This window comes from Sprattus sprattus (genome assembly GCF_963457725.1).
Source record: "Sprattus sprattus genome assembly, chromosome: 5".
Classification (NCBI taxonomy): Eukaryota; Metazoa; Chordata; class Actinopteri; order Clupeiformes; family Clupeidae; genus Sprattus; species Sprattus sprattus.
The window spans coordinates 23,717,750-23,861,928 of NC_137924.1; the positions used below are offsets into that span (position 1 = coordinate 23,717,750).

The 144,179-nt window shown below is 42.7% G+C and overlaps 3 protein-coding genes across 3 annotated transcripts; 1 reads left to right on the forward strand and 2 right to left on the reverse strand.

Annotated features, from left to right (window-relative positions):
• Positions 1–9,905: 9,905 nt before the first annotated feature.
• On the reverse strand, positions 9,906–22,860 carry esyt3 (extended synaptotagmin-like protein 3; the record flags this gene model as incomplete). Its single annotated transcript, XM_080838497.1, has 23 exons — positions 9,906–9,962; positions 10,086–10,135; positions 10,252–10,357; positions 10,693–10,824; positions 11,013–11,111; positions 11,581–11,906; positions 12,462–12,611; positions 13,364–13,450; positions 13,628–13,699; positions 14,829–14,888; positions 15,061–15,123; positions 15,265–15,354; positions 15,539–15,587; positions 18,553–18,635; positions 18,892–19,068; positions 19,185–19,305; positions 19,437–19,492; positions 19,592–19,681; positions 19,951–20,020; positions 20,170–20,246; positions 20,392–20,526; positions 20,627–20,668; positions 22,414–22,860. 23 exons carry the CDS (start codon positions 22,858–22,860, stop codon positions 9,923–9,925), a joined length of 2,622 nt encoding a protein of 873 aa, XP_080694623.1. The 3' UTR covers positions 9,906–9,922.
• A 1,582-nt stretch (positions 22,861–24,442) lies between these two features.
• dnah7 (dynein, axonemal, heavy chain 7) lies at positions 24,443–89,711 on the forward strand (the record flags this gene model as incomplete). Its single annotated transcript, XM_080839720.1, has 63 exons — positions 24,443–24,494; positions 24,668–24,821; positions 24,966–25,056; positions 25,211–25,391; positions 25,636–25,708; positions 25,870–25,995; positions 26,183–26,317; positions 26,454–26,637; positions 27,007–27,186; positions 27,584–27,856; positions 28,125–28,252; positions 28,824–28,902; positions 29,173–29,397; positions 29,562–29,708; positions 30,221–30,912; positions 31,198–31,384; positions 35,308–35,501; positions 36,900–37,098; positions 37,513–37,653; positions 38,230–38,442; positions 38,624–38,748; positions 38,939–39,107; positions 40,266–40,368; positions 40,955–41,082; positions 41,413–41,625; positions 42,466–42,564; positions 43,139–43,387; positions 44,843–44,992; positions 46,271–46,453; positions 48,296–48,472; positions 48,996–49,127; positions 50,493–50,714; positions 51,466–51,663; positions 53,061–53,216; positions 53,452–53,620; positions 54,208–54,334; positions 54,514–54,733; positions 55,013–55,885; positions 56,748–56,977; positions 57,306–57,636; positions 57,897–58,243; positions 58,783–58,963; positions 65,612–65,797; positions 66,733–66,896; positions 67,413–67,567; positions 68,432–68,622; positions 71,014–71,147; positions 71,732–72,067; positions 73,379–73,505; positions 74,206–74,400; positions 74,711–74,803; positions 75,046–75,222; positions 75,448–75,609; positions 76,008–76,208; positions 76,661–76,822; positions 78,237–78,422; positions 79,881–80,018; positions 82,323–82,334; positions 82,768–82,998; positions 84,105–84,257; positions 86,153–86,330; positions 87,202–87,305; positions 89,505–89,711. 63 exons carry the CDS (start codon positions 24,443–24,445, stop codon positions 89,709–89,711), a joined length of 11,928 nt encoding a protein of 3,975 aa, XP_080695846.1.
• Positions 89,712–93,389: 3,678 nt separating this feature from the next.
• On the reverse strand, positions 93,390–118,802 carry slc39a10 (solute carrier family 39 member 10; the record flags this gene model as incomplete). Its single annotated transcript, XM_080838715.1, has 12 exons — positions 118,783–118,802; positions 111,531–111,620; positions 111,144–111,172; positions 103,876–105,351; positions 103,448–103,613; positions 96,882–97,057; positions 96,383–96,550; positions 95,993–96,113; positions 95,346–95,669; positions 95,139–95,219; positions 93,885–94,075; positions 93,390–93,542 (listed from the first exon to the last, which is right to left on the reverse strand). The coding sequence occupies exons 3-12, from the start codon at positions 111,144–111,146 to the stop codon at positions 93,390–93,392; spliced, it is 2,859 nt and encodes a 952-aa protein (XP_080694841.1). The 5' UTR covers positions 111,147–111,172; positions 111,531–111,620; positions 118,783–118,802.
• Positions 118,803–144,179: the final 25,377 nt, after the last annotated feature.

Here is a 144,179-nt window from a genome sequence, read left to right on the forward strand (position 1 = left end):
TACCAACAAGAATGGAGAAAAACATCGCAGAACAATGTGCCAAGCTGGTGTTGTCGCACTTCTGAAGACTTAAGGCTGTTATTGTAAATACTTAGGCAAGTAGAATATTTGTATTTAATTCACTTTTTTAAAAAATGTCTTTTTACTTTTAGTAGGCAAATATTTTATTTATCCTTTAGAAATATACAGTGCCCTCCACAATTATTGGCACCCTTAGTGAATGTGACAAAAACGGGCTGTGAAAAAATATATCTTTGCTGTTTATCCTCTTAGTCTTTCCCTCAAAATATTCACAAAAATCTTACCTTTTCATTGAAGTAAAATCCTTAAAAGAATATATTTTTTTGACATTACATGAAATATTTTTCTCCAAAACATTGGGGCCACAATAATTGGCACCCCTAATGTAAAGTATTGAGGATTGGCTGGTTAGGAATAGTGCTGCCAGAATGATTGTGTCTATTAAAACACGGTAATCCAGTTTCCAGTTCACTTCGAATCTTTATTTTCTCAAGAGTGATATTGCTGGTGTAATGTCTCAAACGCAACAATCCACTCTGCTGGGTGAGGAGCAGCCACTGCAAACAGAGAGCCATCTACAACCATACTGAGGACACTGGTAGAAGACTCAGGTTGATTGCTTAATTAGGTGCAGGTGGAGTGTAAGAGGGCGTGTCTCAATGTGGCAGGGGGAAAAGTACTGGGATTTCGAACACCTAAAAAATCCTATAATTAAAATCTAACTGAAGTTTATTACCAGTCATGTTTTACATTTTTGAGTTCACCTGTTGATTAGGAACTCTTAAGTGGTCAACCATGGCTTCCTGCTTCACAGAGGTATAAATATGAGGTGACACAGGCCAAATCATAGATATCTATAATAAAGGCTAGATAAGTTGCCCGCGTTGCTGGCCGACGGAGTCAAATGTCCGCACAATTCGGCCATTTTGAGACGGAATAGCTCGCTCAGATAGGTGCCATAAATACACATGCACAAGCTATTTATGTAAAATCAATAGGCTACTAAAACTCAGCATACAGAATGTCAACAGGAGATAAATGTATAATTTTATTATCAACTTTTTAAAAGCAATATTACTGATATAATAAAATACAGGTGATCCCACGGGATCTCGTTTCAAGGGAACGTTCAATAGAACAGGTCCTCGTTTCCCGATAACGACGTATCTTAACGGCCTACGTGGATTTTGGCGACATCATAGACTCATCATTGCCGTAAGTGCGGCGTCGGGAAACCGCTCTGCAATATCCCTCTTACGACCGATTTCAAGTCCTTTTTAGCGTTCGGGAAACTGGGCCCAGACTGCACAAAATTCTGGCATCTTCATTGGCAATAAAGTCAGCAATTTCCTGTGGAAATCATAATGTAGATGTTTAACAAACCAACCCGATTGGAAATCATGTGCAACTTCAGTTTTATTATGTGCAACTTAAGTTGTATTGAAAAGAAAGAACAATTATGCCTCGCCATTGCCAATAATGTAAAATGATTGAAACACAATAGCCGTGATACACACTAAAGCTGCACATTTCAACATGTTCAAGCATCGACAATTATTACCAAGGTAATGACGTTTGTAAATCAAGTAATTTGTAAATCCGTCAAGATTTCCGCAAGATATGAGTGTAAACGATTGTGAAGATCACTGACGTTACCTAACGTACCACTGATCCCTCCCGGAACTAATTCCGTCCTTAAAATGGCCTCCTGTGCGGACCATAGACATGTATAGACATGTATAGATGTATATACATGTCTATGGTTGCACCCCCTTGGGCCAAATACCCTTAGTCATTCATCAAGATGGGAAAGGAGCTAAGGTCTTGTCTGCGAACGGGTACAATTCGCATGTGCGAGAGTCGCCATTCGCTTGGCACAATTCGCTTCACGCGAATCAGGCACAATTCGAGTGGGCGAGAGTCGCCACTTTGTGAATGAAGCGCGCTTCACTTAGGACGCGAACTATAAAGACGACAACTCATTCAAAGACAAAACAAATAGCTACACGTAACCTATAAACGTTGTTGAGACTTTTATTAAAGATCTTACTCATTGTCGTGGTCGGTAACAACAACAATAACAAAACAGAGACAAATAGCCACACGGTCAAGCAATGTAATTACAGTGCATGAAATGCCCTGTATTGTTATTCCTAGGCTTCTTCTTCTTCTTATTCTTGTTACCTTTTTCTGCGATTAATTCAGCCCGAACCACTTAACGTAGAAACTTCATTCAAACTATGTCGCGTAGGTCTTGTAAACGACACTTATGCTATGTATTTTTCACTTTTCTAAACTTTATACTTTTTAAGATATTAAAGAAAAACGAATCTAAATTTCTCCCATTGACTTACATTGGGCCATTATGACATCATAATAGGGTCTTTAAACTGGCTTGCACCTGTGCTTTACTCTGCCGTGCTAAGGCAAAAGACCGTAACTTCAAGTTTGGTCAAAAATGAGTTTTTGACGTATTTGTAAAATATCAGCAGTAATTAAACAAATGTACTGATATTAAATGTACTACTAACATGCCATTATCAAATTAAAGCCAGTGACATCAGTATTTTGGTTGATTTCACGATGTATAGGCTACCGACAGTTAGCATACCAAGCTAGGTAGCATTACCATTAGAATTGCATGGCAGATATGCTAAGCTATCGGGCTATTCCCCCACCCAGTGCCTGTGGCTAGTCCGAAAAAGGTGCATCTAAATCGGGTAACTTCGCTTGGCGAGCGGGGGCATGTGGAGGGGGAAAATTGGCCTCATTCTCTATCGTTCTCTCTCTCTCTCTCTCTCTCTCTCTCACACACACACACACACACACACACACACCCCAATGGACTGACATAGATGTTTTATGTGTTTCATGTGACAATTCAAGTTCATTGTTTTATGTGCTTAATGTGATAATTCAATGGTGTGTGTGTGTGTGTGTGTGTGTGTGTGTGTGTGTGATAATCATTGTATTGGTAATTGTGATAAATGAAATAGTATTACTACTGATTAATTAATAGGGTCATTATTCCATTGTTATCATACCACTGAGCTTTAACATAGAAGTTACTGCCTTCTGCCTTAGTATGCTTCACTGACACCTGTGCCAAATCCAAAGAACCTCTTCTCTCTCTGTCCCTCTCAATTTAACTGTAACTAGGAACATTAAGACACCATCCATTCTCTATTTTTTTTCTCTCCATCTCTCCATCTTTCTCTCTGTCAACTTTCTCTCACACTCAATCTCTCTTCTTCACTCCATTTTTATCTCCTTTTTTCAATATTTTCACTCTCTCTTTATCTCTTCATCCAGAGCCACTCTTGTTCACTCTTCTTTCCTTCTTCCACTCTTCTTTCCTTTCTTATTTTCTTCTTCCATTTTTCTTTCCTTCTTCCACTCTTCTTGCCTTTCTTTTTTCCTTCATCCACTCTTCTTTCCTTCTTCCACTTTTCTTTCCTTTCTTCACTCTTCTTTCCTTCTTACACTCTTCTTTCCTTTCTTCTTTCCTTCTTACACTCTTCTTTCCTTCCTTCACTCTTCTTTCCTTTCTTCTTTCATTATTTCACTCTTCTTTCTTTTCTTCTTTCCTTCTTCCACTCTTCTTTCCTTTCTTCACTCTTCTTTCTTTTCTTCTTTCCTTCTTTCACTCTTCTTTCCTTTCTTCTTTCCCTCTTCCACTCTTCTCTCCTTTCTTCACTCTTCTTTCCTTTTGTCTTTCCTTCTTCCACTCTTCTTGCCTTTCTTTTTTCCTTCATCCACTCTTCTTTCCTTCTTCCACTTTTCTTTCCTTTCTTCACTCTTCTTTCCTTCTTACACTCTTCTTACACTCTTCTTTCCTTTCTTCTTTCCTTCTTTCACTCTTCTTTCTTTTCTTCTTCCTTTCTTAACCTTTGCATTTCATGCACTGGTATTTCCTTCAGGAAATGCATTTTCTAGTTTATTACGTTCTACGAATCCAACTGATACAAACATGTAGCCTACTGTTCGGGTAATAATCTACAGCAACTCTTGACTTCTATTGAAAGAGATTTAGAAATCATCAAAACCTGGTTTGATGTTAATAGATTGTCACTCAATAGAAAAATAAAAAACTAATTCATGGTCTTTGGAAATCGAAAAGGAAATAGTGTGGAATAGGAAATTGTGTGGAAGTCTGGGGATTGACATATAAAAAAACTGTCAATGAAATCATTATTTTACAAAAACGAGCCATAAGGATAATAAATAAGGTTGATTATTATGCACCCACTAACCCATTGTTTATGAAATCATTTGTTATGAAATGTAATGATCTGGTATATTATAAAATAATGCAAATAATGTATCGAGCTAAATCAAACCAACTCCCTGTCAGCATACAAAGGTTTTTCTCATTTCAAGAGACAAAATATAATCTCAGAGATGTCTGTAAATTTAGTGTACCAAATGATTAATTAATTAATTAATTAATTAAAATGAGATGTATATCTGTTGTTGGAATTTCATTATGGAATGATGCTAACATAATCTTAAGAAAGTGTAAGACATTTTTTGTTTTCAAAGGGATGGTAGCTAAAGCAATTTTTGAGGGCTACAAGTGTCCATAATGTATGCAGGATTTTGTGCTGTTTATTTGGGATCTTGCTTCATTGCTCTTCTTGTGACTAACTTTTTGGAGGCAATTCTTTTTTTTATTTTTTTTATTTCCATTACATGTATTACTTGTAAAAAAAAAAAAAAAAAAAAAAAAAAAAATGCATATGTTGATGGGTAGCTTAAATTGGTCAAACAGGACAGGCTTAAATACAAGCATTATGCTTCAGCTTGTGCCTTTTCAGTCACTTTGAATGTATTATTATTTGTGTTGAACTTGTTTGTTGTTACTGTGTGTGACTGAATAAAAACATAATCAATATCAACTTACATTACCACTGCACACTCACAACCTTACAGATAATGTATTGTATAGCATTTGTATTCAGTATGATATGACAGCGCAAGATATATGGGGTATGAGTAGTTGTAACATTGGCAGCAATAGTTGGTCATTAGCGCAGATATGATACAGGGTCAAGTCAAGTCAACTCTTTTATTGTCAGATACACAGAACAACAGAGTTGGACTGGGCACTGAAATGCTTAAGACAGGACACCATACCACACTACCATAGATACTAAACATAAATACACATATTAAACAGATACTAAACAGATAAACAACCTACATGAGCTAAACTGAACATGAGCTGGACTGAGAAAGTAGTGCAAACAGCAGTAAAAGTGAGCCAGTGAAGAGTAAAGTGGCAAGTGTAAAGTGAGGAGTGCATTATAGTTCATTTAGGAGTCTGATGGCCTTAGGGTAGAAACTGTTCTCCAGTCTGCGGGTGCGAGACCGGACACTTTGGAACCGCCTACCAGAAGGCAGCAGGGTGAACAGTCTGAAGGATGGGTGATGACAGTCTTTTAGGATCCTGCCAGCTCTTCGGAGGCATCTTTTAAGGTAGATGTCCTGAAGGGATGGGAGTTTCCTGTCGATGATGAACTCAACGGATCTGACCACACTGCGTAGGGCCTTACGGTCCATGGCTGTGCAGCTTCCAAACCACACTGAGATGCTAACAGTCAAGATGCTTTCTATAGTGCATCTATAGAAGTTGGTGAGGATGTCTGGATTCATGCCAAACTTCCTGAGTCTCCTCAGGAAGAAGAGGCGTTTTCGGGCAGCTTTGACCACCTTGTCAGTGTGGGCAGACCAGGTGAGATCATTGCTGATGTTGATATGATATAAGTACAATGCAACGGAATCTAACCAAAGGAACCATAGCAGAAGAGTGCAGAGTTTTCTGCATAGTGGTAATATAAAAATAAATAGATGGGATGTATACAGTATGATATGACAGTACAAGATATATGGGGTATGAGCAGTAGTAACATTGGCAGCAATAGTTGGTCATTAGTGCAGATATGATACAGGTACAGGTGAAGGTAGCAATATAGGTTATGAATGAGGTAAGACAAGGTAGTTTACACAGCACCAGGTTACAACCATCAAGGCGGCTCCTGGCCTATCGTTTAGGTTGATGGGCCATCAGACCTGGTTCCTGGCTTTTTTGTGTCTTGGAACCAGAGCTCTTATAGCCTGACGATGTCATACTCATAATTCTAGTCAGAATATGAGTCTGAGACCGGACTATTGGGCTGTGATTATGGGGCGTGTTTCAACGAACCAGGAAAGAAAATATCTCTTCGCTGAATTGGATACCTAGAACCAATCAGAGCAACGTAGTATTTCCATCTGATAGATTAAACTTTTACCTGATCCCGTAGGAAGGACGGCAAAAACATCTTTTCAATCGACAAATGCCTTGATCGCGTTTCTCTGTTCCTCTTTCAAAATGAATGCGCTGTCATATCTGTTGAGACGTTACTTAATTAGCACTCAAGGCTAGAAGCTACCATTCGTTTGAATGTTTTTTTTTTCTACGCGTTAGCATAACCTATCAATAATGCTCTAGAGTGCTTCAGTTAAGACCCATAATCCTGGGCAACACTCGTTTTGCGTATACACAACTAACCGAGTCAATGTAGACATATAAAAGTCGTGTAGATAGCTTAAATCATATAAAATATGTCCCACTAAGCTTCCGAGACGGCGCCATCTTTGTTCGATGTATACCGGTATTCTATATCTGTCCATCAACGTATAAAGCCCGCTCTTACAATTTGAATGGTCAGATCACTTTTCGGGGCCGTTTAAACCCTCCCAACTAACTCGACTCCAGACTGAATCTCCAGACCAAAAATTTTGTGGGCGGAGTTCAGGCTGGTATCCAGGCTAGAGCTCTTACACTCTGATTGTTTGTTTTTGAAATTAATGACATGAAATGACATTGCTTGAACGTGTAGCTATTTGTCTCTGTTTTGTTACCGACTTTCAACCACGAGAATGGGAAAAATCTTTAATAAGAGTCTCAACAACGTTTATAGTCTACGTGTAGCTATTTGTTTTGTCTTTGTGAGTCAACAATGTATATGTCTCATATGCGCCCGTCTCTGTGCAATTCTGTACCGACTTTCAACCACGAGAATGAGTAAAATCTTTAATAAGAGTCTCAACAACGTTTATAGGCTACGTGTAGCTATTTGTTTTGTCTTTGTGAGTCAACAACGTATCTGTCTCATATGCGCCCGTCTCTGTGCAATTCAGATCGCGTGTCTTTGTGAGAATTGTCAACAACGTAGCCTATACTGTATGTCTCATATGCGCCATACTGTATGTCTCATATGCGCCCAAAGTCTCGACTCTCGCCCACTCGAATTGTGCCTGATTCGCGTGAAGCGGATTGTGCCTGATTCGCGTGAAGCGAATGGCGACTCTCGCACATGCGACTTGTACCAATTCTGAAGCGAATGGCGACTCTCGCACATGCGAATTGTACCAATTCCCAGCTTTGGCCTTACCTGGGGAAAGACAAAAGAACTCAGTGTCAAAGTGCGACAAAAAGTTGTTGAGCTGCTGAAACCCTGATTTAGAGATATAAGAAAATATCTAAACAGTTGGAAATACCCACTTCCACAATCAGGGCAATAGTTAAGAAGTTAAAAGCGACAGGAGATGTAAGGAATCAGCCTGGAAGAGGACCTATCTGTAAACTGACCCCATGCACAGTTAGGAGGATGGTTCGACTGGCAAAAGAATCTCCAAGGATCACAGCTGGATAATTGCAGAGGTTAGTTAAGTCCTGGGGTCAGAAATCCTCCAGAACTACCATCAGACTGCACCTACATCACCACAAGTTGTTTTTGAGGGTTGTCAGAAAAAAGCCTCTGCTGTCAATCAACAACAAACTAAAGTGCCTACAGTTTGCCAAATGTAAGTCAGACTTTAATATTACAGTTATATGGTCAGATGAGCCCAAAATAAGGCTTCTTGGCAACAAACATCAAAGATGGGTTTTGCATAGACAGAAAGATAGCCATACAGAAGAGCACCCCATACCCACTTTGAAGTATGGTGGCGGATCTTTGATGTTGGCGGGCTGTTTGTCTTTCAAAGGCCCTCAACATCTTGTTAGGATACCTGGTATCATGGACTCCATCACATACCAGAAGATTTTAAATGAAAACCTTACAGCCCCCTCTAGGAAGCTTAAAATGGGCCGTGGTTGGACCTTCCAGCAGGACAATGATCCGAAGCACACCTCAAAATCAACACAAAAATGGTTCACCGACAGCAGAATAAAGGTTATACCATGGCCATCACAGTCCCCCGACCTAAACCCCATAGAAAGTCTGTGGGAAGAGCTGAAGCCGAATCTGCAAGTGTTGACCTCAGAAACTGAAGGATCTGGAGAGATACTGTATGTAGGAATGGTCATAGAGCCGTGCCATGTGTTCACCAACCTCATCACGCATTATAGGAGAAGACTCGGAGCTGTTATCTTGGCAAAGGGAGGCTGCTCAAAACATTACATTAAGGGGTGCCAATAGTTGTGGCACACCTGTTTAGGAGAATGATATTTATTTAATGTAAAAAAAATGTTATCTTTCAATAATTTTATTTCAATGAAAAGGTAAGATTTTTGTGAATATTTTGAGGATAAACAACAAACAAATATTTTTTCATAGCCTGTTTTGGTCACATTCACTAAGGGTGCCAATAATTGCGGAGGGCACTGTACATCAGCACAAGTGTTCACAATGACAATACTGATTGGAAAAATATCTTCATATATATAAAATATATATATGAAAAACATAAATAATATAGTACACTTAAAATGAAATAAAAAAAAAGTGAATTAAATAAAAATATTCTGCTTGCATAAGTATATCTCTTTTGTAAAACAGAAAATGGTGATTCGGGGGGGAATACTTTTCACCCGATACTGAAAAGAAAAAAAGAACAGAGTACACTTCAGAGCAATCGACTGTATGACTGAAAAACGTGCAGTGCTAAGATCACACTGTACATGTACATGGCAGGATGTATTGAGGAATAGATAGATAGGTAGATATATTTTTGAAGATATATTTTTGAAGATATTTTTCCAATCAGTATTGTCATTGTGAACACTTATGCTGGCATATATTTCTAAAGGCTAAATAAGATATTTGTTTACTAAAAGTAAAACTATTCTGCTTGCATAAGTATATGTCTTTTGTAAAACAGAAAATGGTGATTCGGGGGGAGGGGAGGGAATACTTTTTCAAGCCACTGTATCAGAAATAAGTATAATCAACAATATAAATGTTTTTATTTAAAGATGTTTGACCTGATAAAGGAGATATTTTTACTGTTATACACAGAATGTGGTGCCAAACCTACATAACAAAATAGTTTGGAAACTTCTCAACCACCTCCATAAATACCATACGCCTATAGCTTTTGAAATTACAGTCTCTTAGGTGTCAGACAAATAGTAAAATAAGTTTAGTGCAATGATCTTTAGCATAAGATCGAAGCTTTCTCACTGAGCAGTGGACCTACGGTATGTGTCCCTTGGATGGACCAGATTTTATTATTTTTTGTTATAAAACAAATTGACCTTTGCATTTACTGTGGCTTAGTGTCCAGTGGACTCTCTATATATACTGTACAGGTCATGTAAGCCAGCGATGACCACTAATATACATAAGAACCACAATTTGACCTTTACAGAGTGCAACTCTTGCACAATCAATCCAAAAAGAGTGCTTATAAACACTTCACCTCTCTTTAGAAAATGGTAACACATTAAATACAAACACAAGCGTCATCATGTACGTAAAACGAGAAGTCTTGTGAATACATCTCTATAACATTTCTCTGTTCTTATCCTCTATTTGACCTCAAAACAACTTAAGAAACTATAGCTGCTCCGTTTTGAGCTTGTGAAGTCTTCACCCTGAGGGGCCCAAATGGGGATAAATTGTTCCTTCCACTAATTGGTAGTCTTCAGCCCAGGCAGGGTAAGCTCATACCTAATTGATGCAAAGATTCAATTAATGTATTTTCAGCAGTCCACAATATATATGCTGATATAAATGAAAACATTTAAAAAATCCTTTTTGTGTAGGGGGAGAGAATGAGATCAGTTCACTTACCACTCTGTGGAGCCCTTGGTCAGGTCGAGCCCAGATAAATCAATGAGCACCTGTAACCATTAAACAGGTCATGAGATTTAAGTCACTGGAATTTAACATCATAGATTAACATCATCTCACTCCATTCCTTCATTCGACGAAATAGCATCTTTCCATCTCAGCTTACCATTCCAATTTCTTTACGTTCTCGGACATAGAACATTCTGTTGTTCTTCACAGCCACATCCAGCTTCCTGGACTTAGCCTCCTCCAATGACACAGAGAATTCAAACCTGTTGAGAACAGGACCATTTGTTTGTTGTGCTTCATTACATGTAAAAAATGAAGTGTGTTGTTTAGTTGAGTCAATGATACTGTGATTTTGATTTAAGCTCAAAGCCGAAGCCAGAATATGATGACCACAAATGAAAGCCTTTACTTTTACAGTCACTCAGTATTAATAATAACAGAGGGTTTGCTTAAGACTGAGCTTGGTGTAGTTGATCACAGAGAACATGTGGTCAGAGACTCAAGGGGTGCAGATGCTGCAGCCAGAACAGATCTCCCCCTTCTTGAGCCCTGAAGTATCCCCCTGCTGGACAAAAAAAAGAATCAAACAGGCTTTTACTTCTCATTGAAGACTGGGTTCACAGTCCTCTTCTTGACCGGAGTTCTCATGCGGTGTGTCCAACTCTGGTCGGGCAGCAGATAGATGCGAACGTACGAGTCTGAGCCATTCTCAGAGCAGGGGAACAAGTTCCTAAAGGGAACAGATGTCATTAGAGGGCCACCATCACAGACAGCAGAGGTGTCAAACGTTTCAGATGAACTTACATATTTCACATCACCACCAGTCTCCAAATAGTAATTTGTCATGGCAAGAAAAGATACTTCTTTGAGTGACAGGGTTTTATGGGTATTTAAATGTGCAGTTATGTCATCAACTACCTGCAGGAGTTTACCAGGACCATGAGTTTGTTCCTCAGTGTGGCATATCTTACAGTCAGTTGAATCTCCCCAAAACTTCCGGTGTGATTCAATATGGCCCTGAAAACAGTCCACAGTAAGAGGAGTGAATCAGATCATTGCCTAGTGACACGCAGATGGAATTCAGGACCTTTTTAAACTCACAATTATAAGGAGTACCAGGTATACCTTTGGTAATAATACTAATAATAACAAATAATACCAGTGCCATATTTTCTTTTTAGATTTTACTATTTTCTACAGACAAATTATGCTTCATGTTTGCAATTAATGATTACAGAGTCTCCTGAATGTGAACTGGTGAACACCAACTAAAAGTACTCAATCTGATGGCAAAATTCTGTAAGACCAAAAGAGTTGGTGTTAAGAAACCAAAATTGCCAGAAGTATCTCAACAAGTATATTGTATTTATTGTTACACTAGGTCTCTGATGATCGGAGCTTGATTGTTCTCTCCCTTGTACGTCGCTTTGGATAAAATCATCAATTTGACTAAATGTAAATGAAACAGAAAAATAAAGTCACTTACTCTGGGTAGGGGAGCCTGTCCGAAAGATCCATGCGTGAGGAGGCGATGGAGTTTTCTGACAGCATACTGTGCGAGTCAAAGCGCCTCATGTTGGATGGGGTGGACGGGGCCGTCTGAGGCCCATCGTACTGCCGCTGGCGGGGGTACTCAGCGTAGAGGCCGTTGGAAGGGCCGCTCTCCGGGGCCGCGGGGCCTGACTGGGAAGCCTGTGGCTGGGCGTGTGCAGGGGGGCTGCGCTGCTGATTCTGAGCTGCCGGTGGCTGGGGTTGTGTCTCAGGCTGCGGGTTAGCCACAGGCTTCGGTTCGGCTTTCTCTAACTTCAGGATCTTTAAATGGGAGACACAGATTGGTGTGGTGTGTGGTGATATTTCAGATTATCCATACCACAAAAGTCATGTGACACTTGATGATGCATCATTGTTGTAGTGAAGCTATTACTAGTTCATCCAGGATTGATTGGGTCCCAATCTGTACCAGCACTGATTTAGTCTACCCAAAATGGAATATTATTTTTGTGTGTAAAATATGCATAACATTAATTACCAGTATGGCTCTCACTATTTAAGTACTCACACACCTGTATCATTTAAATATTTAGTATCAATGTGAAATGTTGCAGCTGAAACACACTACTCTAGGGCTTAAAAATAATCCTAACTTTGGTAAATCTGTCGAGATTTCAACTTTGGTCAAAACTAACCAAATTCATACCAGTTTTAGTCTTGCTTGAAGGTGGAATAGCAATACAAAATCCAAATGTGAGTCTTAACAATTAAACAGAAAACCCATCTAATCTCTTGAAAAACTCTAGATTCAATCTTATCTTTACATCCCTTCTATGTGAGTTTTGATCCATCCCCACCATGTCCTGCTGCTCTCACCCTGAGTGTGGCCTTCATCTTGATGATGCTGTTGGCTCCGGAGCGCTCCAGCTGGAAGCGATGGTCCAGAGTCAGGTCAGACGTGTTCAGAAGACGGGCCAGGGGCAGCGTGAGCACGCCCAGTGGGCACTTATTCTCAGGCTCCTTCACCTGGTGGCACAACACCAAAGGACATAACTGCAACACTACTGATGTTTAGGTCACAGAACAGCAAAAGAGGGCTTAAAGGAAAACTCTGGGATTTTTTTTACCCTGGGCCCTATTTTTAGATATTTTAAGTCCAAAATTTGACTAGGGACACCGAACGGTCCGTTGAGTGTAAACTTAAAACGCTAAAGCTTTTCAGTGTTTAATCTGTCTTTTCTTCCTGGCCTCTGGCATAAAAAAACATTCAGTGCCTGTGGTCGATTATTTCTCCTTTTGTAAATGTTAAAAGAACAGCCCCCCACCAAGATAATCAACTACAGGCACTGAATGGGATGCTGCGTCAGAGACCGGAAACTAGAGAAAGGTTAACCACTGACTGTAGAAACAGTTTATTTTACAGTTACTATGGTAAACAGATACAGGTGTGTCTCTGTAGGGATAATTTCCATGTTGTCAGACAATTATAATGACATTTATGAGCCTGTCAGTGGCAAAGTCAAGCGAAGACAAGACTGACACAGATGCTTGCTTCATAAGATTCCATTGTATAGTCATTTTGCAGTTGTTGGTTTTTGCGTTAGAGTTAGAGACCAATTTTTATCGTAAAGTGTTATTATGGACCCAAAAAATATCTAAAAATGGGTCCCAGGTTCAAATATCCTCAATTTTTCTTTAAAAGTCTTAGTGAGAGATCAGAATACTATTGTTTTCTGGCAATGTAGCCCGTATCAAGCATATCTTATCTGATGGTTTACCTGAACGTTCAGCACTTGGTTGGACACACTGTGCACAAAGAATGTGAAGCCCTCCTCCCACACTGGATCTTTGGAGGCATATGCAACCTAACATTGAAGACATGCAGCGGTGTTCAGGCAGCGGTGTTTATAATGTATTTATTATACAAGTATATACATCTATACACACACACACACACACACACACACACACACACACACAATATATAGTATATCAACTATTAAAGTTACACCAGGCAATACAAGATTGTGTTTTTAACAAACCTTGCTTTTCTGGGTCTGTTCATCCATAGAGAATTCCACATAGGAGTTTGGATTGTTCCTTCTTCTTGTTAGCTATTGGGGGAGAAATGTGGTATCAACCCTTTTTACTATGCTGAAGCCTAGCAAGTCACTTACAACATTCCCTTTGACCCAATCTTGACAACATGTGTGCAGGTATTTAAAATGTATGCCGTTTTTAAAACTGGTATGACATTTTGACCTTTTGAGAATGTCATAGTCAATTAGTTGACTTCTGATGTGACTGTGGAGTGAGAGATGAATAAGAGGGGTGTTAAGAAGATGATGGTGTCTTTAACAGTGGAATGTTCTGGTTTGCCTGCAGGCATTCCCTTCGCCAGCTGCTCTAAGTTTGCATTCCAGTGCTGTAAAAAATGAGGGATATTACGTCCTATTCAGGTAAGGGAGGAGGGGCCTACATATATACTCAGGTGAGGAGCAGACTTTGAACTGCTGGAAAATGTACTGAGGACTATTGAGTGATGAAAAATGCCATTTTACAGTTCTGTCTATGCAAAAGGGATGTTTAATAATAAACTGTCCTTGAATAGGAGCTTTTCAAACCAAGAGTGTTCAAAAAGCATTGGGACAATAAAAGTAATCCCTTCAAAAACAAAAAAAGTCCAAAAGGTAGTTTACCACTACAACAAAATCACATCATCAAGAGGCACAGTGCTTCGACACCTTAACCTACACTTCAAACAGATGGCCCAGGTGTGTCACATAGGGTGGCATTGAAGTGGATTCAAAAGGCCACAAGACAGATATTATATGCAAAGAGATCAAGGACTAGCTATAACTGGAACGTGGCATGAACATGAAATGACAAATACAAAAGCCTGGCCTTCACTGGCCAAACAGGAAATACCAGCTGTGCCACAGTGTTGAAAGAAGCCTACAGTTAGATAGCCCATTAATGATACCACAAGCACTGCGTGTCGTCACAACAACAGCATACGTACAAGATTAGTGTGGCTGTAGCTAAATATCTGATAGCATCAGATCCATTTGACTTTATAATACATTTGATGTCATATGATTGAGAACTGTTGAATGTTCTTACTTGACTTTGGCTGTACTGTAAGAGTAAGGTAAAGCCACTACTACTTTCATATGCTTCCTTGTTCTTATCTGAATCTAAAATGAATAATATTCTGGTGATCGCATAGTTCCAGTGTCTTACCTTGGCCTCTTTCGAGTGTTTGCCATGTTTTTCATGGTGGCTGAATTCGCTGTGGTCTCTCTGTCTCACAAAAAAAGAGAGTGGTAAGGATACATGTAGCAAAGAAACAAGCAAAATGAAAGCTTGAAATACCCATGCCAGAGCGGATAGCTACACTGATAACATTTCCCACATATACCCAAGAAATTCCCAGGTTCATAACAAAGAGAGGAGACTCATTTGAGACGCTCACAGGCAGATTGGAGGCGTTGTCCAGGTAAACTGCCAGCATTGCACAAGCACTCCCTTGAGGTGTCTGAGAAGGAAAGGCAGCATTGGACGGTGTCGAAATGTCACACAAGCATGATGAAATACGTCTAGAATGTAATGGATTATTATTATTTATTTATTTTCAGTTATGTTTTGTTGTGAGAGCAATTTCACAGTGCTTGATCACCTCCACTAGAAGGCCTGGGTCTGTCTGCAGAGACAGCCACTGAAGCTGCAGATGCACCATACCAGTCTTCGCTTTCTTTAGTTCAAACCACTGTAAAAGACATCAAATCATCATAATTATCAGTTTGGGAATCAGCAACACCAGTTCATTTTCAAACATAATGCTTTGAAATGTATTATTAGTGTATATTGTCTTCACAAAAGAGAAGCCAAGCCGGGTAGAATGAAGGCATTCCAGCTGCAAAAATGAGTGAGATTATAGGTTTTCTTCTCACCTCATCCATTTGTTTCTCTCTCTTCACTTCGCCCAAATCCAATTGAAAACTGTCAGTGTATGAATAACAAATATATGTGAAAAAAACATATGATAAAGGCTTCAATGTCTTTGAAGGTAAAAAACACACATACACAAGAAGAAATGATTTAGACTAAGGGCCCTATTTTAACGATCAGAAACGCAAGTAGGACAGCGGCAAACGCAAGTAGCTGTGTGGGCGGCTCTATGGCGCATTTGCTATTATAACGGCGGAAAAAACACACTTGCGTTTGGCGCAAATGTCAAATGGGTTGGTCCCAAGGAGGTTACTCAGCCATAGGTGTGGTTTGGGCGTAATATGCAATAAACCAATCAGAGCGTCATCTCACATTCCCTTTAAGAGCGAGGAGCGCATATTCCATAGCGGCTTGTTATTATAATGGCGGAATTACCTGGAGGAAGACCACGGAGTTGTTTGGAGAAATGTTTCTACTTTTCATTTCTCGTTTGTATTTTTTCAGTTACTAGCATTCGTTTTTTGGTGGCAACATATTTTAAATAAAAGTCACAAAAACATACTTTCCGATGTTTTGGGTTCACCCTCACTGAATCACTAGGTTATGTATGCATGGTAATAATATTGCAATTTGCGAATGAGTCGTGGCTTGAGCCAGGATAGTTGGCAAAAACGTGACAGACACGTGAAGTGGCATCGCAAATGGCTTGGATGTTTATAGAATGTGTTCCCTTGCGGTTAACATAAATCAGTGCATTTACTGGGGGGGCACGTATGTGAATATGGGTGCAGTCAGAGATGGGCAAAAATACATCAAAATGTATTTTGATACAAAATACAAAATACCCCTCAAATAAATGTATCAAAATAAAATACAAAATACTGTTGCCAGAAAATGTAACAAAATACAATACATGTATTTTGTATTTTTAAAATACAGGAAATACTTTTTCTGAATTTTCAGTTTTCTCACAATTTGGTATAGCAGAACATTCAGGTTTGGGCAATTCAGTGGCGTAACGAAGTAACCACGGGGCCAGGTGCAGGCTATTATGACGGGCCCATGTCAGTGGTTCCGTATCCTTTTTTTCATGTTTGTAACCGCCGCCACAGGGCTCTCATTGCAATCTCTATGGCTTCCGGGAGGGCTATCCCCACCATGCTTTCGTCATACGTAATTGCAAGGTAAGGACTAGGACGCGATCTGGCACTCCTCGCCTGGGCGAGACGCTCCACTTTGTGAATGAATACAAATGCTAGTACAACTTCTATACGTTCAAAGTTTATACTTTAATCTACCAAAGTACTCACTATTTAACAATACAACTTCCACAAGTTACAGATTATCTTTGACAACATTGGCGCCCACATGTGATTGACAACACTGGCGCACACATATGACATCACACAGATAAATGACTCTGTGAGAATGAGTAGGATCTTTAGTGCGAGTCTCAACAACGTTTATAGTAGGCTAAGATCTTTAATAAGAGTCTCATGTGCGCCCGGGCCCCTGCCTCTATGCAATGCGGCGCGGAGTGCCAGATCGCGTCCTAGGTGAGGCGCGCCTCATTCACAAAGTGGAGCGTCTCGCCCAGGCGCAGAGTGCCAGATCGCGTCCTAGGTGAGGTGCGCCTCATTCACAAAGTGGAGAGTCTCGCCCAGGCGCGGAGTGCCAGATCGCGTCCCGGACCTTAGCTCTAATTGCGTAAGGACATCACACGGCTTTCATCAAGTCACATTGTGTCAAGATGGCTAACGTTCAGTGCAACAACTCGATTCGCTCTTTGAAAGAACCTCCTTTAAGTCGGTGTACTGAAGATAAATGACAAGGATCAAGACAGCTTTCTAAGTTTTCGACCACAACCCTGTTTTGTGAAAAAAATTGATTTAACATGAGAGTCAATGAGAGAGATCTGGGGTGATTTCCTTTTCGTCCCAAAAAGGGGCGGGCCATAAGAAGCAACACTTTGGCAAATTGTCTGATTCGACAATGACATTCAGAGGCAGATCAGATAGTCTCGTGGTAGAATCCGACAGAAAAAAAATCTCCTTCTGCCTAAACACTGGTGAAAGTAATTGGAGTATTTTAAATACAAAATTACTCCACTCTAAAGTATTTTGTTACAAATTACATTCGATTTTTTTATCGGCCCTATGAAATACAAATTACAAAATACTCAAAAGCAAATTTACTAGTATTTCAAATACAAGTAATGCCCATCTCTGGGTGCAGTCTATAGCGCCAAGGACGCCAGGGAACCCATACTTCTCCCAGAACGCCTGCTTAGCGCTCTCCTGGCTGTCGGGTGTTACAGGAAATGTTATGAATTCCCCAGCATGTCGGACTACACCTGACGTAACTGCATGTATAGCCGAACTTATTGCAGACTGTGATATGCCTCCAATAGAGCTGAGGGGGTGCTGGAACGACCCAGACGCATAAAAATGCAGTGCCGCTGTTACTTGGACCGCAACGGGGAGGGCATAGGGACAATTAACCTGAATCATTTGGGTCAATGTGTACGCTAGATGTATGCCTATTTTTAAAATATCTTGGATATGGATATCACAATGATTTCCTCATGTGGTAAATACTTTATTTTCCTTGTAATTATATATGGCTTGCTAAAAAACTGGTGTAAATCTCTTGTGTAGACGAGAGAAGTAAAGTGTAGCCTATAGGTCCTACTGTACGGCCAAGCACGCGCCCTTAAAATAGGGTCTGAATACGCGCCACAGACTCTACACAATGCGCCTCTGACATTAGACTAGGTTTTTTCTGGTCACCGGCGCACTGTTGTTTTGAAACTGCAAAATACCGCCAGGGAAACGCGCACCTCTGGAGGGAAAATCCCGCTGTGCGCCGGGTGCAAAATAGGAATGATACATGCGTTGGTGACAATGTGAATTGCGCTGGGTGCAAGATAGGACCCTAAGTGTGTTGCTTTTCTAGTTTTAGAAAGGTGATTAAGTCAGCCCTGTTGACAGGCTGAGAACATCAGGCACTTGGTTACCATCCCAAATGGTCATCCTTGTCGGTGTCCTCATCAAAAAGATCTATCTCCAGCTCTTGTCCAGGAGCTTCATGGACCACATACTACAAGGAACACAACTTGGAGTTAACTGCACAATATAATAGATAAATGTACAGAATCACCCTGTGATGTATACATTAACCCACGGTGTAGTAATTAGCCTGTTAAAGGTTCATGTGCAGAATACTTATATAATGCTGTGTCCAGCTGGTTTCATTACTGCATGGATGTGTGTGTCAGTGTTTGAGTCTACTATTTCTTACTTCATGCTAATAGGTTTGGTTTAAATTAACAGGGGCACAAGATCACAGGCCATACCTCATACGATACATCCCAACGAGGATTTAGATTTTCTTTTATTGTCTTGCTTTTGAATTGGGAGTTACCAACTCGTAGTATGGCATAAGGGTCTGACTTTCCCTTCACCAGTCCCATCATAAAGGTGTCCTTGGCCATTAGATCTTTGGCCTCCAGCAACCTGACCCGCACTACACCCTGGAAGACAAAGTATATGAGGAACTGACAAAACGTCTACACAAGTGCTGTAACCCGGTCAGGTCCTAAGCAAAAACATTTTTGAAAAAAGGAGACAAGCTGGGGTTTAGACGTACTCGAGGTAAGGGGAATCGCATCAGGTCCACTTTCACTTGGTCTACGAGGGGAATACACATGCGATTGGGTAGCACCATGAGAGAAGCAATGATGTCCAGAATGGTTGGCTCAGAGAGGAAACTACAGAGTAAGAAAACAAATATTTTATCTATTAAAATAGATATAGCTTTACAGCACTATAGACAAGAGAAAGAGAAAAAGAAAGCCATTCTTCCCTACCAACCAAACCAAAGAAAACCAGAGGAACAGACCTAAATGCAGAAGTATCTAGAAGATTGGTAATTCCAGTCCAGTTTATCTGTAATGTCTGAAGAGAGATGTTTCGGATAGTTAGGTACATTTCACCATTGTCAGTATGTAGTTCATATTTCAAGGTTGTCTTTTCAACAGATCTCTGAATACTTACCGGACGACGGATGAAAAACATAGTAACACCACCCACTAACGGAGCCTGGCCAATCAGAGGCTCCAGAATCACACGGAGCATTCCTTCCAGCTAAAAGGGCACATATGCCATTACTTTCATTTCTTAGAAACATGTGAGAATAATTACCTACATAATTATAAGAACTAACCAAGCACTGTTTAGTAATTATTTCCCAGACTGAGTTGCATTTACCACTTTTTATTTTTTGGTTAAGTTGAACTAGTCTGATGTTAATGGCTTAATGCTTCACAGACATAAAGCCTTCTACAGAAAAGGATACTTTAAGTCTTACAGAAAAGGATGTCAAAATAAGACATTATTCTAGTTCATTGCCTCACCTGAAGCCCTTTAATTCCTGCAACGATTCCTGCCTTCACCTCTGTGTCAATGTCAACGTCCCCATCGTAACTGTCAAACATTATTTTTTTTATGTTATTATGTGGAAGCATATTTTGAATCTGCCCATTCTTGATTATATGCCAAACTGAATTTATTGCCATGCATTAGTAATTTTTTTGAGAAATGACATATTGGGATATGTACTGTAAATGGCATACACAATATTGAGGTCCATAACGACCTCTCTATTGTCCACCTCATGTGTGTAAACCCTCACTCCAGTGATCCTGGGAGGCTGGAAGACAAACAAATAGGAGCAATGGGGGTGTATTTCGGAATAAAGGCTTTAGTCAACATACTACCATTCTACTGATATCTACTAGCACACAATTTTGCATGATACTGATCTTTGGCATTCATGTATTTTTGTTTTATCTTACCCTTTGCCCAAAATGGACCTTAGTGAAGGAGAAGGTTTTAAGATGTGGACTTGATGTTCGTACTAATGTCTGAATGTTGTCTTTGAGGAGTTTCTCCATGAACATGCCAAAAAATGGCCACGCTTGCTGAAGAATCTTTAAAAAAAAAAAAAAACATAATTTAGCAAACAACAAAATACGGACTCAAATTGCTCCCCTATTCATGTGTACCTCAACACATGTGGACAGTGGTTACCTTGTTAATCCAATGAGCCTTCTCAATATCTGTGAAATCAATCTGTATTTGGAGAGAGAGAGAGAGAGAGAGAGAGAGAGTTCATCAGTCACTGTTTAACCAACTCCACAAGAAGTGTTGTAAGTACTAGGGGTCGATTTATCGATTTCTCTCGAGTCTCTCTAGAATGATTCTGTCTCAATTCAGAAGAGTTCATTATAGATTTATTTTTTTTTTTCTAACACATCGTTTTGTGTTAAAATGCAATCTACATCGATTATTGTATTGTTCATAGAAAGTCATGATTATGACAAGGAAAAGCTATTTCTCTAATAAAAAAATAGAGAAGGTAAATAATCTGCTGATTTTCTTTAATTATCAAACACAAGTAGGAAGTGATTTTGAGAGTCTGAGTAGCAAACTCAAATGTTTAAAAAAATCGAGATGCATCGGTCTAGAATCGAATCGTTGACCTCCTGAGTCGGAATCGAATCGAATCGTGAGGTGCCAAGATTCCCAACCCTAGGTAGTACTGTGAATAACTTCAGATTTAGATCCACATATCATTCCAGAGGCCAACCGATAACCTTTGTCTGAGGTTGTCATGCAGCGGTGCTTCTGATTTGCAAATGTTAGTTGCCAGAATATTTGCTTAGGGTGAATGATTCCACCTCCTTCCTAACACAGCCACACACTCACTCTTCCACAGTGTGATTAATATGATGTCTTTGTATAAAATAAATACAAGAATGGGTGGTGACACTGTTTATGTATCAGGTTCACAGTGTCATCTAAGCAACAATTGCTGGCTAACCCTTACAACCATATAGACTTACAGAGCCTACTAAAAGATGACTGCGTAATAGAAAGAGATTTTGGAGATTTTGGAATGTCAGTACTGCAGGCCGCACAGAGACAGGTAATGCAATAGATCATTGCTCAGTTTTAAAGCAAATTGGAAATGGCAAATATGAAAAAGAAATCTGTTTGGCACAGTAGCTATATGACTGCATGCTTTAATTTTTGTTCACATATGTTGTGATCCTCTCTACTGCCACATATGATTAGCACTCGTCTGTGATGGCCAGGTTTGACATTTCACAGCAAAAGCCTTCTGAAAACAGTAATTTGCCCTGCTTCAGAAGAAGGGAGTGTCAGCCTCTTGTGATTAAAGAATAATGTACTACGGCAAACAAACTTCATGAAATGGACACCAATCAAAAGCAAAAGGCTGGTTTGCTGGTTGATAAGTGCATTGGCCAAAAGGCAACCTTTGCTTTTCATAACAAGGTAAAAATAGGCTTACTTCCTGCAGTATTCCTGTAGGGCTCATGTTACTAAGAAAGTTAAGGGTATTTTGCATACCATCACAGAGTATAAGGTTCCCAGGCAACACAACAAGTATAGCCACACCCTTGCAGTTTCACACCAGTGGAATGTGAACAGGTATTATACTATTCCTTGAATTGGGAATTGAAAAAAGTACAGTGAAGTCAAATCTACAGTTCGACTACAGACTAGTCAGAAAATGAAAACAAGCTATAGAAGCACATAGAGGTCAGCATTAAAAGAGGCGTCGTCTTTTCCATTACTTTTTTCACTTTCATCACTCACTCTCATTTGTTTGTTTACTCACAAAAAGAGCAGAAATGAAAGGCCAGGAGATTTGAGAGCTAGACACACCTGTAACCAGGTGAGGTTACGTCAAGAGGCCTCCCCTAATTCAGGAGTTAGGAAACGTTCAGTGGATAGGCCTAAGCGAAAGAAGTCAACAGTTCATTCAACAGGCTAGCAGGTCTTATTCTTACCCATGCAGGCAGGTCCTTCAATTCTTTGTCGACCATCAGCCTTTCGTTCTCCAAAAAGTTCACGGCACTGTCTAAGCGCACATCCTTCCATTTGCGATTGTTCTTCCACATTGTCCACAATAAGAGGCTAAGCAAAATCCAGCTGATGCTTAGTCCGAAGGAGCCCGTCAAATAAATGGGGTAACATAAAAGGAATACTCTACCCAGATACATGAGGAATTCCATCAAAATGCGATTGACATCTGTTGCACTGAATTGCTCAGTGCTCAACGGCGCTGCTTTAGTCATAATGGACTGAGTTAATTCTGTAAAGTAACCTTGATGTACTCCCTCTGTGCTGTTGAGCGGGGGACCCCGAGGAGTCTGTTGGGTAGACTGGTCGCTGCCTTGTGGAATCTGAGGTACCGCGTTATCGCGCTCCCTCGAAGCTGCATCTCGCCTTCGCATTTTGTAAACTTCTTGTTCTCGTTAAATCACTGCTCCGATATATTTCATATTTCTCATTTCGTCATACGCTCCATGTTTTATGAAAACGTTGCCCGCCTTGGTGGAGAGAGAGAGGGCTGGTTATCCCTGTCAAAATTATAACTTCCGCATTGACCTGTCCCGGCCCGTCTGATTTACCTGACACCGCCACCGCCTAAGGAGCAGGCACGCCCCAAAATACCAAACTAACATCTTTCCGCAGCAGGAAGAAATGGATGTCCGTAGTTTCATTAGCATTTACGGAACCCCGAAAGAGACCGACAACGTGTAGTTGTTGAAGGCAAGTGTGGTTTATTGGGAGTTCAGACAGACTCCCACCTGCCTGCCTTGGGTTTAACGTTACTAAATCTCAGTTTGCCACAACATGTTTACCCTAACATACTAAACTAATTTGTTTGGCATAAACGTGGGAAACACACTTATAATGTAAAGATTCTTGTCATGTAATGCCATGGCAAATGCAAGATAAAACGCAACATAGAACTACCAGAATTTAAGCGCACTGCTCCTTCACGAACACGCCCTCTGAAGAGTCTGCGTAGCTTTGGCTTCCCTAGTAACAGGTTGGCAACACTCTTGACAACAAGCAGCTTTCTACTTAACGCCAGTTGCTAGCTGGCATGCTAGCTCATTTGTGAAGTGATATTGAAGTGGTTATTTATATATTTAATACTTTTTAGTTTGGAAAACAAAGTTTATATAATTTATAATTTCGTAAGAACAGATACATTGTCATGGTTGAATTTTGAATAGAACTAGAACTTAATGGTCTCGCAGCATGGAAACTGAAGTAAGTTAGATATCGATAGCTAGCATAGCTAAATCAAATAAGTAGCCAGGTGATACATGTATGTGTACGCGGTGTTGTTAATTGTAATGTAATTTTCTATAATTTTGACCACGAGACATATAATGTGTCACCCCTCATCAGTTGCTGGCTACTACAGGATTACATTACTGTTTTTGTTTTGCAGAAGAAAAAAAACAACACACCGGTACATTCTGGGAGACTCTTGCCACAGCTGCCAAAGGTAAATTTAGTTCCAAGCTAAAAGCAATGAAGCAAGCTGTAACTGCAGGATCCAGGATGTAGGCTAAAGTGATTGTTTGGTATCACTATATAGTCTGTCAGAGTTTGTCCTCATCAGTGAAAGGACAATAATCAGTCTAAAATAACAGTTGTAGACTGACTGGCAATTTGTCATAGAGTGATTTTGACAAGTTGTTGTGACATAAACTAACAATCATCATAACTTTTTTTAAAAGGTTCGCACCAAACCGCTATGGCAGGAAACCGCCCCATCTTTTGTTTTGAACGCACCACAAACAGAAGAATCTGTTGGATTTGGCAATTCAACTAAATATTCTAGTGAGTGGCTTCTGTGGTAGATTATTATAGATAATTATAGGTAAATAGTTTATGGATTCATTTAGATGGCATAGTAGCTTGGAGGGAAGAGTCTAACCACAATGAGAACACTTTAGGTATTGTTTTAGGCCAAATGAATATTAGTAATTTAATAACATAGCTGTCATAGTTATGATGGCATCCTTCTATGAAAGGTACAATGCCTTCCTGTCTTTGACACACCAAGGTCACTGGGTCATCTTTTTTATAGGAGAGTTGCAAGTTTTGAACATTGGATAATGAACCACAATATCATTATCTGCCTTCTCAGTCTCTGTCTATCACCCCAAGTGTCACTATAAGCAAAATATCTAATAGTTAATACAACCGAGTCCTTATTTAATTCTTTACTTATATCAGGGCATGCGCTGGGAGGAGAGCCAAGAGGAAATGTAGATCCTCGGTCCAAGGCTGCTGGAGTTTCAGTTAAGCCATCTAAAGGTCGTGTGAGCAGCCATGCTCAACCCAAAAAGGAGCGTGAGCAGTTCCGCAGTGCTCTTGTCAGCATTATCATGTAAGCATTAAATTCATCTGTTTTATATCACTGCTGTTAATGAACGTGCTAGGTAAAAGCTTTTTCATGGCCAACCAGATTTATCCTCTTAACCTGTAACAATTGCAAAATGATGTAATGTAATTGTATTATGTATTATGTTAGGCAACAGGACACGACCACAGGCAAGTCCTTCATGGATGAAAGTCCTCCCCCAAGGAGTGGCTCCCCAACAGCCACAGAAAAAGACATTCTGGTATGGAAGCCTGTCCTCCTCTCCACAATACATTTTTAATCTATGAATCAGATTTGAAAAAACAGCAGCGGCTTTCTTTCGCTAACTATTTGTCCTGTCAAAGTGTACCACAACCGAGCACCTCACATCTCACATGATTAATTTTGCCCTGTAGAGATATTACTACTACATACGGAATGGAATTGACACTGAGCATGTGGCAGCCATGGAGGATTCCTTTCTCCAGAACGTTCTGAGTTTGGTTCCAGCACACCTAAAGAAACTAACGACGACGATCGAGCTGCTGTCAGATGAGATGAAGGAGGACTATCTGATGAGTGTTAAAAAAGCCATAGGTGAAATAATTGACTTGTGTTTCTCATGGACATAATATTCGTATATATAGTTCAAACTGTGAGGAATATGGCTGCATGACTTGTAATGTTATGATGCTACATATAAACTGGATGGCTTTCCAACTTGCAGATAGCTAGTTATGCCAACCACTCAGCTGCAGTTATAATTGGGAGTTTTATGAACTTATGAACTTCTGATGAAGTTGTATTGAAGTAACTGAAGTTGTTCTTCGTGTCTCTACAGTGGATTTTGTTCTTAGAGACCCGAGGCCCAATGAAGAGGAAAAAGTCAAAGATCTCCCTCCACACAGAGAAGAGTAGGCAATACTGTAACATTAACACACATTTTTGATGTAATTCAGTGACTTGCACTGTCATTGTGTACTTAACATGGTAAATAGTGGATGTCTTTGCCACCAAATAAACATATTTGAAAATGTTTGCATTTGCCAAATGAATATGTATTTTTATCCCACAGAATAGAAGTGGTTCCAAAGCCATGGCATAAGTCCTTTCTGCAAGCTCAGAGAAGGATGAGTGAGCGTCTGCATGCCATCAATCCCACAATGTTAGCTGTGCTGGACCTGTGGCATGTGTCCTTTAAGTGGGTACCCCCTCTCCCCCCTTTGGGGGTTCATATAAAGTGTTGTGTCTGTCTGTCAGTAAATTGCAACAGTTTAAACAAAGGCACTCAAGTTCGGTATTTAGCCAGGAGAAAAGGATTCATTGTCTGTCGCCTATGTCATTGTCTTTAGTTGTGAATTGTTGTCGTTGTTGTTTACTCCTTGCAGGAAGCTGCGTTTGGTTGATGTGGAGGAGTTCCACAACAGGCAGGAGTCTATGGAGCTACATGTTTTTCAGCAATTAGTCAGCAAGCACATTGAGAGTGCCAAGGATGTTCTACTCAAAAAGCAAGTATTGATACTGTACTTTTACATTTACAGAACACTTTCAGGACCATTTGTCCATTACAAGCACTGCCATGAGAACATGTCTGGTAAATCCCTGGTAACACTATCCCATTAGGCCTTTGTGTTTAGTGTTCTGTTTTTCCCCTAACAGGTGGTTTCCAGAGATCCAGCAAATCTACTACCAGGGTAACAAGCGCAAACTTGTTCCTAGCAACAGCAATCCTGCCAAGCTGCAGTCCTTCTTCAACTGTGTGGCTGCACTAATGACCTCCCATCTTCAGAGCCTGGCACTTGACTCCATTCTAGACTATACACACCTCATCGCCCAACACCCTGTCAGTGCCACCTTACTTATTACTATCTGATTTACTCTAGTCATGGTCATTTAACACGCCCAAGGCTACTTACCTTACATAATGGTTCATGACATTGAAATTGCCCAAAGAAATTAACTCTTACATAACCCAGTTGTCATAAGGCATAAGAAATGGGATTTATTATTTGTATTAATATTTTATTAAAATTGTATTTTATTTAACAGTTATTGTTATTACAGTGTGAATGTGTTGACAACTTATATTACAGAATATAATTTAAGATTGACCAAGTTATCATTAAGTTGTTCATTGTGACTGCTTCACCTAACTGCCGACGCTATGCAGTCGGTAAGACAGCTTTCTTATCATCTTTTGTTTCTTCACCAGTCTTCCATACGGGCCTATGAGCACCCAGGGTTCACCTTACAGCTCATCCTGGATAAGAATAGAATTACCTTTGAACCAGACTTTAAGGACTTTGAGCTTCTCCTGCTGAATGTCTATGATACGATGCTGAAAGCCGTCACGCTAGTGCCGCGTGTGGAGACTAAACTCTACTCGGAATGGGTAACATATTCACTTTGTGTGTATTTTTGTGCATTTCATGGGAAATATTCTCCATCAGATTTTAGATGGGCAGTCTGCCCGTGTTGGAGTTTTTTTTTTTTTTTTACAGCTGGCCCACCTGTCATTTTGAAAATGATAGCTCCAATTCAACCTCATAACGGAAAGTATTTGGTAGAGGTTAAGCAGAGGCTCCTGTTGTATTTCATTATATCCTTTTTTAAACAAATAGCAATATCCTTTCCATGGTTGAACCAAGCTTTTGTAAATAGTAAAATGAAGCTACTAAATTATATGATGGTGTGGACACAAATTGTGGTCTGCTGAAAAGAAAAAAAAAGAATCCTCCAACACTCTGTCTCGCTCTCTCTCTCCCTTTCTTTTTCTTTCTCTCATCCAGCCAGGCACTCAGACAGGGGGCAACCTGAAGCCGGTCATCCTGCGTGAGATCCTGGATGTGCAGCTGGCGCTGGTGCGGCGTGTGGTGCGGGAGGAGAGCGCAGGGCCGCTGGAGCACGTGCACCTCTACGACAAGTACGCGCCGCTGGTGTCCCAACAAGCCGAGGAGGATGTGGAGCAGTTCCTGCGCGAGAAGCACTCCTTCCAGGAGATGATGATGGAGGTCACGCGCTACCAGCAGATGGCCGACGAGATCACGTTCAACTCCATCAAGGTGCACTTCACACACACTGCCTCATCACAGGCTGGCTCCACAGCTGGCCCAGTGCGCTTCACTGTGTGTTCAATTCAGTTCAATTTATTTATTTTTAATTTAATTAAATTCGGTTTTGTTCAGTTTATTTTATTTTAGTGTAGTTTATTCCAGTTCAGTACAATTAAATTAAATTCAGTCCAATTCAGTTGCTCTTATCATCTTCACGCTCAGACTGATCTAACTTGTCCTAACTTTGACAACTTTTCTGCATTTAAATGCTATCCAGGAGGTGCGTCTGGGTATGTTCAAGGTGCACTCCACTGAGTTGATTCATGCCCTGGTGAAGCGGGCCGAAGCTCTGCGCCAGAAACTCATCAACCGCATGCTGGAGGAGCACCAGGAGCTCAACACCCGGTGAGTTATCCTCCGATAGTTCTGCACAGCTTCTCACTTAGACAATCAACCGACTCTGACTCTTTTTAGGGATATTGCATTGCATTACCCCCCACCCCTTGCCCTTGTTAGCTTATGGCGTGGCATAGTAGAATATAATGAATCGTTGTTCTCTCCTATATAGTAAGACCCTTGCCTGATGCTGATGGCTATGATAACACTGTTCCTCATCTCCATAACTTAGAATTTCATACATGCATATAAAGCAACCTAGCTCTGTACCAATTTGTCTTTTTTCTTCCCCTCCTACTCTCCATTGTGGGAGAGTCTTTGATGCTGTCTTTTCACATTCTCTACTTGTAGAAGTTTCCCTCGTTGTTCCTTGCTTTGTGGTGCTGCTTTAGTGCTTGCCCTAGGGGGTTCAGGCTCTGGGCTCTATAAAGCGCCTTGAGATAATTTAAATTATGACGCTATATAAACAAAATGTAATTTAATTGACGGCCATAACTGATGTAGACATATCCAGCATTGCTCAGATCCTGTTTATTTATCTGTTGTGAAATCCCACTGATCTTCTTCTCTGTGGCTGCAGGCTTTGTGAAGAATATGAGAAGATAGCAGAGCAGGCCCTGAGCACTCCCCCGAGCACGCAAGAGCTGATGGAGCTGAAGGTGCGTAATGAAGACGTAATGCCCTCAGAAACACAGAAGTGGCAAAAATGGTGTGATGGATGTTCTTCAGTTAAATGGAGTTAGAGAATTGAGTATTGATGGACACATTGTCTGGGCACGCAGTCTGAAGTTGCTGAATAAGATGAAACTGAAAGTGTAGCACTTTTCCTTGATGTTTTTTGCAACAAAAAAACAACAAATGAGAAAAACGCTGATGGCATAGGCAAAAGAACTAATGGGATAATACTGTGCATGTCTTGTCTTTTTTAGAATAATATCAAGAAAGTGGAATCTGTGTTGATGCCTGTGCTGGAAAACAGACTCTTGGAATCTAAAACCCGACTATGCTTCCTGGTGGACTATATGACCTTTTCACCTGTGGACATGCGGCTCAACAGACAGCCCTTTCAGTGGCAGTCACGCATGCCGTCCATCTTTGAGGAGCACCAGAAAATTGTCACGGAGAAGACGGGGCAATACCAGGAGGGTCTCAAGGTTAAATGACAACCTCACAATTTCACATTCAATTTTAGTGACTGTTCAATATACTGAAAAATAGTGATACTATATTTCAAATTAACAAGCCAACATCTGAATGAGCCATCCAAACTAAAATAACTAAAATAATAATTGTCTATTTTATCTTCTTCATTTTGTAGCTGCGGTGCTCAAGGTTTGTGGAAGAGCTGGACAGCTATTCCAAACAAGTGGAAGAGTTTGTAACCTTTGGGGATCTCTCTGACATCAACAAGTACCTGAAAAAGGCACAGACTATGAATGCCAAACTGGATGCTGCCACTGAAAAAGTAATGCATTTTTCTTTCCACATTGCCTAATAACATTCATTGTTTCCAATCTTTAGTTTAGAACAAGTTTAATCAGTTTAATTGGTGTGAGTACTCATTTTAGCTACAGGGGGCAGCAAAGGCTGTGGAATAATCTACTGTCAGATGTGTTTTCTAGAAGGCTGAGTGGAAATAACACAACATTTGTGTTACAGCTCCTATACCTTTGCCAAATATATAGAAAAAGCTCATTTAACCACCTATCAACATAAAACGTATTCTATTATCTCAGGATGAGAAGGTAGCGTCATGCTTGTATGAATTCATTTTCCTTTCTAAGAAGTGAACAAATCATTTTCTTAACTGTAGCAGTACAAGCAGTAGTGGGAATGAACGTGTGTATTTTTTTTGAGTTATCATTTCACTAAAGCAGCTTTATAGTAAATAAAGACCCAGAAGATGCTTTTTCTTGTTTCTTCCCATGAAATTATTCTCCCTAAAGTGTTTCTGGTGTTCTCCCGACTCCACCACAGATTGAAGGCTTCAACATGGAGGAGGAGGCCTACGGCTGGACCGTTTCTCAGTACCCCCAGCGCAAGATTGTCCACGAGGCCCTGCTGCCCTACCTGCGCCTGTACGAGACCGCTGTGGAGTTCCAAACGTGCCACAAGGGCTGGGTGCACGGCCCATTGAGCGCCGTCAACCCGGACAAGGTGGACGGCGATGTGGGTAACTACTGGCGTGCCCTCTACAAGCTAGAGAAGGGCTTTCAGGGCTCGCCCAAGGCCCTTAACATCGCGAGCCGCGTCAAGCAGGAAGTGGAAGCCTTCCGTGAGCACATGCCCCTGGTGCAGGTGCTGTGCAACCCGGGCCTGCGCGACCGCCACTGGGAAAGCATGTCGGAGGTGGCGGGCTTCCCGCTCAAGCCACAGGAGGAGGCGGCCGCCTCCGTGGCGTTCTTCCTGCCCCTGCGCCTGGAGCCCCACCTCGGTAACTTCGAGCTGATCAGCGAGGCGGCCAGCAAGGAGCACTCCCTGGAGAAGGCCATGGAGCGCATGGCGGGCGAGTGGGGCGAGATCGAGTTCGCGCTGCTGCCCTACCGCGAGACAGGCACATCCATCCTGTCGTCGGTGGACGAGATCCAGACGCTGCTGGACGACCACATCGTCAAGACGCAGACCATGCGGGGCTCGCCCTTCATCAAGCCCTTTGAGAAAGAAATACGGTAAGGGGTAGAGGTCAAATTTTCGTATTCACTCGTTCTGCTTCTCTTCCCGTCTCTTTTCTTCTGTTTTATTTTTCTTTTCTCTTCCCTTTTTCTTCACTTCTCTTCTCCCTTGCTCCCTTCTCTGTTGATTCTGCTTCAGTAAATACAAAAATATAAAATAATATACCATCCTAAGATTCCACAGAGACAACATCATGAGTTCTTGATCCTACCCAAACAAGCTGAAGAGTGACGTGTTTTTGTGTGTGTTCGTTTACGTGTGTGTGTGTGTGTGTGCACCAGTGAGTGGGAGGGGAAGCTGCTCCTGCTGCAGGAGATCCTGGACGAGTGGCTGAAGGTGCAGTCCACCTGGCTCTACCTGGAGCCCATCTTCAGCTCGCCCGACATCATGGCCCAAATGCCCGAGGAGGGCCGGCGCTTCACTGCCGTCGACAAAACCTGGAGGGACACCATGAAGCAAGTCTCTCTGGTGAGCCCCGCATCGTAATGCACCTCATCAACCACCACTAGCAGTCACATTAACCCACAACAAGCTAAACACACTTAGAGCACTGCGTACACCATTAAGCTGAAGGAGAGAGAGACATTTGGTCATCCCATTACCAGTCATTTACATAAAAGCGTATAGCTTATTATGACACCAGATGTCTTGAGGAGCCACCTGGTTCCCCCCTACCAAAGCCATGTGCTCTAATCGCCTCTGTTGGGAAAGTATTTTGGCTGAGCGCTCGTGGTATCATCATCTGTCATAAATGTAATTGCTATCTTAATGAATCTGTAACTGTCAAAACAGATTGGCTTCTGAAGAGGTACTAGGATTTAATGTCCTATTACTGTCAACAGCTTTCTAATAGCTGGGCCGAGCGGAGATCACGTTATTGGCATATTAAGAGGTGAAGATCAGTGCAGGCCACTCAATCAAAAAGTACTCAGGCGTAAGGGGATGGAAAGATCAAAGAGTCCTTCTGTTTATCTGATGTTTGTGCCACTGGACTCATGGCTAATGGCTAATGAAACCGGAACACTGCGCTGCGAGAGAGCATGAGAAATCTGATAGTTGAGAATGATATGGACATGCATGGGTTTAATCAGAACGAACACAAATACAAAAGTACAAAAGCAGACTCACGATCACACACACATACACACACACACACACACACACACACACACACACACACACACACACACACGCACACACACACACACACACACACACATACACACACACACATCATCATGTGAGGAGAGAGAGAGAGAGAGAGAGAGAGATGGTTCCTGCAAAGAGTGCCTGTAGCTGTCTTGAAATAAGGTCTATCGATCCATCCTCTATTGAAAGAATACTAAAAAACAATACAAAACAAAAGTAACAACCCTTGTCATCAAGGAGGGATTATGGATTTTGTCTGCATAGAGCTGGCTTTGTGGAGACAGAAAGACAATGGGTTTGCCAGGGAATACAAAGCACACAGTAGAAGCAATCATCTTAGTTTCAGTGACAGCGAAACCATGCACAGATATAGACATGTGTTCTTTTTGTGACAGATCGATAGAGCTTTCTTCTCTGAGATGCTTAATCAAGCATAACATCTGCAATTGAATTATTAATCATATTATTATTTAGGGCTCATGCTTGTGCTCTTTACCGAAGTAGAGGCAGTGTTGACAAAATGTCCATGATTGATTCAGTTTCATCCACCTGGCCCACAAACGTGTGTAGACTAGCACACCTACAGTAGGGAGAGAAGGTGGAGTATGAGAGGCTAAATCAGGCCATTGTGTGAGGGATTGTTCCACAGAGGGAATGCTGTACTAGAGTGTATACCGTAAGGTGGTGTAGACATCACTCACTGTGTTACACACACTGCCCCTGGATATGGCCGAAGTCAGAGGAAGCTTCAGACTAGTGGCAGTTTCACCACCAGCCACTGTGTGGAGCTGTTCATCTACGCCTGACTTTACAGGAGTACGCACCCGTCCCTTTAGCTGCCCAGTCTTGATTGGTCCTCTAACTTAATTTGGCCGTAATCTTCCCCTAGTCAGAAGACTAACCAATAAAGTCTTTTTAAAAGTCATTATTTCTGGAAAACAAAGAGTAGGAGATTAGAGGATATCTGCATTTGTAACCATTTAATTGCTTGTCATTTGGTTGATTTTATTTCCCTTTTTCTTTATTAATAAAAAACTAGTTGACAGATATGACTATCTTTTTTTCCTTGGGCCTTGATGCTTTTGGCAGTCAGAGCTCCCGCTGAGTGCACAGCAGTGATTATTGAGCTGTCAGCTCGTTGTGAGGAGCTCAGAGAGGCTGTGTATGCAGGCCCAGGGCACTCTTCCCTCTTCCCACTTTCACACAGTAACAGTATGAACACCAACACAAACACACACACACACACACACACACACACACTCACAGTGACACAGGTCTCTTCACACAACTTCAGAGTCATAACCTACATGACATAAACATGAAATGAAGATCCGAAGGAGAGAGAGGTCTGATGGAAAGATGAAAGGAGGCAATGTGTACAGGAGTGGAGAAATGAGTTGGTCACAGCTGAGATGAGATTTCTGTCAGCATGATTGATATGTTTTCTGTACCAACTAATGAATATGTATTGATCTGGTTTTGTTTACAATGGTGAACGGAACACTTCACAATATATTCCTCATAGTCCACTTTGTATCATATCTGAATCACTTTATTTACTTTTTTAGATGCTGTTTGGTTTAGGAGTGTGATGTGTAAGGCTCCGTGTGGAGGTATTACTGTAGATCATCTGATGTGAGGAGTTTAGAAGGATTCATAAGCAGCCATTTCCTATAGCAGATAGAACACTGTTGAGTGCCTCCAAGTAATTCAATCATACCATCTCACCATCCTTTTAATGTCAAAGCCCAGGAAGGGAAAAAAAAGACAGAGAAAAAAAGACCAGACCCTGTGTGATGGGCTTCTGGAGGATGTGCATAGCAAAACCGCTTTCTGCTCTCTTCACTGGCCTGAATGATCCGGATGATATAATTTCTTCATTTGCTGGCACCCATTCATGAATCAGCAGCTGGTGTTCCAGTGCAATAATGTAATCATGAGTGGGGGGCTGCCGCCGCCGCCGCTCACTCACAAGAGGGACTCAGTGGCAGGCAAGAAGTGTCTCTCATGCTCACTTTCATTAGAGCCACCCAATGGCTCCTTTTCATGCTTTTGAAAGAGGTGATTTGAAGAGGGCTTGGTGTGTGTGCTCTGCTGATTATTATCCCTTCATTACCCACTTTGAGACATACCACCGTGTAGGGCTGGGCGATTGATCGTTTTTTTTTTATAGAATTGAATTATGATTTTGGCTTCCAACGATTATGAAAACAAGAAAATTGTGATAAAATAATGATCTGTCGCACTCAATTTTGCAATGAAGCTTGTTTTGTCTTGTGTTATAAATCCAGCATTCCCCTTTCCTTTACAGCGGTTGTGCTTTCGGCCCTCTCCAAAAGACCAAACTCACTCTCTCCCAGGCCTTGTTGTGTTTACCTTGAGCCAAGATGATAGAAAGAGAGCCTTTGGTCAACAAGGTTTTCAAGGAGTCCAATAAGTACCGAGTCAATAATAATCGTGTCAAATAATTGTGATCTCAATATTGACCAAAAATAATCGTGATTATAATTTATTTTGCCATCATCGAGAAGCCCTTTTTTTCCTCTTGTTTCCTCTGTCTCTTCTCTATCTGCCCCCCCCCCCTCAGACGTGATAGTTAAAGCTCAATCTCTAGACAGCGCTTCAGCTCCACTCACCAGGTAATAGAAAATCAATAGCAATCAGAAGGGGGGAAGAAGCAATTACTATCTCCTTACAGACTTTGTGTGCAGCATCTGCGTCCAAAGAGTGGGGTGGGGGGGTGGAGTGTGTTTTAAACGGTTCCATGGTCTCAGATGAAGAATGGAACTTTCTGAAACAACCTTCGAAGTTCAAGGTCAAGGTTCTTGTATTTTTATTTCCCTGCTAGAAATAAACGTTTTTAATGGACACTTGAGAGCTGAAACATCCTGTGTTCCAAGGTCATGGGCTTGTCATTGTAGCCTCTCATTTCAAAGAAATTACATAAAATTGACAAACCATCTAAAGGATATACCATCTGATGTTTGCAAGAATGTTAATGCAATTCATTTATGTTCTTTGTGTGAATTTTAAACACGCCATACTGAAAAACTGTTTATATATATTACAGTCTGTTATAGCTTAGTTGGTTATCCTAGTCTCATTCGCAGAGAGTGCACCATATGAATTTTGACATTCCCCCATCAGTGTATTAAGTAGTATAGCCTTTAAAAGCACATTACAAACATTGTCAAACTATTTTGTGAACTGCTTGTTGTAAAACCTGATTTCCATCATAACAGGACAAGCATGTACTGGCTGTGGTGGCCATTGATAAGATGGTGGATAAACTGAAGAAATCCAATGAGTTCCTTGAGCTGATCTTGAAGGGTCTCAACGAGTACTTGGAGAAGAAGAGGCTTTTCTTCCCAAGATTCTTCTTCCTTTCCAACGATGAACTCTTGGAGATCCTGTCTGAAACCAAGGACCCGACCAGGTTAAAAAAATCATATTCTATTCAAGTCTGAAGTAAATTGCTCAACGACATCAAGATGTAGGTTCCATGAAACTGATAACCCCTCTGGACTTTATTCGAACAGTATCTGTACAAATAATCTAACACTCATACTAGGTATCTAAGCACACTAGGATTTCTTATTGGAGATATAAAATTGTCCCATACATAGCCTATTCACAAATGCAGCAAAAAGATGTGGGTACTCAAAGGTGGTGTATAGTAAGTCAGAGAGTGTTATCTTTTTGTCAGTACACTGTGCCTGTTTTTTCAGGGTATTCCCATTGTATTATTTTTGTGGAAAGGCATGCAATAGATAAGCTTTGTAGCCATAGCCTTGGTAACACTCTGGATGTTGCAACAGGTTTCCTCACACAAAAATGTAAGATTTTGAATTCAATGCCTTAGGGTGCTTTTGCAACAGGCAGTTTCACAGACATCTCACATGTAGACAACCCAATGTGGAGTGAATTCATTTAGCCTGCCACCTCTGCCTGACATTGCCATTGCACATTCATGTATTCAAATATAATTAAAGGCCTTTCCGCCAGCTGGATTTAAGGTGACTAACTTTGTGCACACAGTCCAATACTGGCATAATCTCTCCATTCAGCACCCTCTATACACGTGGTGAACTCTCCAAAACAGAGAGAGAGAGAAAGAGAGAGGAAGGGAGAGCAGAAAATATGGAAAAGAAAATATATACGAAAAGCAATTTGAAAATCTCATTTTGAGACCTGAAAGATCCTGTACTTACTGTGGGAATTTAATTATAGAGGCTTTTTTTCCCTCTTCACGACACTGTGGCCTACTTCCACCGCCACGGCTCCCCTGAGCGGGGCAAGGGCTGATAAGCAAGCCTTGTCTTATTTCACCCAAGGTATTTGTTTAATAATGAATGTCTTTGCAGACAAAGGGACTTCTGCTTCAACTCAGCACCACTCTTTTTTTGTCTCTCCCTCTCTCTCCCTCTCCCTCCGCCTCTCCCTCTCTTCGCTTTCATTCCCATGAGGTTACCAATTTCTCTGAGAGGGCGGAATTCAGAATTTTTTAAGCAATGTTTGGTACAATGCTGTGTTGTAGCCCAGGGGCCAGTCACCACCATCATAACATGCAATCATATTGGGTTAAACAGGAATAGAGGAAATATGAATGTGTTGTGAAAACACGCGTCCTACTTACAGAGAGGCTAGGCATCTATATATTGGTGGCAAGTTTGCCTCATTTTCCTCAAAGCAAAACAGATCACTGGTCCGTGGCTGAACTCAGTCATTTACATTTCATGCCCTTTAAGTAACTGTTTAGCCAGACATTTACTGACAGACCTTATTTATTTTAGCATTAACTCTTGCTTGTCTCTTGCCTCTTTCCTCCTGACAGAGTGCAGCCCCACCTGAAGAAGTGCTTTGAGGGCATCGCCAGTGTGGTCTTCACCGACGTGCTGGACATCACCCACATGAAGAGCAGCGAGGGCGAGATGGTGGAGCTGCTGGACATCATCTCCACCTCCAAGGCTCGCGGCCAGGTGGAGAAGTGGCTGCTGGAGCTGGAGAGCGGCATGCTTTCCTCTCTGCATAAGGTGCCACACACCACCACCACAAGACCTTTAGCAGTAATCAGATACCAATGAGTCGAAACACCTACCCGTCAGAGTAGTTTTATGCTTGATGCACCCAATACCATGCTAGGTCTTACATTATTTGAGAAACAGTACAACTCAGACCGTCTCCCTCTAGGAGGTTGTGTTAGCAGTATAAAAGCTTTATTTGCCAACAGGTTGAGGTTGGAGGTCTTTCTATAGCAAAGACATTGAAAAATGTTCTAATGTCAGTCTTTATCTGATTTTTATGTTGTTTCGTATGCATTTCTCAACAATAGTTTTTTGCTTCTTGCCATATGCCAAAGCTTAATGTTGTACCGTGTGTCAGAGAATGCATTTTGTATAACAAATTTGCACAAATATTTTGACTCCAGCGTCTCTTTTGGCCCCAAGGTTATTGGTGAGGCTATTGTGGCGTATCCGAAGGACCCGAGAATCGAATGGGTGCGAGAATGGCCGGGCCAGACGGTTCTGTGTGTCTCCCAAGTATACTGGACCAAAGACATCCATGAAGCTATTGTAAAAGGGCCTCAGGTCAGTGTTGGTAGTCAGAGGGAACTATGAGCGGTGAATAGCACTGTTCAGCATTTCCATCAGTTTTGGTGAGTGTCTTTCAGCCAGTATTCTTTCAACCATTTGATGTCATTAAATCTCCATTACCTAGCGGTTTTCCTCTGCTATTGTCTATAACACTTAAAATACACTAACATATCAACCGTATTGCACTATATGTATAAAGCCAGATGCATTTCTTAAACTGTAGGCATTTTCCGAGTACTGGCTGAATCTCTCTCCAAACACTGAGCAGTGTGAGCTGCTGCAGCTCTCTGTCACTTCATTATCCTGAGAGACATGTCCGAGTGCCAGCTACAGCTTGACATATATTAAATTGCGTGACTTTCATTTGACTTGAAGAGTTTGGAGAAAAAACTGGCTTTACATGATATTCCTGGGTTTGAATTCATTTTCCTGCTTGTTTGAATAGTAGAGTTTCTCCCCTTTGTCATCAACCTCTTCTAGTCAATGGTAGTGGATGCTGCTGGAGGTAGTGGTTAGTCACAGCTTGGGGGGTTTAAATAAAGACATGCTGACCTCTCTGCTTCGCTCCAGTATCTGGAGGACTACCTGCAGCAGAACAACAGGCAGATTGATGACATCGTGACCCTGGTGCGGGGAAAGCTGTCCAAGCAGAACCGCACCACGCTGGGCGCCCTGGTGGTGCAGGATGTCCACGCCCGAGACGTGCTGGCATCATTAGTCGCTAAGAACGTCTCCGATGAGAACGACTTCGAATGGCTCAGTCAGCTGCGCTACTACTGGACGGTGAGTCACTAGGGATGTTAATGTGCGCCGGCATGTTGGATATGTGTTGAATGGAAAGTATAGATAGATCACTGTGCTATTACTGCTAAACACAAGGACAATTTCACTGATAGTTGTTTTCAAGCACTATTGTGTGGGTGTGAGTTGGTTTTAAAGAAGGGTCATTATCTCCACCTCTTAGGAAGAAGGATCTTCAGAGAAACATCTTCAGACCAAAATGATTAATGCTGGTTTGGCCTACGGCTACGAGTACCTCGGGAACACCCCTCGTCTTGTCATCACCCCTCTGACTGACCGCTGTTACAGGTTGAAAACAATTGATTCTCAATTGATTTAGATTTTTATCGAATGTGTTATGTGGTGAGGAGAACAGACAGAAACCAATATTCAGCAGATCAAGCTTAATAGAGACTTTATTGTATGTGGCCTTCTATTAAATTGAGCAGTTATCCTCTTGTTTCTTAGTGTACTGTACTGATTTGACCTCTGCCCCCAGAACTCTGTTTGGGGCTCTGCATCTTTACCTGGGAGGCGCTCCAGAGGGTCCGGCTGGGACAGGAAAGACTGAAACCACCAAAGATCTGGCTAAAGCTGTTGCCAAGCAGTGTGTTGTCTTCAACTGCTCTGATGGGCTAGATTACATTGCCCTTGGCAAGTTCTTTAAGGTAGGCTTTCCTTTAGTCCTGATGAGAAAAAAAAAGTGTGAAAAAGTGTTTAAAAGAACTAAATGAAAACAGCACTGATGCTTCCAGTTTATTGATGGTGTGTTTATATTACCAGTTTGCATGGGTCTGCAAACCTTCTATATTCTTCTCGAATATAAAACTGTGACAAATTGATAATTTAAAAGTAATGAATTTAAGCATTTGTATTGTGAACACCAATGTAGCTAGGCTAACGATAGTATTTTAAGAGGAAGTCACTATTTGGCTTGTTATTTGCAGTGGGGTTGCACTCATAACTCCCATAACTCATATCCAATCCAATTTAAATGGCAATTAGCACAAATTATGTTGAAAGTATGACTGGGAAATATTATTGTCTTTATTTTTGATAGTTTTTAAGATGATCATTTCCTCTGGCATCCATCATGAATGACCTTGCATGTTCACCTTTGTATGTCATATCTTTTGAACACCAGTTGTGGTAATATGAAGGTGGCCTCCTTAGTTTCACTTGAAAACAAGAACAGGCTCATTAAATGAAATATGAGAGGAACATTTACTCGGTCATATCAGAAAGAAGAGTGGGTCACCATGGCCTTGATTTAGTATTGGATATCACTGAAGACATACTGTTCTAGCGAGGGAAATACATTAAGAGCACAGGGATTCTAAGAAAAGAAAACCACTGGTTTCCTTGGCTACAGAATATGACCAGAGTTCACTTACGAGACAGGTTGTTTTCAAGTGCATCAAGACGCTTGGTTAGAAAAAGATTGGTAAACTCTGTAAAGTGCTCGGTTATAATGTTTTTCAAACCAGTGCCTAGTCATTAGAAACGTAGATTGAATTTGCACTTGACAGCTCATCCTTTTGCTCATACACCAGATAACAATTTTAACTTCAGAATGTATTTATGAATTTATCACCATGAACAAATACAATTAGACGTACTCCCCTTTCCCCTCAAGCACAGGCTTCAAATTAAAAGGCAGTTAACTAATCTTTCAGTTGTGACCTGTTTCCTCACCGCTGGTTTTGATATATTGTACTGTAGGCTCTTTGTTGAAAGTTGTGATGAGCGTATGAGTGTTTTAGTGAGACTTGGCCCTCCATAAAGGTCACGTGACCTATTCTGCCCATGCTTGGTCCGTCTGGCAGGGCCTGCTCTCCTGTGGTGCCTGGGCCTGCTTTGACGAGTTCAACCGCATCGACCTGGAGGTGCTCTCTGTGGTGGCCCAGCAGATCCTGACCATTCAGAGAGGTGAGGGTTCTCAGCACCACCACCACCCCCCCCCCCCCCCCCCCCCCCCCCCCACTCACCCCCCCCCCAACCCAGTCTTTATCTGAAATAGATGTCTGTAAACAAACAAACAAACAAAGTAGTGTGCTTGCTGGAGCGAAAGACGGATTCCGACGGATACGCTTTTCAAAGGGTAAAGGGCATTTGGCCTTCAGTTCTTGATTTAGAAAAAAAAGGTTCAGAGTGTCTTGTACCTCTCTATTGAAGAGCATGGTTGAACTAAGTAAGCAGTGCCGAAAATGTGTAAGACTCATTGATTTCCCCCCCATATGCTGCTCCTGTTTCTAAAGTTCTGAATGTAAGAATGGGCTTTCTGTTTTATGTGCCGCCTGAAAAGGTCCACTGCAGATAAGGAATAGAAAGGAGAGGGGAGAGGAATCTCAGCCCTCTATTTGAACCAATCTACTAAAGCACTAAAGGATGCTGCTCACTTTGATTGACACTTTTAATGGATAGGAAGGTTTATTTGACGGATAGGAAAGTTTATTTGTGGTTATAGTCCTTGGTGTTATAAGCTGGGGGACTGCGTCTCTCTTTTGACCTGCAGGTATTACTTCCGGGGCTGAGATGCTGCTGTTTGAGGGATCGGTGCTGCGGCTCAACCCCACGTGTGCCGTCTTCATCACCATGAACCCGGGCTATGCCGGACGCTCCGAGCTGCCCGACAACCTGAAGGTCCTGACCTCAGACACCTCTCCACACACACAGTGCTGTTATCTCACCATCCTATCTCCGTTACCAATACTGTTGTAAAAAGTCTGATTTTGTTTTTATCGATTGAAACAGTGTCTAACATATTTATGGGGCAATGTTGTGTTGTGGCTGAGGATGCATGTATGATATTGTATCAGTTTATTTATTATATGTGCTTAATGTTACTGGGAAAATGCTTTCAAATGTAGGATTCAAATTAGACATCTTTCCATAGACCAATGGCATAAAGCAGCCATTTCAACTTCTCCACTGTGTCTTTTTTTGTCCTTTTCTCTGATTTTTTCCCCACAGGCTCTGTTCCGTACGGTGGCCATGATGGTGCCGGATTATGCTCTCATTGCAGAGATTGTGCTGTACTCCTGTGGCTTTGTCAGAGCCCGCCCCCTCTCGGTGAAAATCGTGGCCACGTATCGCCTGTGCTCCGAGCAGCTCTCCTCCCAGCACCACTATGACTACGGAATGAGGGCTGTCAAGTCTGTGCTGACCGCCGCTGGCAACCTCAAGGTGCACCCATCTCATGTTTCATGGGTTTTGTTTGTTGCTTTCTTCTTCTTTTTTTGTCATGTATTTATATATTTATAAATTGTTTGGTTGTTCATTTGGTTGTGATGTGTTAAATAGACACAGTCTCTAACTGCCACTAAATAAATGGACATCCCTTGGAAAGAAAGTGACAAGAAGCCAAGAAATATTCTTAACTGTGACCTTGGGTTGCCAAGGCTGAACATATCTCAACTAGTTTACTTTTTTTTTTTTTGAGGGGATGTTTGTGTTATAACCTCTCCGATTTGTATGCTGCACAGCCTACAGAGTTATTTATTTTTTCATTCTGTTTTTGACTACCCCTTCACCGCTGATGTGCTGAAGCGCAAAAGGATTATTCAGTGTCCCCTGCCTTTTCTCCAACGCATTACTTTCTGAGATGGAATGCTGAAAGAATAGTACACAAAAGGATTGAAAGACTAGACTGAATAGACAACAAGAAAGATTGATATTAGCTTTCTGACTAGCCTGTTCTGATTTCCTCAGCACCTTCCTTCCACACCGACGCTCCAAGCCATGGGAGCACGGTGTCACTCCTAACATCCATTTCTGTGCCTTGTCCCTCTGGACATTACCTCCTCGCCTCTCTCCAAATTACTTTTTGGCGAAGGAGGCGTATGCCTGTCCCAGCACGTACAGGGAAGGCCATACACTCCTTGATGGGGTTTGTGTCAGCAGAAAGAACGGGAAAAAAGAAAGAGTTGATTGACAGCACAGTTTTCCTCAGAAGGCCTAAACTCATCTCTTCGGCAAGTCTCTCATTAAGTGCCGGCTTCCCCCTTTGTGTTTTGTGTGCCACAGCTGAAGTATCCCGAGGAAGACGAAGACATCCTGCTGCTGAGGTCCATTATTGATGTAAATCTGCCTAAGTTCCTGGCTCACGACCTGCCTCTGTTTGCGGTATGAGAGAATCCACTGGAGATTTTTATGGGCTGTGCAAGTGTGGGGAGGTGGTCTTGAGAGCAACAACTCTGTGTGTCTTGTGTCATAGATAGAACACATATGATTATGAGTGATGCTATATTTTGAACTGACTAGACGAGTGTTCGCAAGACCTCACCTTCCATCCATAGATCATTATAGTAGTTGGTGCCCAGATTATATGCTATTTTATTGTCTCTTTAAAGTTTAGTTCAATTAAAAAAACTTTTTTTGAACCTAAAGCTGTGCTATGAAGACATAGTGTTCGAAAACCACGTCCCGCTGTATTTACATGCAGTCTTTACATCTTAGTGTTTTAAGGGTGTCTATTTTGTCTATTTTCTACTTTTTCCATATTAAAAACTCATATCATGTCATAACATTTGCATAATCTATGTATTATGCATGTAAAATCATTGTTATAGGTCAAAAGACACAGTAAACAAAACTGCATTCTTTGTCTGCAGCTGTCAGTAAATACATAACACTTGCACCCTTGTTAACCTTGCTCTCTGTCTCCCTCCTTCTGTGACGGGTTTTACATCTTGTGTAGGGTATCACCTCCGACCTGTTCCCTGGGGTGACGTTGCCCAAGCCTGACTACCGAGACCTGTTGGAGGCCATCCGGGAGAACTGTGACAAAATGAACCTGCAGATGACCGACTTCTTCACTGAGAAGATCCTGCAGATCTTCGAGATGATGATCGTGCGCCACGGCTTCATGGTAGTGGGCGAGCCCTTCGGCGGCAAGACGTGTGCCTACCGAGTGCTGGCCGCCGCACTGCATGACATCTGTGAGAAGGTGAGCCGCCTGTCACACGAGCCCTCTGTCCTGAGATTCCTAGTCAGACGCCCTCTCTCGGGGTGCCTCGAGGGGGTTTACATTGATTTACCGAGGTTTGTCCTTGTCAGCAAACTCACTTGATCTGTTGTAAGGTGCCTTTTGCCAGTCAGCTCAATGCAATTTTTAAGAGAAGATGGGACCTTTATAGCCTGCCTGGGGAAAAAATAAAAATAAAAAATAAATTCATCACATCCTCAGGAGAAAAGGCATCAGTCAACTTCAGAAAATACAGACTTGACTCAGACGAGCGGATGGAGTCTGTGGCGTGCTCTCAGCTTTCAGTTCTAAGCACAAAAGCTTCACAGTAGGGCTCTGTAAGTGACCCGAATGCATGTCATTGCGTCTCAGTGTCTGCCGACAGGATGACTCTCAAAATCATTTTAGACGTTCCTACATTTGAAAAGTCCCTCTTTTGAATAGCACAGCCAGATAGTGTGGGCCAGATCAGCGCCTCCCAGCGCAGTCACAGAGTCATGCGGCTCGGAGGAGGAGTCTTTAGCACAAAGCGCTCGAGTGGCAGTGGCACAGAGAGCCAGCCAGAGGTGCCTCCGCCAAGAGGTGTCACCCCCCAACCCCCTCTTGAAGTCGAGCAGCGACTTGAGCGCTGACGTTCTCGAGAACTCACCGAAGGGCCTCTGGGATCAAAGGAACACGGGTATCCCCACGGCCGGGAAAAGAGCGGGAGGGAAGGAGACAGCCGCGTGAGCGTGCCATTCATCACTCTCATCCTCCTGAGAGACTCTGGAGGCAGCGGTGCGTGGAGGCAGGCCCAGCTCTGCGGAGCCCACCACTCCTCCCCAGAATTCAAACTGACAGTTCTAACGGCAGGAGGCTCAGAGGTGGAAGTGAAGTTGTGTTGTTTTACTTGTTGTTGCTCTCCTATCGTTGCCCCTGTAGTCTCTGTGGTCTCTTTTAATCGCTCTCTCTCTCTCTCTCTCTCTCTCTCTCTCTCACTCATTCTTTCTGTAGGATTACATCATTTTCAAATTCTACACTAGTTGTCTTGCAATTCATATAAAAATATCTCAAGGTTTACAGCTGATTCTGTTGCTCTCAAGCTCTGCAGTGGTTTAATATAACGGGATCAACAGTGCCACAACTACATTTATTTCATTTTCACGGCATTACGTGTTACTGGTTCAATTGCAATTGATATTAAAATATGTCAAGGTTCACAGCTGATGTTGTTGCTATCAAGCTCTGCAGTGGTTCAATATAACTGGATCAACAGTGCCAAAAAATGTATGTATTTCATTTTCCCGACATTCAGTGTTAATTCCATGTTACATGATGAGCTCCACCAGTGTGACATACCTAATTTACCTGCAGTGGCTTTTGTTGTGTATCATGTCCAAAATAGATCCAGTTTGTATGTTTCAATAACTGTGTGTATGTGTGTGCTGTTCCATGCAGGGCCTGATGGATGAAAATAGAGTGCAGATCACCGTCATCAACCCAAAGTCCATTACCATGGGTCAGCTGTATGGTCAGTTTGACCCCATCTCGCATGAGTGGTCAGATGGGATTCTGGCAGTCAGCTACAGAGCTTTCGCAACTTCTCAGGTGAGACATGTTTTTTATTCTTTCTGAACCTGCATCTGAGCAACAGCGGAGGAAACTTTCACTGCTCGTTTTTTCAAGAAATACAAAAAGAAACTATATCTCCTTCTCCCTCGCATTTCATGTTTTTTTTTTTCTTTCACCATCCTTTTATGGTACCCACAGCATACCTCTGCTTCCTCTCTCTGTCTCTCTCCTATTTCCCTTCCTTTGTCTGCCCTTCTCTCCGTATTTGTGTCCCATTCCCTTAGTTTATTAGAGCACTCTGCTCATCCGCATTAGGAAGAAATAGTCTTTTCTGTCAGGAACCCCTACTGTGATTCACATGCGCGAACTTAACAGAAGTCTAAAACTTTCCGTTCCGTCACAAATTCATCAAGTATAGTGCAGTCGGCACCGGCCTTACCTCTCACGCGCCACTCAGGGGACCGGCATCCTAACGCCTCCCGCCCCGCAGCTCCGTCGGGCTTGCAGCAGCTCTGTCTCCATGGCGACAGGCGCTGTGTGTCATCTTCTGAAGGCTCGAGACTCGGCTGCGTTCTCAGAGATCTGTCACCGAGATGTTTTTTCTTTTCTCCCTTTCCCCCTCTCCGTCTCTCCCCTCCCCCCCTGGGGACCTTCAGGAGAGGGGGCCTTGTTGTTTGCGGCGATGTTGCAGAAGGATAACACACGTGCGCCTCGTTGTCAGGGCCTCGCGGGGGGCCGACCCATGAAACGGCTCTCTTCACACTCGTCGAGAACAAGGACTGGCACGCAGCCACAGTCTCTAAATGCTATAATTAGAACTGAGTGAAAACATCCAGGTGTTTCAGACCGACTCAGTATGCGTTTCAAGACCCCCCATCCCCCCCTTCTGTTTTGATCCTGCATCAACAAAACTAGTGAAGTTACATGACGATATGAGTCAAACGACACCAGAGCCTTGGGATGAGCACTATTGCAACACCTTGGAATATCATCATAAAAGACTTGCAAGTCATTAACAGAAAGGACCAATTCACTTTTGGCAAAATCTGAAGGCGTCAAAAATGCTGCACATCCAATGTAACGTAAAGTATATCAATAATACATAGTGTATATGCAATTTGTGATATACACCACTCTACACAGAGGTCACTAAATAACAAGAACTTTTGTAATTAATGAGTCCAGAAGTATACAATTTGTACTTGTGTACAATTTTGTACAATTTTGTTTATTTACTCATTGATGATTTCTGGGTAATACTTGAAAGTAGAAGTGTAAACACTCAAGTGATGTATGTCCCTCCCGTGTTCACAGAGCCCTGACAGGAAGTGGCTGATCTTTGACGGGCCAGTGGACGCCGTGTGGATCGAGAACATGAACACGGTGCTGGACGACAACAAGAAGCTGTGCCTGATGAGCGGCGAAATCATTCAGATGTCCCCGCAGATGAGCCTCATCTTCGAGCCTGCGGACCTGGAGGTGGCCTCCCCCGCCACGGTGAGAAAGCCAAGCCGCTTCCCCTGGCATCCTGAACGCCACCCGTGGGTCGAACGTGGGATTCTTGTGGAGGAGATGAAATGTCTATTTCTTTGTGTGTTTGTCGATGTTTGTGATGATGCATGCAAACCCTAGGAGCAGCCGTGTAAGGGAGAGAGATTTTTTTTCCTTCCCAGGTTTCTTTGAAGCCGCGCCAGATGCTATGTTCCGCTGTCTCCCTTGTCAGTGCATGGTTTGTCTGATTATTGGGCTGTCAGATGCCTCCAATGCCTCCAGAGTTTTGTGCGAGAAAAAAACCTGTATCTTCCTCTTCAAATAAGCCCTTTATGTACACCCCATATAGAAATTATTTGCATTCATTGTGGAAATGTTTTCCTTTTACGTGGGCATGCATCAGGCCTAATAGGTACATTTGCTTTATCTTTTGATGTGAGGGAGAAAGAGAGAGAGCGAGAGAAAGAGAGAGAGGGAGAAAGAAAAAAAAGAAATAGGTTATCCTGTGAAGAAAATTGCGTTGTTGCAGTTACAGGTTGTGTAGGAGCATCCTGAGGAAAAACCTGTCAAAATTGCTTTCAGAGGGAGCCCACTGATTCTTCTCCCCCAAAAGAGGTACCAGTGCAGCAGCCTCCTGGCTTCTGTGATGATGTGCACAGGCTCGCCCACGCCTCTCACTCACACACACACACACACACACACACACACACACACACACACACACACACACACACACACACACACACACACACACACACACACACACACACGCACGCTAATGATGCAAGACTCTGCACTTCGCACACCTCCTGTTTCTCATGCCAAATTCACAACCACCTGTTCTGTGATCCCACAGTGCTATTCCCCCAGTGTCTCCTTTTTGTGTCCAAACTTATTGGAGGCCGAGCTAGTGAAAGTGAAGTGTCTGTTTTTGGGATGGCTAGTATGTGTTATGGATGAGCTGGGTGTGTGATATTGCATGTAGAACTGGCAAGCAGGCCTCCGAGTGGAACCCAGCTGCCCCTTGTCTTCTTTCAGATAGTCTTCTCTCAGTCCTCCCCTAACGCTCATTTCCTATTTTCCTCCATTCCCTTTCCCTCCGTTTCTCTTTCTCTCTCTATCTGTAGCATGTCTTCTGAATTCCATTTCTGGTGAGTACCGCTTGTGGCTGCTTCTCTCTCTTTCTCTCTATCTCACTGCCTTCTCTCTCTCTCTCATCTTCTCTCTGTCTATCGTCTGGAATGGGACCTCCATCCGTAAGCAGCCTGCTGGCTCAGACTGACCCTCTGCCCCCCACACCTGTGCAGTGGCACACATTCCCACCACCGCTGGGCCTCCTCAGACTCAGGCTCCAGTAGAAAAAGGCCACCACTTGCTATTTCAGTCGTTATTTCCACACACGTCCACTATTTGTCTTCATATTAAGGCTCCTGCGGCTTCCTATTTCCAACACGTGTGCGGTTAAAAATGAGGCCAACATACAGGAGATTAATGTTGTGCTGCTTTCCATGTCAGGCCCATAACATTGAAGTGGTATTTGCATGCAGGTATGTTAGCTCAGCTTTTTTGGATATTGTCTGTGGTCTGTGTGCCTTTTTCGTAAGACTCGCTGAGATCCAAATTTATTTATTTGTCCATGTATTGTGTTTGTGCAATACGTGCTGTATGTTTTTTTTTTTTTTTTCACATTCATCGGTTTTGGGTTTTTGTGGAACAATTTTAGCTTTGTTCTTAAAAATGTATCAGCATGTGAATATAACTTAATGTGTGTGTGTGTGTGTGTGTGTGTGTGTGTGTGTGTGTGTGTGTGTGTGTGTGTGTGTGTGTGTGTGTGTGTGGAAACGGCAGGTGTCCCGCTGCGGTATGATCTACATGGAGCCCCACATGCTGGGGTGGAGGCCTTTAATGTTGTCCTGGCTGAACACACTGCCCTCCACAGTGAAGCCTTTGCACAAAGACCTGCTCACCGTCCTCTTCGACAGGGTGCTGCCCGCCAGCCTACAGCTCATCCGCAAGGCAACCAAGGTAACACACTTCATCAAGTGCCATCTCAAGGCAAGGCAGATGGATTGAGACAAGGCTACACAGCCATCCATACAGTTTTTATCCTTTTCACATCCTTGGTCCTATTACACGTAACCAGTACCACTGTTTTATTGCTTTATAGTTCTATATAGCTGTAGTTTATAGTTCTTTATAGCTAATAAGAGACACAACATATTGTGCAGTACACATATTAGATGTGGTTATTGAAAGGCTTTGAGGAATATTTGATTCTGATTTCTTATATTTCTCATTATAACGTTTCTTATATTTCACATTTTAACGTTTTAAAGGACAATTTCTGAAGCTTGTAAAGTCATGCTGAAATAGCAATGGCTTTTTCCCTTAATTCATGTGCTCTGTGAAAATATGAATCTTTCATGATCATTTTGTTGGGTAATATAGAGCTCAAATCCACTCACTGATCATCCTGTCCAGATTCATTTTGTCCTGACGGTATGCAATATTACATACCCTCTGTCTTCGCTGTTGTGTAATTTGACAGGAGTTGTCCCCGACGTCTGACACCAACCTGGCCAACTCCCTGATGAATCTGATGGACTGCCTGATGGATGAGTTCAGGGATGAGGCCAAGATGAAGAGCATGAACGAGAGAGACATATGCTCCTGGCTGGAGGTCAGAGCCCATCTGTAATAATACAGCACTCTACACATATCATAATTATAGTAACATATTCCTGGCGCACTTTTTAGGTGCATGCCATTAGGACAATGCCATTTATTTCAGGCACACAGTTTCTTACTAGTGTTAGTGCATGTGCGGATCGTGCAATGAGACTGTATGTGTTTTGTAAATTTGGAGGTGCAACTAATCTTAACAGATTTATTGTACTTAACAAGTTTCTTTGAGAGAAACCACTAGATGTCACACGGCATAAGGCCACAAAGACACTATGTGACAATACGTCACCCCACAGTTCTTCACACACAAACGGACCACTCTTTCTATTTATGGCTCGCTATGGATTCTGTGTCAGAGCCTTTGGTTAGAGTGAAAGGTGCTCTGTCATCAAGGGTTCATCATGGAGGTGTGAAAGGAGGTAGTTTGACAGTGCCGTGCAGACTCTGCATCCATTTGAGCTGTTATTACCCCCACATGTAATAATCTCCACATCCACTCATCCACTGAGAGAGGTCTGTCTCATTGTAGGAGATAAGCCACCCCTTTCTGTACTTCCATTGATTCCCTCACGTCAAATCAATGCCTTAGAAATCGCTATTATTTGCCCTCGTGTCTTTGTCTGGCGAGGTCACCTGAGGCTAGTCTTCTGATTCTCACCATCTCCAATCAATAGTGCAGAGCGTGCTCTATCTACACTACAACAGCAGACATAATTTTGTGCCAGATCGATGGCTTTTTTTTCTTCCCCACTGCTATTATTGGTGCGGATTGAAGGTGTGCTCCAATTCCTGTGATTAATGACGAGAGTTGTTGAATAATGGATTAGATTATTGGCCTAATTAGGGTTCACTCTGGGCAGTGTTTGTTGGCCGGCCTTACATCGATGAAAGTAAACATGAGGTTTTATAATGATAATAATGTGTTTAAAGTTATGTAAAGGAGGTGTTGTTTGTTTCAACCAAGGCTTTCCAGAAAGTTCAACAAAATGTCAACTATCCGCGTAGCTTACTTTAACAGAACTTTCAACCTGGGTGGGCGCAGCTCAGCATGGGGCCACGAGGTGGAACTATAATGAAGAAAAGACCCAATTTTATAGAAGTTATTAAAACTGTATATTGGATGAATTTATAAATCCAAACATGTCTTAATTATTGCCCTTTTATTAGCCCTCTCACCTTCACACACCCACACACACAGAGTTGATCTTTATTTTTCCGGCTATTTATTGACCCTCATTATTCCGTGTGTGCATATGTGTGTGTACTGTACATCCAGATAATTGATCTCCTCAGAAAATGTCTTGTCCTGTTGTGTGTGTGGGGTGTGTGTTTGACCCTTTCCACCCCCTCTGCTGGGCAGGGGATGTTCGTCTTCTCGTGGGTGTGGTCAGTGGGCGCCAGCTGCGAGGAGGTCGGCCGGCTAAAGTTTGACGAGTTGGCACGGGAGTTGCTGACGGGCGGGCTGAGCGAGGAGACGCGCACACGCCACGGCCTCCTGGAGCTCGTGGAGCCCCCTGCCAAGCAGCTGACTGTACCGCTGCCCGAGGAGGGCACGCTCTACCAGTACCGATTCGTCAAGGAGGTAAGGTCACTGCGTTCGCCTGTCCGCATTCTCCGATTGCAATTATTAACTTGCCCGGTGGAAGCTGAACAGCTTGCCTGTTAAAACTCAGTCCGCTACTCATCAGTGATGCAACTGCCCACGCTCTCTGTGTGATTTCTCTCACTGTGCTTTATAGTACTAATGCACTTATATGTCTCATGTTAATGGCTGAGAGTGTGCCATTTTTAAAATGAGTTGAATGACGAGAGTGAATAACTGAGCTGCGTTTATGTTTCGCTGTGCGTTAGTTTTAAGCTCTCAAATTCACTGTTCCTCCATACCAGCCCAACCTGTTGCTAAGGCTATAGCTGAAGCCAACGGCGTCATGAGCATTTCTGTCTGTCTAAGTGCTTTTAGTCACTCTCACAGGCTCCTTTTGAGCCTATTGAGCCATCAAATGGATTTCTAAAATGGATTTTCCTGTCTGAAATACAACTGGGTACCTCTTATGGAACTGTGTTCACTCGTGCATTATTTAAAGTTAACTTTACTCAGCCAATGCCCACAATATAAAAGGTCTTAAATCTGTTAGTAAGACACTTCCTCTTGCAGCTTTTTAATGTTTAATGAAATATACTTGCAATTATCAGAATTTCATTTTTTTTATTGTAATTTGGAAGAACACTTGTGGTATGAGATAATGTCATTTATGGCAGGGCGATACCTTTTTATTACTGTCAGCTCAACTTTGTGTTGGAGTCTTTGAACAACTCCACGTTCTCTGAACCAGGGTCCAGGCAGGTGGGAGCTGTGGACCAATGAGCTGCAGGCGGCTCGTCCCATCCCCAAGGACATGCAGTTCAACGAGATCATCGTGCCCACGGAGAACACAGTGCGCTACACAGCGCTGATGGAGATGCTCGTCACCCACCAGAAGCCCACCATCATCATCGGGCCCACCGGCACCGGCAAGAGCGTCTACATCATAGTGAGTGGCAGTGCTCACAGGTTGTTCCCAGGCTTCACTCTCTCAGTCAGTCAGTCAGTCAGTCACACAGTCAGTTAGTCTGCCGGTCACTGTCATCATGCCAGCCCCCGTCAGGTCTGTTTCTTGGTCAGTCTGCCAAGAGCATGACTTTGTCGGACTGTATGTTGTGTTTATTTTAGTGTGTCAACCAGTCAATTCTCATTTGTTTCTTGAACCCTTTGCACCTTGCACAGGTCCCAAAAAAACAACTACCCCCAGCCCTTTCATCTGTTTTTTTCTTTCTATCTCTAAATGATCTTTTGGATGACCATGTAGTTCACCCGTAGCAGCCTGCCATGTTTCAGAGCCTGACTGCATGGCTCTCAGCCCTGCCAGCAGCAGGTAGAGTAGACTGCCTCTTCAGCTGCCCACACTGCATAGCGTCCAGGCGCCGTTCATCCAGTGCTCCGCCAGCAACAGTTTGAATAGCCAAGGAGACGGGCCAGGCTCAAGAGCTGTGGGGCATCCGACAGGCGTGCTGTGCCCAGTCGAGAGTCTATGTGTCTGGCATAGCAGGGGGGGACGGAGGGCTGGGATGTGGGAGCTGGTGTTGCCGGTTGGTGGTGGTTGGGGGGTGGGGGGGTAGGCTAGCTTTGATAAATGAGCCAGAGGCCCCAGACCAACTGCCGCACACTGTGCCAAACCCTGCCGACCTGCTCCATGGAGAAGGGAAGAGCGCAAGCTGCTCTGCTTTTTCATGGCGGCGAGGGGGGCTGGCGCGGCAGCAGACACAACCGCGGCCCAGATCCATCATGCTAACGGCCTCATCCATTACCCGCCTCGTTACGCTCATATGGCATCACCGTGCCTACCACCACACCACCCCACCCCACACACACACCACCATGTTCACTGCTTTCAAAACACATTAACTGTTACATGCTTAAGACTCAAGGCAGCCACCATTTGTGGCAAAGTACATCTATGTGTAGGGGTTCTCTTTTAGTAATGCAGACAGATCTGCCTACAGTACACACAATACCTCAGAAAAACGGCTCAGCATTTATTTGTGAAGTAACCAGCTTGTCTTTTGAGACGTACATTTTTTTTCACACAATAGTTTCTTTGAGAGTGAAGTGGCTTTCCATCATAGCTTGAATGGCATGTATGGATTTTTGGGATTTCTTGAATGCATGGATTTTTATGCCGTCTACCCACTGGGGACTTTTGTGTTCTATGTTCTTTTCAAGGTGGAAGTGGTCATAGTTATAGTGTGAATAGAACATTTTATTTTTTTCCCCAGAGATATGCCTCTAGGTACTTAAAGCCTGTCACTTTACTACCAAGTTATTCAGATGTGCATGATTTGCAAACGCTAACCCTAACCCTAAAGTGGTCTCCTCTCTCTCTGCGTTTAGGACTTCCTGTTGAATCGACTGGAGAAGGACGTGTACAACCCTCTTCAGCTCAATTTCTCAGCGCAGACCACAGCCGCCCAGACCCAGAACATCGTCATGTCCAAGCTGGACAAGCGCCGCAAGGGTCTGTACGGCCCACCGATGGGCAAGAAAACGGTAAACAGATGTTCTGTGTGTGTGTGTGTGTGTGTGTGTGTTTGAGATATGCACTTGTGTGGTAGGCAGATGCATCACAGATGGGTCACACCAAATGTGCATAAACCAATTTCTTTTAAGACATGCTATGATATACTGTGTACCACCCATCCGATCTGAAGGAGAGAAGAATAACAACAAAGTGGTGACGTTGTCCTTGATGGATGTTATGTTTCTGCTGTTTCGATTGGGGCAGGTGGTGTTTGTGGACGACGTGAACATGCCCGCGCGTGAGACGTACGGAGCTCAGCCCCCCGTGGAGCTCCTGAGGCAGTGGCTGGACCACTGGAACTGGTACGACACGAAGGAATGCTCCACCATCAACCTGGTGGACATCCAGATCATGTGCGCCATGGGGCCACCTGGTGAGTCTGCACTCTACCCAGCGACCCTCTTCCCTGATAAGGGGTGGATAGATGATGGGGGGGGGGGGGGTATAGAACAGCTATAGTACATTTTAACATGAAGATTTTATACAATGGATGATATTAAAAGCTTTTCAAATAAATCTCATGGTTAAAGATTAAACTATTAGTTTCTAACCTTCTTGGCTTCTGACGTCTTACTAAAAGCAGTTTCTAGTCGAGGTCAGATGTCATATGTTGAGGAGTTGGTCCACCAAATAGTGATTTTCCCTCTAAACTTCTCACATAAAAATGACATAATATCTCACCAAAAAACAATGATTAGAGGAAAAAGTGCAAAAACTGAAAACACCTCATCTTTCCTCTCCCATTAATCATCTCACAACCCATCAGATTAATCTGGTGTCCCTGTAAAACGGTTCATAAAGTAGTTCTTATATTGCTGTATTTTTACATTGCTGTAAACTTTTCCTCACCAAATTATAATTAAATTAATCATAACAAATAGACAAGATTATCGATTAGCCTAGGTGTTCTGTTGATTCTTCTTCAGCCCACTACCAGCAGTCATATTTTACTCTTCATAGGTGGTGGAAGGAACCCAGTGACAGGCCGATTCCTTCGCCACTTCAACACATTGACAATTAATGAATTTGATGAGAAAACCATGTACACCATCTTTTCCCGCATTCTTGATTGGCACCTGAGCATTCGGTAAGTCAATTATATACTCCACCCCAGATTCATCATGAGCTAATGTGTTTTTGTTTATTTGATTAGCTAAAGTAGATGATAAATAGTTAAAGTATCACTTGCAATCAGCAGTCTGCACTTATCGCAGTATTGGCAGCACTGCTTTGGCTGTAGATAATCCCGTCTGAATTCATTCCCAGGTTTGCGTTCCCAAAGCCATTCACCAGTCTGACCTCCGAGATTATAAATGCCACCATGTCCGTGTACCAGGAGGCAACTAAGAACCTTTTGCCCACCCCTGCCAAGTCCCACTATCTCTTCAACCTCCGTGACTTCTCTCGCGTCATCCAGGGAGTCTGTCTGTCCAGGCCAGAGACGATTGAAGATCCCAAAGCCATTAAGCGCCTCTGGGTGCATGAGGTAATCCCTATATGGACTAGCCTGCCAAGTGTGCCTCTAAGTGACCCATTTCTCCAAGCAGAATTAAAGAAAGGATGATACAGTATTTAGCTTTTGTTTGAGAGAAAACAACTCTTGTTGGGTATGCCACACAAAACAAGCTTGTATAACAATGAAAACACAAATTAAAAGTTTGTTTACCAATTCAAGAAAAGTTTACATTTTGCACTTATGAATAATTCAGTATTACTAATGGAGAAATGTTTGTATCTCTCTTGCTCTCTTTGTTCCTGGCATAAGGTACAAAGGGTGTACTATGACAGGCTGGTGCACAAGTCCGATCAGGCGTGGATGGTGGGCTACCTACAGAAGGTGTGTGATAGCCACCTGAAGGAGGACTTCCACCGCCTTTTTAAGCACCTGGACCAGGACAACGACAACTGTGTGACGGAGGACGATCTGCGCAGCCTCATGTTCTGTGACTTCCACGACCCCAAGGGCGAGGACCGCAGCTACCGCGAGGTGGCCGACCTGGATCGCCTGCGCCAGGTGGTGGAGGGCCACCTGGAAGAGTACAACAACATCAGCAAGGCGCCCATGAACCTGGTGCTGTTCCGCTTCGCCATCGAGCATGTGTGCCGCATCTCGCGCGTCATCAAGCAGCCGTGGGGCCACGCGCTGCTGGTGGGCATGGGGGGCAGCGGCCGGCAGTCGCTCACCCGCCTGGCCGCCCACATGGCGGAGACCGAGCTCTTCCAGATCGAGTTGGCCAAGAGCTACGGCATGGTCGAGTGGCGCGACGACCTGAAGGCGATCATGCGCAAGTCCACATCCACCGAGACGCAGGGTGTCTTCCTCTTCACCGACACACAGATCAAGATGGAGTCCTTCCTAGAGGACGTCAGCAACCTGCTGAACACGGGCGAGGTGCCCAACCTGTTTGCCGTGGACGAGAAGGCGGAGATCTGCGAGCGCATGCGTGTGCTGGACCGGCAGCGCGAGCGCGACAAGCAGACGGACGGCAGCCCGCTGGCGCTCTTCAACATGTTCCTGGAGCGCTGCCGCACTCAGCTGCACGTGGTGCTGGCCATGAGCCCCATCGGCGACGCCTTCCGCAGCCGCCTGCGGCGCTTTCCCGCGCTCATCAACTGTTGCACCATCGACTGGTTCCAGGTTAGACTCCACATTTACACTTACAGTACACTCACACTCACTGATTGTTGATAATCAACCCCTCCACACGCTCAAACACACATGAACACAGCCAGTATCTATTATGAACCCCTCCCTATTCCCACCTACACACACACACACTCACACTCACACTCACACTCACACTCACACTCACACTCACACTCACACTCACACTCACACTCACACTCACACACACACACACACACACACATACACAAACACTCACAGCCAGTCGTTGATTATCAACCCCTCCACACACACAAACACTCACACACAGACCTCTGATTAACTGAAGAGCACCAACAACTGCCATTGTCAAAAGAACAAAATTGAGGTGGCTATTAATTTGCTGTCAAAAGACGTCATCTGCTAAATGAAAGATGGAACTCTCCAAATTAAACTTATCATTTGTGTTGCGGTGGAGGCCTGCGGTGTTCCCTTGCTAATTACACACAATGAGCGCCTCTGTTTTTGCTGTAACTTCCTGGGGCCGTGGCTTTTCAAATCAGGTTTATCTATTGTCTGTCGTCCCAATTATGTCTTGTTTCTATGACAGCAAGGGCTCTGTTAAACTGATTACAGATTTCAAACCTGTGTCAGCAGGAGACATGTCGGCCTCCCACTGTGTGTGTGTGTGTATCTGTGTGTGTGTTTGTGTATCTGTATGTGTGTGTGTTTGTGTATGTGTGTGTGTTTGATGCTGAGCTTTGAAGCTGATTATGTAAAGGCGTCTCTCTCTCCTCCCTCTTTCTCTCTCTCTCTCTCTCCCTCTCTATCTCCCTCTCTCTCACCTCCCTCTCTCTCTCTCTCCCTCCATGTCTCTTCTCATCTTCCGCCTTAGAGCTGGCCAGAGGACGCACTGCAGGCTGTGGCCTCCTGCTTCTTAGAGGACGTGGAGATGAGTGATGACGCACGCCTGGGTTGCATCAACATGTGCAAGAGCTTCCACTTGTCCACCCACAACCTGTCGACACGCTTCCTGTCTGAGCTGCAGCGCCACAACTATGTCACCCCCACCTCCTACCTGGAGCTCATCTCCACCTTCAAGGGGCTGCTGCAGAAGAAGAGAGCGTAAGGGGCCCACGTCTGTTATTGCCTCTGTTGACGAAGTTTACATAAAGTTTAGGCTAAAATGATGGAAGCTGTTAATATGATTGGTAATTGAAAAATGTTTTTTTTTATATTTTCAGAATAACAGAATAAATATTCATACTGCTACTATTATTGGTGAGCTTAGCTAGAATAACCAGGGCAAACACACAATCTCAGTCACAAGTGTGTTCTCTGTAAGTGTATAACCGGTATCTCTGGTGTTTAGCTTAGCCATCTTTTCAAAGAGAAAGATGATGAGGAGGTTTATGCTGCTGCTGCTGCTGCTAACTCTGATGTGTTTGCGTAGCGAGGTGATGACGCTGAAGCGGCGCTACGAGGTGGGCCTGGAAAAGCTGAATTCGGCAGCAGCACAGGTGGCCACCATGCAGGTGGAGCTGACGGGGCTGCAGCCACAGCTGGTGGTGGCCAGCAAGGAGGTGGACCAGATGATGGTGGTGATCGAGCACGAGTCCGTGGAGGTGGCCAAGACAGAGAAGGTGGTGCTAGTGGACAAGGCAGTGGCCAACGAGCAGGCCATGGCGGCCAAGGCCATCAAGGACGAGTGCGACGCCGACCTCGCCGTGGCCATGCCCATCTTGGAGTCGGCCCTCTCCGCCCTAGACACTCTCACACAAGGGGTGAGGTAGAGGACGTTCAGGAAATGAACATGTTCATAGAGTAGAGCTCTATTTTCCTCATTTGGTTTAGAGAACCAATAGACAATGTCAATGACATAAGATTAATAAAGGAACAGGATTCCAAGATGTGACACAGATGTGAAAAGACAATATGTATTACAAAGTATCGCTGTTCCTTAATTGATTTAGTTAGGATGGCAAATAGCAATTTTCCATTCAATCAAGTGACATGGTTTTGGTTTTGGTAATGTCCTTTGTAGGACATCACCATGGTGAAGTCAATGAAGAGTCCACCTGCCGGAGTGAAGCTGGTGATGGAGGCCATCTGCATCCTGAAGGGCATCAAGCCAGACCGCATCCCCGACCCGTCGGGCTCGGGCAAGAAGGTGGAGGATTACTGGGGCCCGGCCAAGAAGCTGCTGGGAGACATGAAGTTCCTGCAGAGCCTGCACGAGTACAACAAAGACGCAATTCCGCCCAGCCAGATAGCCGTCATCCGCACAAAGTACGTCACCAATCCGGACTTCGTCCCCGAGAAGATCCGCATGGCCTCCACTGCTGCAGAGGGCCTCTGCAAATGGGTGTGCGCCATGGAATCCTACGACAAGTTAGTTACCACAGTTATCACCAGAATTTTTTTTTAAAACGCTCTTTCCTAACACCTCTAACACACTAACACGCCTAACTCACACTTACATTGCACTTCTTGAGCCAATCTCTGTGCACTTTCTCAGACTGAACAAAATTAGTACTTAGTGCTTACTCTGTGGTCTGCTAATTGACTGAGGCTTGTTTGTTGTTCTTCAATTACCAGTTGCTTTAGGTAAAAGCATCTGCCAAATTAAAGCATGAAACTAAAACGGTGTGGACATTCACACCCAAACTGGGCATTTATGCACAGGATAAAGGCAATAGAAAAGCGTAATGTCTCCACATTTTATTTTATTTGCTCTTTAAACTTTTGGTTGCATATCATCAGGCTTTGGTCTTTTTCTGATCACAACATTTACCTCAACCTCTACTGCATGCTTTACTGATGAGAGTGCTGACATGTCACAATAAAAGACCATGCTCCTTACAACTTATCTCTTTGGGAAAGAAAAGAAAAGACAAAAAGGTTCTCTGCTCTTAACTCTCCCCCCTCAGTGTTGCCAAGGTAGTGGCTCCTAAGAAAGAAAAGCTGGCCCAGGCTGAGGGAGAGCTGAAGGTTGCCATGGAGAGCCTGCAGAAGAAGCTGGCGGCCCTAAAAGAGGTCCAGGATAAACTGGCCGATCTGGAGGCGACCCTGCTGGCCAACAAGAACAAGAAGGCTGACCTGGAGAACCAGGTGAGCAAGACTGGCTGCAGTCATTCTACATTTACATTTAGTCATTTAGTGCAGGAATGTAACTGCTGTAAATGCATGTTAAGTACTAGTCAAAGTGCCATTTAGGAAGGGAGTTGCTCTCTGAAGAATTGGGTCTTCAAAAGCTTCTTGAAGGTAGAGAGGGACGCCCCTGCTCTGGTAGTGCTAGGCAGTTTGTTCCACCAACGTGGAACTACAAATGAGAATAGTCTGGATTGCCGTTCTTGCACAGGCGGCAGTGCCAAATGACACTCACACTAGACGAGCGCAGCATCCTTGGTGTAACATTTGCCCTTACAAGAGCTTTAAGGTAGGTGGGAGCAGAACCAGCAATCACTCTGCAGGCAAGCACAAGTGACTTGATCTTAATGTGAGCAGTTACAGGCAGCCAGTGGAGCTCAGTGAGTAGCGGGGTGACGTGTACCCTCTTTGGTTGGTTGAACACTAGATGCGCTGCCGCATTCTGGATCATGTGTAGTTCACGCAAGCCAGCAGGTGTGTTAGGAAGGCGTTGCAGTAGTCAAGGCGGGAACTCATCAAGGTTTGCACCAGCAGCTGGGTGGCATACTGAGTTAGGTACGGCCTGGAAAAGGGGCGATGTTGTCAGTGAAAGTCAGTTGGTCATCAATAATGACCGAGAGGTTTCTTGCTGTTTTGGAAGGAACAAGAGATAAGGAGTCAATATTGATATTGATGTTGTAGTGGATGGCCTGTTTTGCTGGAAAGACCATCAGTTTCTTTATGGCCAGGTTCAGCTGGAGGTGGTGATTTTTCATCCATGTGGATATATCAGAGACAGTACGAAATCTGAGCCGAGACAGTGGTGTCCTCAGGAGGGACAGAAACAGTTGAGTCTTATCGGCATAACAGTGATAGGAAAAACCATGCGAGTGGATGATAGGGCGCAACAAGGTGGTGTAAATGGCAAAGAGAAGTGGTCCCATCACGAGCCTTGGGGCACCCCTGTGGTGAGGCGGTGAGGTACAGACAGCTGACCTTGCCATGACACGTTGAACAAGCGCCCAGTGAGGTACGATTCAAACCAGGAGTGTGCCTTTCCAGAAATGCCCATACTTGACAGTATGAGTAGAGGCGCATTTTTACGCTTTGTGGGTGTGAGGCGCAAATATATGGGAGGGTATAATAAACGTGGGCGTGAAGCGCAAATATATGAGAGGAGAGAAGTTAAATGCGCCTAATGATGTATTGCGTGGTATTTACCAAAACTCAGTGGTGGTCCGTCAGGGCCTTCAAGGCCTTCTCTGCTGGCCTAAACATCATCAGAAAATAAATGTAATAAATACATTTAATTTTAATATTTTCTTTTCATAAATATGTATTCAATTATTCCTCATAGTCCATTATCTTCATTTCATAGCTTCCAGCGTTGTTAATTTATGTTAGAGCTTTCATCCAATCATATTTCAGCTATCATGTGTTGCCACGCTCCGAGAAACATTCCCCGAGAACAGAATTCTTCCCTGAGGCCTTCAGAATTCACATTGAAGGCCCGTGTACATCTGATTGGTTTTCACAACTGGCTGTTTCAGTTCATTTAAGTTGAATGAACTGAAACAGACAGTTGTGACAACCAATCAGATTTCGAGTTGGCGACACTGGGCCTTCTAGAAGGCCCGGAATATTTCTTTCCTCGCGTTGAACGTGACACGTAAACGTCCTTTGATTGGATACTGAGGCAGACCGGTGCAGTGCTTCAGTGCTCAGTTTAGCTGGCTAATGCGAAAACGGAAAACGACGTACATCGGTTTCAATGCTTATTATGCTAGTTGTTTCAATTGGTAAGACTAAATATAATTACATTAACCAACTCAAATAAACTAGTTTACACCAACTTCATAATTCCAGTTTTTGATACAATTACAACGCCATTTTCAAGACGGAACTTTCAAGAAAAACTGGATATCGTGAGGATGGGAAGTTTAATGAAACTGCTTTGCAGGTGGGACAATGCGATGTTTAGTGGACAAACTTGTTTAAGCTCTCATAGGCTACTTTCGGTAGACTTAATAAAACTTTGTAGACTAATCCCTGAAAATCGCCTTTTATTTTTAAGTTGTGACAGTAATATCCAAGCCATCATATAACTGAGAGTTTACTACTCTCAATGTATTGTTAATACGGGTGTATTGATTTTAAATGCTCCGGAAATATTAATAAAGTCTGTTGTACTCGACTATGTTAAGGTGATGCAATGCTCACTTATACTGCCTTTCTGGATAAATATAATGGTTCGAGAGCCATGGCGTCATAATGATAGTATTAGGAGGTGGATTCACTCAGTTTAACATCGTGTAGGACATCGCTGAAGGCCCAGTCGTGAAATGCACGGACCGCCACTGCCAAAACTGCCTGGCGAGCGCGCATCTTTAATTTGCGGGCTAATTCTCCGCCTCCTAAAAGCACGTCTTAACCAGGTAGCGCATTTCCATTGAGTCTCAAAACGTTGATATGGCAGCAGTTATAAGAGCAAGGCGAAAAAAGAAGACAGAGACAGCGCACAGAAAGAATTTGTTCAACTCGTATCACTCGTATTTGTTCAACTCGTAACACTTTTTCAGTTAAGCGAACCACCAATCATTAGACGGTACAGGTTAACCAGCCATGCAATACTTCAATTACTGGACCAGATCAGAGACGACATCGAACCCTCAATCCCAGCGATCACATTCCATTCCATCAGTTGTTAAACTCCTGGCAACATTTGCAAATATTGGCCTCCGGATAATTTCAAACAGTTATAGCATCTGCAGTTGGTATATCTCAGCCTTCACTCACCCAAATATTCACCTAGGTACTTGACGCATTGCTACGGCGCACTGGTCAATATACATTACCCCACTACAATAGCTGAAATTAAACTTTCCGAACGTAATTGGAGCCATTGATTGCACCCACATGCAAACAGTCCCACCTTCAATCCACGAACACATTTACCAAAACAGAAAGCACACATATTCAATGAATGTCCAGGTCAAATGTGATGCCAACATGACCATTACTAACGTGGTAGCCAAATACACTGGATCTGTCCATGACAGTTTTATCTTATGGAATAGTGCCATCGATCTATCCATGATTGAGCAACGGTGATTTTGGAGAGGCCTGGCTACTTGGTAAATGTATTTGTTTCAGTGGGGATATATTGTAGTGAACCCATGTCCCTTGTAGAACTTATTAATCTCGCCATGTACACATCTATATTGTTATAATAGACAGTTTATGCATTAATGCCACCAATAGCATATTCTTTATAATCGTGTTCTTTTAAACATCTCGCTGTAGGTGATGGCGGGCAGAACAACAATATAACTGCGTGCACATTGAATAAGGTTCAGTGATTGAGTGAACGTGAACCAATATATCTATCTCCTCTTCGCTGAACCTTAGTTTTTTCTTCCTTGAGTCTCCATGGTGGCAGTAACTTGCAGGCGATTTCTCCCGTCTTTTAACGGTGCGCTAAATAATGATTGCCCAGCGCGGTTTGATAAATACCACGAAAAATGCGGAAAAACACAGTGCGTTAATGTGCGCCTGGCAAAGGCGCAGATTAAGCTGCGGTCGCAATGTTAGTAAATCAGGCCCCTAGTATGGAGAAAGTGGATAAAGGTGTTCGAGCGGAAGAAACCAGAGAGGAGAAGTGGGTGGGAGAGAGGTTGTGGAGATTGCGCCGGAACAAGACCGTAGGAGGGGGGACAGAGGGTTGCTCAATGAGCCGAACATCGAAGTGAATGAAGAAGTGGTCCAAGAGGTGCAGAGGGGTAAGCGTAAGGTTGTCCGTGGTGCAGTATTGGACACTCATGCTCAGGGATGGATGACAGCAGGGTGTCCAGCTCATGAACGAAGTCACCCAGTTGTCCTGGTGGACAGTAGATGACGACCACATAAGCTTTAACTGGAGCAGTTACCATAATTGCATGATATTCTGACATGGAGATACACCACACTGCTGCAATGATTTATCATTGCCTTCATTTGAAGTGATTCAGAGTTTGAATTCTTGTTGTTTATTTGCTTCTGACGATGATATTTATTTAAGCTTTATTTGCTTTTGATGTGGTTTGCATGTCATCCTACGATTACATTAAAATAATTTTCTTCCTGTCCGGAACATAATTTTGGCGAAACTGCACAAATGCCTTGTGTGTCCCCATAATTTGTCAAATGGATGGCAAAAGATCATTAATCCTGCCGATCGACAAAACCCATCTGTCAAATTTGTTTGCGTATTTGTTGAGAGCTTAGAATTTATTTTTGTCTTCTAAAGAGTTTTTTTTGTCTCCCTCGGCATCTGTTTATTTTCTCACTGTTTCTTGCTCTGTGTCCTTTGAAGCAGCAACATTTCATGAATATCTCTTTGTTTCTTTCTCTCTCTCTCACTCTCTCTCTCTCTCACACTCTCTTGCTCTCTCTCTCCCCCCCTGCCATCTCTGCACTCGTTTGTCTGCGGAGGAAGACTGTCAGTCACCAGGGGTCTGGGTAGCTCTCCCACCACGAGGGTCTCATCTCTCTTTTGCGTCCCATTTTGCTGCCTTTCAAGTTTTTCTTTTCCGGCCACAAATGCTTTTCAAAAGGGAACACATATTGACGCTTTATGTTCTCTCAAGTACAAACATCGGCCTACATGCAGATACAAGGCACAAAAAAGCTTTCCCAGTACAAACTTTGGATGTTCCCAGAGAGTTACACTTCAGATCAATGATTTACTTGTGGGAAAATGAATAAATATACAGCCGCGGAAAAAATTAAGAGACCACTTCAAAATTATCAGTTTCTCTGGTTTTACTATTTATTGGTATGTGTTAAAGTAAAATGTACATTTTTGTTTTATTCTATAACCTACTGGCAACATTCCTACCAAATTTCAAATAAAAATATTGTCATTTAGATCATTTATTTGCAGAAAAATGACAATTGGTCAAAATAGCAAAAAAGATGCAGTGTCTTCAGATCTCGAATAATGCAAAGAAAACAAGCTCATATTCATTTTCAAACTACACAATACTAATGCTTTAACTTAGGAAGAGTTCAGAAATCAATATTTGGTGGAATAACCTTGATTTAAAATCACAACTTTCATGTGTCTTGGCATGCTCTCCACCAGTCTTTCACATTGCCGTTGGGTGACTTTATGCTACTCCTGGCGCAAGAATTCAAGCAGCTCGGCTTCTTTTCATGGCTTGTGACCATCCATCTTCCTCTTGATCACATTTCAGAGTTTTTTTTATGGGATTCAGGTCTCGAAATTGGGCTGGCCATGACAGGGTCCTGATCTGGTGATACTCCATCCACACCTTTACTGGCCTGGCTGTGTGGCATGGAGCATTGCCCTGCTGGAAAAAACACTTCTCAGAGTTGGGGAACATTGTCAGAGCAAAAGGAAGCAAGTTTTTCTTCCGGGACAACGTTGTACTTTGCCTGGCTGAGGTTTGTAAAAGACCATAAGGATTGAACCAAAGCGGACTGGAGGGTCTCCTAGTTCATCTTCTCTGATGAGTCCAATTTCACAGTAGGTGCAAGACTCTATGGCTTGTAGGCCTCTCCAGGTCTCCGTCTAACCATCAGACGACCATGTGTTGGGCAAAGCTGAAAATTGGACTCATCAGAGAAGACGAACTAGGAGAACCTCCAGTCCGCTTTGGTTCAATCCTTATGGTCTTTTACAAACCTCAGCCAGGCAAAGTACAACGTTGTCCCGGAAGAAAAACTTGCTTCCTTTTGCTCTGACAATGTTCCCCAACTCTGAGAAGTGTTTTTTCCAGCAGGGCAATGCTCCATGCCACACAGCCAGGCCAGTAAAGGTGTGGATGGAGTACCACCAGATCAGGGCCCTGTCATGGCCAGCCCAATTTCGAGACCTGAATCCCATATAAAAACCTCTGAAATGTGATCAAGAGGAAGATGGATGGTCACAAGCCATGAAAAGAAGCCGAGCTGCTTGAATTCTTGCGCCAGGAGTAGCATAAAGTCACCCAACGGCAATGTGAAAGACTGGTGGAGAGCATGCCAAGACACATGAAAGTTGTGATTTTAAATCAAGGTTATTCCACCAAATATTGATTCCTGAACTCTTCCTAAGTTGAATATGAGCTTGTTTTCTTTGCATTATTCGAGATCTGAAGACACTGCATCTTTTTTGCTATTTTGACCAATTGTCATTTTTCTGCAAATAAATGATCTAAATGACAATATTTTTATTTGAAATTTGGTAGGAATGTTGCCAGTAGGTTATAGAATAAAACAAAAATGTACATTTTACTTTAACACATACCAATAAATAGTAAAACCAGAGAAACTGATAATTTTGAAGTGGTCTCTTAATTTTTTCCGCGGCTGTAGATACAATCAAAGATCCATAATGGAGTACATGGCTGAAGAGAGAGATGCTAATTCGTCTCCGAAACTGACCTTGCCCAGGCAGAACAGTGTTAAGGAGTAGCAGCTGTACTTGTTTACACAGGAGCTGGTGCCAGGAGAGGCCACACAAATAGGTGACCTTGCCCGTGATGCCGTTTTATCACCGGCTCTTCTCTAAAGAGCCGTGGGTATAAACAAACCGTGTCCCTATTTTACAAGCGTGACCTGTAAGCGCTGCGCCCTTCCTTCCCTCAGGTGGATATGTGCAGTAAGAAGCTGGAGCGGGCCGAGCAGCTCATTGGCGGCCTGGGCGGGGAGAAGACGCGCTGGAGCCAGACGGCACTCGACCTCGGGGAGCTCTACAACAACCTGACCGGAGACATCCTCATCTCGTCAGCCATCGTGGCCTACCTGGGCGCTTTCACATCCAGTTACAGACAGGTGAGCCCAGAGACGGAGGCGCCAAGCAGCTTTGTGTCGCTGCAGATTTGGATCCTCCACAAGTACATGCTGTGCTAGTGTGTGTGTGTGTGTGTGTGTGTGTGTGTGTGTGTGTGTGTGTGTGTGTTTTTATATGTTTTATTGTTTGTTTGTTTGTATGTGTCCTGGGCTTCCACTCACCATAAAGCTGTTTGATGTGTACGTGACCATGGGAAGCCAGCGTATTTAATATTTAACCGTCCCTTTCTTTATGAGACTCATAGGGGGGCATATTAAAGCAGTCCCTTTGTCTCTCCAAAGCAGATGTCGCTACACATGCTACTCATCAGTTGTCTGTTTTTAACAACAAAGCCGCTTGCATCAAAAATGAATGAAGCCAGTTAAATATTAGTGCCACAGGGAAAAGATTTAGTTGGGAACTCAGTTGTATGTTTTCAGCTTTTTTACTGTTTTCCATACCAAACATTTTCATTCTTTTCACGTAATAAATTGCTTTAACTAAAAAAGACTTAAAAAACTAAACATAAAAAAAAACATTGTTACCATTTAGAATGCTTGTTGGAGGAAGCTCCATTTTTTGTACAGCAGGTTTGGCAGGGACAGTTGCGGCATGAATAAGGATCTTAAACAGCCTCTGGCAAGGAAGGAGGGTGTAGCGGAACAAATGCTTTTCACCACCTGACATACCATTGTGTATTTTTGATTGTATGCAACTGTGTATGTGCGTGTGCCTGTGTGCGTTTCTGTGGTTGCCTGTTTGTCTGTGTATCTTTGTCATCCTGCATGTGTGTGTGCATCTATGAACGTGTTTGTGTATGTGTGTGTCTGAGTATGCTTGTGAAAGTGTTTGTGTTGTTGTGTGTGTGTGTCTGTGAGTGTGCTTGTAAATGTGTGTTGTTTTTGTGTGTTTATGTGTATTTGTGTGTGTGTGCCAGTCTGCCACTAAGGAGTGGATGGACCTGTGTAAGTCCAGAGAGATCCCCTGCTCCAAGAATGTGTCCCTGATGAGCTCCCTTGGGGACCCAGTGAAGATCCGCAGCTGGACCATCGCCGGCCTGCCCTCCGACAGCTTCTCCATCGACAACGGCATAATCATCTCGTGAGTGGCCCCCCGCGGCACTAGCCACACAGCCTAGTCTCATCAGCACCATACGGAGCTTGATCACTTTGATGCAAGGGGGCATCTGTTTAAAGAATCACGTGCAAACAACCTGTCCTCATAATTGAGCTGGTTGGACACAGACACCAGACTCCGGAAATGCAGAGTGTAGTCAGTGATTCGAGTGGATGGGTTGGTGGGTGTGAATGTCAGTTTGGGGATTTTCACATGTCATATTATAGCCCTCCATGTCAAACTATTCACTGAAACAGGTAGGAGTTAGTTGCTAACAAATCCAGCTAAAATCCAGATACAGGCCACGTATTACGTGTTCAGTATGCGGCGCAGCACTAGAGTCGTCTGGCATTTCTAGACCAGAATCCAAGGTTCATCCTGACACCATTGTCCCACCTCACCTCTTCTCACATCCGCTCTCTCTCTATCTCCCATCTTTTTTATCTTCTCCCCGTCTCTTCTCATTTTTTTTTCTTCTCCTTCCTATTTTCGTCCTCGCAGCAACGCCCGGCGCTGGCCCCTGATGATCGACCCGCAGGGCCAGGCCAACAAGTGGGTGAAGAACATGGAGAAGGCCAACAGCCTGCACATCATCAAGCTGAGCGACGGCGACTTTGTGCGAACCCTGGAGAACTGCATCCAGTTTGGCACGCCAGGTCAGTGCGCCGCAGTACCGCCCACTGCCCACAGGGGTCTCTGTCTCACCACTCTAACTCCCCCTTTGAGTGCATGAGGGGGATGATACCTGTGGAAGCTCTTGGTACCCTGTGCCCGCCTCTCCCCCTCCCCCCCTGAGGCTGAGCTGTTTGACTTGTTTGCTGATGAGTATGAGCCTATGGTGCCATCTTTCCTGTCTTAATTTCACTCCTCCAGTGTCCTGCGGGAGGCCCACAGGTAGGAGTGGAACAGAATAGGCAAATGAGGCATGTAATCTGACTGGTGCCAATTGCCTGTCTTGCTCTCTGCTCTCTCTTTCTGTCTCTCTCTTTCTTCTTCTCTCGTCTGCCAGTCTGTGTGAGCTTTGTCGATTCTGTTTGACTCACATCTAGAGGAAGTAGGACAACTGGAGCCCTTAGTTTGACTGTGTCTTGAGTGTTGTATTTGAATCATTGATTTCCTTATTTGATAATGAATTCTTGCTTTGTTCTGCCTCATGAGTCATGAGGGTCATGTCATGCCATGTTAACTTGCCGATGATAATAAGATGATATTCAGAGTTTCATTGGTGTTTTGTAGTACTACAGTATGTTAGCCTTGAAACCCATCATATTTCATTTTGCTATCTCAGTGGTGTTGCATAAACAAGCCTCAATTAAGTTATGAAAGAAAATTAGGTTAATAGTGATCACAAAAACATGTAGTATAAAACGATACAAAATTAATCTAATTGTGCTTCAGCTTTTAACAAGACACAGTAAAACTCTCTTTAAACTCTCTTTTTTGTAATTAAATTCTGTGTACCAAGTGGGGCATCTGAGAAGCATCTGTCACGTCTGTGTCTCCCACCCCCCCTTCTGCAGTGCTCCTGGAGAACATCGGCGAGGAGCTGGACCCCATCCTGGAGCCTCTGCTGCTCAAGCAGACCTTTAAGCAGGGCGGCAGCATCTGCATCCGGATGGGCGACTCTACCATAGAGTACGCGCCAGACTTCCGCTTCTACATCACCACCAAGCTCAGGAACCCCCACTACCTGCCTGAGACTTCAGTCAAGGTGGGGGTCTGAGGAAAAGCAAATACACACATGGAAAACAAACATACACACTAACCATGTGTGAGTCTTAGTATGTGTGTGTGTATTGACATGTTTGGGATCCTGGTCTTGATAGTTTATGATCAGAAGAGGCTGAATGGATGGGAAGATCCCTAGGTTTCATTTAGCTAACCTCTGCACTAGTAAAACTTCACTGACTCACATCTAAATACCACAGACCACCTTCTGTTTCCATAACTGATCGAGTTCCTCTTTCCTGGAGAGTTCTTCCTTTGAAAGAAAGAAGCTGCAGTATGCAGAACTGGTAGCAGAACGAGGGAACGAGGTTGTCAAGCCCACACAAGACCAGTAGAGATAGGCTTTGTAGCTGAATCAATCAACCACAACGCTTCAGTTGGATATTGGTCACTCCGAGGAGCTTTGAAAGAGTTTTCTGAGGCTGCTGCAAGCCAATGGTTATGGCTGAGGCCATCACAGACTACATAAATGAGGACATGTGAATTAACCTGTAGTACGTGAAGAAGCCTGTTGCCCCCTTTACCCTGAATAGCCTGTGGCATGCCATATTATAAAGAGATTTATGTTTAGATCATTAGGCAGGGTATCGTTCAGACAAGACATATCGGTATGAAATCTTTTCAAGGTGTATCTTGAGGTGTATCTGTTGTTATCTCTGGTATTGACATGTGTCCTAGCCTATCGTAAGTATGCAGGAGGGTGGGTCTGGGATGTAAGACACAACTGTTGAGCCTTCTGGAGGTGTCGTGGGTCTAATTCAACGAAACACTGATGAAGGAAGGTGCCAACTTGATAACCACTGTGAAATGCTCACAAAGGCATCTTTGTTGTTGTTGTTGTTGTTGTTGTTGTTAAGTACAGTTAAGTATCTGTATGATGGTTGTAGTGCACCCTGTTACTTAGGCTAGCTGTTGGATATGAGTACTTGCATACAGTGAGAGGTTTGGTCGCTGTGGGAAGTCTCAAATCAATAGCACGAGGACTATAGCATATTTTCTTGTGGACAACTAAAACAAAAAATCAAATATCATTGTTAATGTTCCTGTCAAATACCAAACTGCCAGATGGACTGGGCAGGTGTGTGTGTGTGTCTGTGTGTGTGTGTGTGTCCGTTTTAATGAGATCGGCATCTTCCTCGATTCCCCTTCAAACAGCTGCGTAGCCTTCCTGGGCAAGCAGAGGAAATATTCTCCTGCAGATTGTTGTAAAAGTCAGTAACACAGGCTAAAAAAGTTTGGTGAAAGATGTGAAGAGAGACGGTTTTCCATGGCCTCATCTGTGACACAAACAAAGTGCACAAGAAAAAAGAGCAAGAGAGAGAGAGAGAAAGATTGATTCTTCTGTAGGTGAAGCATTAGTATGCAGGAAATCACTGTGTAAATAACTCTCTGTGTGCATATTTAAATACGGTGGTCTTTTGCCCAGAAATGTAGTTGCTATTTGCATTTACATGTTTTCATTAAAGAAAGATCTTCTCAAGGACGCTTCCCAAGTCAAGCGCCGGCGTCGATCCTTCATCAGCCCTTTCGTAGGGGGCTACAACCCTTCCTGGGCTGCATTCAGAATTGATGTCGAGACTAATTGAATTCATTTGCATGGTTAAAAAAGGTCATATATGATGCACACTTGCCTAACATGAGCCCAAGTCTATCAATCTCGGAGACACAGCGCTAACTACTGCACAACTTACTGCCTCCCCAGGAGCAGCGCAGCTAAAAAACTTGAAAAAAAAGAAAAGAAAAAAGTGATTTAAAGAGAATGATGCATAAAAGTAAATGACATTATTAAGATGAGGCATTACTGTTGATCATCCCTCGGGCAGTCATTTGCAGGGCACCACTTTACAGCCGGTCATTAAGGCGAACTGGATGGGTTTTTCGTGAGCGGTGCGGTCTCGCTGACTGCCTCCACACCCAGTGATTGAGGCGCATTAGAGCTCGTCCGGTTTTCCCTGCAGCTCCGTCTGAGCGGCCGACTGGCGCAGGAGGCGATACCAAACGAGCTCCGAGAATGAGTACTGCCGAAAACGGCGGCACAGAGAATGAAAAGAGGGCCATAAATGTTCGTCGTGCCCTAGCCTTAGTCGACGAGTTTATATTTTTTGGAGCTGTGATTCACACGTGCGTTAAATAAGCCATTAGCAAGGTGACACACTGCAGGGCTTATTTTGTTTTTCTGTCAAACGTGAGCGTTAGTGGTGCTCAAATGGATGTACGAGCACAGAGGGCAAAAGTGCATTTTTTTCGCCCTTTTGACTCCTGCCTTCTCTCCTGAATCATTTTGAACTTACTTTAGTTTAGTCATCATGAAAAAAAGCTTGTTAGAAATGAATAGCCTTAATGAGCTGACCTGAGAGCTGCCTTGTGCCCCCAGGTGACACTGCTGAACTTCATGATCACCCCTGAGGGCATGCAGGACCAGCTGTTGGGCATCGTGGTGGCCAGAGAGAGGCCCGACCTGGAGGAGGAAAAACAGGCCCTCATCCTACAGGGGGCAGAGAACAAGAGGTAACATGAAAGGCCACCTTTGAAGTTTGGCTTTTAGTGTGTGTGTGAGTGTGTGTGTGTGTGTGTGTGTGTAAGAAAATGCATCTCAACTGAGCCCATTCATTTGTAAAGCACAAAATTATCCCCACGTGTATGTGTGTGTCTTCCACTTAACCATGTAGCACGTTTTTAGCAGGTACCTTTTTAGTTTTTTTTCTCTCCTTTTTTTTTTTTTTGGGCAGACATCCCTTTGTGTGCAGCCGAATGCATCATTAAGCGTTTAAATCTCTAAAAGCCTGCGCTGACTCACTCTAGAGCCCACCTCATTTCTCATTTTTTCTTACACACAGCATCGGGCCAGCCACATTTGCAGGAGGGGTGCAGTGTAGTATATTAATTGTGCGTGTTGGATGAAAGCACTTTCCAGACACCTGCCTGGAAAATAACGTTTCGAAGTCTTAGTTATGCATATCATACGTTGGCAAGCAAATGAGCAGCACTTTAATTAATAACCGAATTTACAAATTAATTAACGCGATGTATACTATAATAATACTATTATTGACTTATTCCCCTTTCGATTCTCTTCTCTTTTTTTCTGTCAGGCAACTAAAAGAAATTGAGGACAAGATTCTTGAGGTGCTCTCGTCCTCCGAGGGAAACATCCTGGAAGACGAGACGGCTGTCAAGATCCTCTCCTCGTCCAAGGTCTTAGCTAATGAGATATCGGAGAAGCAGGCCATCGCCGAGGTGACGGAGGTGAAGATCGACGAGACGCGTATGGGCTACACCCCCATCGCCGTGCACTCCGCCATCCTGTTCTTCTCCATCGCTGACCTGGCCAGCATCGAGCCCATGTACCAGTACTCCCTCACCTGGTTCATCAACCTCTTCATCATGTCCATTGACAACTCTGACAAGAGTGAAATCTTGGATCAAAGGTACTTTATAGGTACAGCAGTTTGAGACATGAGTCCTGGAACTAATAGATGAAAATATTATGTGTGGTAAAGGTAATCTATTGGTATACTGATATGAGGTAGCTACAATGTGAGTACAGGACATGAATTCTGAAACCAATACAGGAAAATATCACCAGTTCTGAGGGTACTATATAGGTATTCTGCTATAGGTATCTGCAATTTGAGTACATGGCCTGTGACTTGATACTTATAGATGAAGATATTCCCAGTGAATGTTATTCAGTGTTTGACCTTGAAAATGGTCCCAGGCAGATTGAGGTCAGCAATCCTACACACGCAGCTGAGGCCATGTGTCAGGACAGGAAGGAGCTTCCATAACAGTAATAAAGGAGTTGTGTCTGGTCTAGACCAATAGCAAAAGGAAAAGAAAAAGAAAAACAGCTACCAGCAATGAAATTGAATTCTAAGTCTGACTTAGTCTGATAGCCTTTTTTGTTTTGATGATAATAGACAGACTCATTGGCTACAATAGTCTAGTGGTACTGGTAGTAGTTTAGTGTTAACATTTTATGAATGTAAGATTTTATTGCTATTGTCTGTGTGCCTCTGATACGTTTCAGAATTAAGCATGTGACCTCAGTTACAGACTTTAAGATGTTCGTCTTTATGGCGATTTTTAGTTTGGTTCAACAACAGTTCCATCGCCAGAAGTTACCACAGATAATGAGCTCTTCCTGTTACTACTGGCCAGCCCCTGAGTAACACACTAAACACTGAATCGACCACGCCGGTAATGAGCGTTCACCCACACCAACAAATAACCAAACAGCAGTGGGTTGTGAGTGTGACGCATCGCACTAATGGCCTGATGTTGTGAGCGAGTGCTGATTGCCCCCACTCAGGCTCTGACGTCAGCGTGCATCAATCAGAGGCTGAAGAGGAAAACAAATCTAGCCCAGACTTAACCTCCACATGAGGCAAAGCACACGTGACATGAAATACCTGGGTACACAATCTCAGACTATTAAAGCAGTCAACCATAACTGACCACCTCCAACTTGTCATACGATAATGGAAAAGATGAACGGAATTGTAGAGGTGTGTGCATCACTTTATTACTGTTTCATCTGAAGCAGTTCAACACGGTTGGTTTATAGTTTAACATTAGTCGTATCATTCTGCCCGTGCTAATATGATGACATTGCTCTGTCAGAGCAGGACAATAATAATGAAGCCATATATGACACTATAAGATGATTCTATTTTAATTCTGTCAGAAGTAGAGCCAATTCGGGATATGAAACAGGTGCCTGGTGATTATTTGTTCAGATTGCAGATCCTTCGAGACCACTTCACCTACTCTCTGTATGTCAACGTGTGCCGCTCGCTCTTCGAGAAGGACAAGCTGCTCTTCTCCTTCTGTCTCAATGTCAACCTGCTTAAACACGAGAAGCTGGTGAGTGTGTGTGTGTGTGTGTGTGTGTGTGTGTGCGTGTGGGTGTGTGTGCGTGTCTGTGTGTCTGTGTGAGTAGGTGTAGATGGGGGAAAGCACAGTGCCTCTTCTGCTTTGTTATTATGTGGATGCTCGGCTCAAATGGTTTCTCTGCCTTACTCATGCATTACCCAAAGGATTCTAGGCTGTAGCCTTTTAAATGCACGCTTGAGTCTTCTGCCCGCTGACTACTGACCTTTGGCCAAGCACATAGATATTGCCTTCAAAAGTCCAATTTTCTCACATGCTCGCATGTCTCACTCTGTATTTAACGGATCTGTGTGCCGTGTCTAACAGATATTTTCTAATGGGAAAAAAAATTGCACAGAAGGAGAAAATAATTTTGTCCTCATTCTGAGGCCCATTTTGTTGAAAAAAAAATTCAAAGAGTAAATATCAGTGCACAGCACCTCGGCAGTAGCCCATCATTTCTGCATTTGTCCCCTCAATACCATCTCACTTTCAATGCCATGATAAACATGACACAGTATTAAGGACCATTAACATTTCCTACATTCGACTCTACCTGTGCAGACCCTTGAGTTGCTGAATGGACCATTATATTAAATGATGAGGCACAGCTCCTCAGTTGGCGTCACAACATGGCACCCCATCCTAGAATTCCTCCGGCGTCCACCCTTGACCTCTGACCCCCTGACCCCAGGTGGACGAGAGTGAGTGGCGCTTCCTGCTGACGGGTGGCGTAGGGTTGGACAACCCCCACTCCAATCCCTGCACCTGGCTGCCCAAGAAGTCCTGGGACGAGATCTGCCGGCTGGACGAGATGGAGCGCTTCAGCAACCTGCGCAAGGACCTGGCAAGCATGAAGGATGGGTGGAAGACGGTGTACGACAGTAAGGTGAGGCCCACATGCATGCACATAGGCAAACTGATAGGCATGTATGACATAAGGACATCTAAGTAAGTATAAGTATGTGTGTATATATGTGTGTGTGTGTGTATGTGTGTGTGTGTGTGTCAGGCTATCGAAGTTTTCAGTTTTTTTGTTCCTCTACTTTTGTTTCCCTTGTCTTCTTTTTGTTTATTGTCCTTTCTCTCTGTGTCTCTATGCTTATCTGTGTGTGTGTGTGTGTGTGTGTGTGTGTCTGTGTGTGTGTGTGTGTGTGTGTGTGTGTGTGTGTGTGTGTGTGTTTGTGTGTTTTCTCCAGGACCCGCATCACACCACATTTCCTGGGGCCTGGCAGGAAAAGCTGGGCAATTTCCAAAGAATGCTAGTTATCCGTTGCTTGAGACCAGACAAAGTAGGTCAATCCTTGCTTTTTGAAATAAAGAACTGTGAAATATATAACACATTTCATCTCCCACCTACATGTAATACTCAAACACATTGAAAATATGCTTGTTTTTGTAAGACGTGTGATTTCTGTTGTTATCCACCCACCTGTTGTTTTGGTGTATTTTTCACTCCATTATTTTCCTTGCATGCCGGCTCTTTTTCCATTTTTATGTATTCATCCTCTCCTGACAATCCTCTCCTCCTCAGATTATCCCCATGGTCCAGGAGTTTGTGTTGGGGAGTCTGGGCCAGAAGTTCATCGAGGTTCCACCATTCAACCTGGGCAAGGCCTTCGCCGACAGCCACTGCTGCGCCCCCCTCATCTTCATCCTCTCCCCTGGCTCGGACCCCATGGCTGCCCTGCTCAAGTTTGGGGAGGAACAGGTACAACTAACTGGCCCTTTGCATAGATACTCAAAACATGAAGGCATGGATGTACTGCCGAACGGCCCCTTAATAAGATTCTAATCAGCATTCAGCAATCCTGTACTTCCATTAATATCCTTCTCGTTTTGGGCTTGTGCTGGTCTATGTTACTGCTGGACCTTATTTGTCCATATCCTGTTGTGTGTGTGGTGAAGCTCTGGTCTGCTTGCTCTGTCCATGCAGGGCTTCTCGGGGAACAAGCTGAACTCGCTGTCCCTGGGCCAAGGCCAAGGCCCCATCGCCATGAACTTGATCCAGACAGGCATTAAGGAGGGCACCTGGGTGGTCCTGCAGAACTGCCACCTTGCCACCTCCTGGATGTCCACCTTGGAGCGCGTGTGTGAGGTGTGTGTTGACACGTCAGTGTGTGTGTGTGTGTGTGTGTGTGTTTGAGGTGTAGGTGTGTGTGTGTGTGTGTGTGTGTGTGAGTGTGTGAGTGTGTGTGTGTGTGTGTGTGTGTCTGTGTGTGTATGTGAAGTTTGTCTGTGTGTGTATGTGAGGTTTGTCTGTGTGTTTGCCTGTGTTCAGTCATGTAGATAAAACTTGGCCATGCGGACAAAGAGGAGGACTTTCATTCCGGTGCCACAGTGTGAACAGAAGGATGCTGAATGAAAAAAGATGACCAAAGCCTTCTGGCTAGCAGCTCTGCTGTCAGACATAACAGTGCATTAATGGCCTGTGAATGGTGATTTCCTTTCCTAGCGAGGTTGACTGTTAAGTACTTTGTGACCTCTGCGTTTCAGGAGTTGAACCCGGATACCACCCACCCGGACTTCCGCCTGTGGCTGACCAGCTACCCCTCGCCCAACTTCCCCGTGGCTGTGCTCCAGAACGGGGTGAAGATGACCAACGAGGCGCCCAAGGGCCTGCGCTCCAACATCGCCCGCTCCTTCTGCATGGACCCCATATCTGACCCCGACTTCTTCAACAGCAGCAGCAAGCCTGTGAGCTTTTAGGTTTTTTATTAGTGTGTATATGTGGGTGTGGGTGTGTGTGTGTGTGTGCATGTCTGTGTCCAACAGTTTTTTTATGTGAATCAAGGGATTTTCATGTCCAGAATATAGTTGGTAGGTTTCTCTGATTATTCCTACACGTGTAGTAAGGCATACGTACTTACCATACATGCCATTTATATCTATTCTGAATACTTATTAATACATATGATACACATTAAGGGGCCACCCTGAGGTAGAACTGTGAAATGAAATCAGAAAACACAATTCATTGCGATAGAAAATGTAGAAGTTGTGTGTATGTAATTTAATTATGAATGGTCATGGTTAATTTCTATGTATATAGCGATTACAATTGTAGTGTCTTCTACTGAGCGAACACTCCCCCCTCCCCTGTGTTTCTTCTTCGAGGCCCATCTTAACACAGCAGGTGTTTGTTGTAGGCTGTGTTCAAGAAGCTGTTGTACGGCCTGTGTTTCTTCCACGCGCTGGCCCAAGAGAGGAAGAAGTTTGGACCTCTGGGCTGGAACATTCCCTACGAGTTCAACGAGACGGACCTGCGCATCTCTGTGCAACAGTTGCACATGTTCCTGGACCAGTATGAAGTAAGAACCTTTCGGTTCTCTCCCTAGTCCTCTGCTGTACTTTTCTCTGTCTCTCTCACTCACACACACACACACCTTCACACCCACACACACCCACACACACACATACAAATGCATGCACACAGAAGGCGTCCAATGAAACCAAACTAAACCATAACACTCTTAACCATAACACTCTCGCGTACGCTGCTGGGTAAAACATATAAAGGCACGCACCTAGACACAGGCACACAAATACCTACACACACACACCTACACACACTATCCGCCTGCACTCTATGTTTGCTGCTGCCAGTCGGAAACGCCACCTTGCCCTCTAATAAGGCAGCGGTGCACACACACGTAGCACTGTGAGTCATTCTCATCCACACAAGCTCATCTGCCTGCTGACATCCCCCTCCCCTCCCCTCCCCACCTCCCACTCTCACAAAGGCGAGTCGCTCTGCATGCATCCGTGCACGCTCCTTTCAGCGCAGATTAAAAAAGGACTCTTGACATTTCCTCAACTTCTGAGAGCGCTCCTTGGCTATTTCGTCTCCTCCTCGTCTTTCAAAAGCAAAAGGGGGGGCTGTACATTTCTGATCAAGAGCCCCGCACTCTGAATGCGCTGACATTTCACACAAACACAAAGTTCTGTCTCACTCACACACCCACACTCACACACTTCCCCCCCTCGACAGTATGTCAGTGCTCTGCATTAGCAAGGGAAATTTCAACAGGAAATGCCACCATCAGGCGGGTCCACCTGTCCATCTTTTCATTTCCCCTGCACCCCACCCACCTCCCCTTCCATCTCTTCGCTCTGAGCCGGTGGCAAAGAGTCTCCCCGGCTCCGCACTTCATAAAATAAAAAAGGTTCCATTTGTGGCGGGGGCCGTGCTCTAGGAGAAGCAGAAAGGTCCTTCACTGAGCGACGGCAGACAAGGGAGACACAAGAAAGGAAGGCATTACTGATACAGCCTGCAACCCGTCCCCACTCCCAGGGTCCGCCTAGCCTTGTCCTGAAGGGCAGTGGCATTTTCCAGTGTATCCATTAGGGAGGCATTAGACTTGAAAGCCAGTTTACATGCAAGCCAATCAATCTGGAGCGAAAGGATGGAAGCACCTTGATGTCTCTTTTACAGTACCCCTGTGTTTACATTTTACAGGGTGACATTATTAAGAAAGAGAAAAGGCAATACCACGCCAGAGTGCTCTTTAGTTGTCTTAAGGTATCTGCGGTATTGTTTACTTGATGTCAGAGCATACAACAACCTCGTATGGTATTGCGTCAGGCATAGTCAAATGCTCAGTGAAAGTCAAGCTCTGAAAAATCATTCTACTCACACACACACACACACACACACACACACACACACACACACACACTAGTCACCCAAATCTCATCCCCTGGTCTTGTTGAACGCCCACACAGGAAGTGCCCTTCGCCGCCATCTCCTACATGACGGGCGAGTGTAACTACGGCGGCCGTGTGACGGACGACTGGGACCGGCGAACCCTGCGCACCATCCTCTCCATCTTTTACACACCTGAGATCATCGCGGACCCAGACTACAAGTTTGACCCCAGCGGCTTGTACTACGCCCCCTTGGAAGAAGAGGTAAGCTATAGGAGTGTGCAAAAAAATCGATTCATATTCGTATCGTGATTCAAGTGCTTCCGATTCAGAATCGATTCATAGAATTCCAAAAAAAAAATAATAATTCTAAGATTAACGTTCTTTTTGACTTCGCAAACTGTGTAGTAGGCTAACGTTGCGGTTTGAGTGATGGTGAGCGCGATACGGCGAAATGGTTGATGAAAAGCTTCTGAATAGAAAGTTTACCTTTAAAAGTTGTGTCGTGCAAAAGAAGCGAGCTTCACTGTTGTCTGAAAATGTCAACAGAAGTCATGGTTTAACTGCACTATAGGCTGAGTCTGAAATGTGCACTTAATAATTTTTGTACCGCCCTGTTTGGCAATGTTGTTTTTCAATAAAATAAAACATTGCATAAAGCAAGCCAATCCACTTTTCCATGATAAGAGCATTAAAATAAAATTTGCGATTAATTAATTTGCGATTAATTAATTTGCGATTAATCGCGATTCATTTTAAGTTAACTATGACAAAAATGCGATTAATCGCGATTAAATATTTTAATCGTTTGACAGCACTAACATTTACATACTGTGAATCAATTTTTTGTAATCGAGAATCGTTTTTGAAACGAAAATCGTTTTTGAATCGAAAATCGATTTTGAATCGAATCGTGAGCTTAAAAATCGGTATCGAATCGTGACATTTTCTGAATCGTGCACCCCTAGTAAGCTACACTGGACAGTACCTGGAACAGCTGACAAACAACTCATGCTATTAGTTTTAACTTTGTTATACCATTCTTGATACTTCAGTTCACTTAAAAAAGTCCATTAGAAGGTTGCAGTCTCCAGTGTTCTCTTTGTGGAATCTTCAGCATGGCTTGGTATGCAGCCTGTGACTGGTGTGCGGGGAAAAACACACTTAATATAATACTTTCCTATGAATATCCAACCATTTCAGAAGGAAATAAATATGATGGAATGGTGGTTAAAATACAATGATTATCTCTGTCCATCAGGAAAAGTACAACTTATATAACTGCACCATCCTGCATTAGAATCACATGCATAATATATATCTACTTTAAGTCTTGCTATTGCCGCCATTGCAAACCCCCAGTACTTCTCCATTGTTAGAAATGATTGTGAAGTTGAAGTCACATGGTGAGACAGTGTGAGGTTTTTGCCAGGGCTGCCACTTAATTTATTTGTGAGCGCTCAGCTAATGTATGCACAATTTTATTTGGCATTTTCTCTCCCCGGATCTTTTATTCATGAACATGAATTTGCATAGTCATTATTATAAATGTCAGCAATCTCAGCCATATAGTGTTTTAAGTGAATGTCATTACTTATGCGTTGTACTTCCAGGACATCTGGTGTCGCATTAAAATGTCTGCTACATCTCCAACCCCCCCACCCCACCCCATCTCTCTCTCTTTTTCTCTCTCTCTATCTCTCTATCCTTCTCCTGTTTCAGTATAAAAGCTACATTGACTACACCACATCCCTCCCTCAATATCCCTCGCCGGAGATCTTTGGCATGAACATGAATGCCGACATCACCAAGGACCAGGTGGAGACGCAGCTCCTCCTCGATAGCATCCTGCTCACTCAGGTACTTTGCCAGCCATTAAATGCAGTCGTAGACGTTTTTTGGCCATTATGCAGTGTGTCCCTTTGGCATGCCTCAAAGCACGCACACACACACAAACACACACACACAAACACACACACACATACACACACAAACATTCTGACTGCACCCTCATTAGAACTCGAAACACTTGTGAAGCGGCAAGCACTCTTCAAAAGAAGCCCGGAAACCAAAGTTTACAGTCTCCTGCAAGCGAGCGAGAATTTGCTCGGTTTCCTTTGAACAAGCAACAGCTGAACCTCGACGTGAAACTCCTATCTAAGCCCAGCACCCTCCAAAACACTCCAAAATATCCAGGATTCCAGTCCAGTGAGTTTACACATATCTCGAGAACCCACATTCTGCCAGACTTGGGGGAAAAAACTCTGCCATTGCATCTGAACTCAATTACACAAATCACAAATGGCTTTATCTCTTAATCAGAATTATTTACAGCTGCCAATTTAGCTTACTAGTTTATTCACAGATGGACCAGTGGACTGTAGATATTAAACATGTGCCCTGTTAACCTACGTTAAACTGACATCACCACATTGCCATGCTTTGACTCTCGAGTAAGCCGTGGTCGTGCCAGCTGCATGCCCTTGGCACCAGCCTCTCGCTCAGGCGGGTCACACTGGAACTGCGCTGCTTGCTCAAAAACGTATCTCTCGTTGACATTCTTCCAAAACTATCAGAGCTCTGCGGTTGGCATATGGCTCAGGTGTCAAACTGGCAAAGAAAATGGATCCCTCATTAGAATTTTCTTGCCATATCTCAGCCTAACACACTTCACTACACAGTCCTGGCTCCCTGTTGTAGAAATCCAAATATATTTCAGCCCTACGAGAGTCAGATGAATATTTCAATATTTGATTACCTTCTTTTGAATATTTACGCGGAAACATTAATTAGTTTTTTTTGGGAGGGGGGGTGCCGTGTTTAATATTTAATCTCTAAAGTGTTTGTAGAAAGTTTTGGAACCAGCGGCTCAGTAAATCTCCTATCCCACAGTGCTGGGAGTGTTTTGGTTTTTGACAGAGTTCACTGTGCAGACCGAGCGCTTGTGTGTGTGGGTGTATGTGTGTGTTTGTGTGTGTATGTGTGTGTGTATGTGTGTGTGTGTGTGTGTGTGTGTATGTGTTTGTGTGTGTGTGTGTGTGTGTGTGTGTGTGTGTGTGTGTGTGTGTGTGTGGGTGTGGGTGTTGTGTGTGTTGAGGGCTGGGGTGGGGTCTGTGATCAGTTCTCACTGATGCTGTTCGTTTCAAGTAGAGCCAGGTTAGCTGCACAGCTGCCAACACATCACCTCGATGCTATCAACAAAAAACAAGAGTAGGAAATCGCCCTGTGGGTCTGTGGGCCATGGGCCCTAATTTCAATGACAGCCAACGACTAAAGTCTCTCGGGCGTGCACTAAAGCTATTGTGTGGTGTGTGGAAGCATTGTGCTGACCCACCCATGTTTGATGTTTGCTAATTGATTTTTGCCAAGTTCTTAAATTAGCTTTAGGTCATGCGCTGTGGACTGCTTGTTACTCGTTACCGATTGCTCAGTTAGCATGATTTAAAGTAAATGCTGGCCATTGAGGAGAGTTATAGTGCTGTTACAGGCACACTTAGCTTTAGATACACAGAGAAAACGACTAGATTGGTTCTGCAAAAGAAAGAATCAATCTATTTATTTCAAAGAGAGGGCATATTAAGAGCAACTAGAGAGACCAACGTTGTTTTATGTAATTCATTAAAATTGCAATATCTGACCTCTTTACTAAGATAAATAGTTATTTGATATCCCAACTCGTGCTTTGTGCCTCATTTATTTCTTTGAACCATAAACTCTCCTAGTGGCTAATGTAGATCCATCTGTCTCCATGAGCCGCGCAAGAGTGCCAAACATAGCCAAACAACTGTTTGTTATTCTTACAGCATCCACACATGGACTCATAGATTATAGTTTTTAATTACACCCAAAGGAAAATTATATCTCTGACAAAATGCTTAAACGGATGAAAATGTGATGAGAATGAAGTTGATGTGATGATAATGTGTAATGGAGGATCATTTAGAAGATTCTAAATAGAGTATTAATGGCGGAGACGTAATGGCTTTTACTCTGTCTGCACATTGCTGTCAGAGTGGTGTTCGGGTAAGTTCACTTAATGTATAACTCGTTTGACCATTTCTTTACTCACCATGCCACTTTTCTCCTGTGTGTGTCTTTATTTCCTTTGTGTGTGTGTGTGTGTGCATATGCATGTGTGTGTGTGTGTTTGTGTGTGCTTCTCAGGGAACATTAACAGTAAGTTGACCATTTGAGGGAGACATACTGTAACCGTAAGTGCAGCACAGTGTCTAGGGTTGAGGTATCTCTAGCTCACAGTAAGTACTTTTAGGAAAGTAAGCCAAGATAAGGTTGTGAGAGTGTAAACTCTAACTGGAACCATAAAAACATATGAAAGAGAAGGTCACTGGAAGAAAAGTGTCTTTTTGTTGTAATTCCCTTTGGGATGACAAGCAGTTAATCTCCTATTTATTGCGTTTAGAATGTTTGTTCCCAAGGCTCTTTGTTGGATGGCATGCAGTGATTTGAGTCATACTCAACAAGTAGCTGATGTTGATCCTGTGCATATATCCTGTGTGTGGCACTTAAAAAAGACACCTTGCTACCTGTTACACACCTTTAAGGGCATATGAATACAAGTTTCTCATAAATGATACACCTCCCCCCTTAGTCTCGGTCGTCTGGAGGAGACGCCAAGTCTTCGGATGACTTGGTGTACGAGGTTTCAGCGGACATTTTGAGCAAGCTGCCACCGGACTTCGACATTGAGGCATCCATGCGCAAGTTTCCCACCAGCTACAACCAGAGCATGAACACGGTGCTGGTGCAGGAGATGGGCCGCTTCAACAACCTGCTCAGGACCGTCCGCGACTCCTGCGCCAACATCCAGAAGGCCATCAAGGTAAACAGGACCTCCTCAACTGTGCTGTTACACCCAGTATTGTTGATGTTTTCTTTAACACATCAGAGGGAGGAATGTTGAAGGGATAACGTTAGGCTCTTTACACAGCAGTGACCATCCCTTTAAACTCCACAGGCGAGACGTTCACACCCTTAAAACAAATGACCTTGGGTCTTACCAGCTATTTAATTCAATACCTTCCAGATACAGTACAACATCATGTAACTAACCAACTCTGCAGTGACTGGCTCTTTAGATGTAATTGAAGGTCAGTTCTTTATTTCTGGTCTTAAAGTTGTGAATTACTCTTCCAACTGTGGGAAACTTTATGCCTAAAAACACCTCAAACGCTTCGCCGGTGCAACATTCTCGAGAGGTGGACAGCTTTTTTAGCTGGTAGACATATATTTTTGCTTCTTTTTCTTGAGAAAGTAACTACCAAAATAAAAAGTGTAGCAGCCAACCATCCCCTCTGGTCGGGGCACAGCAAAACAATGTCTGCGGTGCTTAAAGCCCTGCGTACCCTGCTGTGCCTCTTCCCCCGCTGCTCCACTGACTGACAGCCGCAATCCCACCCGGGCTCCAGCGCCAGCTCCATTAGCAGGAGCTGGGTTAGGGGCCGCCTGCTGCGGCGTGATCAGAGAGGGGCGGCTTTGCCTCTCCACCGCGCCAAACCCAGCCGAGCGCCTAAATCCACTAATCTGGTGTGAATTAAGACCAGGGGGCACCTCGTCCTTTTCTTTCTTTCTTTCTTTTTCCTTTGTTTCGTTCTCTCTCTCCCTCTCTCTGATCTAGAGCCCCGGGAGAGATAAAGAGGGAGTCGCCCTCTAATCTCTCCCCATCTTCCTCTTCTTCTTTTTTATTCCTTAAACATCACGACTTCTCGCATTTGAGGCTCCACTCCTCGTAGCAGACATACGAGTGTTCACTCTGAAAAGCCTAGAGGAGAGTGATAAGAAATTCAACAAAGGAATGCACGCCTTGCTAGAATATATCTGACAAAAAAGAAAGAAGTGTGTGAAGTTATCTCTGGGCTTACTGGTGTGTGTGTGTGTGTGTGCGTGTGCGTGTGCGTGTGCGTGTGCGTGTGCGTGTGTGTATTGCAGGGCTTGGTGGTAATGTCGGCTGAGCTGGAGGAGGTGGTGAATAGCATCCTGACGGGTAAAATCCCTGGGATGTGGATGAAGAAGTCTTTCCCCAGCCTCAAACCCCTGGGAGGCTATGTCAACGACTTCTTGGAGAGACTCAAATTTTTGCAGGTAAGCACTCAGGTGTTAGCCTGGTGACACCAGCCTACGTATTTCCGCCTGAATTGATTTCAAGCTCATACTCAGTCTGGCCCAACCCCGTTGACAATCGTCTCCAGGACTCAAAATCCAACCGCACCAATCAGCGAACAGTTCAGAGCTGTGACGCAAAACTCACCTTGGAGGAAGAGACACGAAAAGCTATCGGGAAAGTTGTCTCAACTCTCGAGAACATCAGAAAATTAAAAGGAGAACAAGAGTATTGTCTTGTAAGTTTTATGATTGGAAAGGACGTCGTAGCTCTTCTCCCAACTGGCTTTGGGAAGAGTTTCATTTACCGAATGCTTACCAAAAGTTGCAGATTGGTTATGGGAACTCCAATGATTTTAAACCTCAAGCTAAGCACCCGCCCATCTCGGAAACGAAAATGAACGGGGTTAGGCCAGACTGACTGACGGAAAAAAATGGAGTCACAGGCTGGTAATGGCCAGGCTACTCAGGTGTACCTGCAGAAATAAAAAAAGTATGGTTGTAGTTCAAACTTTTAGAACAAATTACCCATGTATCTTAGGAGTGAGTGCAAATGTGTGTGTGTAATGTATATGACATGAACGGGTGTCTCAGGCAACAGGTTTCAACAGGTGCAGTGTCTTGTAAATCATAAAGATCAGTCCTAATGCCAGTTTTAATTCAAATCATCTCTTAGGGTCAAATAAGACAAGGCCTCTTTGTAAAGAGTGGCTGTCTGTTTAAAATTCCCAGTCTTTATTTTAATCTGCGAGATTATTCACTTCTGATCTTGAAATCATGAATGCGCAACACATTATGAATAGGTTGGGCACATTAGCACCTCATAGCCTGTAGGCTAACCATATTTCTTTTGCAGAATAACAAATACCCAGACTAGTCAAACTAGCTCAACTAGTTTCTTTTGACACAATTTGACTATCAACATATCCAAGCGACTGAATTGAAGGAATTAGCCTGGTAGCTAATACGTTTTTCCAATGCGATTAACTTCCTGGCACACAGTGGATGTGCCGCATAAATCCAATTATTTCAACGTACTCTAGGCAAATTAGATAGATTAGGGGAAAAAAAAAAGTTTCACAAACCCAACGGAGATTACAGAGGTTCCCATGGGAATGAATGGACTTCCGCCTTCACGCCTTGAATACATACACAGGGCTATGTGGAGACAAGGCGTTCCTGTTAGTTTGCACGCTCCTACAGAAGGGAAGCAGTGTATGACGTGTGGCAACTGATGGATTCAGGTTGTTACCTAGGGACATACTGGCCCTACTGGTTCCGCGGGTCCATGCCTTAACTCCTTTGATGAATGAGTTGAAATAAAACCTGTTCTGTGGCTCAAGAGAGGCGCCTACATGAAGACTGGTATTCCATGGGAAGTGGACGTGGCGAGAGAATGAACATTAGAATGCCAAAGAACCCTTCAACGTGACCGCACTCATCAGGGGGGCCACGTCTCTCATTCCCATCTGGTATCAGGACCCGACCCACTGGTTCCAGACAGTACCCCTGTTACAGTGCGTCTGTGAATCACGGGACCTCACATGTGATACGCCATAGTACTGTACCTGTCTAAGCCCATCAGATATTGTTCTTACTGGATCACATGCTCCAAAATCCACTGTTGTACAGCAGAACGGATTAGCTCTACACCTCCTATACAGAGCATTCGGTCTCAAGTGTTTTCATGATCACACTTACGTTTTACTGTTTTACTATGCCATTAACAGTCATGATACTGACACACACGCACGCACGCACACACACACACACACACACACACACACACACACACACACACACACACACACACACACACACACACACACACACCGTGTCCACTCAGGCGTAAGCATCTTGGCCCTCTCGTTTGGCAGGACTGGTACGATGACGGCACCCCAGTGGTGTTCTGGATGTCGGGCTTCTTCTTCACTCAGGCCTTCTTGACAGGCGGCCAGCAGAACTACGCCCGCAAACACACCATCCCCATCGACCTGCTGGGCTTCGACTTCGAGGTCATGGACGACAAGGAGTACAAGACGCCTCCAGAGGATGGTGAGAGAGAGAGAGAGAGAGAGAGAGAGAGAGAGAAGGAGAGAGAGAGAGAGAGAGAGAGAGAGAGAGAGGAAGAGAAAGAGAAAGAAATAGATTCTGTGAGATACAGACATTCTGAATACAGAACAGTAGACAGAAACTGATCAAGCAATTCATACAATACAAAGATACAGGGGCACTAAGGAAATAAAGAATTGAGTGTGTGATTCAGAGAGAGACAGATAGAGGGAAAAAAAGAAATAGAGAGGAAAAACACTAGAAAGAAATGTATGCGTATGTGCATCAACCCCTGACCGTGCCTGCAGACAATCAATCAGTGGTGGCATTAGAGGCTGGCGCCCCATCAGAGCCCCGCTGGCCTCTCATCAGCCACTGATGAGGTGATGGCAGGCAGGGGGCAGCCTCTCCAAGCTCGCACCACAGCGCACCGCACCGCACCGCACCGCACCGCACCGAGCCTCTACACGCCTGTCACACACAGATAGAGTGGCTCAGCAGACAGACAGGGCAGATGTGGAGTGTGGGTTTTATGCGTGAAAGAAGTGTGTGTGTGTGTGTGTGTGTGTGTGTGTGTGTGTGTGTGTGTGTGTGTGTGTGTGCGCGCGCACTTGTGACAGGGGAGAAGGAAAGAGAAAAAAGGACAGTTGATGGGTATTTGGATGAGAGGGTATATGAGAGGATATCAATAGGAACAGTCTCAGGAAATGTGTGTGTGGGGAGGGGGGGCCTATGCCAGGATGTGTACTTGTGTCAGAGTATAAACTGGACACATGAGCCACAATGCAGGGAGAATATATAGTGTGTGTGTGTGTATATGTTACCTAGTGTGTTTGTGTATGTGTGTGTGTCTGACATCTTACATCTTTCTCAGGTGTCTACGTTCGGGGACTGTTTCTGGACGGGGCTCGCTGGGACCGCAAGAGGAAGCTTCTTGCAGAGTCCTACCCTAAAGTGCTTCATGACACCATGCCTGTGGTTAGTAAACACACACACACACACACACACACACACACACACACACACACACACTTAGTTGAGCATGGACCATCCATGACCATCTATGGGGAAAGAAACTGAAGGATGAAGGATGATTAATGTTTACGCCATGACTTGTACGTCTCCCAACAAATGAATGTTTGACCATTTCTATGCAACTCTATTCATTCAGAGAAGCCTCATTGGATGATGGTAGAGTACAAGATGACTTGCTGGATGACTAAACACAGTGGCCATGGCCTGTACACTCATTGTTCCGTTCAGTAATCGTTGCTGACTAACTAACTGTTGCAAAATAGACAACCTTTGCGGAATATATTAATGGTCTTGCACAGAGTGACGAATGAGCGTCTGCCTAAAAATACACTATGTCATCAGCCTTGCACCCTCGTGAAGGGGAGAGGAGCCCGATTTGGCACACAGGTTCTGAAGTGACATCTCATCGCTCTGCGAGTGGAACAGATTCAGGTCGATGGCACCCCTTTTACAAGAACACACATTTAATTTCAGTGAACATGATGTGTGCATAACAGAGTATGACAGTGCCCACTCCCACCACCAGCACAGCTGTGGGTCTGGCTATGGCTAAGATTTTTTTAATTTATGTATATAATTAAGAATGTAAGATTCTACTTTACATAGTTACAGTTATAGTTCAAGTATTTAGCAGATGCTTTTGTCCAAAGCGACTTTAAAAAAACGTTAAATAAGAAAATGGAGTATAAATAAGCCTAATGCTAAATGCATCTCATCTTAACTTAAACGCTCTTTACATTGGGGCTTCTCCGGTCACTCTGTTCTTAGCAATCAAGAATCCTAAGCACAAACAGAAAGACTGTGAAATCTTATCATAACTGGACATCTTGAATTATTCAATTTCTCATTGAATTATTCTCACACTTTCTGGTTCTAAACTCTGTCTAGCTCCAGTAGGCAAAACTTTCCCATTACCTCCCATCTGGATTCTGCACCTGCACTTCAGGATTCACTCCCCGTTTCTGAGGCTGCCAACAGCATGAGGCTAAAACAACTGACTTCCCGCAAAAATGTTGACATCTCCTCTCCTACGACAACATGGCCCTCTTCATCTGTGCACAGTGCCTGAAAAAAACCCTCGGAGGCAATCCACACAACTCACACACACACATAACACACACACACACACTCCGGTAATAACCAGGCAACCGTTCCACACCCAGGAGACTGGCCACATGGAAGGCTTTCCCTGTTCAAAGTGTTGTCTCAAGGCCTTTTTGGGGCTTCAGCACAAGCATTTTTTTTTTCTTGTTTCTTCAACGACACAATGAGAAGAGAAAACAGTTGTTGTTTTTGTGCCTCATCTCCCCCAGTTGATCAGAACCTTCTAATTACTGTCTCTCGTGCCGCATGAATTGTGCATTAGATAGCGAGTGTAGTGAGATATTGAAATAGATTGCCTGTGGCAGATTCATATGAATGTCCCAGACAAAATATAACTGATTGCTCCGGCTCTCCGCCTCAGCTTTACAATGCATGCAAGGACTATGAATTATGCAGAATCCATCTTTAATATTCTGACATTTCAGAGCGACTTATTACCAACATTTTTTTTTTTATTATGTTTTTTTTTCTGGCAAGAGCAGAACTTAATTAAAATTGTGTTTATTATTTTGCGAGAGAAACACAACTTTGAAATGCAAATTCTTTGCCAGACTCGCTGTTATTATTACATTTCAGCAGGATGCGCCTCGTCTCAGGCTGAAACTCCGCAGTTACTTATCTAAACTGGGAAATCAAGTGTAATGACGGAGTTGTTTTTTTCTGTGTGTATCTGTTTATCTGGCTTGTACACATATTGGCCCCTGAAGACTCTGGCCCTGCTGATGTAGTCCATTCTCTCACCCATCATTTCCAGAATTAACCCTTTTTTTTTCATCTTCGAAGTTGAAATGCCTGGATCTTTTCCTTTTTGATGTCCCCTTCTGTCTGTACTTTCTGCACTCTTCAAACCCCCTCGATCTCCTCCTGTCTCTTGAGTGCCAATACAGCATATAGGAATATATTATACCAGTAAATCAGCTGTGCAAAGCTTCAGGAATCAGGAGGCAGTGCAAATGTGTTGGTATGCAGCCTGGCTGTGTATCCCTTCTGCTCTGGCACCCTGTCATGTAGTCACCTCTCCCCTCCTCACCCCTGCAGATCTGGCTGAAGCCCCTGAAGAAGCAGGAAGTCCCAGAGCGCAGTAGTTACCTTTCGCCCGTCTACAAGACCAGCGAGCGCCGCGGCACCCTCTCCACTACCGGACACTCCACCAACTACGTCATCGCCATGACGCTCAACACGGACGTGCCCACAGACCACTGGGTCCGCCGCGGGGTGGCACTGCTGTGCCAACTCAGCGCCTAGAGCCTCCAACCAATTTTTACTTTTATTAAAAGTCACCTATTTATGTCAACCTTATGGTGGAGGTCTGTTTACCATAGGGCTCTTAGCTGAAAGGTTTACGTAACAGCTTACAAGTGGAAAAATGTACACATTTATTTATTTAGGTTATGTCTGTCTCTCGCAGGTCAAACAGTTAGAAGCAGCAGCAGAAGCAAAGCAGTGCTAATGTTTGAGTTGAGGGAATGCACACTGAAGCTAGCAGTATCTAGTAAATCCCTCTGTGTGCCTAGAGGTTGTAAGGGGTAAGAATAGGACTGCCCCGGGGACAGAGTGCTACCGGTTTAACTTGCATATTTGCACTTCCTATATACTGAAGGTCCTGATTTCACTGACATCATGCAGCCTGATGCACACAGTGTAGTGTGGACCCACACAGGCTACTTTCCAGGAACCCAGTTGTCCAAATCCAAATGTAAATCGACTTTGTTATTATTCATATATTCAAGATTATTATTGTAAAGTACAATATTAATACATCACATTTATATAGCGCTTTTCACAGTTCTCCGACACTTTTACAGATACCTTAACTCCCTAAGCATCCTTTTTAACCACCTGTTCAGAAACATGAATATCAACAGGAAGTAACATTCATCATGATGTGTAATCTGAAGAACTTGTTTGAACAAAACGACGAGGCATGACCTGCTTGTTGCAAATCTTTATTTGCTCTTCTTTATGGGGAGGTGCACAATCAGCAAGTATGGTGAATGCAGTGAATACATTTACACACCCAGGCTTGTAAACGGTTTATAAAAGTAAAATTAGACCAGACAGTGAGTGACTTCCATTATCATTTTTTCTTTTCAACTGTAAAGGTGTGAGGTAGTCTTTGGGAACAAACCAACTCAAGTAGGTGTCCTGACAACATCCTCCCAATTTAGAATTTTACCCACTGTGACAGAAAGATTGAATGTGGATAACTTCGTAATTTCAGCAATTTGTATTGGTTGGATATACCCTTCTGAGAAACATATGCATCACAAGGTGGGACTGATCTTTGCTTTTTGCACAAGACATAAATACCAAAAACAGGTATTATAAATGAAGGTGACATTGATAATATGCCTTTTTTTTTCATTAGTGGGACCTTGGGGTAGAGGTGTTAGTTGGGACATATCTTAAGGTAATCCATGTCAGACTTCATCATGAACAAAACTATTTGCCCCCAAAGTATACCTCACTGACTTTACATCCAATTCAAATAAATTACATATGACACAAAATGATTTCCTCTTCATTTAATAAACTTTGCTGAAATGAAAGCAAAAAAATAAACAAAACGTATTTTCTTTTTTTAGTTTGATCCATTTAATGTCATGCCTCACATGCATGATTTTGATCCAATCAAATACATCAGCGAATGTGATCCACAATGATTCACAGCCAAGACTAGAAGACAATGGATGTCACACGGTGACAGGATCAATGGGAATCGCACACATGGTGCTTTTGCGGGCTACAGCCACAAAGCACTTGAGCAGCGAAGACAGCCAATGGAATGTTTTGAAAGCAGCCACTTTTGAGCACACAATTTCAACCCCACGGCCCATTTTCGTTTGGCACGGTCAAGGTGGTGTCTGTCACAAATATCCATAGGAATCAGGAAAAAAAAACGAATAGGAAATGAAAAAGTATTTTCAAGGTAACAAAACGTTCATTGTCTAGAGAACATAATTTCAAACAGATACTCCATGGTTTGATTAAGAAAACAATGTGAATTATCACTACAAGTGCAAATTAAGCTAGTAAATAAAAAAAAAACTACACAACAAATATATTCATCAATGATAGGAGGGTCCAGCTACGCACAAAGGCTTGAGATTGTCAACGTATAAATTTGGATAAATTTCACATTGAGACATGGTCTTGAATTTAGTAACCTCTAGCACTGACTGCTGATTAATACAACAAACAAAAAAGTAACATTTCAAAATGGCAGTTTGAACATTAAAACTTAAATTTGATTTATGAAAAAAATAATTAAGTCCTTCAATATTGACTGACATGGACAGTAACAATGAGTCAGTGGACACAGTTGCAATTAAAATCCAGTGTGCTACTAACTGTGGTCATGAACCAAGTCCCACATCATCTTTGAATGTGGAGAAAATGCACCATGGTGCAATTCTGAGAAGTCAATGCAACAGCACAGGGAGCTATGTTCAAATAATGTACGGGAAATCATTGTTACCTTTCATGTTTAACAGTCAAAACCTTCCCTTCAATTGATATCTTGAATTCTTCACACACACAGGCAGTGGCTACTTGGCTCCCACAGCTAGAAATAAAGATTGTTTTTTTCTTCTATATATTATGCCTTTAAAAAGTAGCTCTGCATTGCTGATATGATCCACTAAAGTAAACCACTGTCTGGCAGCCTCTATCACAGTGCTATTCATCTACTTTTTAACGCTTTCAGCGAGCCTGCTTGCCTAAACAGACAGACAAAAGATGGCGCCTATGTTTTGTTTTGTTTGCTTGCTTTTGCTGCTGTTGGGGATTTGGGGATATAAACAATCAAATAAACAATCAAAGCAGTTGATGGGCAGAAGAAAAGAAAGAATTGTCGTTTTTTTGTCAATATTTTAATACTGAGCCTGTATGTCAAGACACTAACCTCTCCTAAACTAACTTTCACATTATGATATTTAAAAAAGGCAGTTGTGCCATCACTGGCAGTACTTAAGACTTAGCTACACTGGGTAGACTGAAACCTGCTGCCCTTTCCAAAAGACTTGGTCACCAGTGTGTTCTAGCACATTTGAATTGCCTCGACTGGATGAGCTGCCCAGTAATCTGTGCTTGGCACAGGAATATTGAACATCGCACAATGAGACACACCATGGCTAATCACAAAAATGGTCTATGATGGTTCACTAAAGACACACACACACACACAAACGACAATGCAGATGGTTGCGGGGAGCTGCTGAGAGGACAAAGGCTCCAGGTAATGAGGCTGGCAAAGGGCTTTCCGAACCATGATGAGCTGCCTCTGCAAGGGAAATCTTCCTCTGCCATTGTAAGTGGCGCCGCACCCTCAAGTCAAACCCATCCCTCTCAACTTAGTGCTGGGGGAATGAGGAGTAGTGGGTGGAAGCAAAGGCTGACTGATATGAAGCAACTATGCTAACCCCTAAAACCTTTTTTTTTATGCAGACGTATGATGAGCAGAAGAAAGTTTCCCTTCATCAGAGGAGCAGCTGCCATGGGCAACAGTAACACTTCTAGCAGTGGGGCACTGGTTAGTGCGCATATGGGTGACCTTATGACCTCTGCCTCATGACCCCAGTGAAAACGCATCCGCTTACTGTTTGTCAGGTGGGGTGGGGTTGGGGGGCAGAGACAGACACAACAGGGTTGAAAGAGGGGGGAGTATGCAAAATAAAAGACAGGTAAACTGTAAACAAATGTCCTCATGGTCAGTTACCGCAAGCCACAGACACAGTTTTCAACTGAGGTATGACAGGTGTGAATAAGAGCTTTGTACCATGCTTGCAGGACTGAAACTCCGCACAGTGGAAGCCACTTGAAGGTGAAGCCTGTGTACCTTTAAGCTTTGCCACCCCACCCCCCCACCCTCTTCTCTACCTACCTACCTCCCCTCTGCCACCCACTCCCACGTGTCCCCACCATCTAGAGGTCAAAATCGAACTTGATGTGATCCTCGAAGATGGCGATGAGCAGCATGAGGGCGAACCCAGTGAGCAAGCCCAGATTCTGCAGGAGGAAGTGGCCCATCTGGCAGCGCTTGTGCTCCTCGCTGTCTCCATGGAGCATCTCTGGCAGCTACAAAACAGGAGCACAGGACGGTCCAGTTATGACCCATCAAATCAACGTCTAATTCTATTGCGATGTTATATTATAAAATCACATTTCTAAAGAACTTGGAATCATGAGGTGCTGACATTTTGGACCAAGAAGTTAAGGTAAGCATATTTTCAGTATGCCACTCGAAGTAGCCATGTCATTTTTTTTACACGAAAGTATGGGCAAAACATTTGTGTATTGATGGCAAAACCTTCTGTGCTCAGTATCTTAAAATAACACTAAAGAAAATTCTGCCACAACAGGGAGCTCTGTGAATGTACATAGAACTATGTTATAACAATCTCTGGACACTGAACTCACCATGTCCACCAAAGCCACGTAGAGGAACATGCCCGCTGTGACCGCAAAGATCCAGCTGGTGAAGTTGTGCGTGTACTGGCCGATGGCAGTGCCAATCAGCATGCCCACGTACGCCATGAGGGCAGAGAGGACGTTGTACACAAGAGCCTGTTTCACAGACATGCCCGCTTTCAGCAGCACCGCAAAGTCACCTGCAACACAGAAGCCACAAGAAGCACAGCGGAACAGTCAGACAAAATTAAAGGATGTGCAGAGTTTAGATTCCGCAAAACAATAGACAACACTACAGGATGTCAAGCTCTGTAGACAACTAGTGAAAATGTATTTCACTAATCTGACGAGTGAAGAAAAAAGCCTTCAATCTTTCTCTGGTGCCAGTCCCCACTCCTTCTTGTTAATGATGAGGGCACGTTATCACTCTGCCTTCCCATCCATCACTCGGAGGGTGCGGATAGACACCACCCTTTTAATTACACTCTGTCTCTCTGCACTCGCACACTTCCCTTATACCAGAGTCCCACTACCATTTGCTGTCACCAAGCACAATTAACACACCCGTCAACGGCAATTAGCCGCGCCACGGGGAGCTGAAGACCCTCCATCATGGCCGCCGCCTGCGGCTACCGCTGTTAGGGGAGCTCTGTTGTTGTGGTGTTGAGAGATGTGTCTGTCAGGTGCCAGAGGCACAGCTGCATGGCTCCCATGAGGCCGAGCAAATTTAGCCACTACAACTTCACTTCCTGGATGTGTCCAGAGGACTTAGCACTGAGGAACATTCTGTTGCTGTTATTGTTGTTATTTTTGTTTATGTCTGTTTTTCCCCCCTTAAGTCATATTGTTTTGTCTGCTACTTTAACTGCGCAACATCTGGCTTTTGAGTACACTTTTTTTTCCCCCACCAGGAATGTTTTATACCAGTAAATTTCAGCGTGCAAAAGCTTCTGAAGGCGGTGAAATGATAAATGGAGAGCTCTTTCCTTTGTGAAGTCCTGTCTGATGGGAGCCTGCTGATCAATAGGTTATTTTGCCCTGCACCTGGAGATGAAAAGCTGTTCTACTTACCCCACAAAATAAATGAGGTAAAACTGTCTAACAGCGCACTGAATAACAGCATTCTTCTCACTGAACCCCAAAGAGGCGTATTTTTTCAAGTCTGTCTCCATCATATTCAGATGCACTTTAACTAAAAGATTGTCGATTTGATAAATGGTTTGCTAAACGCTCACAGTCACCCAAACAACAGGCTTGACGTACCCAGTTCATGAGGCAGTTCGTGGCAGAATACGGCAACAGACGTGCTGATGCCACCCGTGATATTGGCACTGAAAGCGGCACCTGATGAGGAAAGATATCACCTTACTATTAGTTGTACGCAATGGGCACTGCCATTTCATATATGTTTGAAAAATGAGTTATACCGATAAACATCTAACATCTCAATTCTGACTTTGGCGGTCTAACCTATAGCAAGTCCATCACTGAAGTTGTGCATGCCGTCCCCCATGATGACCATCCAGGCAATGCTTGCTATGCCAGCATCCTTCATCTCCTGATCAGAGTGGCAGTGCGCGTGGGAATGCCCATGTCCGTGGGAGTGGCCATGCCCATGCTTTTTTGTCTTGACTTTCTTTCCGTTCTCCTTGGCCAGTACGTCGGCCTCCGGGTGGTCATGCGGGGCAACTGTGAGGGATAACGGGGTCCTGCTGGGGGAGTCCGGGGGCTGGAGGTCAGACAGCTGCGTGTCGTTGTGACCCGTCTCTTCAGGCAACACGGTGAGCTCCGTGCCTACAGAAGAGGGTGAAAGTGAGAATACTGACAAACAAACATAAACTGACAATATACGCCAGATATTTACAAATCCATTTTTTTTATTTATTTTTTTATCAAGGATGCTATACCACTTTAACGTATAGGGAAATATCAACAAAACTGGAGCAAGTTTCGTGTTTTCATTTTCACAATTGGCCAATGATCCCAAAAATGAAATTACAAATTAAACTGCTTGTATGGTGAAGCTAGCATACAGTGTCAAGATCCACTTAATGTCTAGCAAGCAGGCAGAGAACGCGGCGCTGTGCTGTGCTTCATGACAGGAGCAGATGCTTTACCCTCTGTAAGTGGCTTCAGGTGCATCCACTCAGCGTCGGAGCGTCTGTTCAGCTTGTGGTCCGACAGCTTCCTGCCGATCTTCCCCTCCTCGCTCCTCTTCTTCCTCCGACACAAGGTGCCCTATAAGCAGCCAGAGCAGGTGTTTGAGACAAGTGGAGGAGCCCAACGCTCTTCTTCATGCCTAGGTCCAGGTGTTTTCTTTTCAGATTTAAGTCAGCATCTACACTAACTCGAACACACACATCTAACACTTCAGCCTGGACTTATTCAACTAGTTGCCCTTGTGGCCCTTGTACTTTATCACCCTGAATCTTTGTATTGCCTAATCTCCTGTTGTCTCTGAGCTAGGGTTTATGTTTTCCCTCACCCCCCTGCTGGTTAAGCCTTACCCCTTCGTCTTTGTAGTGTTTGAACATTCCAATACAGTGTTCGATGATGAAGAGGAGATAGATCCCTCCCAGTGCCGTCAGGCTCTTCCACACCGCGTCAAACTCCTCCAGCAGGCCCACGTCCTTGTCCACAGGCTTCTCGTGGTCGTGGTCGTGAGTTCCTTGAGCCTAACGGGCACAAAAAGAAAAAAAAGATACCGCATTTTAGGTTTACTGGTAATGTGGTGCGTAAATGATCAAGGAGGATTGATTGATTAGTGTTGGTGGTATGGTTATCCTACACCTGGTAAATGGTGTGGTTATGGAAATCATTTTGTCAACAGCTGGAGTTCCATGAAGCTCCATGAAAGCACATGAAGTCATTGACATTGGGAGTGACCTAACTGAAGTTAATAAAATAACAATTGAACAGGAGGTGTTAAAGCTTTGATTGTGTTGAGTGAGTCAGTGTGTGTGTGTGTGTGTGTGTGTGTGTGTGTGTGTGTGAGTCACCACTCACATGGGGCAGCAGGTGGAGCAGGGCGTCACCGCTCAGGGTGCCCACGGCCAGCGCCACCAGGAAGGTGAGCAGGAACTTGAAGCAGGACTGGTTGATGATGGGCACCAGCACCACGCCCAGCAGAGACAGCAGGCTGATGATGGTGATGGAGGTGAAGCCCCACAACCACACCATGGCTGCTGGCAGAGGGAGAGGGAGCTGTTACTGCGTGCCTCTACGGCAAGAAAGGAATCTGGACCATGCAGCTCGTATGCAGCTTGAGCAGAAATTAATTAATCTATTCATTAATAAAAACATGAAGGCTAGGGGAAATTCCTTAGTACCTTATCCAAAACCACAAGACATTACTAATAGTGTATACTTGTTAGTCATGTTTGCAAGCTTAACCACGCAGGCTATGCTGTCATTTTAGGGAGTTTCTGTTGACATGGAAATAAGGAGTATGACTTAATGACTCGACACAGGAAACCCTGCTCTTGCTACATAAGGAGTAGGAGATGAGGCAGTATGAGGCATGCAAGAGCCATCTGGACCTGGCCCAACATGTTTGGCAGGATACTTCTTTCCTGCACAACAGGAAACCTCATGTCTACTCTCAACGAACCGTTGAAACCACATATTTGTCAAGTAAAAGGTGACGCAAATCCTTTTTGTTAGGATCTGTTCATGAAATTAAATTGAATTACATACATTTACAACTTGCATTACACTTAAGCAATAAGCCCCAAGAGGCCGTGGTTTGCGCTAATTTTAGAACAGGTAAGGGGAGTTGTTAGGCACGACGCGAAGCGGAGTGCCTAAAACCCCCTTACCTGTTCTAAAATCAGCGCAAACCACGGACTGGGCTTATTGCTTTTCTAAAACTGTTACTACAAATATTTGATAGGGTTTCATAAATAAATACAATTCAATTTAAGAAACAATAGTTTAAATATAGCTGCAAGCAGCGATGGCGGTTTCCTCCTCCAGACATTGCGAACTAGGGAAAAATGTATTTTTGTGACAATTTGTCACTGTATAGAAAAATCCATGCTGCAGACTTGCCAATGGGATATTACATTTCAAATGCATTACTTTGAAGATCCTCAAGGGCCATGGCTTCAAGCAAAGAGTGAGAAGGGGTGTGGTCATCCCTACATTTCCTTAAATGTTGTGTGTGTGTGCTTGCGCGTGTCAAAGGAGCCTGTCCCTGTCCCTGTCCCTGTGTGTGTGTGTGTGTGTGTGTGTGTGTGTGTGTGTGTGTGTGTGTGTGTGTGTGTGTGTGTGTGTGTGTGTGTGTGTGTGTGTGTGAGAGAATCTGGAGCGCACACGCACGCAAGACCAGAGGGGCAGGGGCAGAGAGGCAGACTTGAGAAACACCCTAGCAATTAGCCAAGCATGCGTATTTCAAATATTCACCAAAAATTTACTTTTCATCTTACAGTCAATTTTTTTTTGATTTGTGTTCTAAACATTCTCAAGTGTCTTCACATGAACTTGTGATTCAATCAGAGTATCACTTTTTGACCTGTTGATGTGTAAAGCATTGTTTTAGCGTTAACAATCTATCAAATTTGCTTTATATCAATCATTTTTCAAGATATGAAGTTGCCTTTGCACATGGCAACATGTTGTAGTGTCTTCCAGTGACATATCAAGTTTGGTGTTGATTTGTCAAAGATTTGCCAAGATATGACCTCACTTCCTGTTTGGCGACTTTTCTGCTGAATTTGAGTGGCCGTACCGGACAAACGGTTGTGACGATCAAAATTCTAAATAGTAACTTTTGTGAGGCTAGGTCTGAAGATCATCTCTGGTGATTTTGAAGAAGATTTGCCAAAAAATTGTAGGAGGAGTAGGCTTTCAAAGGTTTTTGATAAAACCGGAAATAGCGGAAAATCTCTATAATCGGAAATTTACGCCATGGGGTGGGTTACATTCATCTTGATCCAGGGAATCCAAGGGTACCTCATTTTTGAAAATCGGTCATACGGTTCAAAAGTTGCGTGTGTTACAAAAGTCCAACTTTGACCTGTTGGTGGCGCTAGAGTGGTGTAATGAGAGCCATGAAACTTGGTGTGAATGAAGAAGGGACTGTCCTTAATGAGTGTGCCAAATTTCACAAAAAGTTACTAGGGGCTGCCATTGACTCCCATGGTACTAACATAATAAGAAAGCCTACAATAACAATAGGTTACCTCCTACCGGAGGAAACCTAATGATAAACCGTCATTCTTCCGCCACTAAAAAATATAGTTCCTAAATAAATCGTTGCCACGCAACCCTTGAAGCAACGCAACAGCCAGATGGAACACTGGGTATGAAATGCACTGTATGAATACACAGCCTTGCCTTGCCATTCGCTGTGCAGTAATATGGAATGTTATCATAGAATGTTATGAGGTCAAATTGTAAGGTTGTGCTGGATTTTACAACGGCTTTTAGCCAATCACAATCAAGGATTTGAACAATCAGTTTTAGAAGTAAGGGATAACGGCCGACGAGCTGTCCAGTTCTACGAAGTTAATGGACGCTGCGGGGCAAAGAACACCACGACGCGGAGCGGAAGTCCATTAACTTCGTAGAACTGGACAGCTCGGAGGCCGTTATCCCGCTTATCTCCCGTTTACAACATCCACAAATGTTTTTATTATTATTATTATTATTATTTAGAATTTCCTTTATCTTTAGGAAATTTAATATGCATAACAACCTGATGAATTCTTGATTTGAAGCCTAGTGCTCCCGTTGGTTAGAGAAAGTAGTGAGAAAGTAGTGCGTGGAACTGGACCTTTAGTTTCCCCGGGCGTTGCTGCAAAGTGACACTCATGAGCTCACCTCTGTAAAGTAAACGGACACACGGACACAGGTATGGTTCATAAGGTTTTATTATTTACAGTTGAACTCCACGTTTCCATTGATGGTGAAGTTGGACAGAGCAACAGGGAGGTCAAGTTTAGTAATTTTGGTCGAAGGCTCACAATCGAGCCGGCTAGTTAGCCGTGTGAGCTGCCATCTGTTTCAATGGGTTTTTTTTCTAAGCGCTAACAGCCGCCTACAAATAATATTCGAGACTTTCAGTTAAGAATTACAATACTCTGCAACATTTGTGTAGAACATAAACAACTAACCGAGTCAATTTAGACATATAAAAGTCGTGTAGAAAGCTTAATTGACATAAAACATTGCCCACTAACTTGTCCCAACACGCCGCCATCTTGGTTCAAATTATCCTAGCTGTCAAAAAATAAACGTTACGTTGGTTGTCAATGGTAACCATTCAAGAGCATTGATATGGAACGGCGATTTAACGTTTCTATTGGGACTACGTCCAAGGTGTCCGGTTATACGAACTTAATGTACACCCCATTAGCCAATCAGAAAACAGTATTTCGTTCCAGAGGGAGATAATAAGGAATTAAGAACTATCAGACAATAGTTAACTGTGTTTTCTGTTGGCTGCATGACAGTGGACACTCTTTAGAGCAATCACAGGTACAAAGAGTACAATAGCCAGTGACAATGATGGTGTCTATCTTCAGACACAGGCAATTCATTAAGGTAGAGGATTACCAGCCATAAATTACGTGAAACTAAATGGACCTTCTTTCCTTGCTATAGAATACTGCCAGTCATGGCAGGCAACACAAACTAGCAGCTCCCGTCAAATTGTTGAAAAAAAAAAAAAAATCCAAGTATACTTCCTCAATAATGTGCACCATGTCATAAAGCTAGTTTTAAATCTGCTTTACATCTTACATTGTTGGTCACACATGATAAATATGGTTCCACATTAGAGGCCACCGAAAGAACTCCAGTCCAAAAAAGTATGGTTGGCTAAGTGAAGTTTTTATGAGTAGCCTACTCCTAGAAGTAAAATTCAGCTAAAAACAAGTTTATCCTTATATGTAAGGTTGTTTGTCACAGCAGCACGAAAATACACAACAGTTTAAATAGCCAAATATGATCAGCGTATCTCAATACACTGCTAAAAACAGACTTCCACAGCTGGGATATCAAGGCAGAAGCCATTAAAAGCTTAAATAGGCTATTTGTACAGGGGAAAAGCAGAAGGGCCACCCCAATGGGGAAAATACAATTAGAGAAGCCAAAATGACCACAAAGCACTCATTAACAGGCAATTAGCCCCCTCAGACCCAGGTCCTACTGTGCAGTGTTAACAGAACCTTATTCTTTCTCCCTCTGAGTCTTTAAGTTATACAGAGATGTTACTCTGGCTAATGATTAATGCTGGAAGGTAAAAGCTCTTAAATATGACAAAGAAACGTGAGCAACTGCTATGCTCTTTGAATATTGAGGCGCGGAAATCCTGTTTGGTTCTCACGGGTAGAGTAATCAGTAAGTTATTGTTTCAATGTGTTTCTTTTATCCTCTTTAAACTGAAATTATGCTTGCATGACTGACCCCTCATGCATGACTGACTCAGACCGAGTCCAATCCAAGAAACACAGTTCACTAAACTCCAATAATTCTAATTAATAACACGAGTAATACAAATTAAAACTCCCAGGTGTGGCGGCTTTCAGGAATCAAGAATGCACTGGTAACCAAAAAAGAAAAGAGCACAAGCAAAACTTTCTCACTATTTTCACCTTTATCCTTACAAGTATAAACCGAGCTGACACTGCCGGTCTCATGGTAGATTTATGCTGAAACAGCCACTTCCTTACCAAACCTATTTGGCCCAGCACGGTTAGGACATATACCCCATGACTGTGAGGCAAAGTGTCCTCCTTGGTTCATACCACTCAAAGTCTCAGGAGTTTACAACTTAATTACCACCTGTTATCACTTTGATAAGAGCCGTCAGTCAAGGAGTGCAGTCTGCGGATAACTTGCGGAGAGGGAAAAACAACTTTTATGGGCATTTGCATTGTGAGAAACACCAGAGCTTGTTTCACAGGTGGAGTTTGTGCCCATTGCGTGTGCCAAAAGGCCACAATATCCCAGAGCAAATGATATCAAACATTGGATTTGGCAGAACAGCACGACTGTCCTTGGTAAATTGTTAACAAGGTCTTGGTGTACAAATCTTATCATTCAGTGCCAGAACCTATTTTGTTGAAGTGAAACAATGAGCAATTCAGTGAAATCATATGACTACTTCTCAAAAAAAAAATATATGTTTACCAACTTGTTTATGAACTCTTAGGGCCCTATCTTGCACCCAGCGCAATTGACATTGTCACCGACGCATGTATAATTCCTATCTTGCACCCGGCGCACAGCGCGATTTTCCCTCCAGAGGCGCGCTTCGAAATGAACTTGCGTCGACATGGGCGGGGGCGGAACAGAGAAGGCGTTTCTCTGGCGCAAGTGGTATTTTGCAGTTTCAAAACAACGCCGTGCGCCATTGACCAAAAAAAAGCTGGTCTAATGTGAGGCGCAATGTCTAAAGTCTGTAACGCGTATTCAGAACGCTATTTTAAGGGCGCATGTGCTTGCCCGCACAGTATAGAACCTATAGGCTACACTTTACTTCGGTCGTCTTCACGAGAGATTTACACCAATTGTTTGGCAAGCCATATATAATTACAAGGAAAATAAAGTATTTACCACATGAGGAAATCATTGTGATATCCGTATCCAAGACATTTTAAAACTAGGCATACATCTAGCGTACACAATTGACCCAAATGATTCAGGTTAATTGAAGCTGCGTGACATTTGATTTATTGTATGGCTTTGTTGCATTTATTTAATGCCAGTATTATTATAAATCTTGTAAACTCATCTTTGTGTATGTGGACCAGCTTGGATGTCCCACGTCTCCGGACGTCATTATAGCGTTTTCGGCAACGTTTTCGGGTGCCCCGTTGCAGAAACAATCACGGCAATATCTTGACATGCTTGCTTGACTTTGCTTACTTTTGGAGGGTTTCTCGCATCCCCATATATATCTATCTCCCGGCTTTTTACAAAGCCATACAATAAATCAAATGTCACGCAGCTTCAATTAACCTGAATCATTTGGGTCAATGTGTAGGCTACGCTAGATGTATGCCTATTTTTAAAATATCTTGGATAGGGATATCACAATGATTTCCTCAAGTGGTAAATACTTTATTTTCCTTGTAATTATATGGCTTGCCAAAAAATTGGTGTAAATCTCACGTCGGTCTCCTCGGCTGTGAACTTTTCCGGTCTTCCACCAGGTAATTCCGCCATCAAAATAACAAGCCGCTATGGACTATGCGCTCCTCGCTCTTAAAGGGAATGTGAAATGACGCTCGGATTGGTTTATTGCATATTACGCCCAAACCACACCTATGGCTGAGTAACCTCCTTTGGACCAACCCTTTTGACACTTGCGCTGGACGCAAGTGTGTTTTTTCCGCCGTTAAAATAGCAACTGCGCCATAGAGCCGCCCACAGAGCTACTTGGGCTTGGCGCCGTCCTACTTGCGTTTCTGATCGGCAAGATAGGGCCCTTAAAGGCTCATAACAACCACAGACTTTAGCACACTGTGGTCCTTTAAGACATTAGGAGGAAAACCTCTGATTATAACATTCATTTGTCTCCTCTGTTTACATGTGTGAAGTTATGCAAACGGTGGCTTTTGTACCTGATTGTTCAGGTTCGGCATCCTCATACTCGAGGTGGTGTCGTATGCACAGGCGACTGTCGATCTGGTAGAGCAGGGCAGGGCACAGGTAGGTGAACTGTTGGGGGGAGATGTTGGACTGCGGGGTCAGCCCGTAATGGGCCAGCAACTGGGTCAGGTTCAAACACTGGCAGAGATTCAGAGAGGATGAAAGAGACCAGAAGAAGAGAAATGAGGAAACACCTGGAAAAAACTGAGTCTTATCCCTCAGTATTAATGTCATGGAAGGCTAAGTAATATGAGCCTGATAACAACTACATTCAAATATATGCACATATGTATATATATTTACAGCAAAGCATTGACACAGTGTAACATATAGGTTTGGTATAAGTCTTTGGTAGTCTATGTTTAGAAACACCATGAGTGGGAGAAATGGTAAGGCCTACCTCCTCGTGCTGATGAAGCTGACTAAAATGTCTCTCTAAAATAGAAGCTTTCCTGTCCTTGTTTGGCACTTCTCTCTTCTCCTTTCTGGATTGACTTTGCCTATGGTCATGGTTGTGATCGTGATGGTCATGGCTGTGGTCATGGTGATCATGGTTGTGATCATGGTCATGTAGATGATCGTGATCCTGATCGTGTCCATGGTCCTGTCCCGCTGCTGTGGGAGGCGCAACAGTGGTAGCTGTCCTGTTCCTGTTGCGTTGCCCCCTGCCTCTGGGCGTCTTCCTGGGCCTCTTGGTCGTTGGGGCCTGGGTCGGAGCTAGAGAGGGTCTGGCCTCCTGGAGGCCTGGGTCTCCAATGCTAGAGGAGTCCAAAGTTGGCCTCTGTGAGGCCTGTGCGGGCTGAGCGGGGAGCTGGGTTGGCTGTGCCGAGGAAGTGGGGGGGCGGCCGTCTGTGCTGTTGGCTGGGGGACGGTGGTCGTGGTTGTGGTTGTTGTGGGGGTGCGGGTGTGGATGCTTGTGATGGTGATCATGGTGATGGTGAGGCTGCGACTGGTCGTCATGGATATGGTCGCCGTCCTGAGTGTGGACCTGCTCTCGGTCGGGCACTTGGCTGAACTCGTTGCTGTCGGCCGTGCGGTCGCTGGGCACGGTGGTGTGGTTGTGATCACGGTGGTCGTGGGTGTGCTTGTGCTCCTTGTCCTGGCCATGGCCATGTGCGTGAACATGTTCATTGTCCCGATCATGGTCGTGATCGTGCTCGTGTTTATGTCCATGATCATGGTCATGGTCATGCCGGTCCATTGGACCACTGTTCACAGTGGTATTAGGACTACAGGGGGGGGTACCCTGCGCTGTGGTGTGCACCTCCCCCGCCTCCGTGTGGGGGTGGTGTTGCGAATGTGTGGTCTGGCGACTGCCATGGTTGTGATGGTGGTGATGGTGGTCGTGGTCAGCCGAGTGCGAGTGCAGCCCCTCCTGCACCTCCAGCAGGTCCAGGTGGGCCACATGGTCATGCTCGTCGTGCTTCAGGCCCACCACCTTAACCTCACCCAGGCCCAGGCTCAGCAGAAGGCTCTTGAGGCCGTGGAAGCTGAGCCTGTCACCCTGCCCATAGCGTTTGAAAAGCTGCTGGATGTAGTAGTGCTGTTTCTTCTCTGCTTCGCTGGAGCTGCCCGTCATAGGCTGACCTGAGGGTTCCACGTAGGGTGCCTGGGATATCTGCAGGTCGCTGTGGACTTGATCGTGTTCATTATCTTGTTCATGTTCATGATCGTGATCGTGATCATGATCGCTATCATGGCTGTGTTCACCCCGACCGTGACCATGGCCATGGTCGTAGTCACCGCCTCCATGGCCGTGGTGATGATGTTCGTCGCTGTGGCAATGGCTGCACTGGTGAAAGAGGAAGGTGAGCACACACAGGAAGCAGAATTTGGTGTGTGCGTGGACCCTCATCTTCTCGTCACTTCGAGACGCCTTGATTTCCAAAGAAAGAAAGAAACGAGAAAAAAAAAAACACATCACACATCCACGTATTATATTAGTCACCAGCACAAACCAAGAAAAAAATCCTCCTATCTAATATTCAAACACATTGACAACAATTTTGCTCTAACAGGCTTTCCATGCACATTGGTACAACAACCGCCATAAAGTAAGGAGTAGGTATGAAAAAATGTTTTTCATGTGGGTAGCCAGGAGCAGAAGTAATTCCAGTCAAGTGATCTCCATGCGACTGTGTGGAGAGGCCTGCGGGCGGGCGGGCTGGAGGTCTCTGGAGGGCGAGGGGCCTTTAAGCACATGCCGTTTCTTGGGTAAGAGCAGCGGAGCACATGGCCCACACAGCTGGGAGGAACGCCCCCCGGGGGTTACGCAGACATAACCCCACAAAGCTCATGACATTCATGCTCGCAAACAAGGCGTGACAAAGTGGAATACCATAAACAATACTATGAGTATTCGTGAAAAAGAGAGAAATTAGTGATAAGGATTTTCTCCAAATGGTTCTTATGTGATAAATGCCAATCCCTTACTGAACACTGTATTCAATATTGACTCCTGATTCAAACTAACTTTGGAGCTAACTCTGTAGTTTGATTTTCTGTGTTTAAGTTTTTTTATCAATTGTAAACCTTGGCATCCCATTGCAATTGTACTTATCTTGCCATCAAGGGTTGTTAAGCCTCTAAGCCAGGTTTAATACCTAATTTTCCTCTCTTCTGACTAATTGGCTAAAGTTAGCCAATTCATTAGCAAGGTGTAGAACAGGCAAACCAGCCAAGGTCAAATAAGCCAAATCAAACCAAGCATTTCTATTGCAATAGTCCATTACAGTTCAACAGTACTTGCAAAGTCCCCTAATGCTAGATCAAAACAGATTATCAATACAAATGACTCCAAATTAAGTGTAAATGTCAGCAAGAAATGAGTGGATCTGAAGTCTGAGTACTAGCACAGTGCTTCAGTGACTGAAGAAAGCAGCAGGACGTAATAGCGGCCGCACTAGGAGTCAAGGTGGTGATAACAGTAACTTCCTAGAAGCTGTTATTGTTTTAGTAGTTATGGTACTTGGAGGCAGAGGAGGAACTCATATAAAATATATGAGGATGGCGAGACAGTAAGATTCAAAACAACTATCATGAACACCACCCGTGGGAATATCCCTTACCTACCCCACTGGCACTTGTACTATATTGCTTAATTATAGAATTTTCAATAGAATGAACATTCAGAAAAATATGTATGCAACAGGGTCAAACCAATTTCACCCAGCCAAGCCATAATGTACACAAAAATGTTGCAAATAATTCTTTTAGAGTACTTTGTTCAATTCACATTTTTAACGTTCATACAAATTAATACAAAAATGTAATTCAGTCCGATGACTTTTTATTTGAAAAAAAAAAAAAAAAAACATTAAATATATATATAGAAGGCACATTTCAACTGCTGAGTCTAGCAAAACTACAGCAAAAAGATTCAAAGACCACCAAAAACGTTTTTAATTCTATACGCGGGTACCTTGTCAGTACTTTAATAACCCTTGGGTTTTCGTTTTTCTTTATTCTTTCCATACAATAGCCTAAGTTGTAACAGCATGATAGATTGTATTTAAAACTCAATATTCTATAAACCAATTATGAGTCTTAATGCATATCTGAGAAAAAAGTATAATGATTCTTTCTGATAGTAGTTTTATGAAAATGACCATTGTACTGTATGATGATTCTCTGTAACACTGAATGACAGCTGTTCTGTGAAACATCTTTGTATGGCATTCAACTTCTCCTACAACTTCTTCCTATTAATATTATTATTATAAGTAGAAATAGTATTAGCAATAGTGATTGCATTAGCACTTGTAGTATGTTAGTATGCCAAACCACATGACTATGTTCAGACATATTATAGGACGATCACGCTTTAGTATAATGAAAACAGAAAAGCAAGACCAAGGCAATATTATTTGGAAAAAGTATCAACTTTACCATGAAATAAAGCATAGAAGTAACCATCACATGAAATCATTTAAAATGTTTGCTTCTTAAAGGTGCAGTGTGAAGATATCTGGCATCTAACAGTTGTTACAGATTGCAATTAACTGAATATCCCTCACTCACTCACTCCTTTCCAAGCATGTAGGCAAATGTAGGGTGTCCATCAGGAGCCAATAGCCACTTCAGAAATGATATCATCTACGACTGTATCGAGTAGCCATAACCTGTCAAGTGATGAGATTATTTTACATCTATACATATATATATATTAGTGCTGTCAGTTTAACGCGTTATTAACGGCGTTAACGCGAACCCATTTTAACGGCGTTAATTTTTTTATCGCGCGATTAACGCGATGTAAAAAAAAAAAAAAAAAAAAAAAAAGTTTTTTTTTTTTTTTTTTAGATTAACGTTATTTTGCCCTCCCAAACTTTGTAGTAGGCTAACGTCACGTTTTATTGAATGATGAGCGCGATACAGCGAAATGGATGATAAAAAGCTTCTTAATAGAAAGTTTACCTTTAAAAGTTGTGTTGTGCAAAAGAAGCGAGCTTCATTGTTGTCTGGAAATGTCAACAGGCAGCAAAAAATATTAAGCCATGGTATAACTACACTATAGGCTGAGTCCATGTTTATCTTAAATGTGCACTTTATAATTTTATTTTGTACCGCCCTGTTTGGCAATGTTGTTTTTCAATCAAATAAAACATTGCTTAAAGCAAGCCAATCCACTTTTCCATGTTGATAACAGCATTAAAATGAAATAAAAATGATGGAAAAAAAATAATTGAAGGGGCATTTAGAATAGACCAAATTTGTGATCGCGATTCATTTTGATTAATTTAATCGCGATTAATTTTGAGTTAACTATGACAAAAATGCGATTAATCGCGATTAAATATTTTAATCGTTTGACAGCACTAATATATATATTTAGAAATTGTATTTTTTTAAGACTGTAAAACTATAGGTCATAGCTTCCATAAACTATAAATTGTTCATCGATAGTTTTTGGCTGACATGAGGTTCAAAGTGTTTAACATTACACTTTTATGGGCAATTATTTTCAGCAACAGCTGATCTTGCTAACGTCACCGGGTCGTCTGAGTTCAAATAACAAAGACAAATTCTATTTTTCGCACATGAATGTAAAATTACAATCCTGTCAGCAATTAGATATGAGGTTATTTTTCCATGGCCATGCTCTAGCTAAAGCTATCAAACAACAACTTCAATTTAGATTGGTAGGCTAAAGTACCTGTCCAGCAGTAAGAAAGCAACGTCAAAGTCACTCATTTGTAAAAATGTGTCCCTCATTAGCCCTTTCCTTTGTCCTTGTTTTCTGCAGTCGCCCGTCTCGATCTAATTTTACGTCATGTTTTTGATGGACAACTCAGAATCACACTCCCTTGCCCTTTTTCCTTCGCTAAATAATACGTTTGACATCTATTTCCCAAAATGTGGGTTCTCAAACTTCTCACAACACCTCTAGCAACCACAGATTCCTCTTCTTTCTTCTTCTTGGTCTACCAAACAGCTCCACCAAATTCAAGCTGCCCCTTCAACTTTAAAAACGAGAAATGCTGTCTCTAGAGCTAGTGTTGTCCGTTCTGGGATATTGAAAAATCACGACTCTAAGACACTCCAGAACAGATTTTCAGTTGGTAGCAGATCATGTCACTTCATGTGACCTTTCTTTATTTATCAGGGCATCTATGAGGAAAAACACACACAAAAAAAATTATATTCATTGTAAACACAGCTGATAACAAGTATGTAACAAGTAAACATAAAAGGATGTGTTTCATTTATTGTATATTTCATATATACAGTTGAGTGTTTCTGAATAGCACTTTTTACAGCAGAACATTCCTGGCACCTGCATTGTCTAACAATACCCTTTCCTCAAAAACATTTGCATGCCTATTCATAATTACATGTTGGTAATATTTTTTGTTTAAAAAAATAACGATATAAATACGTTTTTGGTGTTGTGCTAAATTACTCTTCGTTTTATAACTAAAGATGACAAGTAAGTAAAACAAAAATGTAATATTGTAGAGAGAAACTGACCTTGCCTCTGTGGCCAAGGGTCCTCAGGGGTCTTCTTGTGATGTTACAAATAGTCTCATGATTGCAGCCATTGATTTGATTTCAAAACAAGGGTCTGTATCATCATTTTCTTGAATGACAACTAAAGAGATTGGGGACAACGTATCCATAGTAATATTGTATATCCAAAACACAGCTAAGTGATTTATCTTCTAATAGGTCACTCCTGACACTTACAAATATGACAGCAAAATATTTCTTTCAGTTTTATTTTATTATATTATATTTTTTTATGTTTGACTCTTAGAACAAATATGAGGACTATTTGGGGCTTTGAAACATATTTTTAACAAAAAAATCATTAACTTGTTTTACAAATAACATGATACAATAAACACCTAAAAGTAATTTCACAGCATTTCCACACCTATTAAACGTTTCTATAAGACTTAGAGACGGGATACATAAACATGGCCATGTCTCGTCGTTAAGTCACCAAGACATTGCAGTGTGTTTTACTTGCCACTGGCTATTATCACTACCATTACAAATCTATAGTAATAACGCCATGATACTAGACAAATGTTCTAATTGCCCAATGTCTTCACACTTCCACACAGACATCACCACCCAAACGATAACAAAGGCTTCAGACACAGGTTACTGTCTAACCAATTTAGCACAAATCAGCCAGGTAATATTGCAATTTAAAAAAATCCAAATACTGCAGAGAGAAAACAAAAGCAGACTCCATGCCTAATAACTAAATCAATGCAACCCTTTCAGCCTGCCATTGGACCCCCTACCCCATGTGGAGTACTTACGACTTACTCGTGCTGTAGTCCGACCCTGAGCGGTGCGTGGAATTGAATTAGACAACTGTTTGTGACGGTGGCCTGGGTTTTGGTTTCAAACATTAACGTGATTACAACCCTTCTTTAGAGCACTGCCCGACAACACACACTGTTTATAAACATGAGACTGCAGTGACCTCTGAACCTTTGGGGCGAAGATAGGATGAGGCAAGACCGGAACCTATTTTAAGATCTGCGCGTCTGACAAACAAGCCCAGTGTGGCTCCTCAATGAGCTCTTTGTTGCCCGTATGACATTTTGAGGAGTCGTCTTGTGAATTACTTTTGGACGGGCAAAGCAAGTCATGCGTTACACAATTACCATGGGATAAAACATTTGGCATCCATTGACTGTGAGAGATGAATGTCTACAAAGAAAAAAGCGGAAACCAAACAGCTGACTTGTCAACCTTCCCCTTGTGGTCGAAGGAATCTGAACACCACCACTGAAATGGAAGCCGGTGTCCCCTGCTATGAGAAGGACTACACTTGCACTCCACTGAAGGACTACACTTGAAACATAATGCATGCAATTGCCATAATCCATGTCATTTGCATGCAACACATTTGAGTTTGCAGACAGAAAACAAGGAACTGCCAGGAGGGAAACACATAAATGGCTAATGTCTTGTCTTACTGTAATCTGAGGGAAATAAGATGCAGGAAGTGTATCCATGCTTAGTTAGGTAAAGGTGTTAACACCTTTGGCACAATGCTTTGTTTATACTTGAGCTTATGGGTTATGACTAGTGTGTTATTTTGTGTGTGTGTGTGTGTGTGTATGTATGCAAAGGATTATCATCAGTGTTTGTGGTTTGTTTAGAGGGCAGGTTCTGGTAGGGCATGGTCAATGAAGGCTTACTCACCATATCTGAGGGCTTCTTCTTCAACAACACTGAAAACAAAAAGACCAGTTCAGTGTTTGTCGGGAGTATAACTGGGAGTTAACTGACCATGCCTCTCTGTGCACACACATACACAGACACAAACACAAAGCAACGTTTATCCAAGAGAGCCTGCAGGCCTAGTGTCTAAACACGTACAACTCTAGTTTATGCAACTACAGCTAAAGCGATAGTCCGAGCAGTTAGTTTGCACACACCATGTCTTTAAGAACAACATTCTCACACCAAGCCCTGAAAGTAAACAGTTAATCGCTGAAAGACCTCACTACATTACCTTACGTAAGGCAGCAAGATCACAAACAAGGAAATAAGGACAAAAATGGGAGTACTCCCTATAGATCAGCATACCGTTATGACAAGACGCGCCACTTTGGCTCTTGATGCTGATCCAGTGGGCTTTATATTTCTACTTTTTTATGCCGATTGTCTTTTTGTGTGCTGGGAACAGAAGAAAATCAAAGGATTAACCAGGTGTCAATTGGCATCATCACTTGAACTTCCTGGCTGAAACAAAGACCACGACTATTTATCATTTAAAAGAGTTTAGCGGAGACACAGAGTTTACTACAGAATTACTGGAGTTGGGGTATGTGACAGAGCCTGATCTTTACCAACTGATCCGATACCAACACGGTTGTGAGTTAAAGTTAGAAGACACTCCATCAACTGTAAGGCTATATGCAAGTGTTGGGTGTTCTCAGTAACCTGCTGCTTCACCGTGCAGAAGTATGCCAAATACTTTAATCTACAGCCTTCATTGACCAGCAGAAGAGGTACAGGAGGGTAGCAGGCAGTGAACTGTAGGCGCAGGAGAGCAGGCTTGCCCGGCAGCCACAGAGCAGGGGGCACATTCCTGGCACGTAGCGAGGCGAGATGAAGGCTGCAGACTCAATATTGCTCATCTTCAGACTCGAGACAAAAGGGGCAGTCGGGGGGGGAGGCAACTACAAGAGAAGAGAGGATAGAGGAATAGGAGACGAGGGAGCCCTTAAGCCGCTTCATATGACTCTCACAAGGCCCCCACCATCCCAGCACCATCTCTGGCAGTCATACTTGAGCCCCTGCATGGCCGTCTGGCCCGACCCACCCAGAGCATTCCTCAGCAAGCACGCCGCCGGTCCAGCAGTCCTCAGGAGCCCTTACTGTAATCTGGACTACTCGCACAGGGAGAGGCTGCGGATTAACTCTTACAGGGCTGAGGGAGACATCTCTCTCTCTCCCTCTCTACCGGTCTCTCTCTCACTTTCATTATGGATGAAACTAGTCTATCTTATTGTTTCATTTAGCAAAACGTCAGGTCCATGAACTTCTATTCACATTCTTTTTCCAAAAGCCACTACTAAATGAGATGTTTAAAGGACAAAGGACGTATCAGATGTGCTAGCATTGTTCGAGGAGTCGACACATGAGAAGGCTGACCTGGAATGTCATGCATGAAGTGATGCACAATGAAGTCTTTCATTTTACAGGACAGCCACCATCTACTTTCTACTACCCAAACCCACAACCAGAGGTGTCTGTGTCTAAGCTCTGTTGTCCAGGTCTTTTAAGGATATTGGTCAAACCACTCTTGCCATTCGTATAATCACAGGGAAGAAGCCAAACACCACAAGGTCACCAGATTAAAACAGCTATGCACATCAGCTAACATGACAGCGTCACATATCCAGCGATCACTTCACTGTCAGAAGTACAAATCCCACTAACAATCCGTTTAGGATGTGGAGTGCGCAGAGACACGACAGACGCACGAGCGAAAAAAGATCCCTTCTCATCGGAGTGCGATTTCATAAATATGTCAGCCGAGGACCTGAGGCAGAGGAGAGAAGCAGATGCCTGCTAACACATGGGACCCCAACGCAGCAGATGGTCTGAGGGGACTGCAAGCATTTGGTGAGGACTTGAGCAAATGAACAAAAAGAACGCAACTAAAATCTCAGCTGAAGGTGCAGGCAGTGGAACTGACAGTTTGATGCCCAGTGCCACAAAAAACAACACGTCGACTACAACGTATGACGCTTGGGCCCAAATTTCACAGAACCAAACAGAAACCAAGGCAATCATAAAGCCATACATTCAGACACATCCCATGAAATGGGAGATATGAACAACAGTCAGCTATAACCTACATAGTTCCACAGAGTTCCAAGGGTCTGTGGTTTATGAAGACACAAAATGAGGTGAAACATGAAGGTATCATAAATGACAGAAAGGGCAGAGGTTACATTTCAAAAGTTAACAATGTGCTGTAACCATTCAAATAGCCTGTAGATTCAACTTGGCACTGCATCCAAAGCATTATTAATATAACACACCAATTACCCCATAATTCATTATTCTAACCAGAACAGACTCCAACTTTGGACACAAAGTAGGAGAGAAATAAACAGTAGGCTACTAATACAATAGTAATCATAGTTATTCAAGACTAGAAGGATGGTACAAATCCACCACAACACAAATTACATGAAAAACTTACTCTGATTATGCAGAGGACCCACAATGCACCTTATCAACACCACTTCAGATACTCTGTTAATATGTTCCATCACTAACACCTTCTGGCAAGTCAATGGACAAGATAATGCGCAAGTTCGCTTTGCAGGTGTGCTGTGCTGCAAGCATGGGAAAGTTTCCAAGGTGGCTGTCTGTTATCTCAGCTGGTAAATTGTGGCTTATCAGCCAAGACTCTGTGGAGATACCACAGAAACAGCAAGCCCACCTCTACACAGGCTTTGAAGTTATGACTTACCTCTTATTTCTGACCAAAACCAGACCCCCTCTACTCTTCTCTGGCACTGATGTTCCTCTGGAGAAGCATGGTACTAGGTCTAAATGTTTTGAGCCCTTCAGGTCAGGTGACTTACTACCATTTAGTGGGTGGGGGTGTGTGCATGTGTGTGTTGGTGGGTGGGTGGGTGTGGAGGATTTCAGTTAATCAGCCACTAAAGTGGCGACTTACAGAAAGGGAAAAAGTCCAGCAGATTGTGTGTGTGAGTGAGCATCTGGACAGATCAACCATAGGGTTTAAGCCGTGTCACTTTAATATTCAAGACTGACATGTTTACTGTATCTGGGATGATGACTGTATGAAGTAAGGAAGAAGAAGAGAAAGAGGAAGCAAACTTGTGACAAATTCAATGTGACAACCAGGTTGTTAAAAACAGAAAAGACAGGGGCACCCTCATCCCCCAAACTGTTTTCTGAAATGGAGCCCAGGAATGTACAGAGGCAGTAGGGAGGGAGAGTCTCAAAGCAGGAGTAGAGCGCTAATCAGGGAGATTTTCAACGCCTGTCAGATCCATTCTAACTTTACATCTCCAAATAGCTTGCTAAAGGACTACAGACACTGTTCATTCACTCACAAGCGCACATGCACACACACAAGAACAACCTCCAAAACAGTTCAACTACTTAGTAAAAAGAAAAAAAGCTTCCCAACCGAAGAGTGAGGCAGCTTGGCTTTGACTTCACTCAACTGACAAGTGAGGGGTTAGAGGTTTTCAACAGTGGTGGCCACATGAACTCAGCAACCTGATTAGTATATGACCACACTATCAGCATGTTGTTTGTTATAGGCCTACTCCAGATGAAACAGCCAACACTATTCCGCACACATCTCAGAGTCCTGTGAGTCTGTCATCCGTGTGACTGTGTGTGACCCATGATATTCAAGGAGGGGACACCTCTTGTTCCATGACACACACAACATTAAGGTTTAAATCAATAACCACAGGTGGAAGTACATCATGCATGTGCAAGTCGCAAGAAAGTCTCAAGTCTTAATCTTCAAGTCTCAAGCAAGGCCAAAGTGACTGTGGCCAACCAAGTCAGAAGTCAAGTTGTATGAAATTCTGATCTACCACAGTTTCCAGATTTAAATTAGTTAAAAGAGAGTGTTCATGGACAGTTTAGTTTTATTCCCAACATTAATGAAAAAAGTTGCAACCCTGCTTACACCTAATTAATCTGACCGACATTTGATGTTTTGTGGCAATCAATATCAAATAGAATATGTGAAAATAAAATGTGATAAAGAGGTACTGCTCCTCAAAAGATTTGAGCTGTAAACTAAAGTATATTACTGTTCTGTGATTTCCAGATTTCCAATAAAACCATCAAGGCCATCTAAATCTACCTCCAACTTAATAAGGCATATTTCTTTGATGTGTAGCTCATCAAATGTGAAGGGACTTTTGAAATGGGGGTTGAGATGATGTGGCGAAGCAGAGAAGAAGAGACGGACTTTTGGTGAGGGAGACTCTTTCGAGGGACCTAGCGATTAGGTCAGACAGTCAGTAGTAAGAACATGGTATGCAACCCATTGGGTTCGTTGTAAGTTGAAGAGCTCAATACACTTGCAAGATGGTGAATTTAACTAAGTACCATGGCAGGTGTATGCTGGATGCCCCCAGAACCACTACGTGCAAAAAATTTGAACCACTATGTGCAAAAAATACAAACAAGGTAACTGCGTTAATAACATATACTTACTTACTATAAAGTATATACTATATACTTACTTACTATATATATGTTTGTTGCGGACATTTGTCCAAAAGCACCCTTTTGTACCTACTATGTATGGCAGGTTTACTTGCATACACAGTTAAACTAGAACGATTTTCTTTTTTATATGCTTTAATTTTACAACGATTTCTGAAGATTCCTGGCTGGGAACCATAACTATGATATTTCCATTAGTGAGTAACATTGGGTTAGGTCGGATGAAGACATTCACTGCACTTTTAGGGGCACAGGTTGGTTAAGCGTTTCAATTTCTAAATGTATAGTCTAGACTTCAACATCTTATTTTAGCAAATTCCCACCGGCTCATTTTAATCACATTGCATATCTTGAGAATGAAGCTAACATTAATTAAATGTAACCTCATTTAAGATGTAAACTAGAATTGCGTTACAACAGCTCAGGCTTTGTTTAAGTCTGCTGACTAGCTAGTTAATGTAAGCTTTATACCTTTGCTACCTTAGTCACTACCATTGTTGGTGCCATTCATTCCCTTGTGGTTTTAAACCTGCACATTTCCGGTTGTTTCTTATAGAAGATTTAGCCAGTCATTATAATTCCCTTTATGTATATTTTTGCTATAGCCAAATATGATTAATCTGCCGAATATCAGTGGCCATCCTAAGCCATTGGGTCAAGATATAGATATCGGTATTAGTTCTAAAAATCATTTATCAGTCAACCCCCAAAACTGTTCAGACAAACTAGGCTGATGAAGTATTGAAACATTAATGTATAGACTATGACATCGTTACAAACCAGCAAGACTGAAAAGGCTATATTCCATATTTCACTTGACCAGTCATCACAAAAAGTTACTGAAATGTGTTCATGTTCAAAACACATACCAGAGCAAGAAAACATTGAACTGGGAATTCAGAAAAAGTTGTGTCTCCCTTTGGGTTTCAAATACAATTCATAACAAACACCACCACATTTTTATATTCATTCTGTCTGACCAGAAAATGTAGTGTGACATTGAGGAAACAAAAGCATGCTTGTATCCGAAAGTAGTGGGTTTTTGTCCTAATAGTGAGTATACCCTCATATTTTTGAGTTTCCCACACAGATATAAACAAAAACATTAGTTGTACTATGTCTACATGTTCAGTCTGAGTGAAACTTATAACCTATAAAGTTATTTTTTATATAACTACTGCATAGAATGAATAAAGAAGCTTAGGGGAATTCCAGTCGATATTAGACCTTTATCAGGTCATGTGAGTGGTCTTAAAAATCATTTGGTTACCGAATAAAAACATGGGGCCCTTTGTCACACAGTACAAGAAGGCACATGTCTAATGTCTGACTTACAAAGTGCCACCCTCTGCACCTTCAGGCTTTTTGCCTTTAAAAAGAGGAACAAGGTCTGTAACATTTCCACACAAATGAAATTATGCATCAAATAATGCAGGTGTTCCATTGTGTTGTCTTGAGGTCTTTACAACCTTTGACTTCCCATGCAATGTAATACGCCGGTTAATTTGATCATTACAGTAGATTTAATTTGTTGCATCCTTGTGTATGTGCGATTCCTGAATATAATTCCTCTATGGAAACCAGGCAATGCTTGTTATAGGTAAATAGCATTGTTCATGATACTCCTTTCATCTGATAAAGTGCAGGGACGGAACATCGGTTTTGAAATGATTTTTTTCACAATTTGCAGAAACTGCTCGGCTGCATTGCTAACCAGCAGGATTTCAGAAATGCTCTGAAGGATTAATGACGACATTGAAGCTGTTCACAGACCAGTGACCATTGGCGCAGTGTTGGCGCGAAACCCCCTTGAGACGGAATACAATTGTCTAACATTAGACACCGCAAAGCCTGTGCACTCTAGGTAAATTGCAATGTGCCCGTGTCATTTATGGGTTGTCGATGGTATTGCAAGGAATATTTCCAGATAATACGAAATATAGCTCAGGTAGCAGTAGCTGATTGGGTCTAACGCAACTTGGCCAGCATTTAGACACAATACACTTCAGACAGTCGGCATAATGTCCTTATTTATCCATGGGCTTGGTGGGTCTGGGGGCGGGCAGGACGAAGATACATGACTAGCTAATGTCCTTCATTTTCTTTACAGCTTGTTTTACAAATGGGATGGCTAAAGCCGAAGTTAAACCCATGATAACGGAACCTTGCTACCATCCCGAAGAACCTATACATTGGGCTGAGGGCACTGCCTTCCCCTTCCACGAATATTTAATTAGCAAGACGTACAAAACGGCAAAAAGCCTTTGTAAAGCACAAAGATTACATTCATAATAATACTGACTGTTGTAGGCACAATCAGTCTCCACATGGCAGAAAGGCCAAGATACAGTACAACGTTCTACACGTGGTGTGCATAACAGATTAAGGTTGGCGGATGAACGAAACAGTGTGCAGCACTTGGGAGGTAGCTAGCTAATGATAAACGACTAGCGTAACGTTAACGTCACACCGCACTGACCAAAGCCAATAACTGAGTTGTCAATTAGACTGTCAGATACAAATAACTACAGCTATAGTATACCATGCACTACAATTCCTATTCAAGCCAGCCACTACGTGACTTAAGACGCAAATCTAACCGCTAGCCAGCGAGCTGGCAACCTGCAACAGGACAGCTAATATTAGCTGAGGTTACCATACAAAAGACTGCCATTCCCGCTAGCTACACTAGTCAAACAGGCAATAGCGTGTCGCCCCGAAGATCCTCGAAACCCACTGTTTCGTTTAGGCACGAAACATTTACAGCTATTTAGCTGTAGCTTAACCGAAAACAACAATAATAGACCACAGACCACCTAGCTAACTCAGGACCCTATCTTTACTGGCTAAGTAATGCCGTGACGCTAGCTGGCTAAAGTTAGCTTCCCGTTACAGTTTCCAAACCCCAGACACTTCACAGGAAATAGTCTGATTAGCTGAGAAGCTAAGACACAGCGCCCTAAAACCACAAAACTCCTTTTATTAACTCGACCTGACTTCTAAATACAGTCTGTACTAGCGACACGTTGTTAACACTGCTCGGGTCCATGTTGTGGGAGTGTATGAAAACAAATCGAGTTTTTTATATAGTTACCTCACTCGAGTGCCGTGTGCATCTCCTCTCCGCTCGGTACCAAAATCCACTCCGTAAGACAACCACGCACAAAAGGCCATCGGGTATGCGGAAGTGGTATTCACTAATTGAAGCTACGTCTAGTTCGTAGACTTGAATGTACGCACGATGAGCTACTTTGCGGAAGTTAAAACAGCAGCGGGGATGTTTTTCATCTTATATGTTAAAGATATCTAAGGTGTTTCATTTATAAGTCATGAGGTCAGGTAAACTTAATGTAGGCTAGGACTTTTTGTGTCTTTCTAGGTTGTAGAGTTCGTCAGAGGTTAGCCATAATAACAAACTACTTGGGAAGAATATAACGTTAGGTTTAGCAGAAACTCAAACACAACAACGTATTGGCTTACTATTTCTACCTTTCCAAGGCTATGTGAAACCAACATCTGGTTGCCACCTAAGTGCATACTATAACATCTGGGTGTATTCCCTGACCTTGCTAGATACACTTAATGCTCTTTTGTTTGCCCTACCAAAAACGAACTCACAACTTTGTAACAATGTTATGATCAGTGAAGCATTTACATGTTAGACATCTGGGGCCGTATTCACAAAGCCTTTTATCTTACCACTAGGAGTGCTCCTAACTCGCGCTAAAACCTTTTACGTAGGAGTAATTTCTTAAAAGTGATTCACAACGGCTCTGAGACCTACTCATACTAAGGATAAAACCAACTCCTAAGCTTAAGATAAAAACTCCGTTGCTATGGATGACGTCGATCCTCATGCACGAGTTTAGAAGTGGTGCGCACGGTGATTGGTTGCTGACAGGCGCTCTCATTCAAAACTCAGTCCTAACATCCCCCTAACGATCCCACTAAATCAACAGAAAATAAGAGAATAACCTAGGCTTCAAATAAAGTCATATTAAATAGTTATGGACAGTGCACTTAGCAGAATGCACACGCATGATGACAAGTTTGTGCATCCAACGAGAATGACGCTTTGCACGTTAAGAGAAAGAGAAATTGCCGAAAAAAAACACGGAAATTGCATGAAATCAAAGAAGTAATAATTAAAGCACCCTGCAAACTATGCGTGAGGCATGGGGGGACATATGTGTTAACATAAATGCTTCATTCCCTGCCGTGTGTCGCTCTGACGATGACTGCGAGAAGCGGTGGTATGCGCTCCAGTCACAATGTAGGATGGAGATTGCGGAGTGGACTTTAAAAGAGCCGTCGCGGCTACAGGTATTGTGTCACCAAAATAGGCCTCATGCGTATACTTGCATGTTGTAGTTCAACTGTGCTCCCGGTTGTGGATTGAGGAAGGGTGTCAAAAGCCATGTCTTGCATGGATAACCACTGTCACCCAACAAGTGGCATTCACAGGAGGTACATGGTGCCGCTCAAAAAGGCGCAGACCGCTCTCCATTAAAATGCGCGAATCGTGAGTAGATCCAGGCCACTTCGCAACAATATCCATGATTGTGAAAAATCCAAAAATCTTAATGTTATCAAACATTTAATTTCCGGACTGATTGGGTTGTTTCGGATAGTTGGAGACATGATTGCATCCCGCACTAATTCTAGTAAAATGTTGATGCCTTCACGGTTTAAACGATATCTTCTCAACAATTCAGAGTCGTTCATTGTCTCCAACACCTTACGTCTGGCTTCAGCCATTTTAAGACTTTTTATGAATAGGTCTTAGTGACTTAGGAGTCCTCACGAGGAGTTTTAAGCTGTCCTAGACTTAGGTGCTACTTTTAGGGATAAAATATTTTGTGAATTGCTCTTAGTAAAAAAAAATAGGAGTCCTAAATTTAAGACTGACACGCCCATTATTTTTAGGAGTTTCTCCTAAATTCGCCACTTATGAGCTACTTTTAGCCCTAAGATTCTTTGTGAATACGGCCCATGGCCTATATTAGGCATATGTGGGGGGTTTTTCTTAGTATAATCGACATACTGTAGGTTTGGCATTTTATTAGCATAGTAAGTGCAATTAGCGCAACATAATTAAACTCCAGATTACACTTTAATATATTTTTTTAAACAAAACTGCATTGCCTATTTCACCATGCATTTGGTAAAACATTCTTTGGTTGACTTGGTTAAGTTACATTTTAGAGAAAGCACCTATGTGGGGCTTCAGTGATGTTGCTAATTGTTATAGTACACCTGTCCTGGCATTCAAGCCTTACAATTAGGTCAGTTTTGGCTGGAGCTCAGGGGCCGTATGCACAAAGCCTTTTATCTTACCACTAGGAGTGCTCCTAACTCGCGCTAAAACCTTTTACGTAGGAGTAATTTCTTAAAAGTGATTCACAACGGCTCTGAGACCTACTCATACTAAGGATAATACCAACTCCTAAGCTTAAGATAAAAACTCCGTTGCTATGGATGACGTCGCTTCTCATGCACGAGTTTAGAAGGGGTGAGGACGGTGATTGGTTGTTGACAGGCTCTCTCATTAAAAACTCATTCGTGACGTCTCTCTAACAATCCCACTATATCGACTGAAAATAAGAGAATAACCTAGGCTTCAAATTAAGTCATATTAAATAGTTATGGACAGTGCAGTTAGCAGAATGCACACGCATGATGACAAGTTTGTGCATCCAACGGGAATGACACTTAGCACGTTAAGAGAAATATAAAGCGATCAATATAAAATATGGCAATTGCATGTAATCAAGGCAGTAATAATTAAAGCACCCAGCAAACTGTTAGGATATTATATTTCCAGCCCTTGACCACTTCAAATATCAGCACATACGGCCCTTCAAGCCCTCCAATCTTAATTGATCAAAGCGAAACGAACGTGAACCGTAGCCTAGGCGAAAGCCTACTGGTCCCAATAGCCACTGTCACCCCAGCGGCATCCAGCTGGTAAGTTCTCAAAAACCTGCGACCGCTCTCCGTTGAAATGCACCAGTCATCGGTACATCCAGGCCATGGTGGACGAATTATTGTAATGTGTGTCCCGTCACTGGACATTCCTGCGATCGCCATGGAATTTACTTTGATATTGTGTAATAAGCGATTGTCTGGATAAACTGTTGGATGATGTGGGGTCTACAGTGCGTTGATAGTTTGATGAATTAAACGGCTGACTGATGATTCCCAGTGTCGTCAGTTGCGTTTTCCGCGAAGCCAAACAAAAATCTTTATGTTTCCAAACATTTCACTTCGGGACACATCGTTGTTTAAAGGCGTCATTGCATCCCGCGCTAATTCTACGACAATATTAATACCTTCACGGTTTAAGCAATGTCTTTTATCAATTCCAAGTCGGCTGCAGCCATCTTACGATTTTTTGTGAATAGGTCTTAGTGATTTAGGAGTCCTCATGAGGAGTTTTAAGCTGTCCTAGACTTAGGTGCTACTTTTAGGGATAAAATATTTTGTGAATTGCTCTTAGTAAAAAAAATTAGGAGTCCTACATTTAAGACTGACACGCCCATTATTTTTAGGAGTTTCTCCTAAATTCGCCACTTATGACCTACTTTTAGCCCTAAGATTCTTTGTGAATACGGCCCCAGGTCTGTTTCCTTTTGTGTCATTACCATCTTTGAGGCCTTTGGCCATACACTTATGGTGAATTCAGACGGTCCAATGAATGCTTCAACGGAGACGCATCCTAATTCACTTTGAAGTAGTAGCCTTAACCAACATAGGTGAAAAAAGAATGTGTATCAGCGTGTTTCATCAGACATAATATGGCATCTTGTAGCCTACTATGAATATTCCTGCATGCTGATTTATTTTGTGTTTGAATGCTTTCTCTGTCTTCAAATACAAAGGCTCTTTACTGTAAGGATAACATGCACCATTGGTTTGGCCACACTGCAAGACTTTAATAATAATAATAATAATTCATTTTGTTTTTAACGCACTTTAAGAGGAATTCTGCAAATTAAAGCTTGAATTTAATAATCACAATCGGAAATGTCAGTGAAAACAAACACAGATCTCAAACACAGCTGTTTTCTGTCATGAACATCATTAGATAATCAATATGTAATTCATGCTGTCGATGTAACAATTTGATTGGAATATAAACTACTGTGTTTATGGCAGCTCAGCCATCAAACAGCTGTGTGTCTCCATATCTGTACATGCACTCATGCTCCCATATGCTTGTCCTTGTGTGTTAGTGTTGTTGTGTCTTGATTTCCTTCTTGCATATTCTTTGCAGAGCAGACAGGAAAGTCGACTCTATGTCCTTCTGTTTTCATGGAGATTAATGGAGTATTTTGGCAGCTCTACAGTCCCGAAATGCTCCTCACATGGAGCCTAGGTGTCTAAGCTAGCAGTCATAAAGCACAGGCAGCTGTGCTATTTTGGGGCTCTGTCATTTGGTTTGAAGCCAGGGGATGAGAGATGCCAAATGACGAGTTGAGCAATGGGTTATATGGGTTTGGCTGAACCCCTCACCATATTTGCATCAAAGTGGGATCTCCTGCCACAGTCTATCCAACAGCCCTTTGGGTACTGTAGTACGATTATAATAAAATGGTTCAAATCAGAATATTCTCAGTGTGGTTCACACTAGGTCAGCTAGATCGGAGCACATTTTAGCAGTAGATGTCAATATTAGTATTACAGTGGGAAAGGCATGGGAATGAAAAGAAAGGACAGGGAGGGAGAGAGAGTCAGGTGTCCTCTTTATGTCGCACCAGTGGAATGGAAAGGTGGACATTGTGTGGTGAAGTGAATTATTCCCCTTTTCTTCAAACACAGAGCACTCGTGAAGATATATTTTCTAAACAATTGGACTTTTTCTGTGACAAATATGAATTGCTCAGTGAGCACCAGTATGGGTTTAGGGGAAACAGAACGACTACACATGCAGTTATGGAGATGGTAGAAGAAATAAAAAGGGCAATTGAAAATGATGAGTATTCTGTAGGAATTATATTGATTTGCAGAAGGCGTTCGATACTATCGATCACAGCATATTATTGAGAAAAATGGAGAAGTATGGATTAAGAGGGGTAGCTTATTCTTGGCTGAGGAGTTACTTGGAAAATAGAGAGCAATGTGTGGAAATCAATAACACTGTTTCACAATGTAGGAAAGTAACCTGTGGTGTACCCCAGGGATCTGTAATTGGACCGAAGCTTTTTTTGCTTTACATAAATTATATTTGTGATGTTACAGATCAGTTGAATTTCATTATCTACAAACATGTACTGTTCGGGTAATAATTTACAGCAACTCTTGTCTTCTATTGAAAGAGATTTAGAAATCCTCAAAACCTGGTTTGATGTTAATAGATTGTCACTCAATATAAAAAAAAAACAAATTCATGGTCTTTTAAAATCGAAAAGATATAGGTAAGGACATTAAATTAAAAATAAGTGATGCTGGAATTGAACGAGTGACCGAGATAAAATTTCTAGGAGTGGTCATTGACCATGAATTAATATGGAAACCACATGTTTATTATATCAAAGGAAAGATCTCTAAGACGATAGAAATTTTGTACAAATCAAGAAGCATGTTAAACTATAAGGCCTTACATATTATTTACTGTTCACTTATACCTCCCTACATATCATATTGTGTGGAAGTCTGGGGATTGACATATAAAACAACTGTCAATGAAATAATTATTTTACAAAAACGAGCTATAAGGATAATAAATAAGGTTGATTGTTATGCACACACTAACCCATTGTTTATGAAATCATTTGTTATGAAATTTAATGATCTGGTATATTATAAAATAATGCAAATAATGTATCGAGCTAACTCAAACCAACTCCCAGTCAGCATACAAAGGTTTTTCTCATTTCAAGAGACAAAATATAATCTCAGAGATGTCTGTAAATTTACTGAACCAAATGCAAAAAAAGAAATTAAAAGGAGATGTATATCTGTTGTTGGAATTTCATTATGGAATGATGCTAACATAATCTTAAGAAAGTGTAAGACATTTTTTGTTTTCAAAGGGATGGTAGCTAAAGCCATTTTTGAGGGCTACAAGTGTCCATAATGTATGCAGGATTTTGTGTTGTTTATTTGGGATCTTGCTTCATTGCTCTTCTTGTGACTAACTTTTTGGAGGCAATTCTTTTGTTTGTTTTTTATTTCCATTACATGTATTACTTGTAAAAAAAAAAAAAAATGCATATGTTGATGGGTAGCTTAAATTGGTCAAACAGGACAGGCTTAAATACAAGCATTATGCTTCCGCTTGTGCCTTTTCAGTCACTTTGAATGTATTATTATTTGTGTTGAACTTGTTTGTTGTTACTGTGTGTGACTGAATAAAAACATATATCATATCATATCATATCATATCATATCATATCATATACAACAATTGGGTAAGCAGGGTGCAGTGCACAGATAATGCATGGAGGAGTCCTCACATTGGTTGAATTGAGTTGTATTGAGCCGATTAATTAAATACTTATGGATTTGTGAAGAATGATTGCGTTGTAAAAAGTGTGACCACAGGCCGTTCTCTCTTATAATTTCATAAATATAAGGGGTGGAAGATTTTCAGGAGATGTTAATTATGTATTTTTCTTTTTATAAATTGAAGTGTTAGAAACGCATTTTTTACAGGGGTCTGAACAGGCTACATAAAAAGACACTTGCATGCATGATCAGCATGGGTTGGGTTTTGAAAATGATCTGAAAGTGTCCTTTTCTGTCCTTTCACTTCTGCTGTTAAAGTTTCTGTTCCAAACACAGAAACTTCAAAATATGTCTCCATCAGCAAAGCCTTTGTTTGAACTCTTGGTTAGCATCTATAAGCTATTAGCTTAAACCAAATGGAATAGCCTTGCTTTTAGTGAAGCCTTTTAAATATCAAATCATTAGCCACCATAAATGAAACTAATGAGGGGCAATGGATTTTTAATTTCTTTTAATTGTAGAGGATGTGTGGACACTGCCTTGTATTCTCAAAGACCTATGTTCTCAGCCAAACTGCAATCTCCCAGATCAATACTTGCAGGAAGAGCGAGACAAACTGGTTCTTCTGAAATGGGATTCTCTCCATCGGTGTTTACTTGTACACGCCGCATATTTTATGCCTTAAGATATTGGCAGGTCGTTGCATCTCTGTATTTAACTCATTCATTTTTTAACACTGATTGTTACTATTACCAGGTGTATAAAAGGCCACTTTTTGTTATTTATTTTCAACCGTGAACTAAACAAAATCAATGGTTTAAAACAAATGGTTTAAAACAACCATATGGGGTGTGATAAACTGGCTATAAAAAACAGGCATCATTTATTGCCCTGTTGATTGGGGTAAATGAACAGTGATTTTGCATCAGCAGCAAGAAGAGAATCGCTCATTTGTTTACTTACAGGGTCCTGGAATGTGCCATGACCTATGTATGAGGACAGCTTACTGAGGCCTTTAAGAATGTCAGTGATCAGTCATAGGGGGTTTGTTTGCGTAATAGTACAGCATGGTATGGTCTTCCATAATTATGCTATAACTTGAAAGCACTAATCTGTTAAACTAAACCACTAATAAGTTCACTAATTATATGGATCTGCTGATAATGGGGAGATATGTGCCAATACCTCAAAGTCGCATAAGCACATCTTTGCAGCCCCCTAGTAGTCATGGAGGACATTACACCTGTTGAAGTAGTTTGCAGATGAGAAGTAGTTTGCAGATGAAGTAGTTTGCAGATTGAAACGCAATCCTCAATTCAATTTCAATTGTTTTGCATTTAAATTTACTTGGTCACCACTATGCTCTTTTGGTGTCAAAATTCAATTGAAAATGCAATCTGTCAGTCCTCTTATTCAGGCAGGTATTCAGTTGGGTGTGACTTCCTTGTGCAGTGCTTAGTTCACTTGAATCCATTCAAGGCAGAGTCAGTGTTTCTGGCGAAAGGATGTTGACTTTAAGGCAATGAAATTACACCCATGTCTTTCATTCTCCTGAAAAAACATTTTATTCGGCTTGAATTGTTTATGGCCCGGTCCGAGCCACTAGGTTGTTTCCCATTCACAGTGAGTTCTGTAGGCTATTGTAAAAACATTGAATTTTTGAGTGCACACACCTAATTGATAGTTAGATGACCTTGAGGAACATTTACCTGAATTTGACAAAGTGTATTGGATTGGAATTGTGGACTGCATTCCTTCAATCACGCATGGGGATCTCTTCTACACAATGGTGAGAATGCCTGGCAGATTACACCAAAACTAAGTGCATCCACAGTCAACCTCACAAATTGGTTTTATTAGAATCAGCTTGAGTTGATGAATGGTACTATTAAACAACATTAACAACAACAATACTTCTACTAATGATAATAATAATGAGACAAACAACTTAATGACTGATTTGACTATTTATGACTATTTTCCCCCTTGTGTGGAGGCTATGCTCTGATCATGTGGTACCCTCTCTGCACTCTACGACATAGAATGTAGTTTGTAATGTTTCCAGGCTCTGCAGAAAGTGTCCTCACTCAGTCAGCTCACCTGTAAGACGCCATCTTGGTAGAGCCTCCAGGCCGCTATTTTGGACAAACAAGATCAGGTTCCTAAATGAATGAATAGGGTAATCCATAATACTGCAACGCCATTACTCCACCCTGGATGATAAAGGTACATTATGTGAATCTATCTTATTTTGACATTTTTTTCCCCTGAAATGAAGCTTATAGAGAATTAATTTTTCGTGTTGACTTGCTGGAGGAAACAAAATGTTCAGGTGAGGCAAAACGGAAGTTATGTCTTTTTTTAACAGAACAAACAGAACAAAATGTTCATAATACATATCCAATGTGTGCCACATATGAGCAATAAATAGAGTCACTTTTACCAGGCAGTGTAAACACAGCCTAAGGCACAGGTTCATAATAACGATACCTTCCTTCACATACTTTTTTAGATACTACATTTTTATTTAAATGCATTTAGGCACTAAGCCTTTAACGTCCACATAATTAATGTATCTCCTACATCAAATTCATGACTCAAGTATTCAATCATCGACATTTCATTTTAAATCAATAATTCAAAATTAGGATTTTAAGGATTACATTGCGAACCGCAACATGCATGCACCATTTTAATAAAGACATCATAAAAAAGTCCATACTTTCATCCACATGGATATATATGCACATTGCCTAAAGGAATACCTGAACAGAACAGAAAATATGAAAAGAGCTATCATTACCATCAGAACTTGAACCTGACTAGTAAAGTTATTCATTGGAGTGAAGATAGTTGCAGCCCGATCACCAAGCTGCAAAAGGAGACCTCTGTGGCCCATCCCCCTTGGGATTCATTGGCATCAGGCTGCTGAGAACAGAACAGCACAGGCATTGAACAGTGCTACATCACTACCAGCAAAGCAGGAAGTGATGTCTGCCATTCTTTGAAGAGAAAACAGAATGGGACTTCTATGATCAATGTCTCAGTGACACAGAGAATTATACTGCATATAACCAATGCAGAAATCCAACTCCACTGCAAGGGCTGAAAAGGCAAGGAGGACAGGAGCAACTCAAATGACTCATGAAAAGCAGAATGTGATATTGTAGTGGTGTGACCCACTTCTCATGCTGTGCCTCCTCTGACATCTGCCTTTAGATCAAGTTGAGGATTTACATGAGAACTTCTAGATGCTTCTAGCAACTTCCAGATGCTGACCTGTAAACTTGACTTTCCTCTTTGTGCTGATTACAGTGTTTCTCTGTCTTGCTATTTGTATTGTCTGTCCCCAACTAAATAATACTTGCTTATTTTTTTTATATGAGATACCTGTGAAATGATTTGACTTGTCTTTTTTTTCTGGTCATTGATAATATGGTTTTAGAGATTATTTTAAGTCTTCTTTTATACAGACAGCTACTCTGAATCCTGGTGAGCATTTTGGTACTGGAGTAATGGCTAGGTGTCCGACTTCCCCCGTAATGTTTTATTATGGTGGTGGAAGTGTTCAAAAGGGTATCTAAATTGGTTATGGGTGACAACGGGTTGCAGAAGGATATGTGGTCCCAACAGTGGGTTTTGCTCTGATCCTCTCCGATCTAAGTTCATTTACAAGTCTTGATAGTTGTATGGTCAATCCTTCAAGTTAACAAGTATGGCAGTTGGTGATGATATAACTGGTTCAGGAAAGTGGCAGTGAACAAGGGCTGGAATGGAGGGTCCATCCTATTATGGGGGCGCAGAGAGATGTAACTTTGGTTTCACGTCTTCCACAAGATGCCACCTAATTGCACTGGTCTCCCCATTACTGCACTGAGGTATTGATATGCACTCAGTCCATAGGTTACTTACCCTAGACCCCAGCGCCTACACTACACCACTACAGCAACTGTAGTTTTCCCAGGAAGTCGGCCATCCAGGTGACTGACCAGCTGCAAATCTGATAACTTTAGACAGATTTCCAGCTGTGCGCAACAGCTTGATCTAGCTGCTGGATCAACACTTCTGCCCTCGATGGGTGCACTGTAAAAAAACAACCTAATTTTACAGTTAATAACTCTACATTTTTACAGTGGTTTTCTGTTTTGTGAAATTGTATACAAAACTACGTATAATAATGGAGGTTAACTATAAATTAAAAACACGACTGCTATTTTAAGGATAATGCCAATAATGACAAATTACATGGATTTCTATTTTTTTTTACAGAAAATAACTATTATTTATACATAATTTTTCCATTTTTCTAAAATACATGCAAATGTAAATAAAATTACACTGATAATCTGAAATTAAATATGTAGCTCATTATATTAAGGTTTATGTACATACTAACAATTTATCATGTTTCTATGTAAATTTACAGTGAATTCCTCAAAAATTCAGCAAACCCATTTTCATTAACCTGTTAGAACCTTGATGTTTTTTGGCAAATTCTACCTAAAATTCCATGCCCAAATGTAAAGGCCTACTTTTGAGTCTTAAGTATAGTATGATGGCAAATTTCAATTTGATGTTACAGAGTACCCCTCAAGCTATGATAAAATACCTTTAGAGTACCATATATGTTATCTCAAATTTTAGAAAGATGTTGATAACCTTCCCAAAATATAGGCGCCCCCTAATTCTTTTTCCTTTTGCATCTAGATTACTGTGGATTTAAGTGGGAAAATGAATTGAAATGGCCAGTTATGTCATAAAATTGTGTGCCCTCAAGGGTATGCCATCACCTGAACAAATGGAACTGATATCTCATCCCAATCAAAAGTTAGAAGATAAATAATCGGTGATCTCTCCATATACTCTTCCGTGACTTTTGCTGCTTTCTGATTCTACCAGACTCTATTTCAATCTTCTCGTCATCCAACGGTTGAAGCTCTTTCAATGCTGCTGTTACCCCATAAAAACAATCTTTTTGGGGGCTGATTCACTGTTTTATTTTTAGAAGCCATGATGATGTAGAATAAATGTGTTTCGTTGTACAACTGCATTTCGTTATAGAACCGTCTAAAACTTGCGTGGCTAAACGGCAAAACAAATGCACGTGAATTACTGATTACATCCCACCTTCTCTGTTGTGCACTAGGATATCTTTGCATCTCATTGGTCTACAGTCATGATTGACACGTGTGGACCAGTCAAGGAAAGTATTAGTTTATGTTTTTCACGCACAGACTTAGCAGAGTTTACCATAGCAACCATGGACATATGATAGCGACAAAATAGTCTTGGGTGCGCGCATTGTGTCAGACTGACAGGTCAGTCAACCTATGATATTAGTTACAGGTTCCCGTATCTTGCTGGCTGATTGGGTTATCCTGATAAGATAAGACTCTGTAAAAGGTCGGGATAGCCTTCACGCTTAGAGCAAGATGTTACTCATAAGAGGACTCAGGAGGTTGAAGATGTTAGAAAGATGGGTATTTTTATTAACCCAAATAAGGCACAAAGGCAGTAAAAACACTGACAATACTAAATCAATATAAAAAAATACAGTTTTCACTAAGGACAAATGTATGGCATTAAAGCCACCAACAAATAAGCAATTCACAGACCACATGTATAAAAAGGACCATTAACTGGTCAGTGAGAGTTCGTAAGGCTTGCGCCTTATTAAACACGATCACTCTCACTACGAAATAGTGATGTTACAAATGAACCCGAGGCTTCGGAGCTTGTGTCGCGAAAATGAAGCACTACCTCACCGGAGCGCGTATCGAGGCTTGTATCGTTTTGCCGAGATGACGTCACCGACGACGTCTGAAGCCTCATTTGAATCAAGTGCTTCACCAAGTGGTTCGTTCGTTCACTTTTCGCGGGACGCTTCGACTATACGACGGCCCAAAACTCATCTTGTATTCGTGGTAGTTATTGTCAGTGGTTGGAGAATAAGCGATAGTTGGAGACTTAGATTGTTTGGTGTTATAGTATAGTATAGGCTATTTGAGATAGAGTATAGAATATTTGAGATAGAGTTATAGAGCCAGTTAGAAAGAGAAAGAACTTGATCCAGTTGCACAAAGCACTTTCTCCCCCTTTTCAGTGCCCTGCACTGACCAGTTGTCCAGAAGCACTAATTGGTTTTACAAAAGTACTGACCAGTATTCCAAAAGCACTTTCACTCTGTTCCAACGGCATAGAGAGTAAAGATAATTTACAGGCTTTTTTTTTAATGTAAAGCACCGTTTAAAATTCGCTTTGGTCAGGACTCGAAACTAAACAATCCCACGTACCAGCCGACGTCGCTGACCGTTGTGCCACCATGTAATCCTTAACGTACAGATCGAACTATTATTAGAACAAAGCATACAAAAATAAAGCCTTTATTGTACTTGTATTCGCCTACTATGAAATTTGAATTAATGGAGAAACGTTTTCTTCCACCATACGTTTGTGTGCATGTTATTTTAGCAGGCCTTGCGCACCACAACAAATTCAACAAATTCACTGTCCCGAGAAAATCTTTCTTACACCGTATTTTTATTGACCTGCAGGTGTCACTAGAGAGCGAACGACGCTTCGAGTAGTGAACCTTTTTTCAACACGTCTGGCTGGAAAGCTTCGAGGGTTCATGAAGTTTCATTTCGCCATCACTACTACGAAACAAAACAAAAGCAAATAAAAGGACCAAGGTAACTAGCCCATCGTGAGAGCTCCAAGGACTTACGTCCTATTAAACTGGCAACTTTCCTGAACAAAGAAAAAAGGTAAGTTTAAGTAGCCTTGACAAGCACCTTGAATTGGCTCATACCAATCATTGATTTCAGGTGTGTCAATCAGCAAGGCACCAAGACCTGTGGCTCACAGCAGCCATCCCTAAACAATCAAACTCCCAATCAACTAGGAAACATAGACTACACATGGTAGCAGTGGCGGTCCGTGCATTTCACGACTAGGCCTTCAGCGAGTTGGTTAATGTAATTATATTTAGTCTTACCAATTGAAACAACTAGAAGAATAAGCATTGAAACCGATGTACGTCGTTTTAGCCAGCTAAACTGAGCACTGAAGCACTGCACCGGTCTGCCTCAGTATCCAATCAAAGGACGTTTACGTGTCACGTTCAACACGAGGAAAGAAATCTTCCGGGCCTTCTAGAAGGCCCAGTGTCGCCAACTCGAAATCTGATTGGTTGTCACAACTGTCTGTTTCAGTTCATTCAACTTAAATGAACTGAAACAGCAAGTTGTGATAGCCAATCAGATGTACACGGGCCTTCAATGTGAATTCTGAAGGCCTCAGGGAAGATTTCTGTTCTCTGGGAAGATTTAAAGGAGCGTGGCAACACATGATAGCGGAAATATGATTGGATGAAAGCTCTAACATAAATGAACAACGCTGGAAGCATGAAATGAAGATAATGGACTATGGGGAATCATTTAATACATATTTATGAAAAGAAAATATTAAAATTAAATTTATTTTATTACATTTATTTTCTGATGATGTTTAGGCCAGCAGAGAAGGCCTTGAAGGCCCTGACGGACCGCCACTGCATGGTAGTAATTAGGCTTGGTGCCGGCATAGCCGACACATAATAAAGCAGCCAAATCTCATTAAACATAAACTCCATATATCGCGCCATCTTCACAACACAAACTTAGACAATAAACACCGGTTGACAAACGGTATGAAATATGACAATATGATTTATGATTGTTAAACTAAATAAACAGAACATTTCAGAGACAAGACATTGAATGTGTGCTGATTTTAACTGAACAAAGACATGAACATCAAACATGTAACACACACACACACCAGAACACCTTCACCCAGTCCACAAAAGCAGCAGCCTACAGGCTGCAGTGGTGGGTCACACAGGTGCCCCGTCACAGACTCACTTTGTTCATTCGGTTAAAATCAAGCCACCCCTGAACTAAACACCACTATACATATTTGGGACCCATTCTAACGGCATCGGCAAGCCTGGTCTAGTCACACAAGAGCATTGTCCAAATTCCCTAATGCTGAATGGGCACTAAATCCAACAGACCCACTCCAAAATCTTGTGGAAAGACTTCCTATAAGAGAGGCAGCTGTTATAGGGCCTCATTTATAAAACGTTGCGTAGAAACCATCCTACATTTTGTCTAAGACATTTCCTGAAATGAGCGTAAGTGAGATCCACAGTAAACAGACGTACACACAAAAAAAACGTGTACGCCAATCCTTCGGTTATAAATCACAAATTGTCGTGAAATTGTGCGCAACTGAATCTCCGCCCTCAAAACGCCCCTATTTAATCTAATCAGCATATTATCAATGCACAAACAGAGCGCATCCTCAATGCACAAACTCTCTGTGACAGTGGCAAGCAAGAAAGAAACATGTAAACAGAAGAATTAAAGTGAGGCTGACATCGACGTTCTGCTGATGGAACAGCAGATGTGGGCCAAAACATCGTTAGAAAAGCCTGTCTGGTGGAGTAATGGCAAAAGCAAAGTATTTGACATGTAGAAGGCACGTCTCCGAAGCACCAGCGGCCGCAACTGTCGCACTGCTGCTCCAGCATCGGAGTCTCGCTGGCCATCGCCACCTTCCCTTAGGCATGCCTTTGCTGTGCTCCACTACCAACCGCGCACGGGCATGTGCTGTATTAAAGTGGTCTTCCTAGGCTGTTTGAGTGTGCGCAATCTGGATGAAAATACATTGGGAACCCTGTTTTACGCAGGAAATCCTCTTACACATTTTGCTTTTCCTGGGCACTGTATGGAAATCTAATACATTACGGGCATATAAAGTGATAATACTGCGAAGAACATCGGGCAAAATTCTGCTAAATGAATTCCAATTTCTCATCGGAACGTTCCTGTAGCCAGGAATCCAAGAACAGACGAAACCTGAACGTGTATGGCCTGGTTGCATCTGGTGCGCCTCTGTAGAGGCTATTTGGGCACAACGCTCTCGACAAGCTGTAGGCCTACCTGCTTATCAGCCATACATCATCCTGTGTCAAAAAGTGTGCGCGATCACGAAAAAACCCTTTCTCTCCTTATTGCGCAGTTGGCAATATCCTCTAACAACGCCAATGCAGCTATATCTCCTAATGAAAACTAAGCCACTATTAGACTTTCTATAGGCTATAGATTGAGCGAAATGTTTTACACTTGTGAAATAAAAACGGAATACCTATTAGACGTGAATCTCATTCATGTGTGAATTGTTCTAATAGTTGAATTGATTTTATTGAGCGAAACATTAGCCCTAATGGTGACGGTGGTGCACGATGATGATAATGAAACTGCGTGTCGGCGCTTTGAGTTCTAAATTCCTGCAGTACTCCAGTATTGCCACAAGGAAATGTACTTACACGAACTAAAACCAGACGTAGAGATACGTCCTTTTCTACGTCTAAGACGGTTTTTATAAATCTGTACTTAGACGTGGATTTGATCGCACGCACAGTCTAAGATCAATTCTGTGCGTAAGTACGTTTTATAAATGAGGCCCATAGAGTAGTTTTGGAATGAGATGTGCGTGAAACTCATATATGTGTGATGATCAGGGGCCGTATTCACAAAGAATCTTAGGGCTAAAAGTAGGTCATAAGTGGCGAATTTAGGAGAAACTCCTAAAAATAATGGGCGTGTCAGTCTTAAATGTAGGACTCCTAATTTTTTTTACTAAGAGCAATTCACAAAATATTTTATCCCTAAAAGTAGCACCTAAGTCTAGGACAGCTTAAAACTCCTCATGAGGACTCCTAAATCACTAAGACCTATTCACAAAAAATCGTAAGATGGCTGCAGCCGACTTGGAATTGATAAAAGACATTGCTTAAACTGTGAAGGTATTAATATTGTCGTAGAATTAGCGCGGGATGCAATGACGCCTTTAAACAACGATGTGTCCCGAAGTGAAATGTTTGGAAACATAAAGATTTTTGTTTGGCTTCGCGGAAAACGCAACTGACGACACTGGGAATCATCAGTCAGCCGTTTAATTCATCAAACTATCAACGCACTGTAGACCCCACATCATCCAACAGTTTATCCAGACAATCGCTTATTACACAATATCAAAGTAAATTCCATGGCGATCGCAGGAATGTCCAGTGACGGGACACACATTACAATAATTCGTCCACCGTGGCCTGGATGTACCGATGACTGGTGCATTTCAACGGAGAGCGGTCGCAGGTTTTTGAGAACAGCTGGATGCCGCTGGGGTGACAGTGGCTATTGGGACCAGTAGGCTTTCGCCTAGGCTACGGTTCACGTTCGTTTCGCTTTGATCAATTAAGATTGGGGGGCTTGAAGGGCCGTATGTGCTGATATTTGAAGTGGTCAAGGGCTGGAAATATAATATCCTAACAGTTTGCTGGGTGCTTTAATTATTACTGCCTTGATTACATGCAATTGCCATATTTTATATTGATCGCTTTATATTTCTCTTAACGTGCTAAGTGTCATTCCCGTTGGATGCACAAACTTGTCATCATGCGTGTGCATTCTGCTAACTGCACTGTCCATAACTATTTAATATGACTTAATTTGAAGCCTAGGTTATTCTCTTATTTTCAGTCGATATAGTGGGATTGTTAGAGAGACGTCACGAATGAGTTTTTAATGAGAGAGCCTGTCAACAACCAATCACCGTCCTCACCCCTTCTAAACTCGTGCATGAGAAGCGACGTCATCCATAGCAACGGAGTTTTTATCTTAAGCTTAGGAGTTGGTATTATCCTTAGTATGAGTAGGTCTCAGAGCCGTTGTGAATCACTTTTAAGAAATTACTCCTACGTAAAAGGTTTTAGCGCGAGTTAGGAGCACTCCTAGTGGTAAGATAAAAGGCTTTGTGAATACGGCCCCAGGTGTCCCAATACTTTTGACCTGACCTAACTTTGGATCTGGCTGGCCCAGAGCAATGCAGAACAATAAAGACGAGACAAGGGGGAAATTACTTTGCAATGGACTGACTCACTCCATGTAGTTTAATATGAGTCTGAAGTCAAATGTTTTAACTTTTGTGGGTAGAGGCTATTGTGATGTTCCTGCTGAGCTCCGCTCCGGCCACGCCCCCTTCAATCACACAAGCACATACACCTGTTTCACTCTCACTCATGCTCTCAGCTGCATGTCATCAGTATCATTCACCATCCCAGCTGCACTGCATTCAGGTCCCCAATCACATGATCACACACACCTGATTCACTCCTATATATAACCTGCACTCCACTCACTCTGTGTTTGGTCTCGTCGCTACAAGGGTGAAACCTTTGCCCAAGTCTTCTAGATCTGTGGCCCACTCTACGTCCCTGGGATTCCGCCTTCCGGCCACCGGCAACTACAACCCCATTGTCAGCTGGCTTCCAGCCCAGCAAGCTCTCTGTCCGTGGGCGTCCAGCCCCGCAAGCTCCCTGTCTGCTGGCTTCCGAGTCAGCCAGTTCGGTGCCGGCAGACTTTCAGGACTGCATTATCCAGAGTGCCATGCATACGGCACCGGGAGTAATGTGACTGTCTTGTCCGGCCTGTAGCCGTGTACCTCTGTTCTTTGCCCTTGCGCACAGTAGCCAGAGTGAGACTCTGTGCGATCTTTAGTTCATGTTCCTAGATCTTTGTGTTAGAACTCTGTCTGTTAACCCTTTCGTGGATTTGTATACTCTGTGTCCTGTTCCCCGTCTGTACTCCATCAATAAACTCTGCATCACCTGAAACTCTTCAATCACAAACCCTGCAAGTCAATGTTTGAAATAATTGTCTTCCAAAATAAAACCATCATTTTACAATCTTGAGCATGTGTCAGCACTTTATTGAATGTGTTTGATCATAAAAATGTAGGAGCAATCTGGAAAATGACAGTTTCTCTGCTAAATGTGAATTGCCGTCACTTAATTGAAGGTGTTTCATTGTAATAAATGAGGGAAAATCTGTAAAATACCAGTGTTTCTCTGCAAAACTGTTAGGGCTGCCACTTTATTGAAGGTGTTTAATCTTAATTAAAGAAGCCTGACTTAATGAATGGTGTTTGCTCGTTATAAATTAGGAAGAATCTGTAAAATAACAGTATTTTTTGCTGAACTTGTAGTACTGTCACTTTATTGAAAGTGTTCGATATTAATAATAAAAAAATCTGTAAAATAACAGTTTTTCTCTGCTGAACTGTTAGGGCTGCCACTTTATTGAAGATTTTTAATCTTAATTAAAGAAGCCTGACTTAATGAATGGTGTTTGTTCGTAATAAATTAGGAAGAATCTGTAAAATAACAGCATTTTTTGCTAAACTTGTAGTACTGTCACCTTATTGAAAGTGTTCGATATTAATAATAGATACAAAAATCTGTAAAATAACAGTTTTTCTCTGCTGAACTGTTAGGGCTGCCACTTTATTGAAGGTTTTTAATCTTAAATATCGAGGAAAACATTGTAAAATAACAGTGTTTCTCTGCTATACTTTTAGTACCCTAACTTAATAAAAGGTGTTTGCTCGTAATAAATTAGGAAGAATCTGTACAATAACAGTTTTTCTCTGCTAAACTGTTAGGGCTGTAACTTTATTAATGGTGTTTGATTGTATTAATTGAGGAAGAATCTATAAAAAAAACAGTTTTTCTCTGCAAATCCTTAAATGGAAATATCTGTAAATATAGGGTTTTTGCACTTTATTTGAATTAGGGTGTTTTACTTTAATTTTGCGGTTTTTGTTTGGCAGCCGTAGCTGCCAGTAATTTACTGTTTTTTTACAGATTTTTTTTTTTACAGTGATGGGTTAAAGATTAATTTTATTGATATTGTAATTACTAATACTTATTGATATTGTTGACATGGATGAGAGGTATTTGGAGAGGAAAAGGATCAAATACACTGATTTTTGTAGCAGGGCCAAATTTCTTGCAGGCACAAACAAAACGAAATTGCTTATACCTACATCTTATCCCCTCAGATATATCGCAACCCATACGTTTCTCTAACTCTGCAATAAACGTGTCATTCAAGAGCCTGGCATTTGCCTATAGGCAGCTGTCAGTGACTTTGGCAAAGCACAGCACAAGTTGTTGCCTAGGCACTCATAGGAGTAGACAGGTAACAATTAAGTGTTCTCCCTTTGTCATCCTTTGTTTGACAGAGACATTATACAGAACATGCTTGGAAATTAACGGATAATTTAATAAACAGCCATTAGCTGTCCAAACCCTAGCTTCTTTTCCTTCTTGGAAATTTTGTTTCATGTCCAGAGTATCGACACAATCCCCAGCGCCTTCCCTTTTGTAGCCCCACAGCTTTGTCGGAGCTTTCGTTGAGCGTTCATGGAGTGTTTTGTTAATTAACTGATGGTATAGCTGGGCATGTCTGTAGTCATTTATTTGATTATCAAACTCTTCTTTGCATATTAGGATAAGCCTGTGGGGTTGACTGTGCTTGGTTTTTGTGTTAATTAAACATTATAGTTTCTAGAGTACCCAATAGACGGGATTCAATATATTATCCTGTGTTGTACTAAATATAATATGACCTCCCTATCCTAGGTTGACCAATGTGCATCTGATGTACATCAAATCTTGATTGTGTTGATTATTACATCAATACCGTTGTTGGACGCAGAGGCATGATGCAGGCGTAGGAAGCCTAATAGGCTTCTAGGGCCACAATGGAGTCCATTATTGTGTATAAGTACATGATATAGATAATGGCACTGATGGGGCAACATCTGTTGACTAATAAGGTAATCAAGTTAAATAGGAATACAGTTACTGAGTTTTTAAGGAGCAATTATATTTTCACTGGTAATAAGGAAGCTGGTTTAAAGCCAAGCTTACATAGCAATTCCTTGGACACTGTCCACAAATGGACCCACATATTGTCCCACAAAAAGCAAAGAGCTGCCAATTCTAGTTGGCACTGAGAATTATACGCATCTGTTCAGATTTATGGCATGTATCTGGAACGAATGTGTGCTTATCCTTTGGGTACACAGTAAAGATCCAAAACCAGACGAATCTCATGTTCTGAGCATCAGGTAATTCTCTTATCATCTCTCTGGAAGGTAAAAAGGCTGTTGTAGGCAGTTTGAAACCAATATGAGCTGAGGTGTGTCTCTCTCGCTCTCTCTGTGTGTGTGTGTGTGTGTGTGTGTGTGTGAGTGTGTCATTGTGATGAAAAGAGAATCTATTCTTACCCGCCGAATCCCTGGCTTCTGACTTCAACAGTGGCAGCGGCACAGCGAGCCTTTTGATTTCAGACAGCCCTGTCAGTGGTTATATTCAGTAAATGGGCTCTGTGTTATATGAGAGCCATGTCAAAGACAGCCATGTCACCACTTCTATTTCTTTTGTATTGTTAAAAGGAGAAAGTCACAAGTTTAAAGACACCCTGCAGACTTTCGCAATGTCAAAGAAAAAAAGAAGAGGCTGTTCTGTTGCCGCTGAAGAGGATCAAGCAGGAATAAGTGCTGCAAAGTTTTAAGGGGTGGTGCATGGGGCGGGTTTTTGTGGTCGCTGGCTTTAACAGCCCTAGTTCCTTGGAGACCAGAGATCAGTAGTTGTCATCTCATCACTGTGAGAGGGGGCACTTGGTGCCAACTGGCATCAATCCTGGCCAGCCACGTGCCGAGGCAGACAACGTCAGGGTCACATCCGTCATGGATTAATCACTTGTCAATCTCCTGGAGTCCCTGACTCTCCATGACAAGTGTAAGTCATTTGAAAAATGCAAAATGGCTGCCTTTTTTCCTCACTTATTTTTCTGTAAGACACCTGCAAAGCTGCTCTTTACCCAGGAGATCGCACAGAATTATTTATGGGGCCTGTCACTCACCATTGGCATACGCTTCAGTGTCATTCTTCATCTCACCTCTGTTTGCATCATACACACATAGATGCTCTCATCCACACTCTCGCTCTTCCTCCATATATATTCCTCTCTCTTTCTCTCATTGTTTTGCTCTCCCTAACCAACACAACAACATAAACACATCTGCATCCACACACTCATTATCTAGCCACTAAGTGTTTATTAACATCTATACAGGTGCCCCAATTCACATCTGTTTCTTTCTTTTCTCTCAGGCGGTCTTTCCTTATGAGTTGTTTTCCCCACTGCCATCAGATCTTACCTGTCATGACTGCACCATGCATTGTGGATCTTTTCCAGGGTAATGGAAAACAATGAGAAAAGAGTACCAGCCCATTTCAGAGGTCATCTCCAGTAGCACGCTCCACCCTGGGCCTCCACCTCCGAGAGCAGAGACAAGCTACACAGCCCACAGCAGCACGCGTGCGTGTGCTGATTTGATAGATGCTGATTTTATTACCCCACAATCATTACCATTACTTTTTGGCACCCACGGTGACATTTGTTATCAAAACCACATTTCAGGCGGTCCCGGTGCATTCTTCACGACAGGCAAATCTGTTTTGCCACGTGCAGTCGCGATCCATCAGCCTAATTTAAAAGAGCTCAAGTGCGCCTTTGCCACCAGCGACAGCCTGTTATTGAATGAGAGGACGATGCCTCATCTCCACCTGTCACAGGCACAGCTAATGGCCTTGAGAGCCGAGTGGAGGGAGCTCTGCAGCGAAGGCTCAGACAGTCGCAGCTCAAAGACGAGTGACAGGCAGAGCGCGGGTGGAGAGAGAGAAGAGAGCACAGAGTCAGAGGTATAGGCAACTTTCAGATTTCAACTTTGCTGAGTTGTTCCAAATTACCGGGCTCCGTAATTGGTCATTGGTGACGGATTTGTGATGGCAACTCATTAGAGAAGAGTACTCAACTCATCTCAACTTGCGCCTCAGCTGGGGCAGATTCTGAGTCAGCACGCGTATCACCTCCAACAAGGAAGCGCTGCTGTGGCCCCTAGACAGTATCTGTGTCGTAGCTAGCAGTCTTGTAGCAGCAGCACGGTTTAGGCGGCCGGCAGGTTTTCAGGCAGTCCTACAGATATTCCTTTAACAAGCGTTTTGATTTTTCCTGATCATTTGGTCAAATCTTTCGCTTTTACTCACACCTAAGAACACACATACATACACAGACACACACACACACACACACACACTCATAGGCATTTATACAGAGGCTGGATTGCTGAGGAGTGGGAGCAGCAGAAGCAGTTATCTCTCTCTATTTCCACAGCTCCCAAGGCTTTTTGTTCATATTCTCCCCGGTGGCTCGAGCGAGGCCCGAGCTTGTCAGGCGGCGTGTCGGGCAGATTGTGTAAGACAGGATAAGTGGTCGATCAGTCAGCACACTGCACTGCCCGCATCCAGTGGGAGTCCCAAAGCGGCCCTGGGTCAGTGCATGCTGCTCTGCCAACATCTGCTCCCCCACTTATGGGCTGCACACACAGACACTCTCACACACACACACACACACACACACACACACACACACACACACACACACACACACACACACACACACACACACACAAGTTAAAGTTCATGTACATCAATGGTGTATCAAAGCAAGTGAGAAAGACAATCCATCTAAGGAGAGCAACAGTGGTTCATCTGCTCAAGGACATGCACACTTTCTGTCAAAGTAGTGATGCTGTGGTGATCTCTCAGTTGAAGTATGGCTACTTGTAGTATACTTTCAACACAACAAATCAAACTGTCAACAGTTTCACATTTCTAGCCCACTGAAGAAACTAACCAAATTAAATTGAAACATGGTCAAATTGAAACAAAATTGAATTGAAACTTGGTCAAAGACAGGCACTGTCATGCCAAAGTATTAAGGGACAAAGTATCACTTACATTTTCTGTGTGTGTGTGTGTGTCCCAAATGGCCTCACTTACACCCGTTGAACGTCAGTGTAAACATCACTGCACTCAGAGACTATTTTGGTGACAAACTTACAGATCGGAAAAAGTGCTAACTGCATGGAGCCACAGGTTTCCCTCCAACCCTCAACTCTATTGCACATGGGTGCGTGAACACACACACACACACACACACACACACACACACATACACACAGTCACACACACACACACACACACACACACATACATACCGTCACACACACACACATACACACAGTCACACACACACATGCATGCAGATGAAAATGTACCAACTGGCTTGTAAACAGCATGGCTTTAGTAGGCTCCCTGTGGCTATAAAAGATACAGTTCCTGTTCCTCAGAAGTCTGTGGTTGTCTGTGTGTTTGTCTTTAGAGAGCAGTCAGCAGAGGGCAAGGCTCGGTCGGGGATCTGTTTTTTAAAACAGACTCAAATCTAGAACTAAGATACATAAGAACTGTGTGAATATTTCATGGTCTAATGTCTTGTATTCCAAAACAAAACACAGGCTTAAGGGGCACTTGAAAATAGAAGTACTTGGTCCAATAAATACCGGTTCTTAATCATGGTTTTGTTCAGTTGAATTGAGATAAACTTCTACCCGTGCACATTGTTATGGGAAACTTTTTTGTTCTGTTTTATCTTTCACAATTAACTGAAGTTAGGATCACTAATGAAGGTTTTTATCTCCCTTGACATTCATTTAGGGCAAACAATGTGCAGTTATTCACCTAAGAGACTAAATGGATGTTTAAAGATGGTTATTTTGCTTACCAAATTATGCGGCCACAATGACAATAATGGTACTGATAATAGCACTAAAAGGAGTTGATTCATTTTCTCAGGGCGGTTAAATTGTGTCCCATAAGTCGCACGGGTACTAGCCACGAGACTGTAAGAAAATTACCGGCCTAATGGCACATATATTCACAAACCTCATTAATAGTCAAAAGGAAAGGACTCCATACAATTATGAACCTCTTCCATCAACTATAACAAGGGCTGTCATCAATATTTAGCCCAGAAAAGCCTCTGTTTTATATGCTAAGCATGGCACCACAATGAATTTGCAAGTTCCCAAGCCTGACTCTAATGGCTCCAAGTAATCTAATGAATGATGTATTAAGCAAAGGCACAACCTCAGAGACAGCACAGCAGAGTGAGGGAGAGCCAAACAGAGTCCCTGTAAGTGATTTATCTAAGAAAGTCTTCCTCCAGACTAGGGGCTTGTGCGGAGGGAGTCATGACCTTAAAGATATTTCGAGGTACAGATCTCATACTCCGGTCCGTGGAGGTCAATGCTCGAATGCTACTCAGCTGTGCCCTCATTAAGGCCAAGCTTACCACCTGCTAAGCCGTGCACGATGAGTACTGAAATGGAGGGAAAACACAGCCACGAGTTGCGTAATCAACAGAGATAGAAAATAAAGATAGAGATAAAAGAAAAACCGTTTCAAGAAGCTGAGTATCAAAATTGCAGCCAAATGATGGCAATGGTGTTCACTCTTGCAAACTCCCTGACTTTAACACTTTTGGGAGCTGTGGCATGATGGTGATCTTTGATGCACACATAGAAGTATCATTTTTTCATCACTAGAACAAAGTATTCCCTTCATATGTTTTCTTGAAACTAGCCTGGTTACCTTGACCTATAAGTACAAACTATCTTTTTTAGCTAACATGGTGTTCATCATTTTTTTCACTGTGTGTGTTGGATGGTTTTAGCTGTTCATCTCATACCCATTAACTCATGATAGCTGTTTTTAAGCATGTAACTTTGACTTATCTGGCTCCTCTATTTCCACTTGCTTCGCACCTGCACAATGTTAATCACTGCCACCTACACAGTCAACTTTATAAATAGGATAGCAGAATCATTGGCTGCAATAAAACCACTGAATGTTGTTAGCCCTGACTAATCTGTTTGTTGTAATTTAATATTTTCCGTGGTGTAAATGGCAAATGATGACATATTGAGACAGGCTGGCACTGCAGTTTACATAGCCCAGGGTGGCTATTTGTTGCCTAATAAAACCATTAACCTTATGACACTAAACTTGATACAGGCACAAATTAGGTGTGGAGGAGATAGTGTGGAGTTATGAGAAAAGATGTAATGCAATTTGTGACGCTCTGAGAATATTGATTCCCTCCAATGGGAGAAATTGAACAAAGGTTTGGGAAACAACAGCTCCTTAAGAAAAGGCCAATCCATTTATCAAACTGTAATATGTTT